Genomic DNA, 144,179 nt, shown 5'->3' on the forward strand with positions numbered 1-144,179 from the left:
GGACGTCTTCAATATACTAACGTCTCATGTCACCCCAGTATTCGATCAACGACTCGCCTTGAATGGGCGGGGTGTTGTCTTAAATGCCAAACCAGCAATATACACAGTCAGGCTCTGGCACCGATAGGGAACATTCCAATCACAACAACCCATTTCAGTCACGTCCACGTCCACGTCCACGTCCACGTCGTTGGTCCATTCCCATCATCCTACGGCCAACATTACGTACTTACGAATATAGATCGTTTCAATCGCTGGCCAGAAGCAACACCAGTGGACAATGTTACAGCAGATACTGTGACTTTCACTTACGCGTCGTATTGGGTGTTGCGTTTTGGCTGTCCATTACACGTCACGGCAGACAGAGGATGACCATTTCAATCCGATTTGTTCGATCATCTCGCGAAATTTTACGGCACAATTCACCACAAAAAGACGAGCTACTACCCGGCCAGTAACGAGGTGATCGAGTGATGGCACTGCTCACTTAACGTAGACTAGTGTGGCATGACACTGAATAGACTAAGGTCCTTCAAATGGTACTACTCGGCCTCAGAAACGTTTTCAAACCATATATGGATGCTTCTTGGCGGAAATGGTGTACTGTGAGATGCTGAGGCTTTCAGGAGAATTCGTGGAAACCAACGGTCTGTCACAACCATGGACTGACCAACCAGAATTCCTATGCCGACTACGAGAGCATGTGGCCCAAGTCCGCCTACATCAGCCTCACAGACGTGGTACAGCTACCATCTTCGTCATTGTTTACAGCCACCATACTCATAACCCTGCCATGTAGTTGCAATGGTAGACAAGACAACTGATGTTTCAATTAACGGAGAGGCGACCACTGTTTCTATAATTAGTTTTAAAATGACTTCTTCCAAGAAGCGACAATGTCAGAGCTTCCAAGACTACAGCCTCGCCCAGTAACTGCTTCATCAACGACACCACAGCCACTGGCGCAGGTTACAACATCAGCGGATCTGTTGAAACACGTATGTAACGCAGCAGCGATGGCGAGGCATTGTAGCATCTGTGACCAGAGAGTATGCGCTTGACCGCGCGAGTGTTGCGAGCGGTTCTCTGTCTGTCGTTGCGAGTCTGTCAGTTCAGTCGTTGTGAGTCTGTAGCTCTGTCTAGTTGAGAGCAGTACTCAGTCTGTAGTCGTCATGCAGAGCGGTCGGTCAGTAGTAGCAGCCCAGTGCGGTTGTGTGATGTAGGCGGTCGGCAACACTGGTCAAGATGAGGAATAAGGTATACTGTTAATTAATATAATCATTAGATAATAAAAAAATTTTATTTATTGTAATTATTCTCCAACAAGTCTCCCAATAATAATTTTTTATTTCAAAAGCATTTTTTCAAAAATTTAATTTTTTATTGAACTCAAGATTTCGTTGCTCTTCCCATTTCATTCCACTTCTTTTGAACAAAAATTCCACTAAAATCACAAAAAAAGAGAATATTATTATTTGCAATGCAGTTCCTCCAAGCGGTGCGCAACAACAAGAGCAGATATGTGACATCCATTTATTCTGAGGTAAGACTTTAATTCTGATTGTTTTACACAGGGCCAAAGACCGATGTTTCGGTTTTATTGAATTTTCTTGTCACTGAATGGACTTTAATTTTTTGAAGGATTTATATTTGAGTCAGATTGCGAATTTCACATTTTTGTTGCCATTGTCAGTACATTTGATTGTGGGCAGGTTACGCTTAGAGCAGTGTCCATTAGCATTCATAATTAAATATTGTCGTGTTTCTTTCTTTCAAATTTTTGTGGGGAGGTTACACTCGGCTCCCATTTGTATTAAGTATTGTCATTACATTTCTTTCAAAAATTTTCTGGGGAGGTTACACTGTGAACACATACCTCGAGATCCAGTTACTATGTCCACTTACCAGCCTGCTATTTGGAATAACGCTCCACTCACACCATGGGGGATGATGTGGCGACATTTCTCAGTTATGTAGGGCCATGTCGTACGTGCCATGTGTACGTGTTTACAAACATCATGCTGTCAAACATGTTGCGCTAAACACCAGAGGTGCTGTTTTTTACAGATACATGTTTTGATTTTATTATTCTTTGATTATGCTTTCTGTATCATTCATTCATGAAATTAGATTGTGCTTAGTTTCATAATAACTCTGGTGTTTTTTGTTCCCTGCATGTTATGCGATATTGAATTGCAATCTCGAATCCATGGAACAAGCCATTGTATTATTCGCAGTCTCCTCTGGCTGTGATCGATGAAGATACTGTTGTTTGTTTGTGTGAGTTTTTGTGTAGTTTGGTTCCATCATATCAAGTAGGTGTAGGTTATAACAGTCTGCACAGCTTGTACTGACAGGACACACAAGTCGGTGCAATGGCTCCAGTAGAGAGACTTACAAAAGGTCACTGAGCCACATGAAGTTATTATTATCATTATTATTATTGTTCCTATTATTATTAGAAACATATTTTAGAGCTTATTTATGAGCAATATTTTCTGTGTGGTTACCACTTGATATATTATTCTGTAATATCAAGTCAATAGTCAAATCAGAAAAATTGTCTTTGCTGAAACTGTTGTATGTTATGAAATTCGATGTATGTTGTCTTATTACCATTTAAAAACAGGTTGCGCTTGTTGTAGTATTTATCAATTTTTTCTATATACTACAGGGCTTTTTATTTAGCAGTAGTTCTACTTGCTACAATGTTTATGTCATCAGTATATAGCGCCGAGTTTGGCTATAAAACAAAATACAGGAAAATTTAAAATTAGAGGACATGTTACCTCTCAAAATGTTGACTAATCAAGAATATATATAATCTGAAAGTCTCATTTCGTTTTGCTAATGTCTGTAAGTTCTTGAGTTAAGATTTGCATAACTTTACTTTCATCTCTGCAAATTAAGCGAGTTATCCATCTTGAAAACAGTTCCAGTGGAAATTTTATCACACATATGGCCTCTGCAGGTGTTGGTGGATGCACGTTTTCATTGCCTGTGGAAACCCAGCATGAGAGATTGATATGTTTGGCATATTCCTGCAAATTATTATATTCAAAGCCTTTTATTTTTGTCACTATCTTTCTGGTTACCACAAGAGTAATAGATTTCATTTTATCAGTTTTTTTGCACTTCTCTCACGCACAATATCCTGTACATCCAGATATAAAGAGAGGCTTAATGGATGTGGAACTAGTTATGTGGTAACTAGAGTCAGAACCATCCTAGCATTTGATTGGAATAATGACAGTTTTTAAAGTGGTTGGTGTGATAGGTTAGTCTGTAAGCCAATACTAAATGCCTTCTCCAAAAACTACCTAGAACATATAGTTCAGCTACCCACTCATAATGAAAATGTAATAAATTTAATGGCAGCAAATAGATGTGACCTCTTTGGGATGTCCATATTGAAATGGGTGTCAGTGACAATGAGGCAGTTGTGGCAACAATGATTACCACAGTACAAAGACGGCTAAATAAATTAGAAAGATTTGAATATTCAACAAATTTGTTGAAAAGGAAGTAGTGTCATATCTTAGTGAGCAACCTGAAATATTTAGCTCTGGGCAAGAGCATGTAGAAGCAATTGGAGACATGGATGGGAGAGCCATGGGGGCCATGACCTCCAAATTTTTACTGAAAGCGTTTGTATTTATGCATGTACAGATTGCCACAAATTTCAGCTTACTTGCATTGAGTACAGTACTAAGAAAACCAAGAGTCTGTAAAATGACAAGAAATTATCAGAAATTTGAATCTTCGTCGAAAACAGGATACTTTTCTGTTGTGTTCCCGTGAGTTAGCCCATGTGGATTGGTTTGTAGCCTGACTGGCTGAAGAAAACATTCCAGCTGGGAATAGGCGCCAATTTACAGGCTGACCATATGTACCATCCACAACAAACCTCACACAGTTCATGAGTCAACATGATGAAACAACAAATTACAGACGGTTGACAGAAGGCGAGGCAGAAGGAGGAAGATACTCCCCTAAGAAAGAATAACAGAAAGACTGACTTTCCCATAGGTAGGTGGAAATGACAGAAAGATACAAAGTTCGCCACAGTTTCATGTAACCTTAGTCTATAGTATTCAGTTCATACTATTAGAGCTCAGCAAAATGATGATAATGGAGTGTGTACCCTTCAACTTCATTCTCTATCAAATCTTAAATTATCGAAGTTGCGAAAGTTTGTTACCATTATCGTTCTTAAAAAAACTGCATAACATAGATACTTATCAAATTCTTGGGTAAATGCTTTCCAAATGATATATTTATCTGAAATGCAGTTCCTTGGAAGAGATGTTGAAGTGATGTGCTAAGCACCAATGTAAAAAAATTACACAAAATGTTTTAGTAAATAATTTATAATGCATTGTAATTACTTTTCAAATGTTAAACATCTGTAGCTCATTAAAAGTGACAGTGGTGCAACATTATATTTCAAGGGGGGAGAGGATGGCAGTAACAAACTATGACCCCTACATCTACACCTGTGTACAAGAACTGTGGCTGACGTTTAGAAGAATAGTTGACCATGCACTGGATACATAACTGATAGAACAGTTGATGTTTGGAAGGATCCTCCTACACTCTTAGTAAAATAAATGGTAAAGAAACAATGACATCTGTAAAAATAGTTGTCAAACAATACACAGGTTTATATGAAGAGAACTACTAAATAAAATGCAATTGTAGTAGATAAAGCAGGTAGCACATGTTGATTCGTTGAAAGGATACTGGAAAAATGCAATCTGTCTACATAGGAGATAGCTTACAAAAGACCGGTGCGACATATTCTGGAATATTACAAAGGTATGTGGATCCATAAGCAATGGGACTTCATGAGGATATTGGACATATACAAAAAAGGGCAGTACATATGTTTACAGGCTAATTTGACCCATGGTGCAACATCACAAAGATGCTGAAAAACCTGCAGTGGTAAAAGCTCAAATACAGATGCCAACTGACTTTAAAAAGCCTCTTACAGAACGTGTAAGAATCAGCATTAAGTGAGGAATATGCTACAAACCATGTGTATCACAGAATATAAACTGTGAAATAAGCTTAGCGCTTGAATAATTACTGGGTGCACAAAGCCATTTAAGCAAACATTCTTGCCATCCTCCAGATGCATGTGAATCAGGAAGAAGCTAAGCACCCTCTGTCACGCAGTTCACAGTGGCTTACAGAGTCGATACAGCCGCTGCTGACTATTTCTGTGAAATTATTACTCAATTTTGAAAGTGATTTATGAAATACCATATGTCATACAAAGTGTCAGAATATTTCCAGTGGTTATAATAAAAGTGCAACTACTCACAGAGGTCCAGAGTGGGCTGTAATTACCGTGTGGCAGCGAAATTTTGTAGATATTCTAATGTGTTAATATCGACCCAATTTACACTGGAAAAAAGTTAGTTCTAATTTTGGTCACTAGTTGTAAATCTGGCGCAATGAATGCAAGAAAGATGTATAGAAGTGTATCCATATGTAATGCATTAGGAATGGAACATGGACAAAAAAGGTCAAACAAGTGAGAAAGGCATAATTTTGATTTTATAAGTAACTGCTAACCACACAATTTGTTCAATATGAGCACGACAGACGTTGACGAGATGCTGCATTCGTAAAACAGTACGATTAACAGTTTCTCGTAGCAGTTCAGATGGAATCTGGCCAATGTGTTCTTGTAAACTGCCATTCATTTCAAGAAGCGACCGTATGTGTCTCTAGTAAACGCCTTATTTTAGATATCCCCAGAGCCAAAAGTCACATGGATTCATATCACATGATCTTGCAATCCACGTATCTGAGAAACATCTGGAGATGTCATGCTTGTGGAACGATGCATTAAGAAGAACTATTACTGTATGTGCAACAAGAGGAGTTGCCCCATCTTACATGAGAACAGTAGTTTACACACAATTGTACTCTTCCAAAGCAGTAATCACATGATGTACAAGAAGGTATTGATAACATGTAGACATCAGAGTACACCTGCCAGGCCCTCTGGGTGTATTCTCTTCAAAGAACAATGGACTGACAATGAAGCTGTTTGTGAATCCACACCACACAGCCACATATGGCGAGTGCAATGGGTCTTCGTGCACAACACGCAGTTTACCAGCATCCCTCTATGTTCACTGCACCCTGTGCCTCGTCACCCCATAGAATATGGCCTGGCCACATGTCATCAACTTCGATCCATACCTGAAACTGAGGATCAAATTCAGAATGTTACTATGTTACTGCAAACAATGACATTTCAGTTGCTTCACCATCTGGATGTTGTACAGGTGCCAGTGTACTGTTGACCATGCTGTGCACAATTCATGTGACACTGCCTGAGCAAGCAACAGCAACCTCGTCAATAACTTCCTGTGGGACAGGATGCCTTCCTCTTCCAGGTGCCACACAAAGCTCAACCGTGTTTTCGAATTTCGTCATCTTCTTCGAAGCATTTAATGACACTGGGCCTATCCTCAGACACTTCAGTCAGCGATACTCTTTCAATGTAGCACTATACTTGCTGCCATTCGCCTAAAACAATTTCACTAATAGTGTAGGGCTTCTTGTAACCATAGCCATAGTGTTCACTCACGTTATGGCTTGTCAAATAACAGCATGGATGTCATACCATCATACAGCATACAACAACAGATTTGCATTTGGTGACCAAAATTGAAACTAATTTTTCTTGTGTAAATTAGTTCTTCTGTGTATCTACCAAGTTTCACCCACATTGGACCCCCATGAGTAGCTGCACTTTCATCATAACTACCCAGTAGTATCAGAATTATAGACCTAACAATAATAGGATAGTTTTTTAAATTGACCAAAGAATAATTCATAATGGACATTTTTGGAAAACTCTGTATGATAAGCTCACCACACTGCTGAGGTGTGATACAACAGAAGATATAATGTACAACTATTCCAAAACATAGACATTTGTTTCCTCCACCCAGTATCTACATACAAACATAGCAGACAATATTTAGTTTGCAAAACATAGAACCTTTTTGCCTTGCACATTGTGTGGTTTCTCGAAGTACCAAATAACGTAAAAAACTGTATTTTTCACTGTACAAGGAGGGTTATTTAATGAAATTTGTTCCAGTAGTTGATCTTATTTATGGAGAGTGTAAACGTTTTCTTTGTCAAGATATTGCAATATCTAAATCATTTACCACTCTCAGATATTTGGCCTAATTTGTGGAAGAGCACAACAGGAAAAATACCCTGCTCCTCTTGGAATCTTCGTACTTAGCAACGAAAATAAAGCACCTAATGAAATAAAGTTCAAGAAGACATAAAATCCATTAATGTAACGTGACAAAGCATGGCGAGTTTGTTACCTTCTGATATTAGGAGACGACGCCAGCCCTGTCCCATGAACATCTCCAACAAAATTTCCTTCCTGAGAATAATTAATGTTCCATTCCATTGACGATATGTGTGGCTGCCGCAATCTATGCAGTATGGAATGTTGTCTAATGTTTTAATGTTCTGTTCTGTTACGTCCAGTGTCATTCGACCTCTACTCAAAAAAAGAAAAGTCGATGTTATTTTTCTTAGTCCGACTTCAGATGTGCAACTAATGCAACAACGCCACAGGTTGTGACTTTCTGTTGTGGCAACGTGAGCTACCGTTCATACAGAATGCCACAAAATCTGTGTAGTTGCAGAGCTTCCTACATGGCGGCAAATGAAAACATATGGGAGGGTGTTATGGTACAGTTCAGGTTATGGCATTAGAGCTGTGACTAGAGTTAAATACAAGGAAGAAATCAAGATATTATATCTGAAAATATATTTCGTACAGCGGGTCACAAACACATTCACAAAAGATGTAACACTCAAAGTTGAAAATGCTATCTGCTATGACAAACTAAATGACAGCTGGAACGTAAATATCATCTGTAGACCCATCATTCTTTCAAGAATCTTATTGTGTTCGTTAATGTATGCATTTATCGTAAGTAACTATTAATTTAACAGCTGCCACATCACACTCCTGGCCCATTTCTTGCATATGACCCACGATTTTACAGTGCTTGGTTTCACAAGTCAGGAAGCTTATACCACTCTTCTTTTTTGGTAAAGTATCAAGTTCATTTATTTATTTATTCATCCAAAAATCTGTTAAGATTATGGGATGGTCTACATCATTGGTTTGCAAATATTGAACACACACAACCACTGTTACATAAAATTACACATAGGTTGTTGTTCTTGTTGTTCCAGAAGCTTCGAAAGTGTACCTGCCAACCACTGTTTTGACTTTTTTCAGCAATAATATGAAAACAGGTTGAAACTGAATAGACCACAGCAGTAATTATTCTACAGCAACTGCGACAGAATGATAGCGTTTTGATGTATGGTCACAAGTGAGCAGTGGCAGTAGAGTAACAAACTGGAACCAAGTGAGCTTTTTGTGGCATTGCAAAAGTTACATCTTGTAAGTTGCACCACTGAAAACTGGGAGTTCAAACATGCAACTTCTGTTGCATGTGTGTACCCATCTTTACACTGCCATACTATGATACTGATTTTATTTATATCTTCATATTAAGCCATAATGCAATTTTACTGATTTTTAGATAACAGCATCAGCTGTCTATATCAAGTAAAACATTAAAATTTAGTGTAATATGTCTGAATTAACTAAAAATTACATCTTCAACTTGTAACATTGTGCTAAATTATAGGTACTGAATTTCTAGCAAAGCCATTATTCCACAATTACAATATTTTCAATTCATTCATCTTTCTGTAATATGGGTGGTTTCTGAAAAAATAAAAAATCTCTACAGTCAGCCCATATACATATGACATGTCCAATGGGTGAATTTTCGAGCAATTTCCGAATAATATGCACATATTTATCTGTGCAAATCTAATGTGTCACAAGGGTAAGGCTCATATAGAGATTTCCAGTTATGCTACCTTGGTTCACTGCCAGACCATTCAACATGCTACAGGTTCACCAATCCTTCCACGTATTAGTTCATTATTGGGTGATTTGACGTCTTCCAAATTTGTTTTCGTTTCATAGTGAAAAGAACCAGGTTTCATTGCACAGTGTTTGTGATTACATCTTCTTACTGTGTACTGCACTCTTTGAATTGCATTGTAAATACGTTTTTGTTGATTTCTGTTTGTATTCATAATATTGGGCAAGGTAAATGATTCAATATTTGTTGTTGTTTCATGTAAAACAAATGTTGGTGTCATCACATGGTATTCTGTGGACTTATGTGTATTTGTTACTACGTACAAATCCTTGTGTGAACTGGTCGATTTCAATGTGCAGCAAGTACATTGCTCATTTTCTACTATTTTTCACATTCATTTTCTGTACTTTCTCACTTTTTAGTTGAGAGCTCAATGTTAGCAGCTTTTGACAAAATTAGTATTCAACTTATCACATTTGGTCACATATTGAGTATGTAACTCTGTTTTGAATGGTGTTGCAACTTTCCACTGAGCATGACGCATTTCACAGTTGTTTGCAGAATATGAATGTAGGAGTAGATGAGTACACTTTGTAGTCTTAGTGACTAGAGTAGTCTTCCATGCAAATGCTAAACATTCAACAGTAGTTACACAAATGTTAACAGGTACTACAAATGACACAATTAGTTACATCCTGCCACTCCAACAAAAATTTCAGAGTTCTCCATTAAATGCGAGAAAGTGCAAAAAACAGATGTGGACAAAAGTAAAGTGGAGTACAAGCAAAATACGTATACTGTACTTAAACCAAGCGGTTTACACACAGATTCATAACCTGTGACAAACATAAATGAGTCCACAGAAGATGTGACATAACCTGCTTCTGTTTTATATGAAACAAAACAAACATGGAATTATATATCACAGTCAATATTATAGATGTGAGCAAAAATGAAACAGAATATGAGCAAAGTATTTGCAATGCAATTGAAAAAGTTCATTGTGCAACACACATAAGAGTATGTGGAAAAATTTCCTTACAGCAGCGACAGAGTAGTGTGCTGATGTTGGCAAAGACCAGCTATGAAGTAAATAATTAATGCTGTTTCTATTCTATGATTGAAAGGTTTTTGTATGTACCTTTATCTATCTTATGATGAAACCAGCTTCTGTGTCATGTCATGTTAGATGATTTTTAGCTTTTCACATGTGCTAAGGCGCAATTAACTCAACTTGATAATGGCCACATGACTGGAATTAGAATACTGCGTTTTACAAATAAATATTTTTATAGTCAAAAGGTGACTACGATGTCATTTACAAATTTTTCGTGACTGTGAACCCTAGCTAAGAAAAGCTGATATTCGTTTTTTTCTGGAATTTCACGAATGTATTAAGTTGCAAGCTCACACAAACTTTTCCAGCCACACACGGCACCACCAAACTACCCATATTTTGCAGACTGTCATGCTGTATTTTCCCATATTCGATGCCAGATCACTAGGAGTGCTCCAGTCGTTCTGTTTCCATAGTGTAACATGGGCCCTGCACTTTTTATGTATATTTCTACATTTACATCTACAATCTGCAAATCACTGTGAAATGGTCTGGTATGTCCTATTGTACCTGTTATTGTTTTTCCCTATTCCATTCACTTATCAGGTGAGGAAGAATTACTGTCTAAATGCCTCTGCATGCGCTGCTGTTAATCTAATCTTATCCTCACAGTCCCTATGAGGGTGATATGTAGGGGTTATAGCATATTCCTAGAATCATCATTTAGAGCCAGTTGTTGAATCTCTGCAAGTAGGACTTTTTGGGATAGTTTACATCTATTGTGAAGAGTCTGCCAGTTCATGTTCTTTAGCATCTCTGTGACACTCTTCCACAGGAAGTGTGACCTGTGACTATTTGTACTACTCTTTTATGCTCATATTCAATAATCCCTGTTAGTCTTGTTTGGTAGGGGTACCACACACTTGAGCAATATTCTAGAATGGCTTGATGCAGTGATTTGTTAGCAATCTCCTTTGTGAGCTGATTACATTTTCACAGTATTCTACCAATAAACGAAAGTCAGCCACCTGTTTCACCCACGAATGAGTTTGTGTGATCATTTCATTTTATATACTACGAAGTGTTTGCTATACCCAGGTATTTGTATGAGCTGGCCGATTCCTGCTGTGATTCGCTGATATTTAGTCATACGATAATACGGTTTCACGTTTTGTGAAGTGCAAAACTTAACATTTCTGCACATTTAAAGCAAGTTGCTAATCTTTGGACCAATTTTAAATCTTACGAAAATATGACTAAATATCAGTGCTGCTTCTTTCGGACAATACTTCTTACAGATAACTGCATCAGCTGTAAAATATCTGTGATTCCTATTATTATTGTCCGAAAGATCATTAACATGTAACATGATCAGCAATTTCAATAAATTCAGAAATGAACTTCGCAGACACGTATCATTCGTTTAAGAATTCATTGTGGTCGCAGACGAGAAGCACTAGACAGAACAAACAGTTGACTGAAATACATTTCTTCTGCCAAATCTGCGGCAATTACCAGTTGCAAGCTACGATTTGTCTGTACATATATGAACTGCACTCTAGCAATTTCGCTCAATCATCCAATTTCCAGTGCTGTACACATCTCATATCTGTGCCGATTTCCACTGCATCTCTCTGTGTGTGCGTATCTGTTATGCACAGATATTTCTGCAGACAGATTGTTGCATGTAGGGCCTTTACTTGTATTTGTGAAGACGTCATGATCTTACTCGAATCGGCAGCGTAAAGCCAGCCTCTGGCGAAACGCGCATGCCAACAAGAGATCACTACAGCTAGCATTCATTGACTACCAAAAAACACAACTTGCTTAATTTTCTCCAGTACAGAAATATTTCTTAAAATTTTGTGTTAAGCCCGGTCCACACGCAACGATCTGTCTGCGCAGACATCGGCGCAGATGTCTGTACATGCAAAAGATCGCTGCAAATGTGGTGTGTTCACACCATGGAGGTAAGAACAGACCATGGTTCACACGACACAAACCCCAATCTACTACTCGCCCGCCATCTGTCGGTATAGAAAAGAAATATCAGTGGCAAGCGACTACGCTCCCCGTAAACGTCAAAAATTTAATTAAGTTATTTTGAAATACAGAAATGGAGGAAGTTCTGTTGTGGTCTGTGTTCGCAACTTGTGTTGCAAGAAACATTCAAACCAACCACAGGAAACAGAGAAAGCGGCCAAAACAGTGTGGGCAGTGGCTGCTAAAGCGAAAGCAGTTTTCTCACGTAAATTTACTGCGAGAGTTGCAGGGCGAACCTAAAACATGGACAAGTATATTCATGTTTATTTTTATAACAGCAATTAATTTTCTATTATGTTTGCACACAAATATATTATTTTGAATAAACCTTTGATAAACGTGTGTGAAATATGTTTTTTACATTACCTCATGTTCCATTTCCTCGCACATTGACACTCCAATTTCATCTTCAATTGTACTCCTGCTTGGTCTTGGCGTTTCTTGATCACTAAGAAAGCCAAGCAGATCAAAATACTATAACGTTGGCTGGTACACTTGACATACTCCTACACCAGATCTTCTAGATTTCTGAACTTTGGATAACTCTTTTCGGTAAACAGTTCGCAACGAATTTTTTTTTCATTACTGTTTCTCTGTTCGCCGAGGCGTCAACTGCCCGCAATTTTTCAGTTAGAACATTGTATGCTGCTGTCTCTTTATCTCGGTCACTATATTCTTTACTTTTAATCTTCCACAAACATGGGTGGTTTCTATTTATTTCAATGAATTCACTTACAAATTCTCGAGAACACTGACAAGTATCAGCCATTTTAATGCCCTGTGCGCTCAAATACAAACACTAGATTGAGCTAACAGCTGTTTCGCGCCAGATTTGTGACGATCTCCTGTCCACACGCTCCAACTTGTCTGCGCAGATGTGGTTTGAACCCACAGATTTGAGAGGTTTCGCTGAAACCTCCAACTTCCAGGTTTGCACACACCTCAGGTTGGTGCAAATCTTCTATCCACACGCAACGATCTGTCTGCGCAGATGTGATGTGTGCAGATATTTGCGCAGACAGATCGTTGCGTGTGGACGGGCGTTTACGAATCGAATCGAATTGCATAGTACGTCTCTTGCAATGGCCGATGAAGAAGTCATATAGAAAAAGGATTACTTATAATTTTGATAAGCATGCGCTATTAATTGCTAAATGGTCGTTATAAAATGTATAGTACTTTATATTCTCCCTTTTGAATGCTCCTTTGGTTTTGTATATAACATTGATAATTTGTAATTGTAGTCGTAGGAGATTCGCTGGACGGACTTCATAACTTATCTTTGGTTGTGATGTAGACGTCAGAGATGTGTGATGTTTTCTGTCTGGTTGGAGAAGAATGGCTGCGCGTCTGATGACCAGCGAAGGTGATGTAAACATGCAATCTGATGACTTTGAGCCTCTTGAGCCTTCGCTTCAGAATATCCTGGAGCAGAAGTCTTTGAGGTGGATATTTGTTGGTGGTAAAGGCGGTGTAGGAAAAACTACCTGCAGGTATTAAGTTACGTTGATACTGTAGACGTTTATGATTAGTTATTTATTGGTTATTCCATTTGTTTGTTGTTGTTTGGTGATCGGAGGTTCTTGTATAAATACTGGATGGTGGCTCCCAGATTTTTAGTGTCATTGTTACAGCTCTGTATATTTCTTGTGTCTTCTTGAGAGAAAACTATTTCAGTGCCTTATAATTTGGGTGTTGATCATGTGTCTGCGCAGATAATAAATATCCATTTGTGTAAACTGATGTAACATGGAGAACATTGTGAATTTCAGAAAGTGCTTCAAGCTGCAGTACAGTCCAATATCATATTTTGCATCAGTTGCTACAAGTGAGTGGTTTAAGATGTGTACGATTTTACAGAGCAAATAGAGTTAATAGTAACTACAACACTCGACAGTCCGCCGGCGACCCTGTACACCAATGTTAATAAGGTCGATAGTACCTGTCGAAAATATACCCGCATTTCGTAACTCGTGACAGTTAGGGGCATATAGGATTACAGTGCATACATGTAATTTGCAACACTAGTGTAAGAATAACAATACGTTAGCATACGTCACAGTATGATTGTCACAGATACTTTTGCTGATGATACTCTGCCAAGTTCGTTTTCATCATATACTGGTTCCAAGCTGATGCTGACTAGACTGAGCCTTGATCCGTTTTGTAGATAACATATAAACCACTTTTTTGTGCTCTCAGTTATATCTCAAAGAATTTCATAACTAACAGTAACAAAAACTTAAGAAAACTGTGTGTAATTTGACTTTCATAAAACTTTTATTATATTTTGTAGGTTTCTGCTTGTGCCATCGGTGTTAACTGTTATTGATGTTTGTGTAGTTTTGCTTGATTGACAACTTTATTGATTGCTATTCAGCAGCTTGTGGTTATTTAACTGGTTTGGCAGCTGTGTCAGTAATCTGTGAAATACAATGGGTTTGTGGAGAGGGTGGATATAGGACAATAGTGTTTAATCTGCTTGTGTTCTTCCTGATGTCGAATTAATTTAAGTTGTTTTTGACAGAAAGTAATGCAGTACAAATGTGAGGGTTTAAAACAGTCAGTATCTTGAGCTTGATAAAGTGGCCCTACAGTATCCATTCGGGATAGAAGTTACTTATTGACACCCCCTTGCATTTTTCAATACGACGTGGATATAAACGTGAGGCTTTGCTACTGACCCATTTTTTACCACAGTCATATCTTCTGCTTTCACATTTGTTGGCTTTCCCAACTCAACCAAATTGTCAGCTTCCAACCTAACCTATACCTCAGGCTGCACTACGAATCACTGTCATTGCAACCAAGATTTCTAAAGGTGGAGGGATTCCAGTATGTAACTTTATCTACTTTTAGGTTCAGTTCTGCTTATTATTCTGATTATTACTTTTTTTCCTTTTAAATTTAAATATGTCATTAACATAACAAGAATGTTCCTTATCAGTATGCCATAAGAAATGTGTGAGTGAAATATGCCATAATGTGGTATTACTTTCAAATAGGCTACTCATTAGTGAATTCATGTCAGTTTCCAGGTGAGGTTGCACACTATTGTTACTTTCTTGCGCACGTGGCTAAAATGTCCTTCCAGCTTAATTTGGAATCAGTGTAAAGCCTAACAGTTTCACTCATCTGCTTCCCACAGGCTTTAATTTGCTTCAGAATTAGTTCATGTGTTTTATCAGGATTACAAAGAATTAATTAGGAGAAAACCAATTTATCATTAGTTCTATTTTTTCTATGTTAGTAGATGCAATTCTGCCGTGTCACTATGTTTACTGAACTGTGATGTGTCATCTGATTAATATATTTAGCTCCTATATGGTATGGTAAATCATGAATTGCAATGAAGAACAGAAATGGACAAAGGACTGAGCTCTGCAGCATTCCACAGTCTTAACTTCCTGAAATGATGAATGCCTGTTTTTAATTGAGACAGGTTGTCTTCTGTCGCTTAACTGTGAGCTAATAAAAGCAAAAGAAATGGCTTATAAAGTGCTTGTTCGCCTGATATTTGAGTATTGTTCATCCATCTGGGATCTTTATCAGGTAGGACCGATAGAGAAGATCTAAGGAAGAGTGGCACGTTTCATCATGGTATCGTCCAACTGGCGAGAGTGCGTTATAGAGATGCTAAACAAACTCCACTTAAAAGAGAGGCATTGTGCATCACGGAGAGATTTACTATTCAAATTTCAGAACAGCACTTTTCAGGAGTCCTTGCCCCCACATACATCTGGCGTATTGACCATGAGGAGACAAAGCTTCGTCTGGACATTTTGTATGGCCCTAAGGACTATGTCAACCTCGCTGCTCTCCACTGTCACTTCCTCTCAATTCTTGTTGTGTCCCGGGACTCTAAAGTTGTTTACACCGACAACTCTATGGCTGATGGTAATGTTGGCTTCACCTATGTCCACAGAGGCCATATTGAACAGAATTCCTTGCCCACTAGCTGCAGTATATTCACTGCAGAGCTTGTGGCCATATCTCGTGCACTTTAGTACATCTGTTCCTGTTCTGGTGAGTCGTTTCTTCTCTGTTCTGACTCCTGAGCAGCTTACAAGCTATAGACTAGTGCTACCCTCGCCATCCTTTGATAGCGAACATCCAGGAGTTCATCTCTGCTCTGTAATGGTCCAGTCATTCAGGGTTTTTGTGTGGACCCCAAGACACATTGGAATCCCAGGCAACGAACTTGCTGACAGGCTGGCCAAACAGCCTACGTGGAAACCGCTCCTGGAGATGGTCATGTCTGAAACTGACCTGCGTGCTGTCTTACGCCGCAAGGCTTTTTGGCTTTGAGAAACGGTGTGGCATAACAGTGTTCACAACAAACTATCATGAAGGAGACTAGGAATGTGTGGAAGTCTTCCCTGTGGTCTTCTCACAGGGAATCATTTGTCTTTTGTCAGCTCCACATTGGGCATACATGGCTCACACATGGTTACCTCCTCCTTTGCGAGGACCCACCTCTTGTGTCGCTGTGGTTCCCAAATGACACTCGTCCACCTCTTGCTGGACTACCCACTTTCCACCGCTCTGCGGTGGACTTTTAACTTTCCCAGCACCCGACCTTCGGTGTTGGGCGACAATGCCTCAACAGCAGATATACATTTACGTTTTATTTGTGAGGGTGGGTTTTATCATTTGATCTGAGTTTTAGCGCATGTCCTTTGTCCCTCTGTGTCCCCCACTCTAGGGCTTTTAGGGTGGAGGTTTCATGTGTTGCAGAGTGGCTGGCTTCTCCTTTTTTATTCTCATGGTCAGCTGGCCATTGTTAATCTGCTTTCTTGTTTTTAATCTTGTCTCCCTGTTTCTTGCGTGTGTCTGTGGGTTTTTTTTTTTGTCCTGTTTTGTCCATTGTGGTCGTTGTTGCCCTTCTGTCATTCTTCTGGTTCTTCCTTTTTTCCTGTTATTGTGCCGTACGTGAGTGAAACAGGGTTGGAGGGATCAGATAGTGGTTCCGAAAGTACCCCCCTCCCCCCGCCACACACCATTAGGTGGCTTGCAGAGTATGATGTAATTGTAGATGTCGATTTCGCATAACATCAAATTCCAGTTGTGCAAGAAGGGTGTTAGAGCATATACAACAGCTTTGCTGAGATGCGAAGTAAAGCAGATACCAGATTCATATTTTCAAGTTCAGTTAACATCTTCAGTGACAGCAGCAGCAGCAGTAGTAGTTTTATAATATTGAAATCCAGACTATCTGTTGGAGAGGAGATAATGTTTGAAAGAGTTATTTAGCTGGTTGTACGTCAGAGATTTGAAAGGCCATAAATTGTTCAGTAGTTTTGAGGCATATCCTTATTTTCCTTCTAACCCATATATTCCCAGAACTTTTTTAATGCAAATTTTTGTTACATACCATTCATTAGTGACCACAGATAACAACTGAAACAATTTTTAGTTGTCAGTTCTGAAAGGCCTCTCTTTTTTTTTTCCTCCCCTCCCCTCCCTCTTTCCACAGTGGGTTGATAATGATCCCATGCTTATATAAATTTGTACACTACAATGGAACAGGAATAATCAATTTATTATTAGGAATTTGATAATCAGTCTTCATTAGTTCAAGTTGTGGGCTATTAAGTAATCATGTTAGGTAGGTAAGGAACATGAAACATAATATTATACATGAAATTCTGCTAAGCATTTGAGATGCAAATTTGTGTTAAATTTGCAGCACATTTTGGCAGTCTTATTGTTACATAGTGCTCATCGTCTTCTGACCTGACTAGTGATAGTAATGATGCATATCCACAAGTTGGTACCATTTTGAAAAATGCCTCATAAAACATTTTTCTCAATCCAAAATTCATGTTTACAAGAAACAGCATTTTTTTAAAATTACTTTTCTACATAGTTGCCACTGTTGTTCAGACATTGTCATAATGGGAAACCAATGTTTCTGACTGCTGAACACCATTTTTTTTTTTTTTTGCATTGGCATCGCTGTCAAGATGTCTTCCTTCAAAATCATTGTAATGTTAAAGAACTGGTGATCAGATTGGGACTGTATGGCAGGTGACCGAACTGCTCCCAATGGAATTGTTGAAAAAGGTTTTGAGTGGGATCAGCAGAATGGGGATGTGCATTGTCATGAAGCAACATAATGCTTTGACTGAGCATTCCATGCCCTACAGCACCAATCTTATTCTTTCTATCACTTGTCCTTAAACTTGAAGCACGATTTTGGAGGAAGGCAGTTTGATAGTGATGACAATGCAAAAAAACTGTGTTCAGAAGTGGCTACCTTCACTGGAGCCATATTCCTATGATGATGACAAAGAAAAGGTAGTTTCCTGCAGTGACACATGTCGGAACAATGGTGACAACTATGTAGAAAAACAGTTTGATGTGTTCTGTCTTGTAAAAATAAATTTTGGTTTGTAAAAAAAATGCTTGCATGAGATTTTTCCAAAATGGTACTTACTTTCCGGACATGCCTCATATGTTGAGCTGAATGTTTTCTTACAGAAACAGATAGCTGTCGTCATTTGCTGCTATGGCCCAGGCTCAGTTTTAGCATTGCCAAATTTCCAGAGTAAATACCTTGCAATAGATTGGCCAAATTCCAGTGTTTCTGTCCTTTCCCGGTGATCTGCCAAGCAGTGAAAAGTTTTTGATTATGGCATCAACTAGACTAATCAAAATGGGAATATGCAATTTTTTGCCTCTTGTAGCAATATGGTAAGTTCCATCATTAGCGTCTAGTCTGTCTACTCCACTCATAAATCAGTTGTATTGATGTACAATGTGTGGCTTATTAATACGTTTTCTTTTTAGCAGCAATTGAGTATTGGTGTACTTTTTGAATCGGATATACTCTAAATCCATTTGACAACAGTGTAACCATGCAGCTGTGATTCCATTGTATGGTGCATATGTTATTGTTTGTGTCCAACCTGAAGTAATAAAATCCTCTGGGTTATGTTTTGCAATATTTGACATCCATTTGTGGAGAGTTGTCTACTCTGTTTTGATGAATAGTTTCAGTAATTTTCACATTGTTTCTTTGCAAAGTAACTATTAATCCTGGGGACGTTATTCTTTATTGTATTAGTCACTTTGGTATAATATTTTCTCCAAGGCCTATATCTCGCACTTAGGTCACCCCTCATACAAGTCAACTTGCAAACAATATACTAAATGAGTTGCTGCAGCCTGTGTATTGAATTCAAAATGAATTGGCCTTCCATGAATATGCTGTTTAGAGCCATGACGTTCGTAAGAGGATATCATTGATTTGTCAGAAGGTTACTAAAGTTTCTTTCAGTGAAAGCATACATAAGAAAGTTTTTGTTCATGATATCGAACAGTGGCTGAATTTTAGCCATTTTGTCACCTGTGCATAAGTTGTTGATATCTATGACATGAAAATATCTAAATAGCTCTTTGAACCAGTTACATTGCACTGATTTGGTCACTAAAATGTTGTTGGGTATATTCATTGGCCTCCTAATACAAGCAGTGTCTTGGTAAGGGTGTGTAGCTGCTGAGAATCTGTATACCGAGCAACAGTACATCTCATCTGTTGTGCCCTACAATGTGTTTTATGACATCATCGTAGAGAAATCTCTCAAAGAACTCGATTAGTTCACTATGTTTGAGTGTAACTGCTACTCATGGGGCTTGGCAGTGGCTGTTCATCCTACTGTGGAAGCAAACTGTTCACCCATTTGCATGGCCTGATTTTGCTCGTGTCTTCCATGTTGTAAAGAAGGACCACCAGAATCATTGTCAGCCCTGTCAGATTGCTGAAATGAGGGAGACTGTTCACCATATGATGATGTCGTAGTCACGACCTGTGTGAGCTGATCCAGATATTGGAATAGGTTCACAGTAATGAGAAGTACTAGTAGGACTGACGTCTTTGATGTTTTTTTAATTGTTTTGGCATTGTAGTTCTACCACCTCAGCTGGGATTGAGTACTAATTGATTTCTTTTCAACCTATTTATGGTGTCACAATCCTTTTCTCTGTAGTCTCCATCTGATGATGGGCACAAGGTGAGTCTATGTAAATACTGATACCATGGATGTGTTTGTCATCCAAACACCCCACTAATTCTGTTATTTCATGAGTAATAGGTGCGTACCAGGAACTCAAAAAGAAAATAATACACATAAGAACATTGAGCATAATGTATGCCCACAGGATCATTGCTGACCCACAAAAATACAATTGAAAAATAAAGTTTATAAAAATAATTTGTATGAATTTCTCTAAATCACATAAAAATTTACTACAGCTAAAAGTTTAGTAAGAAATAACATAATATATGTGGAATACTTGCTTTTGTATGCACTCAGTCACACATTTTTTTCCAAAAATGGACTTGTACAAACTTGCACTAATAACTATTAGTCAAAGTTATTTGTGTACCCAGTTGGTGCAAGGATCCCTAGCTTGGGGCTATTTCCGTCACATTTCTGGCATACAGAATTAGGCCACATATTGCTGCAATCCCTCTTGTTTATATTCTTTTTCTGTTGCTATATGCGCCTGCCTGATGGTAAAGTTAGTCTGTTATCCAAGCAACCTTGTCACGTAACAACAGGGTCATTGTCAACCCTGTGGGCGTATATGGATGAAAGATTGGTGTAACTGTAGCAGTTTATAGTGCACCAGGAAAAGCTCAAGATTCTAAACAAGTACTAAAAATGAAAGAAAGAGAATGACAGATTAAACAATGGAAAATCCAGGATGGAATAATGGCAGTATTATGAAAAGGATAGATTGCTACACGCGCGCACACGCACACACACACACACACACACACACACACACACACACACACACACACACACGGCCACTCACTCTGGTTGCCAAAGCCAGATTGACAGCCAGGGACAATGGCCATGTGTGTGTGAGTTGTGTTTGTGTGAATGTGTGTGTGTGTATGTTGTCTAATTCAGAAGAAGGCCTTTCACCCGAAAGCCTACTTGTTTTACTTGTTCAGCAGTCTTTTTGTTGTGCCTGTCTGACTCAATGTCTCCACTATATGGTGAGTAGCAATATATCCTTCTCTTAATATTGTCAGAATGACAGATTGGTTTTCCTTTACACAATTTCAGAACTGATAAATGTCCATTCTTCTGGAGTTGGAGAATCTTGCCACAGCTTTCATAATATCCTTGAGGGTGACAACATTCCAGTGAAGGGATTCCCTTATAGAAAGAGTAAGATTGGTGCTGTAGGGCATGGAATGCTCAGTCAAAGCATTATGTTGCTTCATGTCCAGTAGAAATCCTTGGGTAACACACAAGATATTAAATTAATTGCTGAAAAGAAAGTGTAAAAATGCAGCAAATGAAACAGATGAAAGCAAATGCACTAGTCTAAAGAATGAGACTGACAGGAGAGCGAAATGTCTATAGGAGAAATGAATGTAGAAGCGTGTGTAACTAGGTGAAAGATATACACCGCCTGTAGAAAAATTAAAGAACCCTTTGAAGAAAAGAGAAGCAGTTGTGTGAATATCAAGATGGCAAACCAATTCTAAACAAAAAAGGCAAAGGTGGAAGGAGTATACAAAAGATCTCTGCAAAGGGAAAAAATTTGAAGAAAATACTGTAGAAAGAAAAGAGGAAGTAGATGAAGATAAATTGGGTGATACATTAGTGTTAAAAGAATTTGACAGTGCACTGAAAGACCTAAGTAGAAACAAGGGCTCTGGAGTAGATGACATTCCTTCAAAATTATTGAGGTCCTCAAGAGAGCCAGGCATGGCAAAACTATTTGATGTGGTGTGCAAGATACAGGAGACAGATGAAATACCTTCTGACATCAAGAAGGTGGTAATTCCAATCCCAAAGAAGGCAGATGCAGACTGGTGTGGAAAACATTGACACTAATTTTTTAGAGAAGAATAAAAAACTGTGGTCAACTTTGAGAAAGATCGGGTTGGATTCTGGAAAAGTTTAGGAACATTTCAGGCAATATTTGACCCTATGACCTATCTTAAAAGATTAGACTAAAGACAGGGGAAGCAGTGGTCATGAAGGCAGTGAGGTAGGCTTGTAGCCTGTACACTATGTTGTTCACTCTGTACATTGAACAAGCAGTAAAAGACCATCAAGTGTTACTCGACTGCCTTTCAGATTGGCATCTGTAACCTGCAATGCAGCAAACAGAAAGCTGTCCCCACATTCTGGTGCAAGATGCTGTAGAGTCGCCACCTTGGAATTAAAGCGAGACTAATTAACACACACCCAGTCCCCATAGCTGGAACACTGTGGATACGGAATAGTATGAGGACAGACTGTTGCCGAGGTGCTCCAGATTATGGTACATCTGAGCCTGGTACTATGCCACTCCCATGGCCTACACGATCTTACATTGTCCTGTCACATCAGGGTTGGGTCGTGCAACTGTAAATACTGTCCATTGTATTAGTGCATTATCTGCCATTGTTATTAGGCAGCTCTGAGAGGTACTGGTGATAAGTAAAAAGCATTAATTGTCCATTCACATATATTGTATTTAATATGTATATTAAAAATATCTCTTTCTTTTTGTCGGTTTCGTGTCGAACGAGCAAATTCTTGGCGAGGTCCTCCAATGGTGTTTTACCGATGCAGTGATCAGCAGTGCAGGTCACTTAAAAAAGAGTACCAAAGGTTCTTGATGGAGAGAAGTGCTTGGAATCATTATCAAGAACTACTGTGCTGTCTATTGATAGCAAAATGCTCAAAAAAGATTGTGAATTATGTATCAATCATATATCTGCTCAGAAAAAAATCTTCTTATGTAATGATCTATGTAGTATTTATTAGTGTGTGCATAATACAAGTATGCCTTCATTAATTTGTGTCAAGCACGTCCTTTGAGTAGAGCAAGAAAATAAATATTTTTTGTATTTACCGGAAGTAATTAATATGGCCCAAGCGTATCAGTGAGTGATTGTAAAAGGTATTTCTTTATTCAGGAATTTATTGTGAACAGACAGTCAACATTCAAAAACTGCTAGTGAGAAAATATTAATTTGCAAACTGTTACGAACTTCAAATAATATTGTTAAGTGTATTGATTCTTTAGAAGTGATTTATGATTCATTGCATTGAATGAAGTGCTTATGTTGCATTAATGACATTGTAAGCAGTGATAATTACTTTTCGTAGGTGTAAGTCGGTGGTCAGTCCCATAAAAGTAATTCAGTTCAAGATTCAAATTAGAATTTGAAACTAATCGTGCACAAACCATTTGATCTTAGAAAATTGTGTGTACATAAAGTTTGCAATGAATCAGGAAATCTGTGGATGGCTTCTGATAACTGTATTAATGTTCAGAAGTATTTTGAAACCTATTAATGAGGAAGAATAAAGCAGTTCTGTTAAGCAGAATCTGTGCTCTTTCCATTGCTGATGTGAACCGTCATTTTACTTAAGGGAATGCTTACAATTTTACCCTTCAACGGCGACGTGCATTAATCTTGTGACACGTTCTGTTCTCTTCTATGTAGATTAATGACCATACTTGATATCTGAAGAATTATTTAACCTATTCACAGTTAACAGGGGCACAAGAATATAACAAAACTCATATAATGTGAAGATTGTCCAATATTTAGCACAGTCACACTACTTCTTCAAGAGAACCTTTCTGTTTGCTATTAATGAGAAGCTGAAATCAAATAAGAGAAGATTTTGCACAGTATTATCTGTATAGCAGTAATACTTAAAAAGAATCAGCAGTGGAGAGATAGACTGGATTGGTGAAGCATCACAGGAGACGCAAGTGCGCGCTTCATTGAAGACTATATAGATGAGTCTACATGTGGCATGGTCTGTAATATAAAACGGAAGCACATTGGGTTACCACATACTCCATGACTCTTGCACAATCTGATGTGGGTCATCCACTGCTACTAGACTCAGCTTTCACTAGCTGCAAGTCTTATGGACTGTGACTAGTCCTGATGCTGCCAGGATCTGAATTGGTGCCTTCCAACAGGAGACTATTTGCTGGCTGACTTCAACCGACTTAAAGGCACCTACTTTGGGGTCCAGGGTTAGCACCTGCACCTGACTTGCTGCTGAGCCACTACCTGTCTGCATGCACACCCTCTGCTATGGCACACTTGCATCTGTGGACTGTTGTCCCTGCATCTTACATAGGGTTCCACAGTTCTTGGGTGCTGTGTGCCTCTCCTCTTTGCTTCAATTTGATGTGACCAGTGCTGGGCTGGCTGTGTTGATGTGGCATCTGATGGGTGCACTGCTGGGACATGGTTACAACACAAGGCCGTGCCACTGCATCCTGATAAGTGGGGCTACTGTGGCTACCACCTGGTTTTGCCACTGTCAGCTCAGCCACCTCGCTTGGCTCCCACTGCTGGGAGCTGACTGCAACAAATAGATACTCTTGACTGAAGTATTGATAGAGATGAATAGCCCATTGCTTTTTCACTGCTCCTCTGACTTTACGATGGCTGACCATGTCGTTCATTGTATCTTCTACCCTCTGACGATCCTGCACCAGCATTGTGGCCTTTAGCCTGGTCATTAACACTAAAGCCATCCTGACCCTACTATACAATTACAAATTTGGAGAATGAATTGAAGTAGTGAGAGAAAAAATAAAAACTTTAAGGCTTGGTGTTGATATGATTCTGTCAGAAATTGCAAATGACTTGGGAGAGCAGTTGAATGGAATTGGTAGTGTCTGGAAAAGGTGGTGAACATTGACAGTAGTAAATCAAGGAGACTAGAAAATAGTTGTATTGCATCAGGGGATACTGATGGGATTAGATTAGGAAACGAGACACTAAAAATAGTCTGTGGGTTTCGCTATTTTGTCAGACGGTCGCTGGAATACCTGTTGATTAAAAAATAAAGAACAGATTTCAATTGTTCATTACATACAGACAAACTATAAAAGATAAACACATTAGGCGCATCACAAGATAGAGGAAGGTTCGAAGTTTTGACACAGCTGCACTGCAGTTTGTTTGTAGTGACATGGTGACCACACCACAAGAGAAATAATTTTGTGCGTTGGAATATGTGTTAAGTCCATCCATTGTTCAAGTGCAGTATTCCTCCAAGGTCACCAGACCTCACATCTTGTGATTTTTTTTTTTTTTTTTTTTTTTTTCTGTCGGGGTGCACAAGATAGCTGTTGTCCTACATATGGCTGCTACTCTTGAAGAGTAGGTTGTTAAAGCTGTTGATTCCATAAACAAAGACCTGTTGATTCATGTGTGGTATGAAACAGACTACTGTTTTGATGTTTCTCGAGCAACGCACTGTGCTCATGTTGAGTGTATGGTATAGTGTGTGTGTGAACGTAAAACTGTTGAACCTTTCTCTGTCTGGGGATATGTCCAATGTCTCATTTTTTCTTTTTGAATCACACTGTAGACAGAATATAAAATGTACACTGTTGGAATAGCAAGAATAGTATTTCTAAAGAAGAGAAATTTGTTAACATCTAATATAAATTTAAGTTTTAGGAAGTTCTTCTGAAGTGCATGTTGAGAGTGTAGCCTTATACAGAAGTGAATTGTGGATGATAAGCAATTCAGACAAGAAGAGAATAGAGGTGTCTTGAAATGTGATGCTACAGAAGAATGCTGAAGATTGGATGGGTAGACTGGGTAACTAATGGGGAGGCACTGAATGGAATTGTGGGAGAATAGAAATTTATGGCAAAACTTGACTAAGAGATGGGATCAGTTGGTAGGACAGATCCTGACGCATAAAGGAATTATCAGTTTGATAATGGTGAGAAGTGTGAGCGATAAAAATTGTTGAGTGATAAAACTTGTAGAGTGAGACCAAGGGTTGAATACAGTAAGCTGATTCACCAGTGTTTCTTTGGAGGTGAAGATGTTGGCATAGGATTGAATAGTGTGGAGAGCTGCATCAAACCAGTCTTCAGACTGAGGACAGAAACAAAAACCATCAATGGTGTCTATGTTGTTAGTATGATTTCCTGTTCTTTGTCACTGCAGTTTCATTTTTACAGTTTCCCTTATAGAGTTCGACCAGTTACCTGACAGTCACATTAAGTGATCATTTCTAAGCAATTTTGTCTTTGCTCATAATTTTTTGAAATTTTTTCTTGTAAATCTTTACATATTTTACTCTGATGTCATTCACACTTGCAACACCATGAAAGTCGCATGCAACAAATGTCAAATCCCCATAAAGTGTGTTACATGGTTGGATATGCACATGATCAGCAGTTCAACACAATTGCATAAAATTTGTAGGAGCACCACCATCTGTATTCTGTGTGTAATGCAAGATTACACAGACTTTTTATTTCAGAAATAACATTGGAATGTTTGTTGCTTGTTGAGAAGATTGTTTTATGCCTTGTGAAAGAGGCATGAACATCATCATGTGTCGGATGTTGACTGCAGCGTGGTCATATACTATACCACATTATTGTTAATGGCAATGGTCAATGCCCCCATATGAGTAGCACTTGAGATGACAGACGTACTGTTTGCTCAGCCATGCAAGATTGTACTGTCACATCACATATCTTGAGCCAGGAAACATCGTTTGCATCGAAATAAGTATCCACATGGACACTGAAGTACCATGAAATGGTAGCACTGTGTCCATTGTTAAGACTTTTCTTGATGCAGCAGCAGAAAAAGGTACATTGACAGTCATTAGCACAGTGACAACAGAAGTACATACAGAAGTAGCACCTTGTTGTCTTTCCGGACAAATCCCAGTTCTACAAACACATCGCGATGACACACATCCGTGTGTAGAGGCTCCGATGAGAATGAACGTTGCGATACTGCATTTGTCATTGTCATACAGGCACAGCATCAGGTCTGATAGTGTGTGGTGCCATTGGGTACACAAAAGCATTGCCTCTGGTTTACTTAGCTGGTAATTTGGATATCACTTACTTTCCTGGTGAGTTCATGTCTATGGTTGTCTTATCTTTGAGGTCCCCGTTACATTCTCTCTCAAGATACTGCAATACGACTTGTTTCTCATGATTTCTGGACCTACTTTGATGCAAAATGTGTTTGACTTGAGCTGGCCAACATATTCTCCAGCTCTCAGCTGTTGAAACCATCTGGCCATGGGTTACCGAGGGACTAGCATGCAGTGCTCACCAGGCACTACAATTTGTCAACTCTGGTGGCCTAGGAAATGATTTGCCTGTATCTGTTACCAAGCTAGGTTTAACTCGATGCTCAGCTGGGTTGGAACCACTGTTTGATGTCTGAGGTGGTTGATCTGTGTACTAAATTTTGCATTCTGTATACCTTCAAATTACATACAAATTTAGTTATATATTCTTCACACTATGCTGTGTGCACAATATAAGTAAAATTTTGTTAAATACTATCCTTCCTAGTGTTGAAATGTTAATGGCCAGTCCTGTATTGATTGAGCTTTTGTCAATCTTTCTAGTTGATGACTGAGTCATTTTAAGGTTTCACAGTAATTTGTAATGCTTGTTGTGATTCAGGTACTGCGTTGAGTGGCTCTCATGATTGGGCTTTGCTCATTTTCTCTGGAAAGCAAATTTGACAACAGAGATTTTTATAATTATTGGAAATGGCTTGTGGTAGCATTTCTGACCAGGGTTCATTGTTTAGACCATTTATAAAACTGCACTAGTTTTCACAAGTATTTGTTTCACAGGTGAGATACACTATCCTTTTCCTGGTGTCACAGAAATTTAGGACATGTACATTATGTTTGGATGTGCTTAAATATGAATGACTTAACACTATTTTGTTAGTGTCTACATTTGAAAGGCTCTTATTAGCTGAAATATGTTGAAACTGTATAAAACATACAGAAATCCCTGAAGTATTGTCACAGAAGATAGTGAGAAAGTATCATAGCAGTTGCAAATATCAGTTTTAGATACTTCTTTTTTCATGTGCTGATGTGGACCATATTTGTGACAACTTGCTATGATGTGGAATATGTCAATAGGTTCACAAATAAGATCAATTCTGTTTGTGTGGACGTGACTAAATTCTGTCATTTACACAATTAGATTTTTTAAAATCATAATCTAAAGTAAAATTTTATAAATATAATCCCCAACCCCCTACAGATACTATCTATTCAGAAGGTCACCAGTAAAATAAGAGGATACATCAGGCACAAATTATTTCTGTATGCCTATCTTCCACCACCTTTAATTAACAATGGAAGTGGTCAGATATTTTTGTGACTTAATTTTTTTTTGTATTTCTTCACAGTAAACTTCATAAAGAATTAGTAAAAATATTGTAAAGCTGTTGTTGTTGTGCCTAATAGCTACAGGAAGTTTGGGGATGGACACAAATTATCATCCTTACTGCAAATTTCTGTACCACGAATGCTTTCTGTCTGTGTGTGGAATTGCCCCAGGAAATGATTCCATATGACAACAGTGAATGGAAGCCCAGATCACGTAATACTCTTCAGAAGTATCCAGAGTAAACTAATTTTCTAATAATTTCATCACCAATATCAGAAATTAAGCACAGAGCAAATATTTCTGAAATCAAGTATTTACGAAGAGATATTTGATTTCCAATTCAGTTCCGAACAGTATCCGTACTGTGGAATTTTGGACAGTCAGTTTTACGTATTTCCTCTCACATATGCTGTACAGTATTGTTATTCTTGCTGATATATCATGCCTTGTACCAAATTGAATGAACAGTGTTTTTTGAGTTGAGTGCATAGCATAAGGCTAAAACTTACTGACATTCATATTTTAGTTAGAAAAATGGAAACTATATAATTTCTTGACATAAATGTCCTCCTTTCAAATGCACTACTTCTACACTAAAAAACAAGATTGAGTCTGTTTGAGAGTCTGTTTATCATGACGTTATGAAATTGTTTTTATCTTGAACTGTATCATTAGACTGTTATTCATAAAAATTGATAGTCATTGGTAGTGAATAAACAGTTGATTTCGGGTATATTTGTACAATCTACCAAAATTCGTTGTGTATGTCTTATGTAAAAGGAAACAAACCTGATGCTGTCAATTTAAGTAACACAGTCACTTAGTGGTGACTGCCTTCAAAAAGTCCTCACAAATCGCCATTTATGCAGTCCTCTGCTCAAAACATTTCTGTAAATCATTTGCCATGACAATGTATGGAAGCTGTCCTTGTTGCATCTTCCAGTGAAAGGGTAAAACATGTTTGTAGTATCAGCAATTGATTTGGATATAAGTATGTAATCAGTCAATTTTTATTTTTATTTTTGATGCAGAGTGTTGTACTATTAACTAGTTTTCAAGCTGCAGCAGGCTCATCAGATAGGGGTGTTAAACTTAGTCCATGATATAATATTCCTGTAGCACTTTCATCACATGAGCCTGCAGTGGCTTGAAAACTGGTTTCTGAAACAATAAATCATATCAAAAATCCAAAAAAGTGACTACTTGTGTATTCGTAGCCAAATAAATCACAGATTTAAATCACCGTTAAATTTGTCATCTATAATCGATATACTAAATGATTAATGGAAAATCTCATACAAAGATGTGAAACAAATACTAACAAAGAGATAGAGGGGCTAGCCAGTGCTTACCTGAGCTCAGTACAGCCGATAGATAACACAAAACAGAACAGAAAATTTACATTCCTAGCTTTCGGAACTTTGTTCCTTCATCAGGGAAGAGAGGGGGGGAAAAAAGGGAAGAAGGGAAAGTGGATTTAGTTACTCACAACCCAGGATATGAAGCAACAGGGAAAGGTAAACAGGGAGGGTAGCAAGGATGGAGGCATGGTTGTCAGAGGGAAGCCAAAGATATTCTACTGTGCCAGCTTCAAACCAAAGAGGATGCATACATAAGTAAAGAGGTATATAGTATAAAGATAAACACAACTATGTAGGATGAAAAGATGCGTGAATGGCTAAAGAGGAGAGGGAAAAAGAAGAAGACTGAAGAGTAAATGGGAGTGACGTTGGTTAACGAAGGTTCAGTCCAGGGGGATGGCAGGATGAAAGGATGTGTTGGAGTGCAAGTTTCCATCTCCGCAGTTCCGAGGGACTGGTGTTGGGTGGGAGAAGCCAAATGGCACGTACGTTGTAGCAGGTTCCTAGGTCCCTAGAATTATGCTGGACGGCATGCTGTGCTACTGGGTATTGGACATCTCCTAGGCGGACACTTCGTCTGTGCCCATTCATGCACTCAGCCAGTTTAGTTGTCGTCATACCGATGTAAAAGGCTGTGCAGTGCAGGCATGTTAGCTGATAAATGACATGTGTTGTTCCACAAGTGGCCCTGCCTTGAATTGTGTATGTTTTACCAGTAGTGGGGCTGGAGTGGGTGGTTGTGAGGGGATGGGTGGGGCAGGTTTTGCAGCGGGGTCTGTTACAGGGGTAGGAACTGCTGGGTAGAGAAGGTGGTCTGGGAACATTGTAGGGTTTGACAAGGATGTTACAGAGCTTAGGGGGCGACGAAAGGCAACTCTGGGTGGTGTGGGGAGAATATTGTCAAGGGATGATGTCGTTTCAGGGCTTGACTTGAGAAAGTCGTATCCCTGGCGGAGTAATTTGTCGGTGTATTCGAGGCCAGGATAATATTGGGTGACAAGGGGGATGCTTCTGTGAGGTCTGGGGGTAGGAACATTGTTGTTGGACGGGGAGGAATGTATTGCTCTGGAGATCTGTTTGTGGACGAGGTCTGCAGGATAGTTGCGAGGAAAGCACTGGTCAGGTTATTGGTGTAACTGTTGAGGGATTCGTCACTGGAGCAGATAAGTTTGCCATGAATACCTAGGCTGTAGGGGAGGGAGTGTTTGATGTGGAATGGATGGCAGCTATCAAAGCGAAGTTACTGTTGTTTGTATGTGGGTTTGATGTGGACAGAGGTGTGGATGTGAGCTTCAACAAGATGAAGGCTATAGAAGGCTATCGTTTTTTGTATTCCTTATGGTTGTAATGCATTTGAAAATAAACACAGCTGAGAAATAATGCATAAAGATCAGAGGATCATCTTATACATGGCATCGCCACAGATTTGAAGCGCATACCGTGGCAGGGTTGGTACTATGTTGTGAACCAGCCTGTAGAAGCGCCTTGTGACATAGCTAGATTGACAGAGTTGGGACTCACTCGCTCTTCAGTTTACCGACAAACTATATTTTCAGCTTAGGCTTTCACATCTCATCAGTGGCCTCAAATCGTTGTCTGTCTGAAGCATCATTGATTTATCTAAACTCAAGATAACCCGAAGGAGTAAGAACTGTGTGTGGAAAGCTGTAGAATCTGAAATTAAAGTTTGAGTTATCTCAAAAGCTGCAGCTGCCATATGGGATCAAGCGTTGCACAAGACAGAAATCAACCTCAAGACAGCCAATGAAACAACATTGTATTACTGGCTTTAGATCCGTCTTGAACAATGTACTTACTGGCCATATCTCTCCTGGTAATGTTCCAGAATTGGCCTACTTATATCACAGAGGATAGTGAAAAGGATCTGAAGTATGTCTTTTGTTTCTTGTCCCATAATGATGTGCTTTGATAACACATTTCAGGAATCCTTCTTTCAGCATTATGTAATGCAATTTTGTGTATGTATCCTCTCACTTTTGTCACAGAGCTAGCATCCAGTACGCAGCACACATGTAGTCTGCAGTATTGGAAAGCTTCCTGACAGCGATAAGAGTTGATCTAACACTGACATTCAGTTCCTTGGGCAAAACCAATTCTCACAAATTATGGCATTAGTTCGTCCATTATTCTCCGAGGGCACTCTGTCACCCTCTCTCTTGTATTTTTAATTGTACAAACAACCATTAATTTTGTAGAATAGTTACATAATTTTAAAGATTGAAGAATAATTTATTTTTTATACAATCCCCATTTTGATTGGTGCAGTTTTTTAGGCAGCTATGGCATTTTTACAATGCCCACGTCATACAAGCTCGCTGCCATTTACTTCAGGTAATGTTGAACCTTGCCTTTCACCTCATATATGGACCACCTCCTCTGTCTAGATAAATGTTCCTTCAAGTTAAGGAACAAGTGGTAGTTGCTCGGTGCCAGGCCCACACTGTGTGATGTGTGGGTGATGATCCAACTAAAGTTTTGCAGGAGATACAGTTTGACCGGCAGCGTGTGGGCAAGTGTTGTTGTGGAGAATACTTATGGCCTTGCTCAATGCGCCTTTTCTCCAGTTCTGAATTGTCCTGGGTTTTTTCAATGTTTCACAGTACCTGTCAGCATTTCTTTTTGTCCCAGCAGGCAAAAAGTTGTCCTCCTCCTGGTCCAAAAGCACAATTCCCATGACTTTACTGACCGACAGTGTTTGTTTGAATTTTTGCTGCCTGGGTGAAGAGTGATGGTGTCATTCATGTGCTTGTTGTTTTGTCTCACATGTAAAGTGGAATGCCCAGCTTCTGTCGCCTGCAATAATATAGCCCAAGTAGTTGTCCTTTTTGTCCGAATAACGGTGAAGAAATTCCTGGGAGGAATGAGCTTGTTGCTGATTCTGGTTTTCTGTCAGTATACAAAGTACTCATCTTGCACACACCTCGCCGTATCACATTTTTTCTGTTAAAAACCTGTGGATGGTGCTTCGGGGAGCCTCAGGGAGTAAAATGCAGAGAGCCTCCAGGATGATCCTCTGATATTTATGCATTATTTCCTCAACCTTTGTGACTGTCTTGTCGGAAATTGATGGCCTGCTACTCCTTTCTTCATCATGAATGTCAGTACAACTGACTATAAAATCTCTACACCACTTGTGAATGTTTTTGACAGCTGTACACATCTGTCCATACATTTCTGTCTGTTGGCAATGAACTTCAACTGGTTTAATACCCCTTGCGTTAAAAAAATTAAATAACTGCACGAACTTTAAACTTGGTGGTAACAATAAATGTGAACTCTTTTGAAGGGCTTCCTAGCCAAGACAGAGCATCTAAGTGAAGTGAACAGGGAGTCATTTGGGATTGGAGGAATCACAACAGTGTGACCAACAGCTGCACAACAGTTTCTCCATGTCACAGATGTTTCAGAGACACCCCCCCCCCCCCCTTTTTTTTTTCCTCATTGTTCTCATAATCATAAATGACCACAATGAGCTAATCTGAGTGTTACGCATCGACAAGTAATATTTGTTTTGTTCCACTCCCTTCAGTGAATTTCTTGAGGTTATATTCCTGCTAACCAACAATATCTTATATCTAATTTCTGTTTTACTGCTAAAGGCATCACCATTTTTTTTCTACTGTGTTTCTCATTGTACAGGCAGTTCTGTCTCAATTAAATCTTTCCTTTGTAGATATTTGAAGCTGATAAAATGTTTCATTAATGTAATGCTGTGAATTTGGTGTTACTCTTTGAAAGACACAAATAATATGGGAGTTAGTTGAGATTTTTTGGGAAAAATACTAAACATCCATTAATTGGTATAGTTTGTAATGAAGTCGTCAGATGTCAAAAGCAAGGAGCTGAATTGCTGGTCCACCATTATGTTGCTGCACTGTGTGCACCCTTGTGTCCTTATAATCAGTCATGGCATCATTGTATATTGTGTTTGGAGCAGTGACTCTGTTCTGTTGGGGTGCAAAGAAGTGATTACTGCCTTGTGTGCTGGTGCCTTTACCCCCAATTTCAGTGCCAAATAATCACTCTTCCTTTACAAAGGGAAAATGTTATTGCTGACCAGTCTCTGCTGTCCTTTTTAGCCTTCTACATTGGCATGGTTACCACCAAATTATCAATTAGGATGAACGGGCATAGGCAGTGTGTATGTACTGGCAACTCGCAATATCCTGTTGCAGGGCATGCTCTACAACATGACATTCGTGACCTTCGGCGCCTGTTTCACCACACGCGCCATCTGGATTCTTCCCCAGACACCAGTTTCTCAGAACTCCCCGGGTGGGAACTAGCACTACAACATGTCCTTGGTTCTCACCACCCACCTGGCTGTAATTTACATTAATTTCTTCTGGCTCAGCTTTTTTTGGAAACCAAGAATCTACTATGTAGGAATCAACATGGATTCCGGAAACAGCGATCGTGTGAGACCCAACTCGCTTCATTTGTTCATGAGACCCAGAAAATATTAGATACAGGCTCCCAGGTAGATGCTATTTTTCTTGACTTCCGGAAGGCGTTCGATACATGGATTGAAGAGTTTTTAGCAAACAGAACACAGCATGTTGTTATCAATGGAGAGACGTCTACAGACGTTAAAGTAACCTCTGGCGTGCCACAGGGGAGTGTTACGGGACCATTGCTTTTCACAATATATATAAATGACCTAGTAGATAGTGTCGGAAGTTCCATGCGGCTTTTCGCAGATGATGCTGTAGTATACAGAGAAGTTGCAGCATTAGAAAATTGTAGCGAAATGCAGGAAGATCTGCAGCGGATAGGCACTTGGTGCAGGGAGTGGCAACTGACCCTTAACATAGACAAATGTAATGTATTGCGAATACATAGAAAGAAGGATCCTTTATTGTATGATTATATGATAGCGGAACAAACACTGGTAGCAGTTACTTCTGTAAAATATCTGGGAGTATGCGTGCGGAACGATTTGAAGTGGAATGATCATATAAAATTAATTGTTGGTAAGGCGGGTACCAGGTTGAGATTCATTGGGAGAGTGCTTAGAAAATGTAGTCCGTCAACAAAGGAGGTGGCTTACAAAACACTCGTTCGACCTATACTTGAGTATTGCTCATCAGTGTGGGATCCGTACCAGATCGGTCTGACGGAGGAGATAGAGAAGATCCAAAGAAGAGCGGCGCGTTTCGTCACAGAGTTATTTGGTAACCGTGATAGCGTTACGGAGATGTTTAATAAACTCAAGTGGCAGACTCTGCAAGAGAGGCGCTCTGCATCGCGGTGTAGCTTGCTCGCCAGGTTTCGAGAGGGTGCGTTTCTGGATGAGGTATCGAATATATTGCTTCCCCCTACTTATACCTCCCGAGGAGATCACGAATGTAAAATTAGAGAGATTAGAGCACGCACGGAGGCTTTCAGACAGTCATTCTTCCCGCGAACCATACGCGACTGGATCAGGAAAGGGAGGTAATGACAGTGGCACGTAAAGTGCCCTCCGCCACACACTGTTGGGTGGCTTGCGGAGTATAAATGTAGATGTAGATGTTCTTCACTGTAAACTACTCTTTGCTTCACTCCATTTTAGTTTTCTGCATCTTTGTTTTTCCTGTCTATTTTTCACTGCCCACTCCCACCTCTGTTATGCACAATGCACTTAGCTTCTCACTCTTAACTCGTGCACGATGTTTTAGAAGTAATCTCTGTCTTGCATATTACCCTGTCTTCCACCTTTAAGCTCTAAAGTTTTCAAATCTCGTCTGATGCAGTCCCCAACAATCAGTCTTCCCTTCTCATCCCATATGGTAAGTCTCCCCTGACCTGCAGTTCTGGGTGACTTTCCCAAGATCCAGTCCTTTTCCTTCACCCTTCTTCCTTCCCCTTCAACCCTTCTGCCTGAAGGAGGAGCCATTGGTTCCGAAAGCTTGCTAATCACAACAGTCTTTTATGTGTGTGTTCTGCTACTGCTTGGTGAGTAGATTTTTTATCTATCCAATTAAATAATTTTACACGTCAGTTTGGATGAAGTGGACTGATCACATCTTAGCATATTTTGGGTTTCATTATCTTTGCCTATGATCTTTAGTGAACTCTTTTTGGTTTGTACGCAATTGACGTCCAAAGAGCCCTTGGCAGCAGAAAATGGTGACACATTTTCTGATGTAGTTGGTGTTCTTGGAAAATGTATTATTTGTCTGTCTACTACTGTGGTCTGTGTACACGCCAGCCTAAATGTGGTCACTGGATATTTCCAACTTTGCAACTGTATTGACACATAATCTGAATTCAGAACACTATTGACAAACATAAACATTGTGTGAGACTAGAGAGGCACGTCTTTTTCTAATTGATTGTATATTTGAGCATCAGACCTTTAGCTTTTCTTCTTGTTTTGCTGGTGTTATACTTTCCACAAATAACATGTTACTTTCAAATTAACTTGGAGGGAAGTATATTCTAGTCTTTTTCAACAACAAAACATTAAAAAATGGTGTAGTTCGTAAAAGGTATTGTCTGTAAAAATGTTAGTCTTCAAATACCTACAAGTTGTTATTCTAGTGCCTTGTAGTGGTCTCAGTTATTAAAATATTTTATTGTACAGTGTAAGATTCCATTCTATTGCTTGTGAAAATTGTATTTGTGTCATGTCATTGCTATTAACAGCAGACTTCACCAGAGCAATGTTTCTATTTTATATAGACCGACATTAGATTCCCACTATTCGTATTCATCGAAGAGATACTGTTAGCTGTCTGATTATTAACTTGACTTACCATAGTAGCACTATCAGTCCTACATACAGTTTTTAGGAATAAAACTGTAATAAAATGTCAAGCATCTCTGAATGTACTTCAATTTTTTGTTGCAGTTGCAGCCTGGCTGTTCAGCTTTCCAAAGTACGAGAAAGTGTTCTCATCATATCTACAGATCCTGCACATAATATATCAGATGCTTTTGATCAGAAGTTCTCTAAAGTTCCCACCAAGGTTAAAGGATTTGACAACTTGTTCGCAATGGTAATAAGAAAATGTAACACCATGGGACAGATAATTCAAGAGTATGTGCATCTCATTGAATGTGGTTTATGTGATTTTGTCTTCTGATATTGCATGACAGTTTTACTATTCCAACAATTTTTCAAGGCAAATGATGCTTTAACTGAGGTATAATTTCCAGATAGAACATCAAAAGACCTTTTCAGTTGAAGCAAAACATATTTGTTTGTGTAAAATTCTTCTAGTGCAACTGTATTAGTTACGATAACACTGGGGGAAGAGAACTTTCATTGTCAAACAATGCACAATAATAACTAAGTAACTGTTCGTAACTTTAAAGAAAAATAGGAAACATTTACAGAGAAAATTGTGAAGGGAGAAAGTATGACTGAATGTTGGAGTGCAACTTGATCTTTAAAAAGCTGTTGGCTTTATAGTTTACAGCTGAAAAATAGAATTTATGAGATGAACTGTGATGTTGAGTGAGTGCTTATTGGCAGTGGTATTATTGCTTAGTGAGAAGTTAAAGGAATATTAAGAGAGTTTGTTAAAGGATCCTTCCATATTTTCTCTGTATGTCCCTGCATTCTATTTTAAATAATAGAAAAACTCAAGCACAGGAAAATATAAATAAAATTTTCTTGTAATAACTGATTCTCTATAAGTGGACTGTCATTGCATTTAGATGAAACACTGTATATACAGTTCTGCACTGCACAAGTGCTGAGCATACCATTAGAAATAATGGACAAGAGTAAATCAGTAAATGAAGCAAAATTTTCTGATTGTTACATGTTCATATTGATAAGAATCTGAACTGGAAGTAACATGCTGCAGAGCTTTTTATACTTCCAAACTCATCCCCTAATGTCTTATGGCATCGTATTTTGGGAGTATCTTCTCATTGAACAAGAAAGTGTTTGTTGCACAGGATTGTGTATGTGGATAATACACTGATGGAAAAAAATTCTTCTTCCCAGTGAACAGGTGATCCAATTTGTGGAGACTGTGGCCAACAATTTCATGAAAATTCGTATTGTGGGCTACCACCACCACTGTCAGTGTGGGAATGACTACACTTCTCTACCCATGAAGTGTGCTCACCTAATTTAAGGAATGTAAAATCCAGGAATTAAAGCTCACAGATCACCTCTCCTAATTTGAAGCTTGGAAAGTGTACTATCTTTTGTATCCAGTCTCAGTGATATTGACTTTTGTTGCTACTCCGGTCAGACCAATGGCAATACTTCGCATATTTACTCACTTGATGTCGATCTCTATTAGTCACACAAACTTGTCCAGGGGGGTGATAGGCCCTCGCCTCTTGCAGTCCTTGCAGCACCATCTTCGAGAACTGCTTCCCACATCCAGCAAGAGAAGCAGCATCATCCTCCATTGTCTACTGGTGACAGGGCTCCCTTTTGGGAACTTTCTCCTCTGAAATACACACATCAGTAACCCAACACCAGCCAATAGCGGAAGATCCCAGGGCTACCCACTCTCCTTTCATTCTGACACCCATAATCGATAAGCCATCATAAGATTGTCAACTGTCAAAAGTTGTAAATAAGAGAAAGAAAAAAAATCTCGGGAGAAGGCTACTCTGACACCAGAGGCACCAGATCTCTCATGTTGGTGGACTCTGAATCAATTTTCATTGAAACTCAGTTGATTCATTGTTGATCTAGGACAGCAGCTGGTCAAATACTTACCAAGGGAAATTGCCAAATAGCCATATGTTTTGAGAAGTTAGTTTATTTAGGCAGCCAGTTTCTGCATCCCATTAACATCTTCAGACCCCTATGCACACCATGTACAGATAATCAGATATATCATACTTGCATAACTGGAGCCATCAACATCTGGATTCCATGAATTCAATTTTTAGTGTTTACTTTGAAGACTTGACAACTAATATGGTTGTTTGGCATTTTACTTTGGTAAATGTTCATTGATGATGTTCCACATGCACCATTGACAGAGACCGGAGAGAGAATGTGGAGAGGGGTCTGTACATTGGGTTGTACAGATGTAATTAGTAAGTGGGTTTTCCTCCATACCATGTTGGAAGCAATAGCATTGTGACTGCAGACAACCCCAGAAATCACCTTTTGTATTATTTATTTACCTCCCGGCAGGGGGCATTTTCTTCAGATGATCATCTTATTGCAACCACTTCCCCTTGCACCCTCTCTGATTTTCATCTACTTGATGTATGAATACATACCACCTCCTGTGGGGATGTAACACTTCATTTGGTAGAGGCCTTCTGATTGACCACCTTCTTTCTAATCTTGATCTTCCTCTTCCCAGTGACAGTACTCTACCCATTCTGGTGATGCCTACAGCAGCTATCGACCTATCATCATCATCATCTCCCTGGTATAATGGCTTCACTGCAAAGGTCACTGCACAACTATTTTTGTAACAGCAACAACTTTCCTTTGAACCTGTTGCTTCATTGCCACTGTCCGAAGAACCCTTACCACTTTGGGCACTTCAAAGGGCCAGCTGAGTGATGTATTACATCTGCTGCCACCTTCACTTTCTGCTAGATTGCATCAACAAGATTGTGGAAGACTTCTGCCGTGATCACTTGTGCCACTGGATCTGTTGTTCCCCTTTCCGCAGGCACATTGTCACTGGCCAATGTGGTACACTAAAGATATTGCAATAGCTACTAAGGATCATTGAAGGACCCTGGAACACTTCAAGTGACACCCTTCACAGACCACCCTCATAACTTTTAAGTGACTTTGTGCTAAGGCAAGATATCTAAGCAGACACAGTAAGAAAGAATGATTGGAGTGAGTGAAGTTGAACTGTTCTGCATTTTCTCTGTGAAAATTGTTTTTATTCTCAGATACAACATATGAGTCTTATCATAGCTGTTCTAGTGTTAGTGTCTGCGTGGTTGTGTGTGTGCATGTGTGTGTTCGCATGAGGTTATCCCTCTTTAATTCTGTTTAATTACTTTTAGGTGTGTTAGTCCCTTTTTACTGCTACTCTATTTTCTTTTTAAGGGGTAGCACTCCAGTGAATGATTGGTGCTGTTACCCTCTTTAACACTTTATCTATAGCAGATCGAGGGTGGGCCAGCCCTCGTCGTATGCAAAGCCCTAAGGGACTCGCCTGGGTTCCAACCACCTATTGACCTGATTATTTCTTTCGCCCTATTTTACACTACTGGCCATTAAAATTGCTACACCAAGAAGAAATGCAGATGATAAACGGGTATTCATTGGACAATATACGAGGGCGGTTCAGAAAGTAACCTCCGATTGGTCACAGTGCGGGTTGTGGGGGGAGTAGCGACGCCATCTGTGCGTTCACGCACTCAACAGGTCAGTCGGCATCAAGCCGTGGTCGAGTGAACGTCGTACCTGCGCTAGTTTAGTTTTTGTGGCAGTTTGAAATGTGTGCTGCAATAGAAAACCCCGCCAAATGTGAAGTGCGTGCTGTCATAAGGTTTTTTACAGCCAAAGGATATTCTGCAGCAGCTATTCATCGTGAGCTTTGTGCCGTGTACGGATCAAGAGTTATGAGTGAAGGAGTTGTCCGTGAATAGGTACGTTTATTTAAAAGTGGACGAGAAAACGTTCATGATGAAGAGAGGTGTGGTAGACCATCATTGGTGACTGACGAACTCGTTCAGACAGTTGATGCAAAAGTTCGTGAAAATCGACGTTTCTCAATGTCGGAGTTGTCTACTGGTTTTCCACAGATTTCTAAGACTCTCTTGTACGAGATAGTGACAGCAAGATTGGGTTACCGTAAGTTCTGTGCACGGTGGGTGCCCAAAATTCTTACCGACCACCACAAAACTCAAAGAATGGCCTCTGCATTAGACTTTGTCACGTTATGAGGACGAAGGAGAACCATTGTTAAACAGAATCGTGACCGGTGACGAAACCTGGATTAAGTACGTGAACCCTGAGATAAAAGAACAATCAAAGATGTGGGCACATTCAAATTCGCCTACCAAACCAAGAAAAGCCTCGCAAGATTTTTCTGCCAGAAAACTGATGGCAACGGTGTTTTGGGATGCCAAAGGGGTGTTGTTGGTTGAATTCATGGAACGTGGTACGACCATTAATCAAGACGTGTACTATGAAACAATAAAAAAGTTACGATGGGCTATACAGAACAAACGCCGTGGTATGCTGACTTCCGGTATTGTTTTTTTGCACGATAACGCCCGTCCTCACTCTGCTCGCAGAACAACGGCCCTTCTTGAGTCCTTCAAGTGGGACGTTATCAACCATCCACCTTACAGCCCGGACCTGGCGCCAAGTGATTATCACCTCTTCATGCATTTGAAGAAATGGCTCGGGTCACAGCGGTTTGATGACGACGAAGAGCTCAAAGATGCGGTCACAGGCTGGCTCCAGGCACAAGCGGGTGATTTTTATGCAGAAGGAATTTCAAAGCTTGTGAAGAGATACGATAAGTGCCTCAATCGCTATGGAGACTATGTAGAAAAATAGTGCAAAGATGTAGTTGTAAGATGTATATATTAAAATATTTTTATTTAACTTGGTGTATTTTTTTAAATCAACCGGAGGTTACTTTCTGAACGGCCCTCGTATTATGCTAGAACTGACATGTGATTACATTTTCATGCAGTTTGGGTGCATAGATCCCGAGAAATCAGTACCCAGAACAACCACCTCTGGCCTTAATGACGGCCTTGATACTCCTGGGCATTGAGTCAAATGGAGCTTGGATGGTGTGTACAGGTACAGCTGCCCATGCAGCTTCAACACGATACCACAGTTCATGAAGAGGAGTGACTGGCGTATTGTGACGATCCAGTTGCTCGGCCACCGTTCCCCCCCCTGCGGGTTCGGGGGTTAGAATAGGCCCGCGGTATTCCTGCCTGTCGTAAGAGGCACCTAAAAGGAGTCTCAAACGTTTCGGCCTTATGTGATGGTCCCCTGTCGGGTTTGACCTCCATATCTCAAAATTTTTCCGAAGAGCGAGCCGATTGGGGAAGGGCGCCTTACTTGGTGCATTGTGTCCGTGTTGTGTTGAGAACTTTCGCCATCTTATTCGTCGTTGCATTGCAGTCTTGCCCGCTCTCCATCGCTTGGGCATGGATGCGCTCCTGCGTGCACTTTCTACCAAGCATTGTGCAGGGCCATTTTCTGCGCTGACGACGCCCATGGACCACATGTCACCTGACATCCAGCACGGTAGCCAGTCCGTTGTGGTGGGGCCGCCATGTACCCTCTTGGTTGTAGCCCCCTGACAACACAGGGATCGCTCTACTGATGCCTGCGCCGTTCACTCCCCACGTATGCCAAGGAGTAGATGCCCATCTCCCTGGGGCATCAGGGCTCCCGGCAATGGCCATCCTGCCAGGTGGCTATTGCTGTGGCTGGGTGGCGCCCGTGGGGGGGGCCCTTGGTCGGAGTAGGTGGCATCAGGGCGGATGACCCGCAATGAAGCGTGGTACATCATCTATCGCTGGTGGGCCTCCACCAGCAGTCTCTAAGCGATCGAGGTCTAACCTCAACGGGAAGAAATTTGATCAGAGATCGTTTCCCTCCCTAGCTACTCCATGGGAGGAACGTCTTGCTAAAGAAGGCAGTGGAGAATATTCCACGCGGTACCTTGTGTGTACGCAGGTTGATGGAGAATCGTTCATGTCGACCAAGCCCCAGTTTTTTGTGGAGCATTTAGAGGACAAGTTCGGGGAGGTGGAGGGCTTGTCCAAGATGCGCTCTGGTTCTTTGCTCATCAAAACGGCATCCTCTGCCCAGTCATGGAGGTTGCTCCATTGTGACAAGTTGGGGGATGTTTCCGTTAGCATCACGCCGCATAAGAGTCTCAACATGGTCCAGGGTATTATATTCCACAGGGATCTTCTTCTGCAGTCCGACGATGAATTACGCGCCAACCTCGAACGACGAGGTGTTCACTTCGTCCGGCGCGTCCATCGGGGGCCGAGGGATAATCAGGTAGCCACCGGTGCCTTCATCTTGGCCTTTGAGTGTGATGTCTTACTCGAAAAGGTTAAGGTGATGGTTTACCGTTGTGATATGAAACCATATATCCCTCCTCCGATGCGGTGTTTCAAATGCTGGAAGTTCGGGCACATGTCGTCTCGCTGTATTTCCAGCATCACGTGTCGGGATTGCGGACGTCCGTCACATCCTGATACTCCATGTGCTCCGCCTCCCATCTGTGTTAACTGTGGAGAACACCATTCCCCCTGCTCACCGGACTGTCGGATCTTCCAGAAGGACAGGAAGATAATGGAGTATAAGACCCTGGACCGCCTGACCTACACCGAGGCAAGGCGGAAATATGAGCGGCTACATCCAGTGCCCATGACGTCTACCTATGCCGCTGCTGCAACACCAGTTCGCTCTCAGCTCTGCCAGAATTCACCGGCCCCCTTGGTTGCGGGGGGCACTTCACTCCCTGTTGCTCCTGCTCCATCTACTTCAGGAGCAACACCACCCCAACCACCGGGGACATCTGTTCCCCCTTCACAGCCGGAGAAGCGTGTGCCTTCTTCGGCTCCTCTCGCCCGGAAGGGGTCCCTTGGGGCCCTCCCATCCCAGGCTTTGCCCAGTGCCAAAGCGGACACCCGCAAGTTTGTCAAACAACCACCGGTCGCTGGTCGTAGGGCGTCACGGTCGTCTTCAGTCCCTGAGGCTGACCCAGTGAGGCCCTCCCAGCCAGACCCACCTAAGGCACAGCGCGCAAAGCAGTCAAAGAAAAAGGCTCCCAAGCATCCTGAAATTGCGGTGGCACCTGTCCCACCGCAACCTTCTCCCTCTGCGTCCGAAGATGAGGTGGAGATTCTGGCGTCCGCTGAGGACCTGGATCTCGCCAGTCCCTCGGACGCAATAGATGGCTGTTGTCCAGGTGGCGACTCAGTAGCAGCAGGGGCCCCGGAGGCGTAATCTGGCTCCCCAGTCCCTTCACGCCTTTCCCATCCATGGCCCATACCATCCTCCAGTGGAACTGCAGCGGTTTCTTCCACCATCTAGCTGAGCTCCGCCAACTTATCAGCCGTCATCCTTTCCTTTGCATTGCTCTGCAGGAAACTTGGTTTCCAGCAATGCGAACCCCCACCCTCCGTGGCTATCGGGGTTATTTTAAGAACCGGGCAGCTTATGAAAGGGTGTCTGGTGGCGTCTGCATATATGTCCTTAACTCTCTTCACAGCGAGTTTGTACCTCTACAAACAGCTTTAGAGGCTGTCGCTGTTCGGGTGTGGATGCCACAGGCTATTACCGTCTGCAGTATTTACCTTCCACCAGATGGTGCTGTCGCGCAGCATGTCCTGGCTGCTGTGATCGCCCAACTGCCGCCACCTTTCTTGTTGCTGGGCGATTTCAATGCCCACAACCCTCTATGGGGTGGGACTGTCTCCGATGACCGCGGTCGTGCCGTGGAGCATTTGTTGGCTCAGCTCGACCTTAGCCTCTTGAACACCGGTGCTCCCATGCATTTCAGTGTAGCCCATGGCTCGTTCTCGGCTATCGATCTCTTTCTTTGCAGCCCCGCACTTGTCCCATCCCTCCACTGGAGAGTGCATCCTGACCTGTGTGGTAGTGACCATTTTCCCATCTATTTGTCACTGCCCCAGTGTCATTCTTCTGGGCACCTGCCCCGCTGGGCTCTCCAAAGGGCTGACTGGCCGGGTTTTACTTCCGCGGCAACCATTGAGTCTCCCCCACAGGGTGACATTGACGAGGTGGTCCGTGTGTTAACCACGTCAATCATTTCGGCGGCCGAGGCTGCCATCCCCCGCTCTTCTGGACTTCCTCGGAGGAAGGCATTACCCTGGTGGTCGCCGGAGATTGCTGAGGCTATTCGCGACCGTAGGCGGGCCCTCCAGCGTCATAGGCGGCACCCGTCTCTCGAGACCCTCATCGCCTTTAAGAGGCTCCGTGCCTTCGCCCGTCGTCTTATTACACGGCGTAAGCAGGAGTGCTGGGAGCGGTATGTCTCCTCCTTGGGCTCCCATGTCTCCCCCTCGCTCGTGTGGTCCCGGATACGGTGGATTTATGGACACCAGACCTCTACGGGTGTCCCTGGGATCTCCTTGGACAGCGCTGTCTGCACGGACGCTGCCGCCATTGCTGAACACCTTGCTGCGCACTTCGCTAAGAGCTCTGCGACTGCAACTTATCCCCCCGCCTTTCGCTCTCTCAAGGAGTGTGCCGAGCAGACGCCATTATCGTTCCGCACGCGTCGTTCTGAAAAATACAATGCTCCTTTCAGCGAGAGGGAATTCCTCGCTGCCCTCGCCGATTGCCCTGATACAGCACCAGGCCCGGACTGCATCCACGCACAGATGCTGAAGCATCTCTCCAGGGACTGCCAGAGACACATCCTCACCATCTTTAACCGCATCTGGTGCGAGGGCGTGTTCCCGTCGCAATTGCGAGAGGGTCTTATTGTCCCCATCTTGAAGCCCGGTGCGGACCCACTGGCGGTGGACAGCTATCGTCCCATTACCCTCACCGACGTTTTGAGCAAATTGCTCGAACGTATGGTGGGGCGGCGTTTGTGTTGGGTCCTTGAGTTGCGCGGTCTCCTCGCTCCATCCCAGGGTGGCTTCCGCCGGGGCCGGTCTGCAGCGGACAATTTGGTGCGGCTGGAATCTGCTGTCCGTACGGCCTTTGCCCGACGTCAGCATCTCGTTGCTGTATTTTTCGATCTGCGGAAGGCGTATGACACCACATGGAGGCATCACATCCTTGCCACGTTGCATGAGTGGGGTCTTCGTGGTCGGCTCCCGGCTTTTCTTCAAAGCTTTTTATTGCGCCGCTCTTTCCGGGTGCAAGTCGGTGCCACCTCTAGTTCATCTTATATACAGGAAAATGGGGTCCCGCAGGGCTCGGTGTTGAGCGTCTCCTTATTTCTAGTGGCCATTAATGGTCTGGCTACAGCAGTGGGGTCGTCGGTGTCTCCTTCTTTGTATGCCGACGACTTCTGCATCTCATTTAGCTCTACGACTACGGGAGTCGCCGAACGCAGGCTGCAAGTCGCTGTTCGCAAGGCAGCATCATGGGCTCTGACTCATGGTTTTCAGTTCTCTGCTGCCAAGACTCGAGTTATGCACTTCTGCAGGCGTCGGACAGTCCACCCTCATCCTGAACTTTACCTCGACGGCCACCTGCTTGAAGTGGTGGACACTTGCCGCTTCTTGGGACTCGTGTTTGATGCCTGGCTCACATGGGTTCCTCATGTTACTCAGCTGAAGCAAATATGCTGGCGGCACCTCAACACCCTCCGCTGCCTTAGCCACACGTCTTGGGGTGCAGATCGCTGCACGCTGCTGCGATTGTACAGAGCCCTTGTGCAGTCCCGGCTTGATTATGGGAGCCTGGCCTATGGGTCTGCGTCACCCTCAGTGTTGAAGTTGTTAGACCCCATACACCACTGTGGGGTTCGGCTTGTAACTGGCGCTTTTCGTACCAGCCCCGTGGATAGTCTACTGGTGGAGGCCGGGGTTCCCCCGCTGCGGATTCGCCGCCATCGACTGCTCGCCGGCTATGCTGTCCGCGTGCATTGCTCGCCAGGCCATCCCAATCATCGCCTGCTTTTCCCTGCCATGGTCCTCCATCTGCCCGAACGGCGACCTAGGTCTGGGCTTTCCGTAGCTGTCCGCATCCGGTCCCTGCTGTCGCAACTGGGGTCATTCCCTCTTCTGCCTCCCTTCCGGGTCCGTGCACCTACGCCTCCCTGGTGTTTGTCCCGGCCGTCCGTCCGTCTGGACTTGGCACAGGGACCCAAGGACTCGGTTCCGCCTGTGGCCCTCCGTCGCCGTTTTCTTGCGCTCCTCGCCTCATTTTCGGACTGTGAGACTGTCTACACTGATGGTTCCCTGGTTGATGGTCGCACTGCCTACGCTTTTGCTCACGCTGCCCATGTTGAGCAGCACTCCTTGCCGGCTGGCTGCAGTATTTTTACTGCAGAGCTGGTGGCCATATTGCGCGCTCTTGAGCATATGCGTTTCTGCTCAGGTAGGTTCATCGTCATCTGCAGTGACTCCCTGAGCAGCCTTCAAGCCATCGACCGCTACTATCCCTCTTCTCCTCTGGTGTCCTCTATACAGGAGTCTGTTTCCGCCATTGCCCGTTCTGGTCGTTCGGTGGTCTTGGTTTGGACGCCAGGTCATGTTGGCATCCCGGGGAACGAACGTGTTGACAGGCTGGCCCAAGGGGCGCTCGACGCCCCAGCTTTGGAGATCGGCCTCACGGCTCCCGATCAGCAGCTGGTGTTGCACCGTAAGGTGCTTGGGATGTCGTCTGCTGAGTGGCGAGGCATGACAGTGCCTAATAAACTGCGGGCTGTCAAGGAGACGACCGATGTGTGGCGCTCCTCCCTGCGGTCTTGTCGCAGGGACTCTGTTATCCTGTGTCGGCTCCGCATCGGCCATACATACCTGACGCACGGCCACCTTTTGCATCAGGAGGATCCCCCCCTGTGTCGGTGTGGGTCCCGGCTGACGGTCGCCCACATCTTGTTAGTGTGTCCCCGACTGCGCCCCCTCCGGCAGTCTTTTAATCTTCCGGGCACTTTGCCTTTGGTTTTATGTGACAATGCCTTCATGGCTGACAACGTTTTAAATTTTATGCGTGGTAGTCCTTTTTATGGTTCCATTTAGAGTGGTCCTGCACCTTTCCCTTTGTGTGTCTCTTGTCCTCGAGTCTCTCATATTTGGTTGCAGATTTTAGCGTGTAGTCGGTTGGTTGACTCTCTCCCTTTTTTTGTTGTCGTGGTCAGTCAACCAGTCTCCGGCCATCTTATTTTGTTCTGTTTCTTTTTGTCTGGTGTCTTCGTGTCTGTAGTGTTCGTTACCGCATTTGTGTTCTTTTAGGGCCTTGGGGGGAGTCTCCTTCCCCTTGGGGTTTTACCTGCTTCGTGCATTTATGTCTCGCCTGTTTTTGGAATGGGGGACTGATGACCTTAGCTGTTTAGTCCCCCTTAAACACCCCAACAACCACCACCACCACCACCGGCCACCGTTGACCAGTTTCAATTGGTGAGAGAGCTGGTGAATGTGCTGGCCAGGGCAGCAGTCGAACATTTTCTGTATCCAGAAAGGCCCGTACAGGACCTGCAACGTGTCGTCTTGCATTATCCTGCTGCAATGTAGGGTTTCTCAGGGATCGAATGAAGGGTAGAGCCATGGGCTGTAACACATCTGAAATGTAACATCTACTGTTCAAAGTGCTGTCAATGCGAACAAGAGGTGACAGAGACGTGTAACCAATGCCACCCCATACCATCACGCCAGGTGATACGCCACTATGGTGATGACGAACACACGCTTCCGATGTGCGTTCACTGTGCTGTCGCCAAACATGGATGCAACCATCATGATGCTGTAAACAATACCTGGATTCATCCGAAAAAATGATGTTTTGCCATTCATGCATCCAGGTTCGTCGTTGAGTACACCATCGCAGGTGCTCCTGTCTGTGATGCAGCGTCAAGGGTAACCGCAGCCATGGTCTCCGAGCTGATAGTCCATGCTGCTGCAAACATGGTCGAACTGTTTGTGCAGATGGTTTTTGTCTTGCAAACATCCCCATCTGTTGACTCAGTGATTGAGACGTGGCTGCACGATCCGTTACAGCCATGCAGATAAGATGCCTGTCATCTCGACTGCTAGTGATACGAGGCCATTGGGATCCAGCACGCCATTCCGTATTACCCTCCTGAACCCACCGATTCCATATTCTGCTAACAATCATTGGATCTCGACCAATGCGAGCAGCAATGCCGCGATACGATAAACCGCAATCGCGATAGGCTACAATCCGACCTTTATCAAAGTCGGAAACGTGATGGTAAGCATTTCTCCTCCTTACACGAGGCATCACAACAACGTTTCACCAGGCAATGCCGGTCAACTGCTGTTTGTGTATGAGAAATCGGTTGGAAACTTTCCTCACTCAGCACGTTTTAGGTGTCTCCACTGGTGCCAACCATGTGGGAATGCTCTGAAAAGCTAATCATTTGCATATCACACATCTTCTTCCTGTTGGTTAAATTTCGCATCCGTAGCACATCATCTTCGTGGTGTTGCAATTTTAATGGTCAGTAGTGTATTATTGGTGGCCCAACTGATATCCAGTATGTTAGAAAGTTTTTCTTTATTGTAGTATTGTCTTTACCCTTAATTGAATTGGTACCGAGGTCAGATGAAGGTGGGTTTCTCTTGCCACAGATGAGCCCTGGGAGACCCCTTGTCTGCTCTGACCTGTGTAAAGGCCTCAGTCATATTCTTTTACTTGTTTCTAAATTATCCCTCGGGTTTGACATCAATATTGCTTTCAGGTCCTCAAGTTTTCCACTTGCGCATATTCTAATAATTTGATCAAATTTCTGGCTAATGTCACTAATTCCAGATGAACTATCTCTTGACCGAGGGGCTGTTGAATCTGCTGTTTAGTCCCTTAACCCCCAATAAACCAAGGCAGGTAATGAAGATATCTTCTCCACCTTTTCTGCATGTTCCCCATCTTGTGCTCTCATCCTAACTTTTAGTTGGTAGAAATCTGAAGCCTTTGGCCCTGCACATGCTGAAAGGAATGTGCTGATGCCACACACTTGGAACATCATACCGATGCTGTGGCACCATCCCCAAAGAAAACTAGGAAAGCTGTGGGAAAGGGAAAACCAAACTTTCCTATCTTCACAAGGCACCTTCGCAATTTGTTATTTACCAAATAATATTTTCCTTCCCTTTCTCCCCCTTCCCCCCTCCACGTTCACTGTACTATAGTGAAACAGTGGCCATAGTTGTAATGCAGAAATTTAAGATGAGAAGGACCTATGTGATGTGAAGACAGACATAATCTCTGTCTCCCTACTGGGTCATGAGCCATGTTTGGCTAGTTCAGTTGGTAGATAACCTGTCCATGAAAGGCAAATGTCCAAGGTTCAAATCCCAGTTTGCACACAGTTTCAATCTCCCAGGAAGTGTCAGAAATACCTTCTTGTCATTCTTAGTGTGTTCTTTACCAAATATTACTTTCCTTCCCTTTCTCCCCCTTGACCCCTCCACCTTCACTGTACTTAATACATGTCCATGTCTGGGAAAAAAGAAAAAAAAAAACAGTTCAGAAAGCTAGAGAATAAGACAATAATTATACAAAGTTAGACTTTTACACTAAAATGCAATTGTACATCATCATCATCGTTATCAGCAGCAGCACTTGCCATTTGACACCTGGTGCAATATAAATGCATGTTCCGGGCTAATCCATCTTGCTCTTTTGTGTTTTGTAATATCATCTAACAGCTATCCGTTAGGTTGTCACCCTGGTCTTGACCACCATCTTGGAATGCAAGAAGGAACTTCCTCCATCCATCACCCATCGTTCTACATGGCTATATGTCCCACCATTTTCTCTGCAGTCCTTATTACATTGTGGGAGCACGCAGACAAATAGTTGCGTGTGCACAGTACAGGGGCAGCGGCAACTAAATACTGTTCATTTTAACATTCAGCTGTCTATATTATTATAAATGTTAAATAGCCTACTTATAGCCCATTGCTACCTGTGGCTTTATGGATATGAGCAGCCCATAGTGGCTGGCCTTCATGCAGTCTTTTTTTTTAAATTGTGACTAAAGCCCTTCTGGCCTGTTACTTATTTTATATGTTACTTGTAAGTACTGCCTCTGTCTTGTACTTACACTTTTATATAAAAAATTTCTTTTCCCATAAATTTGTATTGATGTTATAGGCCACTTGAAACATTTAAATTCTGATTAAGGCACTCTTAGAAATGTTGAAACCTGGTTCATAAGTCTAAAAATTGTGACAGAGGGGTCATTTGTTTCAACTTTAATTACAAAGTACCTCAATGTTGTTGGGCGATGCACAGAGCATGCACTAGCTCTATTTGGCAATTATCTTCAAGTACATGCCAAAACATTAGTAACATTGGCTCAGAATTGTTTCTTACCATTATTGAAGGCACTCAGCAGAAGCCTTTTAAAGCAGTGGTTAATTTTGTATTTTTTTTTAAAGAAGCTACTTATGTAACTAATTTAGTTCTGACACCATTTTATATTGTACGTTTGGAAAATAATGTGTATGGTGCTCAGTAAGATCTTGTACTCTTCCTAATTTATGTGTTTCTTGTTTGCTTTCCAGGAGATTGACCCAAATGTAGGTTTCAATGAACTCCCAGAAGAATATTTTGAGGGGGACAATGAAGCCATGAAATTAAGTAAGAGTGTTATGCAGGAAATAGTTGGAGCATTTCCTGGGATTGATGAAGCCATGAGCTATGCAGAAGTTATGAAGTAAGTTTCTGTAATGTTGGAGATGCACTAGTATTATTTAAATTCATAGTATGTTACTGCAATATTATTTATAATGCAGACTGCGCACTTTGTTTTTCACATCAATGTGAAGCAAATCGTTAGGCTAAAAGAAGGTAAGACTACACTCAAAGCCCATCGACGATGATTTATATGTACAGTGCTACAGTTATTTCGCATACAGGCATGTTCAGTTTTAATTTATGCTACACAGACTTTAATTTATAAAGGGACCTATTTCCCCTGTGATTGATTCCAGAATTTATTTTGGCCATCTTTCCAAGCTTGTGAATTGGTTCATGTATTTACATGTTAACGCTTACATGAAATGAAACAGGTATACGGCACTATTGGCCATGAGACCCCATCTGAGATGTTCAACCACCTCGTGCAAGTCTTTACTTGGCGCCACTTCAGTGACTTACGTATCTAGAAGATGAGGAACACACACACACACACACACACACACACACACACACACACACACACACACAGAGTCCTGGGCAAAGCAAATTCCTTACCAGGTGGCAGTCAAACTTGGGACCTCGTGATTGAGAGTCAGCAATGGTGTCCACAAGACCATGAGCTGCTGACAACCCTTAGGAACAAACTGGTTACGATTTTTGTTGAAGTATTTAATGCACATACATCGAAGCAAAAGAATTTTGAGCTGTTTAGCTGTAATTTTGTGTGTTTATTTGATAAATACGTGTTGAGCTTCCAGAGCCTGTGATGGCGTTTAGTATCCCATTTAACAGCATTTTTGGTACATTACCACTTGCCCACAACTGTGTGTGTTTCAGTATGTTAACATAATACAATTAGAGACATTGCTGGCATCTGTAGTGTGCCACTTCTCGATGGCGGCAGTTTCTGCCTAAGATGCCTGACCATTTATTATGCATGACCAAGTACAGTTATTTTTTAAACACCTTAAGATGGGATTTTGACATCCCAAAACTGTTTGTAAATTGAATATATCATTATTACAACAAAAGCGGTTGTTATTCTGTTAATCATGCTCCTCAGTTGTGGATTTTCTACAAATCTTGTGTAATTTGAGGTGTGTTCGCCTTTATTGTTTCTGCTAAATGTCTCTCTGTAATTTAATGGGTTTGAAAGCATTGCATAATTTCATTAATATAGATACGAATCGGAGTACAAAACAGCACTAAAGTTCACATATGAAGGGCATTCAGTAAGTAATCAACACATATTTTGCTGAAAGCAAGTTGGTTTTACTCAGGATTCTAATAACCATATTGTTCCCCACTCATTTGGCTACAAAACCCATTTTTTTTCCAACATAATCTCCAATCAATGTGGTGGCCTTACTCTTCATTGCTGGGGAGGCCAGTATGCCCAAACGGCACCATTGTACTGGTTGACATCAGAGCCAACGTCTTGATGCATCAATGACCTCCCAATCATCCACGTACTGCTTCCTGTGGAGTGCATCCTTCATTGAGCCAAACAGATGGAAGTGAGGTGTGAGATCCAGGTTGCCAAATCTATAGAGCATGAACCAACTTGTTTCGCAAACTTTTTTTTATCGAGGGAACTACAAAAAACCACCAACAGTAACACACTCTTCAAAACCAAAAACAGTAAGGATCCCTTCTGCAGATCAAGCAAATAACAACTAATTCCTATAATCAGAGTTCCCTTTGACTCTATACCCGTACAGCTGTTCCATGTCAAAGTCGGCTGTTATCTGCTGGTAGATAGCCTAACATGAAGCGACATATCCCAATCATTGCGGAAGAGAGGGTGGTTGAGGTGGCACACTACTTGACCAGGCTATCTTCTCTGCACTCGGTGTGAGTTGTGGACTGCTCGCTGAACAGCCGGGCACCAGCTTATCTGGCCCCAAGGGGAAGGATATTTCCGAGACTATTTGCACACACGTGATCACCAGGAAATAGTTCATTGATTGTCGCGCCACATTCCTCTGCTGCTGGTTGATGCCCTCTGATGGACATTGGCTGTACCTACATGTTTGTTGTCAACTGTGATACTTGCTTGTAAACACTCTTGTGTCGCCTAGACTTCGCAGCTGTAGGCAACCCACATTGCTGGTTTGTCTGCAGTGTTGCTGCTGCAATAGGCATCTGTGGTGACTGCAGCAGTCCTCCCCCCAACTCTCCCAGGGTTGAGGCGAAGTCACATCTCGATGTTGGTCCCAGGTTCCACTGGTGGAACAAGACCACGGGTGGCGGCGGAAGTGGTGGTGGCGGGGGAACCTCATCGACATCCATAGTCGATGGATCCGTCGACAGAGACTCTGCGATGGCGTGGCAGCGGTGGCGATTGCAGTTGCTATGACGGCAGTGGTAGCAAAGAGACATCCGATGAGCTGCTGGCCTCCCGGAAGACCTCAGATCGAAGGCGCAGCACTGGAGATAATGTTAGTGCTGGGCCTGGCCCACGATGGTGCTGTAGCTGGTCAAGGTGCTTCTGACACAGGGAACCATCGTCGAGGATGACAGTTATCATGGTGCGGCCGAGAAGCATGGAGACCTTGGCGGAATGCCAGCAGGGATGGCCCCTTGGGAAACACCAACTCCCAGGCTGGATCCTGCGGAGACAACAGCAGTTGCGCTGAGGCTGGAGCAACTGTAGAAGGAGAAGCAGAAAACAGGAATAACAAGGGCATCCAATGAGGGTGACCGTGCAGCTTCTCCGCTGGAGAGGACCCATTGTGACCAGAAGAATGTTAAGTAGACAAGAAGAGATCGAGGGCAGCTGCCTGAGAGTTATGCTGGCACAATTTGGCCATCTGTGATTGAAACGTGCAGACAAACCTTTCAGCCAACCCATTGGATGTGGGATGGAACGGCGCCGTATGGAGCAGCTGGATGCCCGATGTAGCACAGAAGGAAGTAAACTGGGCCGACGTGAACTGTGGGCTGTTGTCCGTCAGTCGTCTTCGGGAGACCCACGATGGGGAAAATGTGACGGGAGGCTTGAATGGTGTGAACGGTGGTCATCAAGGACATGTGTGCGACATACGGAAAACAAGTGCCGACGTCCACCAAAATGAGCCAGTAGGATCCTAGGAATGGACCTGCAAAATCCAGTTGGAGCTGGGACCATGGGGCAGCGATCGAAGGCCTCAGTGATGGTGCAGACTGCTGACGCTGACCAGAGGAGCAGGAACATACCATGTGGGTCGTTTCGCTGTCCATTCCACACCAATAGACATGTTGGCGGACAAGGCGCTTCATCAGGACAATACCACAGTGTCAGAGTAATAATAGTGCGAGGACCTGCTGATGGAGGGAGGACAGTATCACGACATTCAAATGATTAGTGTCCCGTAAGAGAAGAAGAACCCTGTCGCAAACGGCAAAGTCATTGCAGCGAGGCCAGTAACCTCTGGGTCCAACACCTAACGATGATTGGAGGACCACCCGATTTGAACTTGGTGCAGAATCCTCTGGAGAACCGGGTCGGAGGTCGTGAGCTGTGCGACGAGCTGGGCATTCAGTGGCAACACGGTGACGGAGGCTGCGTCATCTGGATGAAAACAAGCAACCAGATCAGCATCAAAGCCGGAATCTGCCCCCACGGGAAGTCGAGAAAGGAGATTGGCGTTGGCATGGAGGGCCATGGTGTACTAACGGATGTCGTAGGTGTACCCTGCAAGGAACAATGCCCAGCACTGCAGGTGGCGAGCGGTCTGGGCTGGGATGGCGGATGTAGCACCGAACACTGGGACCAAGTGCTTGTGGTCCGTGTAGAGCGTGAACCGGCGGAGTAGATGAAATTGTGGAACTTCTTGAATCCAAATATGATGGCTAAGGTCTTCTTCTCAATGTGGCTACAGTTGCACTGTGCATGTGCTAGGGTTTTCGAGGCGAAAGCCACTGGGTACTCAACACCATTATCGATATGAGACAATGTAGCCCCCAGCCCGTGATCCAACGCATCGGCGGCCAAAAGAAGAGGCCTGGCAGCGTCGTGTGGGACGAGGCATGGTGGAGTGAGAGGAGCAGATTTGAGATGCTGAAAAGCCCAATCACATTCCGGTGATCAGGTCCAGGGAACATTCTTGTGAAGTAGAGGCTCCGCCAGAGCCCAGCATGTGGGATGAAATCCTGATAATAGGTGAGTTGACCCTAGCTGGGAGAGTTTTAGCTGGGAGATGTTTTTCGGTGTCAGGAACTGCTGAATGGCCTCGAAGTATCCAGTGATGGGTGAATGTCTGCGGTACTCAAGACATGGTCGAGATATGTCACTTGTGACATAAAAAATTGACATTTGGCTCTATTGCACTGCAACCCTGCATCCTGCAGAACCTCGAAAAGTCTCCGAAGATTCCACACTAAGTCGGGGGCCAAGATCCGTGTGACTAAGACAATGTCTAAGTAATTGGCAGTGCCGGTGACCTCTTAGTCACAGACTCCAGAAAGCATTGAAAGATGGCTGGAGTCCTGGCGATCCTGAAGGGCAGGTGGTTGTACCGGAAGAGCCCAAAGGGAGTATTGATGATGACAACCTCTAAAAAGGAAGTTTTGACTGGCAGTTGGAGGTATGCTTCCCTATGATCAATCTTGACGAAGATCTTTCCACCTGCCAACTTGGAAAGAATATCATCGACCTTCAGGACAGGGTAAGAGTCAGTAACAGACCAGGTATTTACAGTGGGTGTAAAATTGTCACACACACAGAGGGAGCCATTAGGTTTTTCGAGGATGACAATGGGCGAAGTCCAGCAGCTGTGGTGAACCGATTTCAGAACTCCCACCTCCTCAAGGCAGCTCCTTTCCTTGTGTTGGGTGTCCCACAGGGCAAAAGGCAATGGACGAGCCTTATGAAACTTCGGAACTGCTGAGGAAGGTAGTTAGATGTGCGCTTCAAAACTGGACATCCCCGGGCAAGAATCAGAGAAGACGTTAGGGAAAGGATCAGAAAGCTCCTGTAAAGGAGCATAAGGAGACACAGTTTGGACCGCCAGGGCTGAATTATGGATCTCAAGGCCAAGAGAATGAATTATCCATCCCTAACAGATTAGTGGCTGTGGGGGTAGCTACGACCAAAACTTGGGTGGTGAGGACTTGAGAGAGATACCGTACCTGCACCAGGAACCAGCCCTGGACGCGGTTAAGGTCATTACTATAGCTCTTCAAGGGGGTCACGAACAGATGGGGCATGGGAGCACTCATGCGGCGGTGAGTCGCTGTCAATAATATTAACAGAGGAGGCCTGTTGAGCTGGACCCTCAGAGAGATGGATCCCACTGTGTGTGTGGGAAGACCATCTGGACAAAGGAGACGCATGAGAGCTAGTCAGAATCCTCTAAAACCAAGTCTGGAGGATCCAACACCATGAGATCCAGTTCCATTGACAAAGGAGCAGCAAATGTTGGCCCAGTGACCCTTCGTCCCGCAGGCAGAACAGACCACCTGCCGGATACGACAATCACGGCGCTGATGCGTAATGAAGCATTGACGACAGGAGGGCAACTTCTGACATTGCTGAGCTCAAGAACCTGTAATCTTTTCTGGAGGAGGAGGAGGAGGAGGAGGAGGCAGTGGCAGTGGTGGGGCGCTTGCTGTCGGCGTGGCCACTGCTCTGGTGACCGTAGCTCCAAGAAACGACAGGACAGCAGTGTGGCAAAGACCTGTGGTGAGGCCTGGAGTGCTACAGACGAATGGGAAGACTGTTCATGGGCATGAGTGACTGTCAAGACGTGTGCCCAAGGAGGGATCTTTCAGCTTTAACAGATCCATTCGCAGGGCATTGGCACAAGCAGGGACCAGAATCATTTCGCGAATGAGGGCTGAACCATACGACTGCTTACATCCCAGATTGGAACAAGAGAACTGACAATCCTGGGCAAGCTATCCATTCCCTGTAAGACTGCGATGGAAGCTTCTGACAGCTGAAGAATGTGTGGTGAGCTGCTGCGACGTGGACCTGAGCATCAAAATACTGGCGGTAAACTGTACGTAAGGGAGAGCGTGGGGTTCTAACTCCAGATGCAACTACTGCACTAAGCGATAAATGTCAGAACCCACATCAGGAAGAAAAAATGCATGACGCTGGCCAGTGTCAACGATTCCATGGGCAAGGAAATGTTGTTCCAAGCGAGCTGCATAATCACTCCATCGTTCAATAGACTTGGCAAACAGCAGAAATGCGGCAGAAGCGGCTAATGCCAGAATCCCCAGGGGAACATTAGTCAGAGCCTGCAGACGCTGAATCAGAAGTTCATTTGTGTATTGCATATGATCCAACAGCTCAAGGACACAAGCCAATGGCACATCTAAACCCAGAATACCTTCAGCCATGTCAACAAACAATGGAACAATGCAGGAATTCGAACGAACTCGTCTTCACTGCTAGATCTACAGAACAAGAACCAACTCGTTTATTTAGGGAACTATAATGAGCCACCAACAGTAACACACTCTTCAAATCCGAAAACAATAAGGATCCCTTCTACATATCCAGCAAATAACAACTAATTCCTATAATGAGAGTTCCATTTGACTCTATACCCGTACAACTGTTCGTCAAAGTCGGCTGTTAGCAGCTGTTAGATAGCCTAACATGACAGAAGCGACGTATCACAATTGTTGCGGAAGAGAGAATGGTCGAGGTGGCACATTGCTGGACCAGCCAGTCTTCTCCGTACTCGGCAAGTGGAGACTGCCCACTGAACGGCTGAGCGCTGGCTTATCTGGCCCTGTGGGGAAGGATATTTCTGGGACTATTTGCACACACGTGATCACCAGGAAATAGTTTGTTGATCCTCGTGCCCCCTTCCTCTGCTGCTGGTTGATGCCCTCTGATGGATGTTGGCCGCACCTATGTTTTTGTTGTCAACTGTGGTACTTGCTTGTAAACACTCTTGTGTCAGCCAGACTTCCCAATGGAGTCGGCAACCCGCTCGTTTTCTTTTCTTCCCCTCTAATTGTCTGAGGGTAGCACAATACACTTCAGTGTTGATTGTTGCACTATGTTGGAGGACATCAAACAGAATAACCCCTTCAGAGTCCCAGAAGACTGTCACCATGACTTTATGGTTGAGATTGCAGCTTTGAACATTTTCTTTGGAGGAGAGATGGTGTGGAGCCACTTCTTGTCCTTGGATTGCCATTTTGTTTCTGGTTCAAAAAGATGAACTCATGTTTCATAGCTTATTACAATCTTTGACAGATGTCACTATCAGCCTTGTAATGTGCAAGCAATTCCACACAGTCCTTTGTTGTTCTCATGGCCTTCTGTTAGGCGGTAAGGAACCCAGTGACCACACACCTTTGAGCACCCGAACTGGTGGACAAGTGTGTTAGCACTACTAACAGAGATGTCCATTGTGCAGTGAGGTGTTTGTGACCAATCGATCACATCAACTGAGTGTGTCCACACATTCAAACATTGCAGGATTCACAGCTGTGTGTGGCCGGCCAGCCGGCGGGCATGCGGGATATAGGTCAGGTTGCACGATCTTATTGCCATGAGATGCCTCACGCAATGACTCACCATATATCTGTTCACTGCCAGATCTCCGTAGACATTCTGCACGCACCTGTGTGTACACCTGTGAATAACTGTAATGCTCTTGTTTTCCATCCAAAGAAACTCGGTGATAGCTCTCTGCTTGGAACTCACCTCTGTTACAGACACCATACATATAGTGCCACCACCTATTGTAACTTCATGAAGGTACAGAGACTATAGCAGGAATATTCCAGTGTGTCCCACATCACATTCTGTGTTTTGTCACCTAAAATTGGCTGAGAAAAGAAGTGTCGCATTACTTATTAAATACACCTCATAGTTATGGCGCCAATAAATTAATAACAACGAAACTTCAATAACGTGTTTAAGAAAGAAAATTTGATGTTAAGAGATGTTTCACATTAAACATAGTAGGTTCGATATGGATCACAGGTAGCCATTAACAAATTATAATTCAGATTTTTTTATAATTACTTTTCAGTTGAAAAACTTTCAGAACATACAAGGAGACCACACACTATTTCATGAGGTTCATAACTCGCATATGAATCTGCCAGAGCAGTTCAATGCAGGTCTAAAAATTCTCGAGAAAATTGACTTTGAAGTGTTCCAAGCAACGTTAATTCACCAAATTTAGGATGATTCTATGATGAACTGTGTGGCTTAATCAGTAGTGTTCAAGATTGGTAATCGTTAGATCACTGGTTTGAGTCTCATTTTTGGTGATTATTTTTTCTTTTTTTCTTTTTGTTCAATTTGGATACTTACGTGGTCGAAATTTAACTCATCAAATATATGATAATTAACATTTTTAATTATCATTTAATATGAAAAATGCATGTCATCTTATTTCTAATTGCGTATTGCACAGCTACTCTCATAAGTTACTGTGCTGGGACTTATCCTAAAGTGAAGTAGTCAGGGCAACCATTGTCAGCTAATAGTAAAATATGTACTGCAGAGACTCTTTACACACAGAGGTAAAAATTAGTATTGTTAATTTTCTTTCTATAGGTGTGCTCCAGTATTGCATTTTCTTTGCACTCACATGCATTTGTCATATAAAGCAATAATTATATATGTGTTAATTAGCAATGTATGGTGAATTTTATATTTAAATGACCTTGGTGATAGAGTTGTACAGAGGTAAAGGAAAAATGAGCAAATCCAGCGATTATCGGTTTTGAGCCCCATTGATTGAGCCACGCAACCCCTTGAAGACTTGTCCTAACTTCAGTTCATTAATGTTGTTCAGAAAACTTCCAGTCTCGTTTTCTTGAATATCTGAGAGGTGTATCAAACACCTTTAGGTCATTGATACTCGAGTTCTGAACTTCACATACTATAAATATATAAGATCCAGATAAGTGAAGTAGGACTCAAGCACCGAAGGTTCTGTACAACTTAATGATGTATATGGGTGGTTCATCCATCCTGGGAGTTTAGAATTTCGACAGTTTTTTTCTGTTGTCAATATCAGTACGGGCAAGATATCAAAAAGTGACATAAATGGCTGTATTCGTTTTATTGTGTTGATGTGGAAGCTTAAAATTCTTAAGTCTACCTAATCCTGAGGAAAGGGGATCTTGGCAGATGGATAACATGACAAAAAAATATATTTTTCGTGCGATATTAGGGCAAATGTGCAGTCAGCCTGCAGTGGACCTGACTTCATAGCAGTTCTGTGTTGCGTAATTGAGCAACATGGAGCTATTGAGTCACTGAGGGACACACTGTGATTGTTCCAGGGCAGCCCAGAGGACTGCAACACCAAGAAGAATTGCTTCTCGGCTTTTGGGTTTCAGTGTTTTTTAAGTCATGGAGTTCAACTTCACCTTTATTGATGATGATAAACAGTACAATCACCAGTTACTGTTAAATTTTCACAACATTCATGACCCTTAAACCAAATAAAAACCTTTCTCTTCCCTGCGTTTGCCATGGGCACACAGTGAAAGCCTTATGAGAATAATAATGAGACTTCCCAATATCTTTATTAGCTACCTCACCAATATCATATGAGGGTGGTTTGAAAAGTTCTCGGAATCACCACGAGAGGTCAGCGCCAGCGCAACAAGTTGTTCATGTGATATTCATTGGACTGTTGCTTGTAAACACGAGCTATGTCAATGTTCTTGGAAGAGAGCTGTCGTGTAGTGATGTGTGAAGATGGAAAAAATAGAGATTCGAGCACTTCATAAAGAAAGGTATGAAAGCAAAGGACATTCATGCTGATTTCCAGAATACACTAGGGACTCTGCTCCTCCATTTTCAACTGTTGCCAAGTGGACAAATGAATTTAAATTTGGTCAGGAGAGCTTAGATGATGATCGGTGCAGTGGTCGGCCAAGATGTCACTACTCCATAAATCATTGCAAAAGTGCACAAAATGGTCAAGGAGGATAGCCGATTGAAAGTGTGTGAAATTGCTCACACTTGCCAGATGTCATCCGAAAGGGTATATCACATTTTAACTGAAGAATTAGAAATGAAAAAATTATCTGTAAGACGGGTGCCACAACTCTTGACGCTGGATCAAAAACATGAGAATGAATGTATCGGAACAATGTTTGGCCCATTTTAGGAGAAACAAACAAGATTTTTTGCGCCAGTTTGTGACCACAGATGAAACTTGGGTGCACTACTATACCCCAGAGACAAAACAGTCAAAGCAGTGGAAACATGCTCATTCTCCATCACCAAAGAAACCAAAGACAATTCCTTCGGCGAGAAAGGTCATGGCATCAGTATTCTGGGATGCGAAGAGGATTATGTTTGTAGGTTATCTCCCCACTGCCAGACAATTACTGAAGAATACTATGCTAACCTCCTGGACAAATTGCAACAAAAGATATGCAAAAAAATGCCAGGTTTAGAAAGGAAGAAAGTCATCTTCCATCAAGACAATGCGCGCCCGCCCACATGTGCCGTTGCCATGGCAAAATTACACAAACTAAAGTATGAATTGTTGCCACTTCCATCTCTTCCCAAAACTGAAAATTTTTCCTGGTGGACAAAGAATCACTTCAAATGAAGAATTCCCCCCCCCCCCCCCCCCCCCCCCCCCCAGATGGCCCACAGTCCGTTTTGTGGGTATGTGTGTGGCACACACGGGGCCCCGAGCTATTGCAGTCTCCTTCCTTTTTCCAGACTGCATTACCATCCATGTTCCTCTCCCTCCCTATCCTTGCTCCTTTCTCCCTGCCTCCTCCTTTCCTCCTTGGTGGACTTCTTTATATTGACCTGGCTATCCTCTCGGCTTTGTTTTGGTATGTGCTATTGTTTAGTTTGCTGTTTCTATCTCCTTTTTGGCGTTTTTGCTCCCCTTGGAGTTTGACCTCCATTTCCAACGTTTACACCATTTACAACATTTTCCGTTCAGTGTGAGCCATTTGGGGATGAAATCCCAACCTAGTTTCCATGGTGCAGGATCCTCTCCCACTCTCCTCCCTTTTCCCCTTGCACCCTGGTCCCCTTCCTGCTAGGTCACCAGCACTGCAGCCAGTCCGTGTGGTGTGGTAGTTAAGTACCCACTTGGCTGAGCCCTCTTGCAACACAGGGATCACACTGCTAGTACCTGAGCTGTTAATGCCTCGTGTATGCCAAGGAGTCAGTGCTCATCGCTTTGGGGCATCAGAACTCCCAGCTATGGCTGCCGTGTCAGACGGCCCTTGCCGTGACTGGATAGTGCCCACGGGGCGAGCCCCTGGTCGGAGTGCATCGTACTAGGGCGGACACCTTGTACATGAAGTGACAAAAGCTTCACCATCCTGGCCATTCTGTGGTCATCTCTAAGAGTGATAGAAGATATGACACTCTTTCTTCTGATCCTTCGGCCTTCCCTCCACAGGCCACCCCCTGGGAAGAGGGTCAAACTCGCCGGCTTGGGTTGAAACCTTTCCCTCAGTACCTGGTTTGTTCCAGGACATATGGCGAAAATTTTGCCACGACCAAGCCTTTGTTTTTTGTAGATATGATTGAAGATAAGTATGGTGAAGTGGAATCCATGAGTAAAATGCGGCTCATAAAGACATCTTCTGCTGCCCAATCTTAAGTTCTGCGTGCTTGTGAGCATCTCAGTGACAACCCAGTCTCCGTCGCACCCCACCAATTTTTGAACTCGGCATAGGACATCATTTTCCACCGGGATCTTCTTCTCCAAACTGATGCGCTCTGTGCAAACCTCGAGCAGCGAGGAGTTTGATTTATCCGCCATATACAGCGAGGCCCTAAAAACAATTGCGCCGATACAGTTGCCTTTATCCTGGCCTTCGAGGGGGATACCCTCCCAGAGAAGGTCAAGGTGCTGGTGTATCAATGTGATGTAAAACCTTACTTTCCAACATTCCACCACCGATGAGATGCTTTAAATGTTTATGGTTTGGACACGTCTTCCCACTGCACCAATGATCCCCTCTGTGGTGACTATGGGCACCCCCTCCATGAGGGGAGTGCCGGTGCTCCCCTGCCAATTTGCGTAAATTGTAATGCACAGCATCCTCCACGCTCGCCAGCATGCCCGATCTATTAAATAGACTTACCTACCGCAAGGCTTGTTGAAAGTGTGACCAGCTCCATCCCGTGCGTACAACTTCTACTTTTGCTTGAGTTACGTCCATTCCCCCTCCTCTTCCCAGCCCCGCCCTATTCGCCCCACACCTTCTGCCTCATCCTCACTCTCTCACTACCCCTCCCCTTCCCCATCAGTGCCCTTTGAGTGCTGCTCCCCCTCCCCCACTGGAGAAGCGCTCCCCTTCTTTGGCAACTGCCGGTACTGGAGCTGCCTCCCAGGACTCCTCTTCCTGGCATCCCACTGAAAGGCAATCTGCAGCTTCACATCGGCTGTGTGATCCACGGCCGGTGGGCACTAAGATTGCTAGGTATGATTCTGTGCCCGACCTCACGGCAGTCTGCCCTTTTCTTCCTTTACAAGAGAAGAAGCACGAACACAAGAACAAGGGCAAGGCCTCTCCAGTACCCCCTGGGGTGTCACCTTCCCCTCCTCCAGCCAATGAACCAACAGAGTCTGACCTCACCTATATGGACATTACCCCATCCTTATTGGTGATGGATGGCGACTCAGCAGCGTGACTGGCTCTGGTTCATTGGCTTCCCATTTGGACTACAGCTTGAGAATCCTCCAGTGGAATTGTAATGGATATTTGCGTCACCTCCTGGAGTTGCAGCCCCTTCTTTCCTCCTCCTGTGCTGCTTGCTTTGCTCTTTATTAGACCCATTTTGTCACTTCCTACTCACCCAGCCTTCATGGGTTCCACGCTTTCTGTCGGAACCGAATTGGCCCCTTGCGGTCTTGTAATGGTGTTTGCACCTTGGTCTGCAAGGACATTGTTATAAATGGGTTCCCCTCCATACCACTCCGGAAGCAATTGCTGTTAGGGTCGATCTGGCCACTCCAATCACAATCTGTAATCTCTACCTCCTGCCTGACAGGCCACCCACATCCCTTGCCCAACCACCCTTCAACAACTCCCTTCTCCCTTCCTGCTTCTAGGGGACTTTAATGCCCACAACCCTCTTTCCCTCCATTCAGTGGGGTGTCCAGGATGACTTATGTGACAGCGATCATTACCTGATTGTTCTGATCTTCCTTCAGTGTATCTCTCTCCATCACCCTCCCAGGTGGGCCTTCTCTAAAGCTGATTGTTGTGCCTTTTTCTCTTCTACCATCCCCCCTTTATTACCACACAGCAGTATTGATGAGTCTACACAGACTTTGACTGCCAGCATTCTTTCTGCCACTGTTTCAGCCATCCCTTCTTCCTTGGGTTCCCCCAGTAGGAAGGTGGTCCCTTGGTGGACTCCATTAATTGCTGCGGCCATAAAAGACTGCCGCCATGCTCTTCAACACTTCAAGCAACACCCTTCTACTGCTCTCCTTCTGGTCTTTAAACAATTCCGTGCCCGGGCCCGTTACCTAACCAAATTTCAGAAATGGATATGCTGGGAACGATGTGCGGCTGCCATAGGACCACACCCTCTTCATAAGTCTGGGTGAAACTCAGGCGAATTTTTGGTCATTGCAGGAATTTCTTTGCATGGTGTTGTCCTTACCCATCCGGACTTTGTCGTAAAACATTTCGCTAAACACTTTGCTCAAGCGCTGGCATCGACTTAGTATCTGCCCACATTCTTCCTCCTGAAAGAGCGCTAGGCCTTTGTCTTTCATTTCTCGCTGCTTGGAGCCTTATAATGTCCCACGTAGCGAGTGTGAATTCGCCAACGCCCTTGCCCTTTGTCCCGACACGGCTCCTGGACTGGATCGGATACGTAACCAAATGCTCCAAAACTTACCAGTGGCTGGCCACTGACCCTTTCCAACCGTCTGTGGAGTGAGGGGGTATTTCCTACCCAGTGGTAGGAAAGCATTGTTATTCTGGTGTTGAAGCCTGGGAAGCCACCTCTTCAGTTGGATAGCTACCATCCAATTCGCCTTACCAGCACCCTCAGCAAGCTCCTTGAGCGCATGGTGATTTGGTGGCTGTTTTGGATCCTTGAATCCTGCACCCTTTTGTCATCGACTCAAGGTGGTTTTTGCTGTGGCCGCTCTACGCCAGATAACGTGGTCCACCTGGGGTCCGCTATCCGGTCAGCTTTTGCCCATCGGCAATACCTCATTGCAGTCTTCTTTGACCTGCACAAAGCCTACGACACCACCTGCCCCCCCCCCCCCCCCCCATCCTCACCACTCTTCACTAATGGGGCCTTCGGGGCCTTCGTGGCACTCTGCTCGTTTTTATCCATAACTTCCTTTCTTGTCGCTCTTTCCGGGTCCAAGTTGGTTCCTCCTACAGCACTTCCCATCGGCAAGAAAATGGGGTTCCACAAGGTTCCATGCTGAGCATTCCTCTCTTTATCGTAGCCATTAATGGACTGGTGGTGGCTGCTGGGCTGACAGCGTCCCCCTTTGTATACTGACGATTTTTGTATCTACGTTGCTTCCTCCATCATGGGCGCTGCAGAACGCCGTCTACAGGGGGCAGTCTACTGAGTGCAATCTTGGGCTCTCTCCCATGGCTTTCAGTTTTCGGTGGCCAAGTCATGTTGTGCATTTCTGCCATTGCCGTACAGTCCATCCCAATCTGGACCTGTTCCTCGATGGCCAATCCCTCGAGGTGGTGGACACCCATCACTTCTTGGGTCTGGTCTTCAGTGCCCGGTTGACCTGACTCCCTCATCTTCGCCAGCTGAAGAGGATGTGCTGGTTACATCTCAATGTTCTTAGATGTCTGTGCAATACCACCTGGGGTGCAGATCGCTCTATTCTACTGCAATTGTACAAAGTGCTGGCCCAGTCTCGTTTAGACTTCAGGAGTCCTGTCTATGGTACTGCTTTTGACATTGCAGATACTAGACCCCATCCACCGTTGTGGGGTACGACTTGCAACTGGTGCCTTCTGGACTAGCCCCGTGATTAGCCTCTCCACCGCTGCGACTTTTGCGCCAACAACAGCTGATATCTTATGCGCTCCACATTCGCTGCACCCCAGAGCACCCTAATTATGGTCTCCTTTATCCAGACACGGAGATCCCCCTCCTGTGGCGGCGGCCACGATGCAGGGTTACCGTGGCTGCCCGCATTCAGTCACTCTTTTCTGAGCTCCAGCACATCCCTTTACCACCTCTTTTTTCCACTCGCGCGCGTATCACTCCATGGTGCGTCTCTCAGCCACAACTCTGTCTTGATTTCTCTGTCATTTCAAACGATTCTGTCCCTCCGGAGGCCCTTCACCACAAATTCTACTGTCTCCTCTGTTTATTCCAGGGTTCAGAAGTGATTTATACTGATGGCTTCATGGTTGCTGGTTACACTGGTTATGCTTACAGCTCTGTGAGACACATGGAATTTCGTTCCTTGTTTTTACTGCAGGGTTGGTAGCCATCCTGCGCACATTGGACCATGTCCACTTCTGCTCAGGACTGTCCTTCACTATCTGTAGTGACTCCTTCAGCAGTTTGTAAGCTATCGGCCAGTGCTTCCCTCGCCACCCGTTGGTCATAGCTATCCTGGACTCCCTTTCTCTCCTTGATCGATGTGGATGCTCCGTGGTTTTCATTTGAACTCCAAGCCATATTGGCATCCCTAGCAATGAATTTGCTGATCGACTGGCTAAATTGGCTACTAACAGGCCATCTCTTGCTATTGGCATTCTAGAAATAGACCTTCCCTTGGCATTACATCGTCAGGTTTTGGAACTTTGGAATGCAGAATGGCACACTCTTTCTTCGCCAAACAATCTCAGGGCGATAAAGGATTCTACAATTATGTGGCGGTCCTCCTTACGCGCTTCTTGTAAGGCCTCTGTCGACCATTGCTGACTCCGCATCGGCCCTACTCAGCTGACTCACGGTTATCTCCTCCGTCGTGAGGACCCCTCTCTCTGTCATTGCAGATCAATGTTGACTGTGGTTCACCTACTACTGGACTGTCCCAACTTAGCTGCCTTGCAATGGAATTTTAGCTTTCCTAACTTGCTAACCCTGGCGTTAGCTGACAGTGCCTCAGTGGCTGATCTAGTTTTACGATTTCTTTGTGATGGAGGTTTTTATCGCTTTATTTAAGGGTGGGACCTTCAACCTTATCAGTGGGTGGAGGGGATGGCAGGCTGTCTTACTCCCCCCTTTGCCCCCATTGGACTAGCTTCGACTAGGCTTGGTGGTTCATGGTTCACCCCCGCCCTCTGCCTTCCCACTCCTTTCCTTATGGGGTCTGTTTTATCTTGAGTGTCTGTCTTGTCTACCTGTGCTTCTTCCTTCATGCCCCTGTCATTAGTCACTTTCTTTCCCTCCTCTCTTATTCTGCCTTCTTCCTTCCTTCTCTGTCAATAGCTTGTAATTTTAGGGCCGTTCTAGTTCCCTCTTACAGTGTCAGGTTTTATTGGTTTTAGTTATTCCAAGGTCAGAGGGACTGATGACCGCGTAGTTTGGTCCCTTCTCCAATCCAACTAACCAAACGAAGAATTGATAGCCGGAGTTGACAACTATTTTGTGGGCCTGAAGGAAACTCATTTTTGAAATGGGATCAAGGCACTAGAATATTGTTGGACCAAGTGTATTAATCTACAAGGACATTACATCGAAAAATGAAAACGTTTCAGTGATGCAAGTACTTTTTTCTGTTCCGTTCCAAAAAAGTTTCAAACCACCCTCGTAAGTGCGATAAGCAATCACATTACGAGAATCAAAACTCTCCAACTCAACAGCACCAGTAGCACTACCACCAGTTTTTACAACAGCAACAGTAAATCAACCATTACAATGACTAAATGTATCGTTATTAACAATACTAAAATTAAAATGATAGAGGTAGAAGTAACTCCTTTCATTTTATTCTTTGTGATGCCACTCTTCATTTCTGTGTTAAGAATCCTCTTGAGTATAGTAGCATGATGACAAGTTAGCAATTTTCAGATTTTTCGTTATTTGTACTGTGAAACCTTTCTTGCTTAATTTCATTAATCTAGGCCAATGCGAAGTATCCTGTAGGTTTCGGTGAGTGACTTAGTGAGCATCAAAATATGTTACAGATATGGCTATATCTTTCCAATACATTGATTCAGGGGCTTAAATTTATTACACTGCCAAGGAAATGTAGACCTTAGTGTATGACAAATCTGAACTTGATACGTTTACCCATTTGTATGAAAAAGGGTTCTTAACAGTCGTACGGACAAGCCGGACAGCAAAAAGATCCTGTAAGGGTTCCATTTTTACTGACAAAAGACACAAAACCCTAAAATTACAAAAATCTTATTGCTCAGTGATATTGTAAACAGCATTCCCATTGAAAGCGAGCAGCATTGTCTTCCTTTTTACAGGTGATGGTACTTGAAAGTGGCCTCCGTTATTGTGTTGTCTCTTTTGCTGCATGTTTGAAATACCTGTATTTCACTAGTATAATGCTAGCTATTTACTGGCTCACATGAAGGTGAACAGTTCATGAATTACACGAGTAATTCTCACTTGCAGCGTTGATAGAAAAGTGGAAGGTAAACTAAATTGATAATGTTACTACTATTGTGACTGATTAAGGATGAAATGTACATCATTTCAATGAAACAATCATTCCGATGATTTATGTAACATGTAACTAACTAATTAACTAACTAGTTGAAACATAAGCCATAGCTAAATTCAAACAAAGTTACATCCTTAGTTCATATTGTAATTTATCAGAATTCCTGGCAGTAAATTACCTTATTGATCAGTAAATTGCTCAGTAATTACCCTGAAGCAAAATTCCAAGACAAAAACTATACCTAGATTTCAGAACTGTTATAGTGATACGCACATGCATTGTGTGCTCTTTGCAGAGGAGTATGGCTTAGCATCACCACTGTGCGCTCTGTCTCTGTTCCATGCCTCACACTCCAGCAGTTGTTTACCCTGGTAACTAGCAAGTCTGGGGGAGCACCACATTGTGCCACTGTTTCTGCTCCTGACTTTCCCCAGAAAAAATTAAAATGTCTAGAAATCTCTCGCTGCCATTTCTTAATGTAATACTATGCTTTATATCACTTGCGATGAGCACTACAGTAACTAAGTACCCTCGCCACACCTGTTCTTAACATGAAAATCGATAATAAATGCTCTACTTGCGCCCTGAAGCCCACACTACATACACACAACAGAAAGATTCGATTGGTTGGAGCATCACATAGTAAACTGCTCCTTGTTACTGTGCATTATGCCACCATATGATTTCTCACATGCATAACGCTGTAGTTCTGTTCTCATGGAGGATGGCTGGAAAGGAGGGACAGAACACGCTGACGTCCAAATCGAGATGGATCCATTTGTTGTGTGGAAGTGATAGAAAAACATGTAAGGGGAGGTAATGAGACTGACTGACTTGACTGACCTTAGTTGCCTAGATGAGTGTTTCCACATGTGCCTTGTGAATGATTTAATAGGTGCTTTAAATGCTTTTAAGTAATTGAGGTGATGCTGTTGAAGTTAAATTTCTGTTAATGGTGTTTATTGTCAGAGGACAGTTCCACAATGGTCATCTTGCAGATAATAAGTTGCAGTCATCATCATCATCTTGGACAGTTTCCAGCCACTGGCTGGGTCTGTCGGGAACACAAGCCTCTCCACCGTGTTCTGTCTTTCCACCATTCCCCCTCTTCCACCTTCGTCCAGTTCTCTCCTCTTCTCATCACACATTCCTTCACTCCCTTCACCCATCTATCTCTTGGTCTTCCTCTGGGCCTCTTCCCCTCCAGTTGCAGATCAAACATCCTCTTTGGAATTCTTCCCTCATCCATTCTCTTCATGTGTCCATACCACTGCAGTCTTGATTTTTCTATCCTGTCCTGTACTGGTTCCTCCTTTAGTCTTTCCCTCACATACAAATTTCGCAATCTGTCTCGTCTTGTTACACCCAACCTGCTCCTCTGGAACTTCATTTCACTAGCCTGTATTCTACTTTTGTCGCTTTTGTGCATTACCCATGTCTCACTTCCGTATGTCAATATGGGGACAAAGTAGGTTCGGTATATAATTCCCTTGGATTTCTGTGGCACCTCCTTGCTCCAAATAAGGCCCCTAATGCATTTGTAGAACTGCCCTGCTTTTCTGCATCTTTCATTTATTTCCATTGCGTTTCCCCCCTTACTTTCAATCACGCTTCCCAGGTACTTGAAGTTCTCTACCACTTGTAGTTTTTCCCCTCCACAAGTTATATCCACATTTGGCCTATTCTTCTTCCTTGTTGTGACGATTATTTCACTTTTCTTTGCAGAGAAATGCATTCCATATTGTGCTGCCGTTGCCTCCCATGCATCTAACTGCTCTTGCACCTCCTTCACGCAATTTCCCCATAACATCAGGTCATCGGCAAAAAGCACTGCTTTCATTTTATGATCTCCAATTGCATCTGATACTTGCTGTAGGATTTCATCCATAACAATAATAAACAATAAAGGCGAAAGTGCACTTCCCTGTCGCAGCCCATTTTCCAGCTTGAACCATGCAGTACGTTCCCTCCCCACTTTCACACAACTCTCACTTCCCTCATACATTTTTCTGACTTTTCGTGTAATCTCTTCATCCATCCCTTTTGCGTTCAGCACATCCCAGAGCTTGTCCCTACAGATACTGTCATACGCCTTCTCAATATCCAAAAAGGCCATGATTAAGTCCTTCCCGTACTCATAGTGCCTTTCCTGCAGTTGCCTTACCGCAAATATGAGGTCCGTTGTTGATCTTCCCGGTCTGAAACCGTACTGCTCCTCTTGCAGTCTACTTTCAATACTGCTTCTTATTCTCTTCTCCAGCATCTTTTCATAGATTTTTCCACAGTGGCATAGCAGGGTGATTCCTCTGTAGTTCTCACATCTCCTTTTATCCCCTTTCTTGAAGATCGGGACTATAATTCCTTTCTTCCAATCCTCAGGAATTCTGTTCTCCTTCCACACCACCCTCAGCACTCTGTATAGCCACTGGGTTCCTACTTCTCCTGCTGCTCGTATCATATCCACTGTTACTTCGTCCCAACCTGGTGCCTTGCCCCCTTTCATCCTCTTTATGGCTTCTTCCACTTCATTCCAAGTTAGATCATCAATTTCCCCACTATTATAATCATCTGCTGCCTTAGGCTCTCCATCGCTGTTAGTTACCTGCTTGGCAGCATTCAACAGATCTTCAAAGTACTCCTTCCAAATCTTTTTGAGCTCATGCATTTCCTCCACAACTCTTCCATTATTATCCATGATCCTCAGGCACTCGCTTCTGTCATTCCTCTTATTTCTTACCATGGTGTAAAGTACTTTTTTGTTCCCTTCACTGTCCTCTTCTAACATTCTTGTCCATTTTTCCATCCACTTCTTCTTCTCCGCCCTTACTATGGTCTGTGCCGCTTTCTTGCTTTCCTTATATTTTACCCTAGCTTCCTCTGTTTGGGTCTGGAACCATTCTCTGAAGGCTTTTTTCTTTCAAAGTACTGCCTCTTTACATATGTTGTTCCACCATGGGGTTTCCCTACTTCTCCTCTTTGTGCTAGTTCTTCCGCACACAGTCTCAGCTGCCTCAACTAGAGCCCTCTTAAAATCGCCCCATTCTTCTTCCACTGTTCTCTGATCTTCCTTTGGCAGCTTCTTCCTGATCAGTGTCTGGTACTGGGTCCTCCGTTCATCCTCTTTCAGCATCCATGTCTTCAACCTTTTCTCCTGTATATCTGTTGCCCTCCTATCTTTTTTTCTCTCTTAGGGTGGCTACCAACAGCCGATGGTCGCTGTCTAAGGTCTCAGATGGTATGACCTTAACATCTGTGAGGCTGCTCATCATCTGCCTATCCACTAGTACATAGTCTACTACTGAAGTTTGGGACCAGTCCCCACTGTACCAAGTTATTTTGTGACCACTCCTCTTCTTGTATCACGAATTTGCGATCGCCAGCCCATTCCTCTTGCAGAATTCCAGCAACAATTTTCCTTCTCTATTTCGGTTCCCCCAGCCCTCTGGTCCCATTATCTCCTCGAATCCTTTCCTGTCTGTGCCAACATGTGCATTGAGGTCCCCTATTATAATCTGATTTCCTCCATTTAGCTGCTTTTGCATGTCATCTTCAAATTCCTCCTTCTCCTTTTTTGTACACCCCACCTGTGGGGCATATGCTTGGATGATTTCAATGCTTTTTCCTTTCACCCGTACTCTGGCTTTTATCATTCGATCATTGATACCTTCCACCTCCTCCTGCAGACCCTCTCTGACCACTATTGCCACTCCATTTCTTCCCCTCTCATTCCCTATCCAGTACAGTTTACATCCTTTACTTAGTGGTTTTTCACCAACTCCTCTCCACCTAGTCTCAGCAAGTCCCAAGATGTCCAATTTCCTCCTTTCCATCATTTCTACAATTTCTTCTAACTTCCCAGTTAGAGTCCTTACGTTTAAGGTGCCCAGCCGTAAACCATCTCGTAATCCTTTTCCATTGCTTGGTCCGTTTCCTTTAAATCCGTTCCGTGATCCGAGGCATGTTCCCTTTTTGAAAGCAGTTGATTTATCCACTACTGGCTTGCTAGGCCTATCGCAGCTTCACCAGAGCCCCGTTAGTCGTCACGTTTCAGGGTTCCCATAGGGCCTTCTCAGCTACCGTAGCGGTCCTGGGGCACACGAAGTCCCCGCTGTACATCGCCCCTAAAGGCAATCCCCTACTTTGTGCCGTTGCTCATCTCCCACGACTTGGACGAGGGGTTGGACTTATGGGAGACACTCTCAAAATTGGTCAGCAATGCTCGAAGATGTAAAGAAGTCTAACTTAAATACATGACAGTTTCTCTTAATACAGGCCATTGACTTAATGGAACTGAATGCATGGAATACACAACAGACTGAATGAACTTGACTATCATATTACTGAGTTGACTGTCGCATTGTGCACAGCTCCTTCTTAAAGACTTTTGTAGGAAGGGTTTTAAATAGTGTTGAAATACAAAGCTGTTACATTCTTAATAGCAAAATAAAATGCAGTAATTTTAAGCAATATAGGGTTATTTACATGTACCATGCAAACTACAAGAGAAGTGTTGAATCGCTGACAGGTAAATACAAAACACAAAGAGAACTTGTTAGTTTTCAGAATAAATCCTTTGATGAGCTAAAGCGCAAAATGCATACTGCCCCCCCCCCTCCCTCCCCACCACACACACACACACACACACACACACACACACTGAACTACATTATCGTTGAGATAATCACATAAGATGAAATCTCTTGAAGTCAAGTGACTGTGGGGGCTCATTATGGGAAGCACATCCAATCCAACACTGAGGCAGTACATTCAGTATTCAGGCAATCAGAAAAATCTGATAGAAAGTGTGATAGAGTGTGAGCTTGTTGCAGAATTAAATCTCCACTGTCTTACTGTTAACTGTGGCGTAAGCTATTGCTGAAGCATGCCCATGTACACGAAATCAACCACTTTTCTCTCCACAAAGAAAAATTATCCATAAACTTGTGAAGAGGAATCGGCACAAAATTTTTTTAGATAAATCACTAATGTGATCACAATCATGTGTGGGTGTTCTGTGCTCCAGACTAACATGTTATGAGGAGTCACCTTTTCAGACACTTGTTCATTGAAAATCAACTTCTGCCAGAAACTGTCTTTCTTCAGTAGCAGCTGCAAATCATCACAAAAGTCAGAACAAAGCTCAGTCCGCTGAGTTGCCAGTGCATTAACAACTGCAGCTGGTATGGTTTTACATGCAGATGTGTGCGTAGAATGCTACTGACAGTTGACTATGGTATCTGCCGTTCTCTGCTCGCATGTATCAACAACTTCTTCGGGCTCCTGACTTGATTCCTGCACACACACACACACACACACACACACACACACACACACACACACACACACTGCACCTTATATACAGACAATCTTGGCCAGCCTGCTTTCCCCACATCACACAGACAGCCAGTATCACAAAAAGTGGTGCACCAACCAGTGTATTGTTTTGTCTGTTGGAGCTTTTTATCTGATATGGAATGAAATCACTTCTGTGTGTGTTTCCACTACGGTTCCAACATATTTGAAGACATCAACTTTTTTCAGCTGTTCCCCTGCCAGACTCAGTTCTGTTGTAGATCCCTGCCTCTTCCTGGTCAGGGTCATGAACTCTCCACACAATCCAACCAGCCCTGCCCATCCATCTATTGCTGTTGAACTTCATCTTCCTTGTTTCCTCAGTTCAGCAAAGCCCAGTGACTTCTCATCATTCTCTGTAATTCTGTCTGCTATCTTGTGCATTCTGTCACCCAGGACAACAACAAAAATGTAATTATGCAAGTGCACTTCCTATTTTTTTTAAAGCACAATTCTTTTTTCCAGTCAGTTTCCTCATATTTTATGTTAATGTATCTTCTACGTCTGTGGTATATTTCTTTCACCTTGTCAGTTGCACAGTTTCGTGCACCTTTGTTGTCAAAGACTTTCCTTAACTTACTATTGCACACACTGTCAAGCTCCTTAAGATTCGGGAAGATCAACAACAGAGCTTGTCGATGCTCATTGTTTGTCCTGCAGCTGCCCTACTGCAAAAATAAGATATGTTGCCGTTCCTTCCATTTTCTTCTTGACTTTTTGTCCCTTATTCTATTCCTTGGTATTTTCTCAAATATTTTTGCACAGTTGCCAGCACATCAGTGTCACCCTTCTAGTTGTTATACTGTATTTTGAAGGCAGGGACAATCATTTGTTTGTTCCAGTGTTTTGAGGTTGTTTTCTCCCTCCAAACTACCTTCATAACAAGTATAGTCACTGTTTTCCCTGTGATTCCAACTTCTTGTACCATTTCTGCTGACTTTATATACACATCTGGTGCCTTTCCTCCTTTCATACTGCCCAGTGCTGGATTCTAGTTCTGCCCAGATCAAATCCTTTTCAATTGGCTGGCCTCTCCCCATGTGGCCTCTCCCCGTCAGTTATCCAATGTGAAGTGGTATTCCCACATTACTTTCAACTTTTTGTATTGTTTACTTATTTTCCATTTCATCCAGCATAGTGGTGTTTTTACTCTCACCTTTCCTCTTTCCCTTCATCATCCTTTACAACAATTTTCTGTTGTCTTTGCTGTCTTCCTGTCTTCCTCTATCATCTCTGTTCACTGTCCCATCTGTTTCCTCCACTCCTCTGCTGCAATCTTCTGGACTTGCTTCTTCTTGGTATTTTATCCTTGGGTTGATTCTTCTTGGTACTGCATACTGTGTCCTTTGCTGAAACCATAGCTGCAAGTGCCCACAGATGCCTACTGCAGCGGGAACACCGCAGACAGACCAGCGATGCGAGTTGCCGACTCTGCTGCGAAGTCTGGCTAATGCAAGAGTATTTGAGTGTTCACAAGCAAGTATCACTGTTGAACACAAACACATACGTGCGGCCAAAGTCCATCAGAGGGCATCAACCAGCAGCAGAGGAAGGGGACGCTACGATCAACGAACTATTTTCTGGCAATCACAAATGGTTCAAATGGCTCTGAGTACTATGGGACTCAACTGCTGTGGTCATAAGTCCCCTAGAACTTAGAACTACTTAAACCTAACTAACCTAAGAAAATCACACACATCCATGCCCGAGGCAGGATTCGAACCTGCGACCGTAGCGGTCGTGCGGTTCCAGACTGTAGCGCCTTTAACCGCTCGGCCACTCCGGCCGGCTGGCAATCACATGTGTGCAAATAGTGCCAGAAATAATTTTCCGCCGGAGCTAGATAACCAGTGCCTGGCTGTTCAGTGGGCAGTTCTAGACTCGCTGAGCGAGTGCGGAGAAGATCGGCTTTCCATCAGAGTTTTCTGTTCCATCATTTAATGTTGTTGTTCTTCCAATATGTGCAGTGCTGTTTCTGATTTTCTTATTTACTGTAAGGCATTTCCTCCTTGTAATAAAACACATTAATTGATTAGAATTGTTTCTCACTTTCTGATAATGCTACTTCATACCATTTGAGATTATTTGACTCCTCTTCCAATGTCATTAACCTATCTTTCTCTCCTAGAGTCCTGCAATTTATTTACAATATTAATCTTTATTTTGCTCTAGTGCCAGTCTGTACAGTCTGTAGTTACAACAGATAATATTTAGTGTAATTATTCTGAATATTATTTCTTGTTAAAAGTACTGAATCATGATTGATGACAAGTATTAATTTAAGTGGTTATTTATTGTAAAAGTTCAATAATGGAGATTTTTCTGCACAGGCTTGTGAAGGGTATGAACTTCTCTGCAGTTGTGTTTGACACTGCACCAACTGGCCACACACTTAGATTGTTGTCATTCCCTCAAGTTGTTGAAAAAGGACTCGGCAAGATTATACGATTGAAAATGAAAATTAGCCCTTTCGTTTCCCAGGTATGTGTAATTAAAAGAATGTGTTGTTAGCAGTAGCAAAGTAAGAAAATTTAAGAACTACAACAGAAAGAAAAGTTTAATACATGTATGTAAATTATATATCCACTACAACAGCTCTTTTTTTTTCAGCTTTTATACATAGTATGTCAGTTCCTTTTTTCGACATTGGTGTGAAATTACAGGTGTATATGAATGCTTTCAATAATATTGGTAGCATTTAGTGTCATACTAGGCATATTTTTTAGCAGAATGACCATCAAAGATCCCATCTTTTTCTGTAATTTTGCAACATTGTCTAATGATAAAATTTATTGCAACATTTTAAAAACTTGCTTTATTTACACCATTTACAAAGTCAGAGATCTGAAGCAAATACAAGTAAATGTAGGTTCAGTGCAGTGTGTCTCCATGTTACGCAACTGCAAATAGATCATGGTTCATACATTCACTTCTTTTCACATTTTTTGATGCTTTTTTTTTAAATCATCATATTTATTATTGTCGTCATTGTTGTTGTCGTCTTCTTCAGATGTGTGTAAAGGTACTGAGGTACAAAGCATATTGAAAAAGAAAGGGCCTTTCAGTCATTAAAAAGGGTATTAGATAGAAGCAATTTTTTTTGTTGTTTTTGTGCCCAAAGATTTACTTAACTTTTCCACATAGTCACTGTTCATTTCCAAGCTCTTTCCATAGTTTTAATCTACTAGATATTTCAAACCATTCACATAAAACTTCTCCACCTGGAAAATGGAAACAACTTACATCTGTAGTCTTGAGTTCCTCGATCATCAAACCATTGTTTCAGGTACAGGAAGACATATAGGTGCTGTGTGTGGAGTTTTGACTGTACGGAGAGTGGTCAAAAAGTTCTCAATGAAAGTGATGCATCTTATTCTTGGTATGGACAATGGAGTGGAAACATGTCTTCTTATGAAGGAAGTTTATGTTTCTACACAATTTATTATGTCCGAGCTTTTTTGTGACAGTTGTGTAAATTGTGGAGTGTCCAACATCAGGAAATTCATCAGCCACATCTCCAACCATCAGTTTTTGGTCCACTTGGTCCACGGTTTCATTGGTTTGGGTACTGGGCCTACCACACCACTCCCCATGGGACACATATGTACGGCAACTTTTGAAGTCTTGATACCATTGTCTAATGTATTCTTCAATCATTAGTGTAGGCTCAGACTCTAAAGTGTGCATCATTTATGACGGCGGCCGAGTTTAGGTTCGTTCTGCGCATCTGACGTCACAAAACACAATCAGCCAATGAACAGAGAACGACGTTGCCAGAGCTCGACTGCAGTGCAGAGCATGGACGAGTGTCTTCAGTTTTAGAAACGTTCAGTCATAAATAAAGTAATTGAACAAAAGCAATGTCTTGATAGCGGACTTTCTTTTATAGAAAGTTTGGAAAAAGCATTCTTTGTGCCAATTGCTTCATATTCTATTAATTAAACCAAACAAGCAATAAGCTTCCTAATTCAGGCGATAGCAAGGAAAGATGTTTGTATCATTCTCACTAACCGCTTTTTCGCAATAAAGAACAGCGGTAATTGTTATTTCCTATTGTACTTCGACGAAACGTAATTCATAGTCATACCAACAGTGTTTGTCGGTATTTTGTGTGATATTTTAAAGTCCTCCGGGGGATGCATTGAATGACGAGCTGCGTTAGCCTAATGGTGAAAGTGTATGACCGCTAAGCCAAAGGTTCTGAGTTCAAACCTTGTTCGGTGCTTAATATTTTCTTTATTTAAAAACAATATCGAAGTGTCTTACTTCATGAATTTTATTCGTTTGAATGTAATTTTTTGAAATTTCTAGTGGCAACTAAAATCGACCATATGGGAAGTATACGCTATGGACTTTTACCTCTGCAAACTCTTCAAAATTTCGTGCAGTGGTTTACTACATCTAATGCTGCACAATAACTGCGTTGAACATCGAAACAAACTTAAGTCATTAATGGGGGGGAAGGGATCAGTCAAGAAGATGTGTAAAAATCAAATTTTTGGGCCAAATAGTTTTTATGAACTCGAATGATAAAGTGTGTCAAAGCAGTCGAAACACCATGTGTCTGCACAGGCGAGCAATCCAATGATGACAAAATTGCACGCACATCGCGGAATGTGGGGAGCACGTCTCTGTAGCAGCAAAAGGGTTAATCCGGCCGTGGTGGCTTTACGTCATAAACTGCGCACTGTCCCCTAAACGTAAGTTTGCGAACTATACTATGGTGCTGCTTCTCTTGGCGCGTACAAATGGCAACACAGCAATCTCCCGCGTCTGGGCGGGCATGCACAAACCGCCAAGATAAAAGAATTGAACTATAGCTCAACTGTTGATGGTTTCAAGCAGCTGAAAATCCATATGCACATGAAAATACAGTTATAGCAAGAATTTCACAAGTATCAGGAGGAATTTTTGTAAAAGGCACCGTTTCAGTTACCCATAGTCAAATGACTACTGAATTAAAACAAATGACTTCATGGTTTTAGAGATGAGCAATAGATAGAAGAGCATTTGGGCAACTTTGACCTATGCTGCCAACATTTAAATAAAAGAAAATGCCCCTTACTTTTTGAGTACACCATGTGTTTGTGATAATTTCTTTATGCACGTCAGTAAATAATTTTAGGAGTGAAGGTAACAAATAATTTTAGGAGTGAAGGTAACAACTCAACAGATAGTTATTCTGAGTCATCGATAGGCAGATACACAACTTGTCAAATAGGCCAATTTCATGGTATTTTTTGTGCTTCCCTCTACAGTGAAGAACCTTTCATTCCAAAGCTGTGGAAGAAAATCTGCTTCACATTACTGTCAGCTTTGTCAGTTTCTCCATTATGGGCAAGATTTTAAATGAACAGCAGCAAATGTTGAACATGGTTTAATTTACAAAATCGTTGCGGCTTTTGTGGCCACTTATTGACATATTGCCTATTGGCTTCACTCTCGGGTTCTTCGGCCAGTGTTTGTTTGACATTTTCTGACTTCATATTGCTCAAAGAAAGTGTATGGACTATATACAAACCAAATGTGAAAATGTGTCTCAGATCAACAAAAGACAAAAGGGCCCAGGGCCCAATTGCAATGTCAGGAATATACTGCATACTCTGTACATTTGGAAGAGTGTATGTGGGAAAGACGAATCCACAAATCCATCTAAACCAGGATCACAGAACATAAGTGGTACTGTGGGTTGCGACATGTCGAGAAATTGGCCATGGTGAAGCATGTGCTGTGTGAGGCTGACAGTATAATAAAACTCACCAGGATGGAACTGCTCATGGTGGAGAAGAGCTGTCATGCCTGCTCGTTCAGGGAAGCCATAGAAATCCACAAAAATGATGAAAGCTTAAACAAAAAAGAGGAATGCCTCAAGCTAAATGGAGCATGGGTTCCTGTACTGCAGTGAACGAACATTGCAGGTAGCAAGGAGAGAACACAGCAGTAATGACCAGGGAAAAGCCCTCAGATGTTGACACAATAGGTACTTATTATCTGTGGTCGTAAGCTTATTGCCAGTCCATCATGAGCAATGGAGTGTGAAATTTTAACAATGCCAGCCATTTATGCTGGTGGAACATCAGAAAAGTCACTAAACAAATGTCAAGAGAAGAATCAAAGACAGAAGCCAGCAGGCATTATGTCTTAATGTAATTTATATAATGATGTGAATTACATTTTAAGTACTCTTTATAGCTTTCACTCACTGCTACTTAATTTTGTCTGAAGGTAATAAAGTAATGTGAGAAAAAAAATAGAACTGTCAAAGAATGATTGCAGGCTATTGCAGTTCCATTTTCTCATTCTTACTGGAAACCAGATCTTTTGAGTTTTAGAGCCCAAGCATATTTTAGTGCTGTTGTACTTTCTTCATGCACTGGTTTCTTTCTACTGCAAGGTAAGAGTGCTGTAGGATCCTACAGATGCTGTCATGAATGATTGTGGGTTAGTTTAAGCTTGTTCTGCGCACCTGCGTAATGCATTCTCTGACAGCCAGTGAACATTCAGTAGGATTCTGAGTACTCTGTCATAGCCAAAGCAAGCATCAAACATCATTGCAGTTAGTTATTTAGTGAGGTTTTATTCAGTTCATTGTGAGTTGTCTTTGGTGGTGGTGGTGGTGGTGGTGGTGGTGGTAAGCAACAAATTCTACATAAGCAAGCGAGAGATATTATTTGCAAGGTACATGCTTCTTCAGGTGCAAAGCACATGCATGTGCATACCACACTTGTTGCTTAGAACCAGCAACGATGCGAACTCTGTTGTGCCTTGACTGGGATAAACTTCCTTCATTCATGAATCAGACTAGGCATAAAAAATGTCGATTGATACCTTGAGAACTTTTTTTTTTGTCTATTCACCTCACATGATCACTTTGTTGGACAGAAAAGTGCACCAGGTTAGCAGTTTCTGAAATATGCCCTGAAGTGGAATATACAGTTTAAAATGGAATACAAATATCACCGCTTTCAGAAAAACGTCACATGTACAGGATGAAAAAATATAAAAGGAGAAAGCTATGTGAAAGTAATATCTTCTGGATGATTAGGTCCATCATTTTCCTCTTTTGGTACTTTAACAATGCACTCTTTCAAAACCTTCTACTGGGGTCTTCTAAGGTGTGTTCTGATGTTTACCAGTGACTCAAGAATGTTGAAAGCTGGTTATGCATTCATATGTAAACGGATGTTCTCCCACTTTTTTCTAAAGAAGGGTGGGGTGTTATGGATGGCCCGTTATTTTTAGAAAGGTATTGATAGGAGTCAGTACAAGATGCGGTTGGAGGGATGTTTCCAAAATGTCAGAAAAAAACAAGAAAAATTATTATTGTGCTGCCAAATTGGTCTCCTTGGAATTGTTTATATTCCTAACAGCATATTATTCACTGTCTTGATTGCTGAAATAATTGACATTAACAAGATGTAACCATAATCTCTTTTCCTCTCATACTCATACTTGGAGGTCACTACAGTGTTCCCATACTTTCCTTCTGTAAATGTTAAATCCGTAGATGTATGATTTACAGATCTAACAGTACTCTGAGAACAGGGCATGCTGGGTGTGTCGTAGCACAAATAGGTATTTAGACACCAATTTGATCTACCATCCAGCCCGGAAGCAAGCAGTACTAAACACGCTCTTTCTTTCTGTTTTCTTTCTGGAATGCCTGCTATTAGTATCTAGCCAGTAGCTATGGTCTACCGATAAGAGCCTGAGAAATGTTTACCCCTTAATTCCTCTTCTTCAGAAAAAGCATGGAAGAATGCCTTTATGTAATGGAACATGACACTGACCTGTGGACATCTGAAGACCAACCCAGGAGGGGGGTCAAAACTTGGCATTGTTGAAGAAATAGAATGGAAAAATGGTGTGACATAGTCACTCCAAAGATTGACATATATTTAGAGTGACCTCAGAAGCTTGCGAACTTATAGAAGGTTATATAATATCAACTGCAATATTTATCTGACTGTAAGTAGTAGTTTTTCCCAAATTCGTCACTCGAAAAATATGGGCAGTTACATTGACAAATTAAGCCTTGGTTGCTGAGTCAATGTTTTTTTACATTATGTTATAGCAACACATAAAAGTTGTCTTACATTTGCAGATGAAGGTTTGGTAATTGTGATGAAGCACAAGTTCAAACAATTTCAGAAATGTGAGCAGGGGACTGGAGGCAGCAGCTCGAACAAAAACTAGGAGAAGCATGGGGAGAGGAGTAGTGAGGAGGCTTCGTACTGACTCGTGCTGTCAACAGTGACCATGCATACCGTATTAAGTATATTTGTGAACTTTTACCACACAACTGACATTTTCCTGAATCGTAATGTAGTTGGAATTGAGTAGTACAAATGGGCAGACATTCAACAGTAGTACACGTTGCTACAGACAATTGACTAGGCATAAAAAATGTCAATTGCTACCTTGAACTTTTTACTGTTTTTGTCTAAAGATGACACAAGAAACAAAACACAGGGTACAACAATGTCACTTTGGCTTGTACTGCTTCAGGGTATATTTCCAAGGTTAGCAACAAATGCTGAAATCAGGCACAATGTGTTCATATTTTGTGCTGCTCCAACACCAGGGAGCCAAGAGACCAACATATTGTTGTTTTATTCTGAATTTAGTTGCATTTTCCATCACGTTCATGTTAGCATGCAAATTTTGTGAGAGTAAAAGTAACAATAGTATTCACTGTGCTTTCATTGTCAATGCTGTAATAGCAGTAAATTGAAGCAATCAATAATGACTGAAATGAGAACTGTGTCTTTGTTGGGGTACATGGATGTAAGTGTTCAAGTTTTATAATTAGTTCATGCAGGCAATATAATGCTATTTTCATTGTGGTAACCATCATGACTATTCTTGGCAAGTCTGACATGGTGAAATGAAGGGAAAAATTAATAATAAAGTCTGCATATTGTGTTTTCAATACATATTAAATTTGCCAATGTACGCTTCGAAGTAAAACTTAATCAGTGTTGTTATTGAAAATGGTGTACGTTTATATACTCGTTCTAACAACTTGTGGAAGCTTTTTCACTGCAGTGCTATTGCACAGATATCAGCAAAATTTACAGATATGCATTTCTGGTGTGTTGACATCGCAGTGCAGGCCCTTTCATAACTAACTGAAACCATGATGGTAAAGCTGTGGTTTGAAATGTACATTAACAAATTAAGTATGCTATTAAAGAGACAGTTTATGATTTTTATTGTTAAGTTTTCCAATATAATGCCAATTTTAAGTTAATCACAGTACAAACAAGAAGAAAATGTACTGTGAAAGAAGTGAAAGTTCTTAGGTGAAGGATAACTTAAAGAACACCAGTTGTAAATTCCTAACTTTCAGGAGACTGAACCAGGAAAGGATTCATAATTGAAGCAGTAGTTAGTGCCACGCACGTGAGAAACACAGTGAAGGCTTCGTGATTACTTCAAATTTCCAAACTGAAAGTGGTGGAGACAGGAAGATTGCAACAGCAGGCAGCATGGAATTCAAAATTAGTATAGGCTGCTGTATGAGAATGGTAGAGTGAGTGGGGCTTCATTTCAGTAAAGACCAAATAGAGCTCAGTGAGTTCCCACTTCACAGAATGAAGAACTACTGGCACTTCAACATTATGGAATCAGCCTAAGGGAACAATAAGCAGACACTTGTTTATTTTGGCATGATGTAGAATGATATATTGTTGTTATAAGATGTTCTGGCAATGAAAAGGCCAGAAGATCAGTAATGATGGGTGCTCTGGTAGATGATGATGATGATGATGATGATGATGATGATGATGATGATGATGATGATCAGCTGCCCCACCATGTGGTTATTCACATGGGACCATACCAAAAAAGAAACCTCAAATTGGTTGATGATGGTTGTTTGGAGCAGAACACTAGTCTACTTGATTAACAGGAGGGGAATGGTGGTGCTGGATTCTTTCAGGTAACACCTTCCCAGGGAAGCTAAGGTTCTGATATCAAAAGACAACAGTGTATTAGTAATAATAGACTGTTTTCCTATGTTAAAAATATAGTTATTATTATTATTATTATTATTCTGAGTGATTGTTATAATCAGACAGCATTTATGGCCAATATTCCTACAAAATATATTGTTCATGTGATTATAGCTTAAAAATCATTAAGTATAAAGACATGCTCACATGATAAAAAAGGCTCCGTTACTGGCTGAAGCTCTGGTGATGTCACAGATTAGAAGCAAGACAAAGCTATACATGTGTTATAGGAATGTTAACCAAAGTTACTAGATTCTTGCATACTTTTCTGCAAATAGTTTAGCTATTTAGTGATGGAAAATGCGTTTACAATTTTTAAATAACAATAGAAAGGAATTTTGTGAATGCTGGTAGTGGAAACCTTCCAAAAGTTGCTGCGTTTACGTTCCACCCATTTACAGCGGTGATATGTGGAAGGACGGACATTCTTTTCCCTGCTTCCTGCAACATAATTTAACTCTCAAAACTAAGAACTTGCAGAACTTCTGCAAATGGGTCCATATCTAGTATCTAGATTGTAGACTAGCAGTCATGAAATGAAATGACTCAAAGTACAGTAAAATTATCCTTAGCAAATATTAGTGCTGATTTCCTTATACAGCAAACTCTGGAGAAGTCCAGCTCTGTGGCGCAATGGATAGTGTATCTGACTATGCTTAAAGAGAAAACAGGTTCAAATACTGGTAGGGTCATATATTTTTTAGAAGTGTTACGCGAAATATGAAAATACTGTTAGCAAGAATTCACTGCAGCCACTGTTTCGATGGTGGGATGTATTATATATAGCTACACATTAATCTTTGTCTCTGAGAAATGGACAACTGAGGATAAATGCATTTACTTTGCATGCAAACAATACACTGTTTTGGAAAGCATTGCTTGTAGTGAAGATATCAACACATGTCCACAGTACAACGAGGTGTAGGACAATGAGGTTTTGTTTGGGGAGATATGTAAAGCGTTCACAACATGCAGGTAACACAAATGTAAGGGCTGTGATGTTTGTGATGTAAACTAATGTTTGTGTCGGAAGCAGACTTACTTCATCTTTATTTAAGATCATGAAACTTCAAAAGTTTAAACAATAAGGACTCTAACTGGTCATACAAAGATAAAAAACATTGTTTCTAATAAGGTAAAAAGTGTGTGGTAAAATCAACGGAAAAATATATTTTTGGACATGATGTGTGTGAACAGAAAATGAAAATGTAAACACATGCAAACAGCAAGGAAAACAAAATAAGTGTCTGATTGGTGTGGTGAAGTTTTGTAATAGTGGTTTGGTTTTGACATAAAAGGACTGTTGAGTCGTTTTACAAATAAGTTAAAACATTCTTTTGGGTTGTATTTGAGTGAACGATTTATCACCTTATAAATTTTGATGGACTACCACTTTACCAACTGAGCTACCGAGCGATGTGCAAGATAGTGGGTATAATGACAATTTTTATTAACAGTTTAATTTTGTTGAATGACTCTATCATTCCATGTAATAGTGGGAAAGCAGTTCTCGGAGGTAAATTGATGTTATCTTCAGAGTGCAAGAATTTTTGCATCAACGTGGTAGCATTTTGCTGGTATAGTGCAACCACATTGTATGCATCTTCTCATTCTTTGGCACATTTAAAAACAAATTTTCAGGAGTTTTTGTACCTGTATTTGTACAGAGTGGTACCACACGCTATTTGTAAACTGTTTGCTGTAATGTAAATTCCAAAACAACACAAATAGCTTCATGACAGTAGGAGCACCGAGTTAGCCAGTGACGTCATGTGCATCACATGACTTGAAAGGAGCATTTTAGTGGCGTTTCAAATCATTTGAATTTAATTTCCATTCCTTTAAAAGAGGGAAAAAGCATATTATGACCATAAAATTACATAATTAACCATTTAAGACAATTTCCAGAAAATGATCAAATACCCATTACTGGTGCAATGACCACACAACTTCAAGTAATGGATGTTGTTGTGAACAGGCCTTTCAAGGTTCATATGCAGCAGCCTGTCATACGAGGCAACTAAAAGGAGTTTCCACATTTTGGCCTTTGTGATGGTCCCCTGTAGGGTTTGACCTCCATTCTTCAAAATTTTCCCGAAGAGCGAGCTAATGGGAAAGGGCACCTTACAATGTGCATCGTGTCCATCGTACATTGAGATCTTTAGCCCACTTTCTTGTCGTCGCATTGCAGTTGTGCCCATTCTCCATCTCTTGGGCGAGGACACCTTCCTGGGTGCATTTTCCACCACGCACTATGCAGTGTCGATTTCTGCATCGACAGTGACCGCGGACTTCTTTGCACCTGATATCCAGCACGGTAGCCAGTCTGTTGTGGTGGGGCTGCCATGTACCCTGTTGGTTGTAGCCCCCTGACCACTCTGCTGATGCCTGCGCAGTTAACACCCCACATATACCAAGGGGTGGATGCCCATCCCCCTGGAGCATTGGGACTCCCGGAAATGGCCATCCTGCCAGGTGACCTTTGCTGCAGCTGGGTGGAGTCCGTGGGAGGGCCCCTGTTTGGAGTGCGTGGCATCAGGGTGGAAGACATGCGAGGTGTACATTTCATCCGGCGTGTCCACTGGGGCCCGAAGAATAATCAGGTTGCCACCGGTGCCTTCATCTTGGCCTTTGAGTGTGATTCATTGCCCGAGGTCAAGGTGATGGTCTACTGGTGTGATGTAAAGCCCTATATCCCTCCCTCGGTGCAGTGCTTTAAGTGCTGGAAGTTCGGCCATATGTCTTCCCGCTGTACTTCCAGTGTCACATGCTGAGATTGCGGATGTCCATCACATCCCAATACCCCATGTGCCCTGCCTCCCATCTGTGTCAACTGCGGAGAGCACCATTCGCCTTGCTCGCCTGACTGCAGGATTCTCCAGAAAGAAAGGAAAATCATGGAGTACAAGACCCTGGACAGACTGACCTACACTGAGGCTAAGAGAAAATTTGAACGCCTGCATCCAGTGCGTATGACATTGTCTTATGCCGCCGCTACAACAGTTTTGGCACCATCAGCTCCGCCAACCCAGGTCACCTCTCAGAGCCGGACGACTACACCTCCCTCTTGATGGTGGGGAGCATTTCCCTCCCTGTTGATCCTGCACCACCTACTTTGGAAGCAAACCCCCCCCCCACCATCAGGGACGTCTGTCCCCACGTATAAACTGGAGAAGCGTAAGTCTTCTTTGGCTTCTCTTGGTAGGTATGGGTCCCTTGGGTCACTCCCTTCCCAGGTTTCTTCTAGTGGGAAAAACGACCACCGCCAGTGGCTGAACAGCCCAAAAGCAACTGGTCGTAGGGCTCCACGCTCATCCTCAGTCCCGGAGACTGAGTCAGTGAAGTCCTCCCAGCCAGGAAAACCCAAGGAACTGCAAAAAAAAACCTAAGACCAAGGAAATTGTTGTGGCACCCATACCACCACTGCCTACAAGCTCTGTGTCTGAGGATGGGGTGGAGATTTTGGCATCTGCTGAGGACCTAGATCTTGCCAGACTCTCAGACATAGTGGATATAGACTGCTCAGGCAAGAAATTGGTGGCAGCAGGTGACTCTGAGGTGTAAACTGCCTCATTGAATGTTCCACGCCTTCCCAGTCTCACGATGTCATCCTCCAGTGGAACTGCGGCGGTTTTTTCCACCGCCTGGCTGAGCTACGGCAACTGTTAAGCTTTACACCTGCTATCTGCAATGCCTTTCAGGGAACCTGGTTCCCAGCAATGCGGACCCCTGCCCTCCGCGGCTATAAGGGATATTACAGGAACCGTAGAGACTATAATCGAGTGTCAGGTGGAGTTTGCATTTATGTCCTAAACTCGGTCTGTAATGAACATGTGCCCCTTCAAACCCCTCTTGAAGCTGTGGCTGTCAGAATAAGGATGACACAGGAAATAACTGTCTGCAATGTATATCTTCCTCCAGATGGTGCAGTACCCCTGAATGTATTAGTTGCACTGGTTGATCAACTCCCTAAACCTTTCCTACTTCTGGGAGATTTTAATGCCCATAGCCCCTTGTGGGGTGGTACCGTGCTTACTGGCCGAGGCAGAGGTGTCGAAACTTTACTGTCGCAATTCATCCTCTGCCTCTTAAATACTGGGGCAGCCACACATTTCAGTGTGGCTCGTGGAAGTTACTTGGCCATTGATTTATCAATTTGCAGCCTAGGACTTTTCCCATCTATCCACTGGAGAGCACATGATGACCTGTGTGGTAGTGACCACTTCCCCATCTTTCTGTCACTGGCCCAGCGTCAGGTGGCACACGGACACCTGCCCAGATGGGCTTTGAACAAGGCGGACTGGGGAACTTTCACCTCTGCTGTCACCGCTGAATCTCCCCCACACAGTAACATTGATGTGATGATTGAGCAGGTGACTAGCACAATTCTTTCAGCGGCAGAAAACGTGATCCCTCGCTCTTTAGGGTGCCTGAGACATAAGGCAGTCCCTTGGTGGTTGCCAGAAGTCACTGAAGCAATTAAGGAGTGCCCGCGAGCTCTGCAGCGGCATAAGCGGCACGCTTCCCTGGAGCACCTCATAGCCTTTAAACGGCTTTGTGCCTGTGTTCGCTACCATATCAAACAATGGAAGGAGGAGTGTTGGGAGAGATACATCTCCACCATTGGGTGTCACACGTCACCTTCCCAAGTGTGGGCAAAGATCAAACATCTTTTCGGGTACCAGGCCGCAGCAGCTGTCCCCGGTGTTACCGTAAATGATGAGTTATGTACCGATGCAATCGCGATTGCCGAGCACTTTGCTTGAGCCTCTGCATCAGAGAATTGCCCCCCAGCCTTTCGCACACTCAAACAGCAGCTGGAAGGGAACGTCCTCTCATTCACTACATGCTGCAGTAAATCCTATAACGCCTCATTTACAGAGTGGGAGCTCCTCTGCCCTTGCACATTGCTCCGACACAGCTCCTGGGCCTGATTACATCCACAGCCAGATAATTAAACATCTCTGTAGCCTGATAATTAAACATCTCTCTTCTGATAATCAAAATATCCACGGGTGTACTGCCGGTCTACAGTGTCCAACGGGCACAATATTTCGGCGATCATAACATCGTACACGGAAAGTATGGAGCGACAGGAAGTTTTGGATAAAAATCAGGAGTGGTCCCTGGAGACCCACTCATACAATGTGGCAAGGATATGATGTCACCAAGTTGTGTTTTATGCTTTACATTAAGTCAAAAAACATGGCAATCAGGTGTTGTCATCTGGAAAAGGCAACACGCGCTCACTCCGCCGTCCGCGCCCCGCGCCACGGTCGTGCGGTGGAACAGATTGCGACGGCGTCTGAGATGACGTCGATGTGATGGCTCTGTCCGCCGTGGTCGTCACAACTATACATTTGCTCGACAGAGCCATCACACCGACGTCATCTCAGACGCCGTTGCAATCTGTTCCACCGCGCGACCGTGGCGCGGGGCGCGGACGGCGGAGTGAGCGCGCCGCGGGCGGAGGGTATTTAAATTGGCCGCCGCCGCGACTGAACCCAGTTCCCCCTGAGCAGCCATAGTGTACGGATCTCCGTGCCGGCACGTTCACAGGAGCTCAGTCCGTCAGTTCACCTGATGATGGCGACATGTATGATCGCCGAAATATTGTGCCCGTTGGACACTGTAGACCGGCAGTACACCCGTGGATATTTTGATTATCAAATACACTGGGAGAAACTCAAGAATCACATCTCTCTTCTGACTTCAAACATCATCATCTCGTCATCTTCAACCGGATCTGGTGCGATGGCATCTTTCCATCGCCGTGGTGGGAGAGCACCATCATTCCGGTGCTTAAACCTGGTAAAAACCCGCTTGTTGTGGATAGCTATCGGCCCATCAGCCTCACCAACGTTCTTTGTAAGCTGCTGGAACATCTTGTGTCCATTGAGTCTGCCATCCGAACAGCCTTTTCCAGATGGCAACACCTGATTGCCATGTTTTTTGACTTAACGTAAAGCATAAAACACGACTTGGCGACATCATATCCTTGCCACATTGTATGAGTGGGTCTCCAGGGACCACTCCTGATTTTTATCCAAAACTTCCTGTCGCTCCGTACTTTCCGTGTCCAAGTTGGTGACTCCCATAGTTCCATCCATAGCCAGGAGAATGGAGTCCTGCAGGGCTCTGTATTGAGTGTATTTTTAGTGGCCATTAACAGTCTAGCAGCAGCTTCGGGCCCTCCCTCTCACATTCTCTGTATGCAGATGACTTCCGCATTTCGTACTGCTACTCCAGTACTGTTGTTGCTGAGCGGCACCTCCAGCGAGCCAGCCACAAGGCGCAGTTACAGGCTCTAGCCCATGGCTTCCAGTCTTGAGCTGCAAAGTCATGTTTCATGTACTTCTGTCGGCATCGTACCGTTCATCCGGAACTCGCACTTTACCTTAATGACGATCCACTCACTGTAATCGAGACATATCAATTCCTAGGACTGGTTTTTGATGCTTGATTGACTTGGCTCCCTCATCTTAGTCAGCTTAAGCAGAAGTGCTGGCAGTACCTCAATGCCCTCCGTTGCCTGAGCAACACCAATTGGGGTGCAGATTGCTCTACGCTGCTGCAGGTCTACAGAGCCCTTGTCCAACCCCGAATTGACTATGGGAGTGTGGTTTATGGTTCAGCAGCGCCTTCAGCATTGCATTTACTCGACCCTGTGCACCACTGTGGGGTTCGATTAGTGACAGAAGCTTTTAGGACGGAGTCCGGTGACCAGCGTACTGGTGAAGGCTGGTGTCCCTCCACTGTAGATCAGACATGCGCAACTGCTCGCCAGTAATGCAGCACACATTCATATCTCGTGCTCTTGAGTACATCCGCTCATGCCCTGGCGAGTCATTTCTCCTGTGTACTGACTCATTGAGCAGCCTACAAGCTATCGATCAGTGCTACCCTCGCCACCCTCTGGTAGCATCCATTTAGGAGTCCATCTATGCCCTGGAACAGTCCCGCTGTTCCATGGTGTTTGTGTGGACCCCAGGACACATCGGAATCCCTGGCAACGAACTTGCCGACAGGCTGGCCAAACAGGAGACGCAGAAACCGGTTCTGGAGATAGGGATCTCTGAAGTTGATCTGCGTTCTGTCTTACACTACAGGTTTTTCCGGTTTTGGGAGACAGAATGGCATAACAGCACACACAACAAACTGCGTGTCATTAAGGAGACTATGAATGTGTGGAAGTCTTCCATGCAGGCCTCTCGCAGGGAATCAGTTGTCCTCTGCCGGCTCTGCATTGGCCATATGTGGCTAATGTATGGTTACATACTCCGTCGCGAGGCGCCACCACCTCAGTGTCGCTGTGGCTCCCAAATGACAGTCATCCACCTCTTGATAGACTGCCCACTTTTAGCTGCTCTGCAGCAGACTTTTAACTTTCCCAGCACCCTGCCTTCAGTGTTGGGTGACAATGCCTCCACAGCAACTTTAGTTTTACATTTTATCCGTGAGAGTGGGTTTTATACTTCTATGTAGGTTTTAGCGCATGTCCTTTGTCCCTCTGTGCCCTCCACCGTAGTGTTTTTAGGGTAGAGGTTTTAATGTATTGCAGAGTGGCTGGCTTTCCCTTTTTATTCTCGTGGTTGACCAGCCACTGTAATCTGCTTTCATGTTTTATTCTCTTCTGTTTCTAGCGTCTCTCTGTTGTTTTCCTGTCCTCTTTTGTTCCTTTGAGTGTTCGTTGCCTTCCCTTCGTTCTTGTGGCTTTTCCTTTCTTTACATTTTGTTTTATATGTTTCGTCCGTTTTAGTCTCACACTTATTGCATTGTTTTATTAGGAACAAGGGGCCGATGACCTCATAGTTTGGTCCCTTCTTCCGCCTCTAGACCAACCAACCAATCTGTACATACTTAAAATCATTAGAAACTCTACTAACACTTGCTGCAGCTGTTTTTGCTATATGTTCAACTGTAATATTTTGGTCTTCATGAATACTGTCGTCAATGCAGATGTCAAGCAAAGGAGCTGACACATCAATTGGCCAGCCAGGATATTGCTCTTCAGTCACTGGCGTTTGACCATCTTTAAACTGTAATATCCACTTATGAAAAGGTTTGCAGTTCATACTACTTTTAGCATACTGTAAAATTATTCTAGAAAAGATTTTAGGTGCAGAAAGCAAAAAACAGATCACTAAAGATTGTTCAACAAATGTGGAAACTTCAAGTGAACATGGCATTATTACATGCAATATTGAGGTTAGAAACAAAACAATTTTTATCTGTCAGCGTGTCTCTTCTCGTCTCATTGTTGCCAATCTAATGTCTTGAAAGTACGAAACTACTCCCAAATGTTTCATTAATACATCAGTTTGTCTCTCTAATTCTTGAAATGTCCCTTGTGTAATAACACTAGTTACTGGCTTAGAAAGTAAGCAAAACAGAGGTTGTGAAGGTGAAATACAAGTAAACTATTTCTTTTTGTTTATTTCTTCTTATAGTACAAAAATGTGGACAATCAATAAATGGTGCAAGTTTACAGTAAGTAATGTTAGTTTTTTGGAAGATCTTTATATCAGTAAAACAGTTTATAATCTTCATTAGCTAATATTTGTCCAAATAAGAAAATTTACAAGAACCATTTTCAAAATAGTGGATCATCAAGGTTGTCTTATAGTGAGGTAATTAAGATAAACCACTTGGCTGAAGGTTAAACTAGAAATTTTGCAATTCTCAAGGTGAAGTCTGTAGTTCGTAAGCTGAGATAAATTGACTTGCAACTGTAATTGTTCTGATTCCAGTTACATAATCAGTTGTAGATTTATGAGTAGAATAGTATCTGTATAAATCTGTTGGCCAGTCATTGCATTTGAAAAGAGGAAATAAGAATGTATACTTTATCCAAACTGTTTTCAAAATTAGGACTGAACAGATGTTTTTCATATTTTGCAGATAAAACTGTATTATTAAACATAGTTGTTTCCACAGTATAAATTACTGGGGGATGGTAACTTAGACAGGACTAAATAAACATTCAATATAAAGTATTAGAGATTTAATTTTAAAGATTCATTAAGCTTCCTAGACACATCACATTTTTTTTGTGTTCTTTCTTTTGTGCTTCTCCCACATGCTTGTCGTCATGCTATATTGAGTTTCTTTATCAGTTACATAACACATTCTGTTACTGTGAATATGTATACATATATAGCCACTTAATGATACATATAGGTTGGTGCACTCCTTGGTTTGTCTGACTTCAATGCAGATTCGTTTTCTGGGAAACTGGAGGAAATGCTGGCAATCATCCGTCAAGTGAATGAGCAGTTCAGAGATCCTGTAAGTACCTCTCACATTTTAGCTTGTATCATTAACCATAATTTACATTAATGGAATTAGAAAACTTTGATAATTTATAATAAAGTTGCGAAATAGTAAATAGTCTTTCTTCATAGTCGAATGAAGTAACTTACATTATTTTTGAGTACAAGCGCTAAAGGAAGTTCTTCCTGTGTGTTAAGATTATCTTACACGTTACTGTGTTGTGTTGTGTGTATGCCAGTATCAGTCTGTTTGTTATTGTACTTGTCAGTATAGCTGACACTGGCTGTACACGTGCATATCACATCCAGGCACACAAACCTCTTTACATTTCGTAGCCTGTTGAAAAGTAGCAAATCTAGTATTTAATGTGTATGAAGAAGTGCTGTTCACAAAATTATATTGTTTTGATGTTGTTAAATATATATTGTTGACTTCTGTCCATTGTCATTCTCTTCACTGTTGTTGTTGTTGTTGTTGTTGTTGTTCAGATATTTGTTTTTATTTAGTATTAATAAGTAACTTTCAGTTCAGCTTTTGTGCCTGTGTGTTTACTTACACCTGGATCAAAATGCCGAAATCGTCAGTCTGCTGGAGAATGCAAAAAAGTCACATATCTGATGTGGCAACCTGAAAAACAGACTGAACAAAAAAACAGTTGTCTGGCTAATCAGTTGTTAAAACCAGTCGGTTGTCCCATCAGTAGAGAACATCAATTCTGCATAGGGATAACGTCAGGATTTCATGACTTTAGGCTCTTTTTTTTGGTGATGTTTAAAAATCTACTTATGTGCTTTGTGTTTTTCAATAACTATGTTGAAAAGTAGCATAGGAATGCAATTGGACATATACAATGAAAGTTATTTACTAACTTCTGTGTATCTAGAATGTCTGGGTAGAGGCTTCATTCAAAAGAATCACCATATATATGATGCCATTCACACTTATCACAATCCCATACTTCTGTAAACATATAGTATTTATGCTTCAGACATACATAAGAACATGAACATACAAATAGCATAAAACAGTTGTCTGAAGATATTTTTATATTGTTTTAACTGTTAAAATTGGCTGGTGGTGTTTCAGTTCTCAAAATGTGAAACAGAGAGAGACAAGTGAGATGTAAGGTGGGAATGACAGTGAAAGCTGCAGAAAATTTATAAATGAGTGGATGAGATGCTATTTAGTTTCTTGTTTATGTACAATTTTTAATTTTCTTGTCACCTTCTTAACAAGGCCATCCAACTATATTTCAATATGTTACAATTAGTAGCTGAAATGTTCTTTCTTGCCATGTTTCATCTGTGTTAGTATGGCATGCTTGCAGTAACCACATGTGTGCCCGCACATGTTGACTTATGTGAAATGATTTAAAATGTTTTTTCTTATTTTAATTTTTTCTTCCAGGAGCAGACAACATTTGTTTGTGTGTGCATAGCAGAATTCCTGTCACTATATGAAACAGAGCGACTTGTACAGGAACTCACAAAGTGTGGAATTGACACTCACAATATTATTGTGAACCAGCTGTTGTTTCCCTCTGCAGGAGAAGTGCCATGTCGCATGTGTGCAGCAAGACACAAAGTCCAGGAGAAATATCTGGATCAGGTGAGCGTGTATTCTTCGCTATTCTGATATAGTAAAACCTGTTTTCAATTAACATCGGATAACCCATAACTTTTCCCTTAAACTGCAAATTTCCGCAAAGTGGGCTTTAGCCCAAGAACACTGAAGTGGTGACCCACAACCTGAATTGTAACATTAAGCAAGATAAGAAATTTTTAATAATAAAACTCAGGTACTACACACGAAACTCTATCTTAACATTAATATAACTTGTCCTTCACAAAACTGAACGTATGCAAAAGCATTATCTTTCAACGAATACATTCTTTTTTTTATCTAGAAGAGTTGTTTGTTTCTTTCTTCCAACATAGTGCAGTGACAGATATCACTCCAACAGGTTGATGCTGGTAAGGACTGAATCATCTGCACAGAAAGAGGAAAATAGTTCCTAACAGTATCAAGTCCTTCCACAGCTGCATTGAAACTTAGTGCAAGTGCCTCCTCACCCTCTTCCTCATTATTGTTATTATTGTTGCTATCATCTAGTGCAGAGTGCTCGTTCAACATAGCTTACTAACATACAACTCGGATGTGGAAGTGAGGGTGACATCATTGAAAGAAATGGAAGTTGTGAAGTGGCACACTTGCTGCTCCTACTTCAGGGACATACGTGGCTTCTTTAACAACAATGAGTGATACAGGATAACAGCAAGTCTTCACAAAACAGTTCAGAGCAGTTAGTTTATCACAGCGTTCCAGTGAGCAACGCATTAGGGTCATTATTTAATTTCTCTTCAGAAATGAAATTGACCTGTGTAAAAACGGCTACTCCATATTTAGCTCAAAAAGACCTTTCTTGAAGATGTCAGTAAACTAAATGTCAGTTATCTTCGATGTCGTAATTAATATTCAGCTCCTGCCGAACTGGAAGTTCCCTCCTTTTTCAGGACATAATTTTCTTTAGGTGTAACTGGCAGTACTCAATTCAACACTTGACTGACTAACACAATGTTAGTTATCATATTGATGTTGTCGTAGGGCAGCTAATCGTATTTGGAAATCATCAGCCACAATTTCTGCTTTCTGATTAGTTCAAGCTTTAGCTCAACATGTTATCAAAGTCCTGTTAAGAAAGGTATGTATTGTAACCCCAAGTGCGAATGGATCTAGCATAAGGACCTCACCCTGATGACAAAGTTGATTTGTTTGATGATATGACTTGGACCACAGTAATATTGATTTTCAACAAACACTATCTAACTTTTTTGGGTAGACTATTGACCAAAATAACCAGCTGTATTTATCATTTGCAGACCTGTTTTTATTAGCACAATGTGTTCTAAAACATTAGCAAAAGCCACAAACTCTGTGTTAGGACTTTCACAAAAGCTGAGTGTTGATAGACTCTTTCATATTTATTTCTTAAAAGGAGCTGCCTTAAAGCAGAATTAGTTAAAAACAAATTTAATTAATATCATCCTTTTGGGCGTTACATTGGGACCTTAATAATTATAAAGTTTTTATTGTAACAGCAAGAAATGCAGGTGGAGTTTTCAGAGGTAAAAATGATAATCTTGATTTAACAAAACAGTGTAAGTTGTATTGTTTATGGAGGTGTGTGTGTGTGTGTGTGTGTGTGTGTGTGTGTGTGTGTGTGTCAAATTAATTACCAGAAAACTTAATATGACCAATGAATTTAACACACAACTTTCCAGTCTGCCAATGTGCTGCCAAACTGCACCATACCAATAATGTGGCTATGCTGTCTTTCTTCTTTCTGTATTAATCCTTCCATCCCAACCTAATTTTTCTTTCTACATGCCCATCCTCCATTTGTGCAGAATGATAAATACATTACTAATAGATGACATATAGGTAGTTTCAAAATAAGGCCATATCTCTACATAAACTGATGATAGCACAGCAGACTTTTCTTTACAAAGGAAGATAGAGAATTACTGCCACACTTAATTCTAACTACCTTTCTTGACATTGATCTCCATCTCACTGAAGCCCCATATCTAAACGTCAGTCCACACACAACCAAGCAACAGCACCTACACTCTGACAGTTGTCACCCCTTCCACATCAAACTGTCACTTCCCTACACCCTAGACAACTGCAGCAAACCACCTATACTGATGCCAACAGCCTGTCCTTGATGTTCCTCCCCTGCAATTACCCCACAAATCTTATTCACAAACAACTACGAGTTACAAAAACCTCAGGAGCCTCCTCTTTGTCACTCAGTACTGGCTTCGAATGCTTCATTGTTAATCCGTCAAGGCTGTCATCTTCTCAGATCTGGCCCTCCTCCCTGATACCCTCCCCACACCATCCATTGTCACTTTCTTCACCCTCCTAATCTCCATAGTATCCTAGTTTAACAGTATTACTTTCCCTTTACCATTGCCCCGTTGCAAGGTTCCTATCTCTGCAATGGTCCCCAATGTAAAACCTGCCCAGTGCGTCCACTCATAACAATGTGCTCCGTCCTTGCCATTAAGTTGTACATCATATTTGAAGGCAGACCAACTTGTGAAACCATGCATATTTATCAATTAACTTGTGTCCACTGCATAGCATTTTATATGGGAATGACCACTGCAAAACTGGGTAACTTTGGAAACCTTCAGTACCCAGTTACTACACATGCTCTGAGGGACCCGAGTGCCTGCTACACCAAATGGGCTCTCTGGATCCTCTGATCCCATATTAATTTTCCTGAACTCTGCAGATGGAAACATGCCTTCCAACACCCCCTCTACTTTTTCTTTATGATGGCCATTTTTAATCATATGTTAATACATGTATCTCATCTAACCCTCTAATTGCAGGTAATTTTCCCATTTTTCCCGAAAGAATTGCAAGGCATTTTTATTCAATAATTAGAATAGTTGTAAGAATAAAATTAAAGGAAAGTAACTAGGAAACAAGAAACTTCATTTAGAGTTGCAAAATAAACTTAATGATACTTTTTGTGAGTGTCGTATATTTTGAATTAAGGATTCCTACACGAGCGTGGGAACTTGGTTACAAACTTGATGGCACAAAAAGGTCTATGCAAGTGAAACTGGAGATCATGTAAAATGTGACTCCTCATGTTTCAGACCAAAAGATACAATATTCAGCAGGAGAATAGTGACCTCTGATGTTCCAGAGCTGCAGAAAGAGACATAGGAAATGGCAACCTATGATGTTCCAGGGCAACAGAAAAGTGTTTGATAGAAAATTTCAACTTCTGAGATGCAAACAGTGCTAAAATTATGTCCAGTGTGATAAGTGGGGCCTGCAAAATTGTCTGGAAAGACTAGAGCTAAACGCATACTTCTGCACTTCCCATGGCTGGAGGGTTAATTTTCCTCTTTTTTACTGTTACATTTTCATCTTTGTTGTCCTCCCTGCCACTTTCTCATATTTTTATTTTCACACTTTGGTTCTTGATATTACTGTTTCTCTTCCTCAAAATTCATCTTTCTCTCTCTCTGGATTGAAGCTGGCACAATGCTTCCTCAAAATTCATCTTTCTCTCTCTCTGGATTGAAGCTGGCACAATGCTTCCTCAAAATTCATCTTTCTCTCTCTCTCTCTCTGGATTGAAGCTGGCACAATGCTTACCATATCTGACCACTATTCTCTCTCTCTCTCTCTCTCTCTCTCTCTCTCTCTCTCTCTCTCTCTCTCTCTCTCTTTCTAACACCTCCCCCTTCATCTTTGTAAACTCTTCTCCTCTCAAGAGGTGGGTCTATATCATCCATGGGTAAGATAGCCTTCCTTTTTAATTTTCTCAAGCTATCCCCTGCCTTTTTCCCAAGGAATGTGATGGGTAAAACCTTAACATGTTATACAATGCTAAGTACTATTTGCTACACACTTTGCAGTGGTTTGCCAAGTAAGTATTTAGATGGAGGTATATTGGACCCTTATGACAATCTGACATAAAAATAGAAAAAACAGAAAATAAAACAAATATGAAGAAATGACGCAGAATTCAGCCATTGGAAACAACTCTTTGTCTAAAACTTACACAGGAAAGAAAAATAACCTTGGGTTTTGCGAGACACACACATTAACTGCTAACAGATTAAAACTATGTGCTGGACTGTGGCCCAAACTTGGGAATCATGGCGTTTCACAGACAAGTGCTCGATGAACTATTGTATGCAACCTACACTCACTTCTTTACTTCTGTCAGTACCGCGTCCTCTACCTTCCAAACTTCACGAAAGTGCAGAATGAAAATTCATTCTGGAACCAATCCACCAGGCTGTGACTAAGCCATGCCTCTGCATTAGCATTTCCTCCAGTACTAGTCCTGCAAGGTATGTAGGAGAACTTTTGTAATGTTTGGAAGATAAGAGATGCAATACTGACAGACATCCAGCTGTGAGGGCAGGTCATAAGACATGCTTGGACAGCTCAGTTGGTATAGCACTTGCTCATGAAAGGTCATGGTCTCAGATTTCAAGTCTTCTGTCTAGCACACAGTTTTAATCTGTTCGCGTGTTTCAAATTGGTGCACACTCTGATGCAAAGTGAAAATTCATTCTGGAAACTCTACATGTGGTTTTACAGTTCCAGAGGTAGAGGTACCTGACTTGAAAAGGCACACACACACACACACACACACACACACACACACACACACACACACACAAAACCTGTACATCTACATTGTGCCAGCTGAACACACTGTCCTGGGACAGCTGTTTTGTAGCTTGACTAAGATTTAGGGTTCTGTCAGGTGGACTGGTAGAGGGGAGGAAGGAGACAAGAAATGGGACATGTGTTGGGGTAGTGTGGCTGAGGGCTGACTACCTGGATCCCTACTTGTCACTGTTGGTGCCAACAACCACCCTCGTATCCATAGCATTGCCACTGGCAAACACTACCTCACCCAACATCTTTTCTGACTACAGCCACACCACTTTACTCCTTATACATCTAACAGAGTACATCTTCACACATAACAACTAATCCTGGGGGCAAGTATACAAATAAATCCACAACACAACCACGGGCATCCATGTGGCTCCCTCGTATGCCAACCTGTCAGTGGGTTACATAGATGGTTGAATCTTTACTTTTTTTTCTGAAATGTTTACATATCTTGTAGCAATCTTAGGTGCAGAGAAGAATATCCTAACTCACTTTATTCATTGTCAAAGAGTGAAATAAAAATGCCACTTTTACACACCATCCACATTCACCACTACAGAGAATTGGTGAATAAAAATAATGTGCATTCCTTGAAAAGCCTGGGTGCTTAAGTGTAGTGATCTACACTTACTCTGTTACTGTAAATTAAAGACAACTCCAGTAAATCAAAACACAAAATGCAAGCAGAAATGAGACACATCAATAACTTTCTACATATAATTATGTCATTATATATAGACATAAAAATTCTCCAAAAAATTGTTTCACAAGTAAATTCAAATATAAAGAAGGAAATTGTGTTTTTAAAACTCTTCCACCTTTCATACAACTTCGTTTTTCTTGACATCTTGATCCAAAAATGAAATGAGTTCACTTGAAGGTGAGGGATACAATTTTTTCATAGCACTTATTGTCAAGTTTATACAATTGTGCACTGTGACTTTGTAATGATGGGACACCCACCTAAGGGAATCCAAACATCATCTTTCCTATTGTGCCATGAAAAGAATTGTGATTCAGCAGGAGACATGCAGTTAATCTGAACACCTTTGAATATGTATGATACATGGGAAATGTGTGCTTTATACCAGTTTTTATTGTGTTTGAAAGCAGGTGTTCCCACAAAGCATTTTCATGAACTTCCATAGCAACAGTGCTCCCACCATAGCAACAGTGCTCCCATCATGGTCTAACCTGTGTTTTAAGCATTATATCAACTGAGTAGCTTACGTACTAGATCCATAAAAAAATGAGGTCTGTAGGACAACTCATTACCAAGTAGTACGTCTCTGAAAATAGGGAAATTGGTGCCTTAATAATGAAAGAATCCACATCCTTGAGCTTTCAAACCTGAATTTGTCGTCAATGGTTGGAGTTAAGACAGTGCTATTTGGCCGTTGCATGCGTATTCAAATACAGAAATATGTAAACAGGCAGAATACGGCGCTGCGGTCGGAATCGCCTGTATAAAACAACTACTTCCAGGCGCAGTTGTTACATTGGTCACTGCTTCTACAGTGGCAGGTTATCAAGATTCAAGTGAGTTTGAACATGCTGTCATAATCGTTGGTGCAAGAGCGATGGGACACAGCATCTCTGAGGTAGTGATGATGTGATGATTTTCCCATACGAACATTTCACGAGTGTACCGTGAATATCAGTAATACGGTAAAACATCAAATCTCCGACATTGCTGTGGCCAGAAAAAGATCCTGCTAGAATGGGACCGATGATGATTGGAGAGAATCGTTCAACATAGCAGAAGTGCAACCATTCCACAAAGTGCTGCAGATTTCGATGCTGGCCCATCAACAAGTGTCAGCATGCGAACCACTCAACAAAACATTATCAGTATGGGCTTTTGGAGCCGAAGGCCCACTCGTGTACCCTTGATGACTGCACAGCACAAAGCTTTACAACTCTCTTGGGCCTTGAACCTTGACATTGGACTGTTGATCATGGAAACAGGTTGCCTGGTTGGACGAGTCTCATTTCAAAAAGTCAAGTGGATGGACATGTAGAAGTATGGAGACAACCTCATGAATCCATGGACCCTGCATGTCAGCAAGGGGCTGTTCAAGTTGGTAGAGGCTCTGTAATGGTGTGGGGCGTGTGCAGTTAGAGTGATATAGGACACCTGATAAATCTAGATGCAACTCTGAGAGGTGACATGTACATAAGCCTCGTGTCTGATAATCTGCATCCATTCATGTCAGTTGTGCATTCTGACAGACTGGGGCAAGTCCAGCAGTACAATGTGACACCCTACACATCCAGAATTGCTACAGAGTGGCTCTAGGAACACTCTTTTGAGTTTAAGCAATTCTGCTGGCCACCAAACTCACCAGACATGAACATTTTTTAAGCACATCTGGGATGCTTTGCAACGTGCTGTTCAAAAGAGATCTCCACCCGCTTGTACTCTTATGGATTTATGTACAGCCCTGCAGGATTCATGGTGTCAATTCTCTCTGGCACTACTTCAGATATTAGTTGAGTCATGCCATGTTTGTTGCAGCACTTCTGCGTGCTCCAGTGGACCCTACACAATATTAAGCAGGTGTACCAGTTTATTTGGGTCTTCAATGTATGAGTAAATTCTGAAATGGTCACCTTAGGATCTACCAAAATATGAGAGTTTACATGGAATGACTGTAAAAGCTTTGTCACAGGGGCTGTGGAATTTGAAATGCGATGACCTCCACTGTGCTGCTAAATATTCAGAAGAAACCCGGATTGGGCATATGGCACATGTGCCTTAACATTGTATATGTGTCCGCAGTGCACTCAAGTGGCAATTCACGGCTGCAGGTGATGCTCTGAAAACAAGACTAGTGCCCACAAGTTCTTGAAACTAGCTGTGATAGCTTTGACATCCTCACACGGAACAAGGCAGCTGACATCCACGTAGCTGCAGATGCTAAAACCAACTGCACAGGAACATCCAGAAGATAAAAAGTATTTTGTCATTCTCACTTTTTAGTAAAACTTCAAGGTCATTCTTAGTTGATAACTTTTATATTCAGTAGCAGACTCTATAGAACAAGTGAATTATAAGACTTAAAACAGAAAAGACTAAAAATATATATCTGCTAGTAGTGCAAGCTCTCTTGTAGATAGCCAATTGAAGAAACTCACTCCTGAGCGAGGTGGATCCAGCGACACACCACTTCGTAACTCCGCATCTCTGTTCATTACACTACACTGCACTTCTGTAACATACGACCATGTCTTGAATGTTACCATCTCGTGAAGGCTTTAATTTCTGATATTGTATTAACTGAATTATTTTATTAATTGAATTACAACAAATCGCACCAATACAACATGATTTTTACGGGTCTTCAATGTGATTCCATATTATGGTCACCATGGGCTACACAAACGTACCACTGCTGGTACCATGTTGCTTTCCTGTCCCATACAACTCTGCTTTTCCTTGTAGCATTCCTATCCCATGCACCTGTTATCTCTCCCAGCCACCATAACTGTCAACTACCCTTCCTTAACTGTCCCTCCTGCTCACAAGTTATAATGTGAAAAAAGGACTTCAAAAAATTTGTGAAGATTCTCCTGAGGTATAAGATAATTACAAACAGTTTAGTTTGTTGTAAGAAGCTTGAGAGTTGAGCAGAATGAGGAAACCAGTATAAAACACATCCCCACCAAAGGATTAGTGAGAATCATTGATCATTCAGAAAAATCCAATACACACAATAAAATTTTTGTTCAGAACACTAGAACACAGTATATGTGACAGACTTGATGCAGATTTTACAAAACTGGGAAGCCCCAGAATTTGGTTGTGCAAATGTAGAACTTTGTACAGATGAGTCAGAATTTTGTAAGAAAAAGTATTTATGAATTCCATCTATAAAGTTTTACAATAATAATAATAATAATAATAATAATATAAATTACCCATACAATCAGGAATCATGTTTTGACAGTACTATAATTCTGTGCCCTTTCTTTAGTTTACTCAAAACCCACATGCATATGTAGTTATGTATGTCGTTTAATGGTATCACTACAGTGGATACCCGATTTCATAGAATATTTAAAATCGTCTTGAGTGTCGAAGGTGGCCCTTGAAGCCCCAACCTCTATAAGGCAGTGATGTTACCCTAAGACTATAGTGTGTGTCCAGCCCATAGTTACAGTGTACACAAGATACAGAGCATCTTCATGAGTGTACTATAATGTGTGCAAAAGCACATCTTCCTATAAATTATCTATTATAATATTGCAGCCATCATTGGTACAGTGATTATTTTCTGTTCCAGATAGCTGATCTTTATGAAGACTTCCATGTAACAAAGCTTCCACTTCTTGACCATGAAGTGCGTGGGGTGCAGCAAGTAAAGGAATTTTCTGAGAACCTTGTACAACCTTATCGTCCAAAATAATTTTGATATAGTTATAAAGAATTATTAAGTTTGTATTGTGATGAAACTTATTTTTAACCAAAATAAATTTGACAGTGTCTGTTTAAACTGGTGAACATTTTATTACAATTTGCTATTTTGGCCTTGTCTCATGATGTAACAAAGTCTTAGTAGACCTCTACAAAAAATATTACTGTATTTCTGTTTGTCTTTCTTTTTGGTGAAGAAATATGTTCAGTGTAAACCCTCTGGTCCCCTACTCCCTTACCTCTGTCAAGGTCTGACATTCTTTTTTGAGGTAAATAAGCACTAAATTTACATACATTCCGTTTCTGCAAATTTCTGTAAGCTATATTTTCATTGCTACTTTTTGACATGTTTTGATTTGTATTTTTCTTTACCATCACATAATGTTATTTGATATTGTTTCTTGCTGAAGCTAGCTTGTTTCACTCTGCAAATGTTCTCAACTCCTTTTGATATTCTGTTTGAATAGTGCTCTTGCCCTGTGTCCATTCAGAGTTATATCTACATGATTGTAGTGTAGGATACCTTTTCCAAGTACTATTTATGCCATACTTCATTGCATTAAGGTATGTTGCACTTACCTTCAGCTCCATATGAAATCTAATTATCTTATGTATTTCATCACTGTTCCTGTATAATGTCTGGTAGAGGGGTGTACTATGTTTTCGAACGTGTAAATGACATTAGATTCTTCAGATCTTAAGAGCAGATCTTAACAGCTGTTTGATCCCCTTGCTTGTAAGATATCCACTTGGAATTAACTGTGTATTTCAGCTAAAACTCTAAAAAATAATCCTGTCAAAAATAATACGGCTTTTCTCTGAGCCGTTTCAGTTTCATCAATAAATGTGATCATGTATGGTCCCAGACAACACTCAAGGATGAAAGTAGAAGTGGGGGTGTTGGAATAATACCTGAAATACTTTGGCTTTCCATAAATTACTATAGGTTGTACCAAATAGCAAACGTTTCAGGGACATCAGCCAACAATATTTGTGATCAGGGTTGCTGAACTTTGAGTTTCTGAGTGTGGCAGTGGTCACTCCCACCAGTCTTCTATTAGAATAAGCTCTGTGTATTCCTCATTAATAACTGTAAGGTCTGAGGGTGAAACATTGTGCATTAGAGAAAAACAGGGACCTTTAATTCCAAAGATGAATGCAGCCTGCATTGAAAACTAAAATCTGGAAGTAAGGTATAGTGTGAGGGAAGAAAAAAGTGTTAAGGTGAAATACACAGTAGGGAATAAGTATCAAATCACCTTCTGCAGCCCATTTGAATCATATGATACTAGGTTCACCTTCATTTCCCTAACTTCTGCTGACACTGTTCATTGGAAAGTTAAAGCTGGAATGTTATGTAGTGACAGTGTCCAGTTATTGATGATGTGATTGTGTGACAGCATAGTGTGTGAAAACTTGGGTAGTGAAGACTGCATTATCTAAACACGCACATCAAAAAAAGTTTTGCATCACCTCAGTTCCGAGACTTCCGGTACCTGTACAGAAAATTGGAATGGGGATAACATGAACATCATTTCCGCCCTTTTTATTTTTCATGAAAACCACACATTGCATCTTGTTCCACCATACAGCGAGACCTTCAGAGGTGGTGGTCCAGATTGCTGTACACACCAGTACTTCTAGTACCCAGTAGCATATCCTCTTGCATTGATGCGTGCTGTATGCGTTGTGGCATACTATCCACAAGTTCATCAAGGCACTGTTGGTCTGGATTGTCCCATTCCTCAACAGTGATTCGGCGTAGATCCCTCAGAGTGGTTGGTGGGTCATATCGTCAATAAACAGCCCTTTTCAATCTATCCCAAGCATGTTTGATAGGGTTCATGTCTGAAGAACATGCTGGCCACTCTAGTTGAGCAATTGTGTTATCCTGAAGGAAGTCATCCACAAGATGTGCATGATGGGGGTGCGCATTGTCGTCCATGAAGACAAATGCCTCCCCAATAGGTGGTTGCACTATTAGTCGGAGGATGGCATTCACATATCGTACAGCCGTTACAGTGCCTTCCATGACCACCAGTGGCGTACGTCGGCCCCACATAATGCCACCCCAAAACAGCAGGGAACCTCCAACTTGCTGCACTCGCTGGACAGTGTGTCTAAGGCATTCAGCATTCAGATTGTCTCCAAACACGATTCCGATGATTGTCTGGTTGAAGGCATATGCGACACTCGTTGGTGAAGAGAACATGATGCTAATTCTGAATGATCTATTTGGCATGTTGTTGGGCCCATCTGTACCGTGCTGCATGGTGTTCTGTACCGTTGCTGCATGGTGTCGTGGTTGCAAAGATGGACCTCGCCGTGGGCATCGGGAGTAAAGTTACGCATCATGCAGTGTATTGCACACAGTTCGAGTCATAACATGACGTCCTATGGCTGCACGAAAAGCATTATTCAACATGGTGGCATTGCTGTCAGGGTTCCTCCAAGCCATAATCCATAGGTAGTGGTCATTCATTGCCTTTCCTGGCACAAAGTAACAATGCGGATGTGATCAACTGCTGTATTGACCATCTAGACGTGGTTGAACTACAGACAACACGAGCCGTATACCTCCTTTGTCGTGGAATGACTGGAACTGAGCAGCTGTCGGACCCCTCTGTCTAATAGGCGCTGCTCGTGCATGGTTGTTTACATCTTGGGGCGGGGTTAGTGACACCTCTGACCAGTCAGAGAGATCGTGTCTGTAATACAGTATCCACAGTCAACGTCTATCTTCAGGCATTCTGAAAACTTTTTTTGATGTGTGTGTATGATTTCTATAAAGCAGCCGACAGTTGTGGTAGCTGACACAGGTTACTGTCCCAGAGAAGCAGTGCGACAACAGCCAGAGATTAGAGTAGTCTTCATACCACATCAGTTAATGCAAATTTTTGCTACAGAAGAGTTTTTCATGCTTGTAGAAGGTCAAAAACTTGTTCAAAATGGTCTCCAAATTTCCTTGTATTTTTGTATTGCCAGTTCAAACTATAAAGACCAATATAAGCATGTGCTTGTTAGGCAGTTGCAGTATTCATCAAAGACTTCACACCTAATTGTTCTTACAATTCCATAAAATGAATAGATATGAAATTTGCTATGTGATTGGATGTCTGGAGCAGAGAGGAGTGTGCCAACATAATTACAGCACACTTTCACCATTGTGTTGTGACAGACAGGTAACATGAGGTTCAAGTTTGTTGCATAGTAGCTTGACACTTTTACTGTTCAACCTCTCGCCTTTGATGGTTATAGTTACTGTACTAAATGAGTCACATTGCTAAGTAAAATTCTGATAATTACGCATAGATGTTCGCAGTTAACTATCTAACCCAGGATGATGCAGCGTATACATGTTGCAAACTAGCGACTGACACACAATACTAAATGCCTACTTATACAGATATGGATGAGAGTAAATATCAAAATTTGTTAGTTCTAAATATTGACAAATATTAGAGAACATAAAGACACAAACATATTAGAAGCAAATCAGTGTAACTGTGTGTGGAGAAATAAAAAATGACAAAGTATAGGTGTTATTTTATGAAAATGATTTACTTTAGGATTCCTGAAACCTGGCAAAATTTTTTGACAAGGTGAAATACCCTAATTTGCATAATTAGTGAATTAACAAGTTTATTTTATGAAGGGAGGTATTTTTATAATCTGAAAAATTAGGACTACTGTTATATCCACAGATTAACACCCATGTGCGAACAAAAATTTTTATTAGGTGGAACAAGGCCACTGCTTAATTTTACAAACAGATAAACTTTCTTCGAAAACAAAAGGCTTGTTCTCCTACCAAAATTTTATAACAAGCCAAAGATTATGCGACCTTATCGAATTGAAATATTAGCAACTGAACTGAATTTACATTCCTTTGTTGGGTTTTTTACGCTTTCCGGCAGGTGCCGAGGAAGTAGAAGGGCGCAGAGTTCGGGGTCAATGGCCGGCGTAGCGAAGACGTGGCACCTGGACGTTCCTTCTGCGTCGAAGTATCTTCCGGGCGACAGTCCGCTGCGGGTCGAAAGACGCCTGTTTCCTTTTCTTCCAGCTATTTAACACGGTGGCTCCATGGCTCCAGTCTTCCTCCGCTGATTCCAGAGTGATTATTGGCAGCCATTGGCGATCCCTGACTGGTGGATAGTAATATCATAGTGTGACCATCCGTGCCGGAAAAAGGCAGGTGTGCGTGCGTAGTTCGCGGCTGATTGAATGTTTGGCGGGAACACTTCTAGCGCCGGCTGGCAGAACGCGCCGGCACTAAGTTCCAGGCGCCACTTAACTCTGCTGTGGTAGCCGACCGTTGCATTTGTGTGGCTGTGTGCACCACGGCAACTACAAAACTGTGGTTTGCATTTTGGAAGCAATCACAAGTTAAGATTGGTATTGTAGTGTAACATGAGATTCTCCGGAATAACGTGTTTCACTGTTACCCTCTTTAATTGATGAAAGATGTTCATTAAAGTTGAAAATGTATGTTAGCCAGTAGATAAACATTCAAGAATGCGTGCTTTGTGTTGATATATGTGCAGAGATAATTAAATAAGTGTGCACACAGGACACCGGCAAAGTGCGGCAGCCATTGAGCATCTCCACCTGCTCTAAAAGGATTGCTTATGCTTTGGCACATGGCTGAAAGGTTGTTTGGATGGCAGAAAGAAAGGGGCACTGTCTACAGTGTCAGTGCCCAAACCGAGCGAGGTGGCGCAGTGGTTAGACACTGGACTCGCATTCGGGAGGACGACGGTTCAATCCCGCGTCCGGCCATCCTGATTTAGGTTTTCCGTGATTTCCCTAAATCACTCCAGGCAAATGCCGAGATGGTTCCTCTGAAAGGGCACGGCCGACTTCCCTCCCCATCCTTCCCTAATCCGATGAGACCAATGACCACGCTGTCTGGTCTCCTTCCCCAAAAACAACCAACCAACCATCAGTGCCCAAGAAAACAATTGATAACTTGAGTCGATGTCATAAGATCTGCTCCAGATACGGTGCTCTACTTAATGTGAGAGCTGTTCACCCAACTGTGTAATTGTAATGGAAACACAAGTCAGACAATGAGGTGTTAATCATTTGCTCTCAAACCACACAGTGACTATTTTGGGTCATGTCAGATTACTTATAGATTCTGATGTAGGAACAAACTGCTATTTTGAAAAATATACAGTGTTTTTGAAAAAATGGCTAGATTGAAATTTACTGTTTTTGATGACCTACAAGAATTAACAGAATTCTGGATTACAGCAAATAATGGTGCTTGGGAATTACAAAAATCCATTGACACTATTTTTCTTGTGCATTGTGATTCCCCTCATTTACATGAATAGGTACAATATTGGAAATCAAATATAATTACATGAAATTTTTAATTAGTGGGTTAATCGGTTAATACTGTATGTCCCTTTCTACAGAAAAATTACAATAACGAAAGTATGTAGTGAAACTCTGGAAGTTAACAATGACTTTGAAGAAACTCGTGTAGTTGGAATAATAATAAATTTATCATCATTATCTACAACAAATACCCATGCCCTGATCCCACACAAACCTGATCCCCTCATTAAGGTGATAAACCTTGAATGATGCATCCTACACAGTTAATGTAGTTACGAAGTATGAGAAGGGGGGAGCCTGAATCTTACCAGTCCAGAAAGGGGGAAGGGAAGGAAGAGGGAGGGAGTCGCAGAGGGGTGGGGGTGGCCTTTAAAATAACTTTCCCAATTGCCTCGGGTGTAACCTGACACAGGATGTGTAACCAAATACAGTCAGGTTATCCAGAACCCATAGTGGGGAGGGGAGGGGTTAGAGTTGATAGGAGTGGTAGATGTCTTCCGGGAGGGGTAGGAGCTGGAAGTTGCATTGGGAAAGGAGGTGGAGGGTGTCGAGATGGAGAGAGGGCGGGACACAATGGTTTAGGCGCGTCAATGGGCTGGGGGTGGATTGGAGGGGGGACACAAGGGGGTGGGGGGGATCAAGTCAGTTGACAATTTACAGGGTGCGGATATGTTTGAGGAAAAGAAGGTGGTGGGGAAGGGGATGAGGTCATAGAAAGGGTTGCCAAAATTTGTTGCCAGCACACCAGAACGTTTCTCTAAAATTAACTAAAAACAGCCATAATTTGTGAATCATAAACCAGGACATTTCAGGACACTTTCCTTAAAGTTAAAAAAGTGAAATACTTGTGCAAATTACTTCTTTATTCAATTGATCTCATAAAATAAATAAATTAATGAACACTTTATACTGTAATTAATTTAATAAAATCCAAGGCATTTTACAATATTAGTACTGGTAACCCAAGAATTTTTTATTTTGAAACGTTAATACTAGATACAAAATTGTCTACTGAAACACTGTAGGTTGAAGTGCAAAGCTCACATAATTTGTTATCCTATGCCTCATATTTATCTGAATTCTGAGATTTCTACAGGTCTTTCCAATGTATGATGTATTCATAAAACGTAGAGCAACTCATCTGATAATTAAAACACATTTAATTATTGCTTCGACGTTTGGTACTTGTAATCTCTTTTGTTCCTCAGTCCATTGCACTTCAGTGAGAGAAAATACTTGTTCCATGTTTGCATTATGCCCTGGAATACTGAAGACGAATTCACACAGATTCATTAACTGAGAATACTGTTCTTCGCATCCAATCTGTTGAAAGAAATAGGTCCATTTCTGCTGACATGATTTACCATCCCAGTTATCACTATTTTTGTTGATTTCTGATTCAGAAAACAGATCAAACAATAAACTGCCATCTACTGATAATCTACTACCTTGTACAAATGTTATTGTCCTTGTCACATTGGTCCACTTGGGTTCTGCGTCCAGCAACATCCATTTAAAAATGGAAAACTCATTGAGATTTGTTGACCATTTTCCTAAATAAGCTGTACACATTTCATAAAACTGTTCTACAGCAACATGAAATTTTTGAATTTCACTAGTTAATGCAACCTTGCTGTTCTGTAAGAGAGATGTCACTTTCAGTGGAATAAAATTTTCTTCTTTATGACGTTCTACGATTCTGCTAGTATTTTCCAAAATCACAGCTACTTCTATAACACTGCTTCTGACCAATCGTCTTCTTTGTGTCTGCTTATATCAGGTTTATTCTTATGATGAAGTGTAGTATTTCGAAAAGCAATAATACATATTTCTCATATTCAAAGTTCACTGCCATGCCAGTTAGAGCGCTGCTCGTTGTCTGTTACCGTGTCAGAACATGGCCTCGGAGTTCTGATAGGTTGGTGTTCTGTGTTGCTATCTTCCAGCGGTGCCTAGCAATGGGCTGTTAATTGTGTGGCATGCCAGTTGATAGCAGCACCATGTAGTTCTTAACATTACATATTTAATGAAGGTTGCTTAAATTAAGAAAGCATAACAATTTAACTCCCCTATGAACCATGGACCTTGTCGTTGGTGGGGAGGGTGCCTCAGGGATACAGATAGCCGTACTGTAAGAATGGAGGAGTATCTGTTGAGGGACCAAACAAACATGTTGTTCCTGAAGAGGTGCAGCAGCCTTTTCAGCAGTTGCAGGGACAACAGTCTGAATGGTTGGTTGACCTGGCCTTGTAACATTAACCAAAATGGCCTTGCTGTGGTGGTACTGCGAACAGCTGAAAACAAGGGGAAACTACAGTTGTAATTTTTCCCTAAGGGTATGCAACTTTACTGTTTGGTTAAATTATGACGGCATCCTGTTGGGTAAAATATTCTGGAGGTAAAATAGTCCCCCATTCGGATCTCCGGGCGGGGACTACTCAGAATGACATCGTTATCAGGAGAAAGAAAACTGGCATTCTACAGATTGGAATGTGGAATGTCAGGTTGCTTAATCGAGCAGGTAGATTAGAAAATTTAAAAAGTGAAATGGATAGGTTAAAGTTAGATATAGTGGCAATTAGTGAAATTTGGTGACAGAGGAACAAGACTTATGGTGAGGCGAATACAGAGTTATAAATACGAAATCAAATAGAGGTAATGCAGGAGTAGGTTTAATAATGAATAAAAAATAGGAGCCCAGATAAGTTACTACAAACAGCATAGTGAATGCATTATTGCAGCCAAGATAGACACAAAGCCTATGCCTACCACAGTTGTACAAATTTATATGCCAAGTAGCACCACAGACGATGAAGAGATTGACAATATGTGTGATGTGATAAAAGAAATTATTCTATAGTTAAGGGAGATGAAACTTAATAGTCACAGGGAACTGGAATTCGATAGTACAAAAAGGAAGGGAAGGAAGATTAGTAGGTGAATATGGACTACGGCCAAAGAATGAAAGAGGAAGCTGCCTGGTAGAATTTTGCACAGGGCATAACTTAACCGTAGCTAACATTTGGTTTAAGAATCATGAAAGAAGGTTGTATAAGTGGAAGAGGCCTGGAGATTCTGGAAGGTTTCAGATAGATTATATAATGGTAAGACAGAGATTTAGGAACCAGGTTTTAAATTGTAAGACATTTCCAGGGGCAGATGTGGATTCTGACCACAATTACTGGTTATGAACTGTAGATTAAAACTGAAGAAACTGCACTAAGGTAGAAATTTCAGGAGATGGGACCTGGATAAACTGAAAGAACCATAGATTGTAGAGGGTTTGAGGGGGGAGCATTAGGGAACAGTTGACAAGAACAGGAGGAAGAAATACAGTAGAAGAAGAATGGATAGCTTTGAGAGATGAAATAGTGAAGGCAGCAGAGGATCAAGTAGGTAAAAAGACAAGGACTAGTATAAATCTGTGGATAACACAAGAGATACTGAATTTAACTGATGAAAGGAGAAAATATAAAAATGCAGTAAATGAAGCAGGCAAAAAGGAATACAAACGTCTAAAAAATGAGATAGACAGGAGGTGCAAAATGGATAAGCAGGGATGGCTAGAGGACAGATTTAAGGATGTAGAAGCATATATCACTTAGGGGTGAGATAGATACTGCCTGCAGGAAAATTGAAGAGAGCTTTGGAGAAAAGAGAACCACCTGTATGAGTATCAAGAGCTCAGATGGAAAACCAGTTCTAAGCAAAGAAGGGAAAGCAGAAAGGTGGAAGGAGTATGTAGAGGGTCTATACGAGGATGATGTACTTAAAGGCAATATTATGGAAATGGAAGAGGATGTAGATGAAAATGAAGTGGGAGATATGACACTGTGTGAAGAATTTGATGGAGCACTGAAAGACCTAAACCAAAACAAAGCCCCAGGAGTACACAATATGCCATTGATGGTCTTGGGAGAGCCAGCCCTGATGAAACCTTGGGCAAGAAGTATGAAAGAGGCGAAATTCTCTCAGACTTCAAGAGAATATAATAATTCTAATCCCAAAGAAAGCAGATGTTGACATGTGTGAAAATTACTGAACTATCAGTTTAGTAAGTCATGGCCGCAAAATACCAACAGAAATTCTTTACAGATGAATGGAAAATCTGGTAGAAGCTGCCCTAGCGGATGATTGGTATGGATTCCCTAGAAATGTTGGAACACGTGAGGCAATGCTGATCGTGCAACTTATCTTCGATTAAGGAAAGGAAACCTAAATTTCTAGCATTGTAGACTTAGAGAAAGCTTTTGACATTGTCGACTGGAATACTTTATTCAAATTCTGAAGGTGCGAGGGGACAAATACAGGGTGTGAAAAGCTGTTTACAATTTGTACAGGAAGCAGATGGCAGTTATAAGAGTTGAGGGGCATGAAAGGGAAGCAGTGGTTGAGAAATGGGTGAGACAGGGTTGTAGCCTATCCCTGATGTTATTCAATCTGTATATTGAGGATGTCAATGAAGTAAAAGAAAAATTTGGAGTAGGAATTAAAATCCATGGAGAAGAAATAAAAACTTTGAGATTTGCCGACAACATCTACATCTACATCCATACTCTGCAAGCCACCTGACGGTGTGTGGCAGAGGGTACCTTGAGTACCTCTATCGGTTCTCCCTTCTATTCCAGTCTCGTATTGTTCGTGGAAAGAAAGATTGTTGGTATGCCTCTGTGTGGGCTCTAATCTCTCTGATTTTATCCTCATGGTCTCTTCGCGAGATATACGTAGGAGGGAGAAATACACTGCTTGACTCCTCGGTGAAGGTATGTTCTCGAAACTTCAACAAAAGCCCGTACCGAGCTACTGAGCGTCTCTCTTGCAGAGTCTTCCACTGGAGTTTATCTATCATCTCCGTAACGCTTTCGCGATTACTAAATGATCCTGTAACGAAGCGCGCTGCTCTCCGTTGGATCTTCTCTATCTCTTCTATCAACCCTATCTGGTACGGATCCCACGCTGCTGAGCAGTGTTCAAGCACTGGGAGAACAAGTATTCTGTAACCTACTTCCTTTGTTTTCGGATTGCATTTCCTTATGATTCTTCCCAACATTGTAATTCTGTCAAAGACAGAAGAGGCAGTCGAATGGAATGGACAGTGTCTTGAAAGGTGGATATAAGATGAACATCAACAAAAGCAAAACGAGGATAATGGAATGTAGTCGAATTAAATCAGGTGATGCTGAGGGAATGGGAAACTTAAAGTGAGAAACTTAAAGTAGGGAAGCAAAAAACTGATGATGCTCAAAATAGGGAGAATATAAATTGTAGACTGGATATGCGAGGGAAAGGATTTCTGAAGAGGAGAAATTTGTTGACATTGAGAACAGAGTCTTTTCTGAAAGTATTTGTATGGAGTGTAGCAATGTATGGAAGAGAAGCATGGACAACAAATAGTTTAGACAAGAAGAATGTTGGAGATTGGATGGGTAGCTCACATAGCTAACGAGGAGATACTGAATAGAATTGGGAAAAAGAGGAATTTGTGGCACAAATTGACTAGAAGAAGGGATCTGTTGGTTGGACACATTCTGAGGCATCAAGGAATCGTCAGTTTAGTATTGTACGGATACGTGGGGGGTAAGAATCATAGAGGGAGACCAAGAGATGAATACACTAAGCAGATTCAGAAGGATGTAGGTTGCAGTAGTTGCTCAGAGATGAAAAAGCTTGCACAGGATAGAGTAGCATGAAGAGCTGCATCAAAACAGTCTGTGGATGGAAGACCACAACAACAAAACAACAATTTAATTTTTTAGGAAAAATGAAAAAGCAAATACTCTTTATTTGGACTGTGTCCCTTGTGTTGTACCACAGTTTTAGTCTCACATGAATCTGAGTGAAAAGTGTTGTAGAAACATAAAAAACCATCATTTACACTGCATTGAGTACGCCATACAAATGCTGAATTTTTACATTTGCCACTGTGCCATTACACTATGAACCTAATAGAACCGATCTGGAGCCAAGTTAAGGGATTTGTCATGAGAAATAACAATGTTAAGCTGCCAGACATCCTGGAGCTAACGCATGCAGCTTTTTCACGTCATTGCCGGGATATAGTATGGCATGTAATAAAAGAGGAGGAGAAAGTGCTGCAACTTGATGGTTTTGTAGAATCTGTTGTTGATCGACTCATTATCAACGTAGCACATGATGATTCTAGAACTGAAATTTATTTCTCGGATTCGGACCAGTGGCTTCAGCTGTAACATTCTCTGAATTGTCTCCAACAGATTGGGTATAGGCTAGGGACACGTGGATTCCTTGTGGAGAGGGGATTGGTTGGGTTGGGCCACGAAGTACTAGCAGTGCCACTTAGTGGCCTCAATACTTCTGTAGCACGTTCCTGACCCTAACCTCCTCCACAAGTCAACATGAAAAATAAATCAGTAGTACAGCAGATACAAGAATATTATGGCAAACATTTGGTGATTGTTACAAAGGAAGATCTTCAACTCCCTAAGGATGCGGTTAGAAGATTGAGACTGACAAAAAAATAACTAGGTAGTGAAGGACTTTGCGATGTTGATGTAAGGGACTGCTCTTCTGTCCACATAATTTGCACTGGAGGAGACTTAGGAACACATGTCAGCGATTTACTGAATGATTAAGTTGCGTCTGGGAAGGAACGTCAGGCTGCAGAAGAAAATGTGCATGCTGAACTACTACCAGTTGAAGGTGACAGTGAAGATATTAAATGTGTGCTACTGTTAAAGACTGAATATCATTCGTCATTCAATGAATGCTGTAATGTGTGACTGCAATTAGCTCTCACCTTCTTTATGTCATTTCCTTACTGTTTTTGTGGAGTTAAAAAGAATTCATGTGGCACACTATAAACACTCAAACACACAAGTGTTTTCTGTTTGTCTTCCACAAATTAAAAATAAAAACATTTACTTCTATTAAAGACATAATTTCTGCATGTCCTACAGATATCAAAATAAATGATTTTGTCATCCTTGCTGAAAAGCAGTAAGTTTCATACCTAGTATGAATGATGTGTTGTGTTAACTGTACAGTTCAGGCCACTTGCTGTCTCACAGGATTCAGCCTGACAGAATGGTATAATATGTAAAAGGTCATGCATAGCGTTAATAGTATTTGTTTAGTGGTATAATTGTAATTGGGCTAACCATTGAAATGTTGTAGGTAAAATTGCTAAAAGTGTAACTTTACTATTTTGGATGGTGTGATTGGTACCACCCATACTGAAGAAGTCCAGAGAATGCACTTTATTACCAGCCTTGCCCAAAAAGACCTATAGTGAAGGATGGACAGATCAGTATCACACTCTAGCAAGTCTGTATCACTAAATACATGGCAGAAAGGTCTGGGGTATGAGATGGTTTAAACAAGGTGAGAATGGAATTTTCATCATTCACTCACTGTGTAGTTCACATTTATTTATCATCCCTTTCAAATAAAATAATGGCTTCGATGGCACACTGTATCAGTACTCATTTTGCACACTTACGTTATCAATTACGGTTCTTTTAATCAGGAAGTTCTTCAAGTCGTCTTGAATACTCACGATTATCTCCTCTACATGTGGATGGGTACACAATGCAGCTAGCAATCGAAATAGGAACTGCGTCTGGAAAGTCACAAGGGTTATTGAACTTTTATATTGCTGCTAATTACGAGCAATGCAATTCGCATTATACAACTGCTAATATTCCTGGTAATGAAAGCAAGTGAGTGTGGGGGAGGTTTCACACTTTGCTTTCATTCACAAAATTAGAAACTAAACTTACTTCTGACGAGAACGGTATAAAAACGCTGTGGCAGCTTCTCCAGTTCTGCTGATTTTTGAATTATCGCTACATGGGCTGACCGAAAATGTGACTCGGATACTTCTGAAAGTAGCAACGTGGTTATAATCAGTATTCTAAACACGAACTCTTACGGTACTGTGTGGTAATTTTTGTTATGATACTCAACATCATATTATCAATATTTTCACACTTGGTCCATTAATAAAAAATTCAGCCAAGGGAAGAAAATAAGTAAAACGTACTTACTACGGACTGTTTTGTTGAGATGAAATGTTGTCTGTGTGCATGCTTATCTTTTGTATATCATGTAACAACTGAGGAAGAATCGTTAGAAATATTAAATTAACAATACCATTTCACCTCATTTTTCGTCAATTGGGTTATCGAGGCGTTAACCATGGTTTACAAAACACTCGTTCGGCCTATACTTGAGTATTGCTCATCAGTGTACGAGGTCGGGTTGACAGAGGAGATAGAGAAGATCCAAAGAAGAGCGACGCGCTTCGTCACAGGGTTATTTGGCAAGCGTGATAGCGTTATGGAGATGTTTAGCAAACTCAAGTGGCAGACTCTGCAAGAGAGGCGCTCTGCATCGCGGTGTAGCTTGCTGTCCAGGTTTCAAGAGGGTGCGTTTCTGGATGAGGTATCAAATATATTGCTTCCCCCTACTTATACCTCCCGAGGAGATCACGAATGTAAAATTGGAGAGATTCGAGCACGCACGTAGGCTTTGCGGCAGTCGTTCTTCCCGCGAACCATACGCGAGTGGAAGAGGAAAGAGAGATAATGACAGTGGCACGTAAAGTGCCCTCCACCACAAACCGCTGGATGGCTTGCGGAATATAAATGTAGATGCTGTCGAGGGCACATTTCTTGATTGTGTTGACACAGATCACTTCCTACTTGCGAACTAACGATAGTGTAGCACTAACATCCGTTGAAATTAAACGTAAAATTGGAGAGATTCGAGCACGCACGTAGGCTTTGCGGCAGTCGTTCTTCCCGCGAACCATACGCGAGTGGAAGAGGAAAGAGAGATAATGACAGTGGCACGTAAAGTGCCCTCCACCACAAACCGCTGGATGGCTTGCGGAATATAAATGTAGATGCTGTCGAGGGCATATTTCTTGATTGTGTTGACACAGATCACTTCCTACTTGCGAACTAACGATAGTGTAGCACTAACATCCGTTGAAATTAAACGTAAAATTGGAGAGATTCGAGCACGCACGTAGGCTTTGCGGCAGTCGTTCTTCCCGCGAACCACACGCGAGTGGAAGAGGAAAGGGAGATAATGACAGTGGCACGTAAAGTGCCCTCCACCACAAGCCGCTGGATGGCTTGCGGAATATAAATGTAGATGCTGTCGAGGGCATATTTCTTGATTGTGTTGACACAGATCACTTCCTACTTGCGAACTAACGATAGTGTAGCACTAACATCCGTTGAAATGATCGATGTTCACAACTTGCATGACTTTGTATTAATTCACACCCATGGGCGCAGCAGCGCATTTGCGCGCCGCACGCCTTCAAAAATTGTTCAAAAAGTTTTGCACATTCGTCTCTATGTACAGCAAGCAATACCGGATACATATATAACATTACATTCATAATATTTTGCTGGGTGTGAAGCCCCTTGATCATAAACAGTTAAAACGCAAGCCACTTTATGAAACTTCTTTGTTTTTAGAAAGTAATATATGATTAACGGACTTAAGATAACATGTTCTTGATAAAATATTTTCCATAAAGCTCGAAAATATGAAATGGTACCACAAATCTAAAGGTGCTGTCATCAGTTGGCAAACTACCGAACTAACAGCCCATTGCTAGGCGCCGCCGAAAGATGGCAGCACAGTACTCCGAGACCCGTATTACGACATGGTAACGGAGAATGAGCAGCGCACCGTTTGGCGTGGCAGTGAACTTTGAATTCGAGGAATATTACGCGGAAATCCGTATTATTGCTTTTCGAAATACTACACTCTCTTCATCATAAGAATAAACCTGATGTTAACAAACACAAACGCGACGATTGGTCAGAAACCGTAGCACAGGCACACCAGTGTATGCTCTTGGAAGTAGGTCCAACGTATGTATTAGACATCTCATTACGAAGTTATGTTACATGAAAATTTACGATATTCTAATGCATTAACAGCTATCAAGGTTTTTCTTAATCACGGTGTACCTATGTAGTTTTTATTTCAAAAATCGAGTACAGTCACAGTCTCTGTACTGTTGTGCTCTGATTGTCGCGCTGTTAATACGCAGTTTGAAAATGGCTGAGGCTGCTTTCTGCTGCGTAGTGAAACACGGTTAAAAAGTGCCAGGAAATAAGTTGTTCTTAATGTTTTTCATAAATTTACAGAAAAAATCGCCTTTGAAAATTTCCGAGGGACTGTACTTGATGTGATATAATTACATACTGGAAGTTTAGCGGAATCTATAGCGTAGTACTTAATTTCTCTTGTTGCTATGGTAAGATCTGCTTTTTTTGTCAGAACACGGCAGAGTTTACAAATATTCATCTCACTAACATTGTAATGCAGTTGAAATTGCGACATAATACTGAAATAGTGTATTGTTAAACCAACAACTGCGCGCAAGTCAGGCCAATAGTTTACAAATCAGATCATTCACCGAATAATACTGAACGTCTAACTTCATCTCTTATATTGCTACAAAACCTACAGCAGTTCTCGTTTCACCAGCTACCGAAGCCCCTGATTAATTACATTATTTGATTGAAAAATCTGTTGTCTCCTGAAACTCGCGGTAGATATGTAAGTTTCGCATATTAATCATATGGCAAAACACTCTCGTCTTTGAGCGCTATCATTTGCCAAGATCTTGTTTCGATACTACAAAACATTCATAAGATACGAAGAATATATGAATATCTCATTCTAGCTTTTTCACTGATGCACGATTTCGTGACGGAGAGCTTTACATAAATTACATTTTCTCGAGATTGGAAACAGACAGTTGGATCCTTCCAAATTTAAAGAATAATTCAATATATTTAATCCACAGGAACACCTCAAGCTCACACGCACCACATACAAATTCATAGCAACACCTGTTTTTCACTGCAAACTAAGAATTTCTTGCATTAGTTTATGTATTATTGAAACATCGCAATGACTATGACAGTTAACGGAATGACAGACGGTTCATCACGGAGCTGACGAATTAAACTAAAAATGAGCGAGAATGAGAGTTTACTACCCAGTAGTTATTAATGACCATGTAACATCCGCGATGATACATCGCGATAAGCGCAGAAGTTACGGAAATCACAAAAATGGCGTTAGTTGAGTGGGGACTGATACAAGATTTGAATTCGTTAGTTGCAGTAAAATGTCATTCACATGAAAAACTGACATCAAAGAATCTTAGTTTAGCCCATCCACTATACATAGACTACTCACTACCAACATTACCATACCTATGCGTTCATCATTTTTAGCGGGCGCAGCTCACGTATTTAAAAACTACACCCCTCCAAAAATTGTTTGAAGCTAAATCAGCGAAACAATCGGTTGCATCGTCCTATGTATCGAATATGTAACATCACATTATATACTATATTACCGGGTGTGAAGCGCCTTGATCATAAACAGTTATAATTCAAAGAAACTTTATAAACTTTTTTTAAAAAAATCATTATGTGGTAGATAGAGGTAATATATGTTCTTTTTGATAGTTTTTTTTCTACGAAATTCGAAAATGTGAAATGGTGCTAACTACCCCAAGGTGCTGCCATCGACTGGCATGCTACACAACTAACATCCCATTGCTATGCGCCGCCGAAAGATGGCACCACAGAACACCAACTTACCGCAACTCCGAGACATGGGTGTCTCGCGGGCCCTGAGATATCGCTTCATGTTCATGACGTTCGTTATCAGAAGGGCCAAAAAAGCGTGACAGCGCTGCCTGTGACTAGAACTGTAAGCAGATCTATTGACATAAATGAAGTCAGTCAGCTGTTGGCGCAGACGTGATATACACCTGCCCAAAGCTGTCATTCAGAGGGGGGCGGGCTGGCAGCAGCTTAGTATGCCGCTCTTCAGACTTTGTTTTAAAAAGATGAAGATAATAGATAATAAATAATAAAAGAAGGCGATAAAATCGGGGAACTAACATAGAACAAAGGAATGATGGTGCTAATAAAATACGTATGAAGCAGACAGGTAAAATAATAGACAGACAATTAAAAAACACGGCGACAGTCTGGTTTCTGTTCGCAAAAGACATAAAATTCACACCCAGCGATAGCATGGTTTCTGTTCGCAACACTTTGGAAAGACGGACAACAGTGAACATTCACTTGAACACTGCACTAAAAAGTTGGCAAATATGACATACCACAGCCGAGAGTAGGTGGTGGCCAACTGGACAGATGATGGGAAAATAAAGGGGGGGGGGGGGAAGGAGCCGATGGAGGATGAGGACCCTCATCAGAGGGGATGGGGGTGCTGGGCAGACGCGACAGGGAGAGGGGAAGGCAGAGGAGAGGAATACATAAGGACTCGGGGAGGGGAAGAAGGGAGGTAGGGAGAGGTTAGGCGGGGAGAAAACAGGATGGAAGGGGGGGGGAGAGGGAGCCCAGGGGAAAGGACGGAGGAAAGGAGGGTGTTGAGGATCAGAGTTGATAGGAGGGATAAATGGAGGGAGAGAGGGCAACATCTGGGAAGAGGAGGTCATGGAAGCCACCTTGGCAAATGAGATGGAGGGTAGGGGGGACACAACAGTGAAGGCGTGGTAGGGGGCGGGGACGGGAGAGGAGAGGAGCAACCAGGGGGTGAAGGGGATCAAGGCGGCGGGAGGTGTAGAGTATGCGGATATGTTTGAGGAATAGGAGCAGATGGGGGAAAGGAATGAGGTCATAGAGGATTCGCGTGGGGGACAGGAGGCGTATATGGAAGGCGAGGCGGAGTGCATGACGCTCAAGGATCTGGAGGGACTTATAGAATTTGGGGGGGGGGGGGGCAGATATCCAGGCGGGACTGGCATAACAGAGGATGGGACGGATTAAGGATTTGTAGGTGTGGCGGATGGTAGAGGGGTGAAACCCCCATGTCCAGCCAGAGAGGAGTTTGAGTAGTCGGAGGCAGTTGTGGGCTTTGGATTAGATGGAGCGGAGATGAGGCATCCAGGTGAGATGATGGTCAATGGTGAGGCCAAGGTAGGTGAGGATGGGGGAGAGGCAGACAGGACAGGCGCAGATGGTAAGGGAGAAATCCAGGAGCCGGAAGGAGCGAGTGGTACGACCTACGATGATTGCCTGGGTCTTGGAAGGATTGATTTTCAGGAGCCACTGGTTAAAAAGGTCAAGGTGCTGTCACTTGGGAACGTCAAGTCATTACATACTGCTTGAATGAAACTTCTATTATGAGAATTAAATATAGAAACAAGGTTCGAATGCAAATAATCTCGATTATGGTGAGATAATAATCGGCAGCGTAGTCAGACAGATTAGAGTCTTACGCTATTGATTGAAGCCAATTGATTACAAATTATTAGCGGAATGGCAGAGTGATTTATAGCATAACACATATTACACCAACAGGACAATGTGTCTAAATGTTTTCTAACATATGACTTGCAGCTTACTAATGTAACAACCAGTCAGACGTGTGCAATACTTAACTACGAATTTGTCTTTACATCCGTACCAGCAGTAGCAAATGCTGAAAAATGGATCAAATTTGATAAAAGATATGTAGTGGGACGCCCCTAGCATTTTTACAGTTTGTATGCAATATTTGTACGTAATATGCACCAAAACACGCGTCGGATGCTTGTTCATTGTCTAATATATGTTTTCTGGAATGACTTAGTAGTTTTATTTTTTATTATGAAGAATACGTTAAATATGGGAAACTGCATTTAAATAAAGCGCAAACAAAATATTAGGGAATGCGACACGTCCGTCTGTTACCACAACCTTTATTTCTCGTTCGCTGAGTTCTACAACTGTCAAGGAAATTATCACTTTTCAACCTAATGTAGACCTCAGACCAAGCCACAGATCAGATAAACTTGTTACTCCAGCCAAGGTTTTTCTACGGAAACGGTGGGGGGGGGGGAAGAAATTCGATACAGTACTATAGCCCAGATATGTGCTCTTGCCCTGTCTGTGTTACCAATATGCTTAAATTCTGATCGTTGTTGTTGTTGTTGTTGTGTAAACAAACAGCTATACGCCAGTTACATCTTCCCATATGTAGTTTCTCAAAATTCAGTTTATTTTTATGTTATATTTTGATAAAGAGAGATGAAGGGGGAATTACTAACAGATATAAGCAATACCGAGATCTCCGAATTGTAAGACTGTTACAGATGCAAGTCACTGATTATCAGAGTGTAACAGGTACAGTTAAATGTGGAACAGAACATTTGAAATAAGTCAAGAAGCATTAGGTTAGTTTTGTTAACATAGGAGGTTGTCACAATTTTCTTCCGTGTTTTAATATACATACATACTACACAAGCAACCAAATAGTGCATGGAAGAAGGTACCTTATACCGCTACAACTCATGTGCTTCACTGTTCCATTCACAAAGAGTGTGAGGGAAGGAAGGCTATCTATATGCCTCCATATGAGCCCTAATTTCTCATATCTTCTACATTTTCTCAATAGTGTTCCATGAAAAGAACACTGTCTTCCCTCCAGGGCTTCTCATATGAGATTGCCATGTATCTTCATAATACTCACATGTTGTTTGAACCTACTATAAAATTATCACTGTGTTGCTTCAGTGTGTTGGTTTAATCTGACCTGGTGGGTACCTCAAACACTTGAGCAGTACTCATGGATGAGTCACATTAGTGTTCTTCACAGGTGCTCCATGTGATCTTCCCCTCAGTCCCAATCTTCCAAAGCATATCCATCTTCCCTGAGGAAGGAACTAATGGTCCCGAAAGCTAGAAATAATTTTTTATCCAAGTGCTGTTTTTCTCTCATACTTCATAGAAAGCATTTCATTATTTTACAAAGAGTACGGTCAGCCTTACATATAACATTAATGTTAAAATTCTATTTAATACAAACTTTAGTGTTAACCAAGCAGAAACACCCTTGAGTCAAAACATTATGCTAAATTATAGGAGAGGCAAATAAAATAATTTTTTACTTTGTATTATTTTAATATCTTAGGATTTCCAGTTTTATGCCCAATGTCTAGCAGCAACCTGTTACAGACTTTTGTATTAGAATGTCAAATTCTGTTCTGAACTGTAGGCAGGGATGCATAATCTACATGGCATTATTTGTACTTCCTGTATTTTGAAAGTTCATTTCACTGAACATAATAAAATTACATCTGTTGTTAACAACAAATACTATTAGGGAATAAATATATTGACATGTAAGTGTAAGACTCCCAAGGGCCCTGAAGAGATTGCTGTAAGGTGCTGAGCTATAAGTTTTTCACAATAATTTTACTAACGTGGATAAAAAGTTCTGTTAACTTGCCATGTCAAATCTGTATAAAATCCCAAGCTTTTAATAACAGCCTTCATCACCATTCACAGGGACTAAATCTGACTGTCATAAAACTGGTGAGGCTCACACTTCTATGCCCAGTGGATGGCACCTGATTGGCTAAATTACACATGATGTCACCATGGAGGTGGTGTGTGCTAAAGTGACATTCTCTGCATTCGTAGGCTACATTTGTGGTGCTGTCCTGCATAACTTGCAGCACCATCATTCATATCGGATGATGAATATCATATTGAATAGGTACCCAGATATATGAGTCGTTTGATGGCTTCCTAAGAAATAGAACTCAGTACATTGTCCATGAGGCGAGTATTCATCAGAGACAAGTATCATGAGGAAGGCCCCATGGAAGTGTGATAGGCCTGCTATTTTTCTCTGTATATGTAGATGATCTGGCAGACAGGGTGAGCAGCAATTTGCATCTGTTTGTTGATGATGCTGTGGTGTATGGGAAGGTGTCTGTATACAAGATGACTTATAGGAAGTTTCTAGTTGGTGTGATAAATCGCAGCTAGCTCTAATTAAGAAAAATCTATGTAACACAGATGAGTAGGAAAAACAGTTGTGTAATGTTCGAAATACAGATATGTTCTTTAAATATCTAGGCATAATGTAGCAAAGCAATATGAAATGGAACAGGCATATAAGGGTTGTAGTACATAAGGTATTAATGGTCAACTGTTGTTTATTGGGAGAGTTTTGGGAAAGTGTGCATCATCTGTAAAGGAACCTGCACACAGGATACCAGCGTGACATGCTTGAGCACTGCTAGAGTATTTGGAATCCCCACCAGGATTAAAGGAAAACATTGGAACAATTCAGAGGTGGGGTGCTAGACTTGTTACTTGTAGTTTTGAACAACGTGCAAGTATTATAGAGATGCTTTGGGAACTCAAACAAGAATTCCTGGATGGAAAGCAATGCTCTTTTTAAGGAACACTATTGAGAAAATGTTGAGGTTCGCCGATGACATTGTAATTCTGTCAGAGACATCAAAGGACTTGGAAGAGCAATTGAACGGAATGGATGGTGTCTTGAAGGGAGGATATAAGATGAACATCAACAAAAGCAAAATGAGGATAATGGAAAGTAGTCAAATTAAGTCGGGTGATGTTGAGGGTATTAGATTAGGAAATGAGACACTTAAAGTAGTAAAGGAGTTTTGCTATTTGGGGAGCAAAATAACTGATGATGGTCGAAGTAGAGAGGATATCAAATGTAGACTGGCAATGGCAAGGAAAGCGTTTCTGAAGAAGAGAAATTTGTTAACATCGAGTATAGATTTAAGTGTCAGGAAGTCATTTCTGAAAGTATTTGTATGGAGTGTAGCCATGTATGGAAGTGAAACATGGACGGTAAATAGTTTGGACAAGAAGAGAATAGAAGCTTTCGAAATGTGGTGCTACAGAAGAATGCTGAAGATTAGATGGGTAGATCACATAACTAATGAGGAAGTATTGAATAGGATTGGGGAGAAGAGAAGTTTGTGGCACAACTTGACCAGAAGAAGGGATCGGTTGGTAGGACATGTTCTGAGACATCAAGGGATCACCAATTTAGTATTGGAGGGCAGTGTGGAGGGTAAAAATCGTAGGGGGAGACCAAGAGATGTATACACTAAACAGATTCAGAAGGATGTAGGTTGCAGTAGGTACTGGGAGATGAAGAACCTTGCACAGGATAGAGTAGCATGGAGAGCTGCATCAAACCAGTCTCAGGACTGAAGACCACAACAACAACAACATTGGGAAAATTTGAACTGGCATTTGAAGATGACTGCAGAACGATTTTACTGCCACTAATGTACATTTCACGTAAGGACCACAAAGATATGATGAGAGAAAATAGGGCTCATATGGAGGCATGTAGATACCCATTTTCCCCTCACTCTATTTGTAAGCGGAACAGGAAAGGAAATGAATAAATCAATTTGAAAACTCCGAGGAAATAAAATGACTAGTACTGATACAAGATACCCTCTGCCATACATCATATGGTGGTTTGCGGAGTATGTGTGTAGCTGTAAAACTATGTTAAGTTCCCCTCTGCAATTTTTCTTTCTCAAGTGCATGTTTTCATGTATTGCTTTAGTAATAATACCTTATTTGAAATTGTTTTAAAATATTATGTTTTAAATTCATATATATTAACTTATGTGCGACATTTGATCTGTTCTTGTATGTGCGAGGGCTGGAACAGATTTGCATGACAATGTGCGGGTGCATACAGCACAAGCTGTGGCTGCTCTGTTCAGTCGATGGGACTGGGAAGTACTGTACCATCCACCATACTCCCCGGACTTAAGTCCTTGTGACTTTGATTTGATTCCAAAGGTGAAGGAACCACTTTGTGGCATTCGCTTCAGAACTGGTCCAGAGATTCGACAGGCAGTAGACCGCTAGTCTAGTCTATTTTCTGTTTATGTCTTTCTTTGATCATGCATGGTCACTTTCCATTTAATCATGCACAATCAACTCCACCTTTTTCTTGCTCCCCTCCCCACACTTATGCATTTCACACACAATCATTGTGAAAATAAACTGATGTGGTTTTTTAACCAGGGTGAGTAACTTCTGTTTATTTGAGAGAATAGATGATTCCTTATTAGGTATCAAAAACAGTACTGTAATTTTAATGCTATTCATGGTGTATTCAAATGCCTGTCATTTTCCTGTGTTTAATGTTGGAGTACATGAACTCTTCTGAGGCCTGGTGAACACTATTCTGGCCCTTCATTGCATCTTTGGTGTTTATATGTTTTAAGATATTTTATTGTACTGGATTTCGTTTGTGCAGTGTCATTATAAGTCAATAAAGATAAATTTTCCGAGTGCCCTATGCTCCTTCACAATTCTCCTCCCCATTCCGGTGCATATTCACCCATGCTTCTTCCTATCCCGACTTACTCATCAACTGTAAATAATGTTATATGGAATACATTACCTGCCCAAGTATATACAGTTATGATAACATATTTATGCACTATGAAGAAATTTCACTTTCACCTTATTACGCGTTTTTGCAATACCTAATAGTAGGTCTCCCTTCTGTATTTTAAGTTTGCCAATGCTAGGTATTGCTGGCTATCATTTACATAAGCTGCAATTATTTTGTATTCCTCCCATTGTATCCCTCTTGTCCTCCTTTCCTTCTCTTCCCATCCAATCACCCCTTGCTCATACCACATGTATTAATGATGAACTTTTGTTTGTGATCTTTTGCACTTTTATGATTCTTAGTTTTCTTAAAGGAAAAAACGATTCACCATGGCTTACAGTAATTTTATGGTTGATTTTGTTAACAGCTGTCCATCAAAATCTGACACAAGATCCCAGCAGCCATACAACCATTCTACCTAGTGGTATGTTATGATAACTAATTTTGTAATGGAATGGCACTGTTCATTGAGCACCAGTATTACAATAGATAATACTTGACATGATGTTCTGAAATAAGGTTTTTCTATAGTACGTAAAATTGTTTGTTGATGAACCCACATGTTCATACATAATTTGTGCTTGTATGGCAGCTGTGATGTTTTTTGACAGATATTCTGAAGATGGGCACTGCCTAAAATGCATTAATCAGAAAGTTTCAATAACAATTGGACTCTTATTATTAGCGACTTAAAAAGGTAGTAGGAACATGCTCAGTTGCTCATATAATTGCTGTGGGAATCTTGCGTGACTTAAGTTTGAAAATGTAACCAAACAGGGCGTAGGAACTGCAATAACTTATCAGCATAATTAAATATCCTGCATCTCAAAAGAGCTGCTGTTTTCCAGTTACAAAATTTAGCTGATATTTACCTGTTACTGCTTGTTTAACATTTATGCAAGTATCTACATCACTGCTGGTGATTCATCCATTAAAATTTTACATCCACCCATTTCCTTGTGCATTTATTAAAAAAATTTAAAAATACTCCCAACTCAGAAAAAAACAGTACATTGTTGTTGGAAAATCCATCTTTATTTGTTCTGTTTCATGGGCCTGCCATTGTTTCAGTTTTTACTTTTTTTAATAGAATCATTTTACTATTTTTGCTTTCTTTAATGCATTTCAAAACATATAACAGATGATTGATATAAGCCACTCAAATACTAAGAAGAGTTTAGTCACAGCACACCCAGAAATTCTATGGAATGTGTTAATACTGTGGTTAAGATCATTTTACAGAGAACTCTCAAAATAACCATTTAAACTCTCACTTTGCAATTTATCACTGTATCTGGTGAGATGCAAGGACCTTTATAAGATTCTGGCATCCAGACAATTTTAATTGGAAATGTATGGAGAATATTATGCAAATGTTTATTTAGGCAAACATATTATTGACTTAACCTGGAAGTACAGTGGTTTCTAGAATACAGGAGATTTGAAAATATATTCCAATTATTAGACAAAATTTATCTCCTGTATTTGGTTTTCAAGTGCATCTTTACTTCATTTATACTTACCCTTTATTTTCACTTGGTTCTTTTATTTCACTGCTCCAATACCCTTCTTTGTATTTTATTGTTTTGACAAACGCGTGCCGAGTCATTAGGCCTAACCTATTTAACCTGTAACTAGTACGGTCAGGTCTTGCGGACTGTAGGGAATTTTATTTTCTCTTTAGCTTGAAAGTTTGTAAAACTGTGGCACTGCAATCTCAGTACCTTTCAATCCATCTGCTTTGAATTGTCAGATTAGTTGTGTTTACAGCTGGGAAGTTTGTGACTGCACCAATTTTTGTTTTAGTTAGGGTGAGACTGACACCATCCTACTGCTTAAGAGATTTCTCTCTTAGACTGAAGTGGTGTTACATTCTCATAAAGAAATGAAAGTAAGTGAACAGATATGTTAATGTATGAGGATACAAAAGTACACCTTGAGGTTTTACATGGATTTGTGAGGACCAGGAAGCTTGCTGTTGGTAACGTTTCTACATAAAAGAGCTGTTGTATGTTTGTGTCCACATAGCATGAAACTGGTTACAGATTGTGATGCGCACATCACCACCATTATACACTTGAAACTTGCAAAAGACCGAAACTGGCCAGTAATGCAATAAAGGCATCTTGTGTAACAAAACAGGCAACATACAGTGGTTTTTCAAAATGGTTTTGTCATTTAGAAAACTGGCTCTCTTCAACAACAACAACAACAACAACAATAATAATAATAATAATGACAAGAACTTTATTCAACATCATCACTGTTTTGCTTGAAAGTTGAACTAACAATGGCCTAGAAAATAAATATAATGCTGTACTTGTTGACATCCTACACTGGTTTAAGTGCAACGGACTAACTCTAAATACTGAAAAAACTCAGTTTATGCAATTTCACATATCTCAGCAAGAAAAAGAAGTATGCCACTTAAACTGTGGCAAACTAAATATACTATGCTGCAAATCATCTAAGTTCCTGGGTATTCTATTTGATGACAAGTTGAACAGGTCTGTGCATATCCTAGACCCATATAGAAGGCTCAGTGTGGCAACTTATGCTCTGCATGTAATCACCTCCACTGGTGATGTGGACACTGTCAAAGCTGCCTACTTTGGTTATTTCCATTCTATTACGTCATATGGCATAATTTTTGGGGTAACCAGCCTTTAGCCAAAAAAAATATTTACTGCACAGAAGAGAGCTGTTAGAATCATGAGCAGTGTTCGTACGCGATATTCTTGCAGAAATCTGTTCCGTAAGTTACAAATATTAACAGTCACCTCTCAATGCATATTTTCTTTGATGATTTTTGTTTCTAATAACCAGTCTCTTTTTAAAACTAACAGTGAATGTCATGACCATGTTACTAGGACAAAAAATGATTTACATAGGGACCTGAAATATTTATGTCTTGTGCAAAAAGGTGTTCATTATTCTGCCAAAAATTTTTCAACTTTCTTCCTTCAGATATTAAAGTTCACATTAATGTCTTACCTACTTTTAAACATAAATTATGAGAATACCTAATGGGAAATTCCTTATACTCTCTTGATGAGTATCTGCAGATAAAGCAATGATTGTTTTGTGGCATGTTAAGTAATCATGACTCATTCCACATCCATGTGACTCACCACAATACAGATTAACTGAATAGTAATAAAAATAAATAATCATTGTATTGCCATAACTCATCTTAACTGTTTAAGTTGGGCAATGTACTATATTTTCTTGTTCGGTAATTATTTTATGTTACTTGAGCTATACCTCTGATTTGATTTTAACTGTCAAGCTTACTCATCATTTTATGGTGCATTTTTGTCATTTTATACATGTGTATTATATCTATGTTATGTAATCATTACTCGTTCCACATCCGTGTGACTTACCACAATACAGATTAATTGAATAGTAATAAAAATAAACAAACAAGGATCATTTTGCTGAATTTGTCAGTTCATAACAAATGGCTAAACATATGCACATTTTTTGCAACAAACTGTCTTGCAATAAGGCACCAGGTCTACAAGTAATTTATTTATAGGTGAGGCTTGATTTGAAGGCAGAGAGCATTTCACCTTAGCATCTAAGATCTGTATCAACAATATAACAATAAGCAACAGTACCTCCATTATGACAGCTGCCACCCATTCCATATCAAACGGTCCCTTCCCTACAGCTTAGGTCTTCATGGCAAATGAATCTGCTCCAGTCCTGAATCCCTGAACCATTACACCCATAACCTGAAAACAGATTTTGCATCCTGCAACTACCCTCCCGACGTGGTACAGAAGCAAATAACCAGAGCCACTTCCTCATCCCCTCAAACCCAGAACCTCCCACAGAAGAACCCCAAAAGTGCCCCACTTGTGACAGGATACTTTCCGGGACTGGATCAGACTCTGAATGTGGCTCTCCAGCAGGGATATGACTTCCTCAAATCCTGCCCTGAAATGAGATCCATCATTCATGAAATCCTCCCCACTCCACCAAGAGTGTCTTTCCGCCATCCACCTAACCTTCATAACTTCTTGGTTCATCCCTATGAAATCCCCAAACCACTTTCCCTACCCTCTGGCTCCTAGCCTTGTAGCTGTCCCTAGTGTAAAACCTGTACCATGCACCCTCCCACCACCACACCACCTACTTCAGTCCTGTAACCCAGAAGGTGTACACGATCAAAGACAGAGCCATGTGTGAAAGCACCCATGTGATTTACCAACTCACATGCCTACACTGTGAAGCCTTCTATGTGGGAATGACCAGCATCAAACTGTCCATTCACATGAACAGACACAGGCAGACAGTGTTTGTTGGTAATGAGGATCACCCTGTGGCTAAACATGCCTTGGTGCACGGCCAGCACATCTTGGCACAGTGTTACACCGCCCGGGTTATCTGGATACTTCCCACTGACACCAACCTATCAGAATTCCAGTGATGGGAACTTGCCCTTCAATATATTCTCTCTTCCCGTTACCCACTAGGCCTCAACCTCCGCTAATTTCAAGTTGCCGCCCCTCACACATCACCTGCCATTCAACAACATCTTTGCCTCTGCACTTCCGCCTCGACTGACATCTCTGCCCAACCTCTTTGCATTTACATATGTCTGCCTGTGTCTGTATATGTGCGGATGGATATGTGCATGTGTGCGCGAGTGTATACCTGTCCTTTTTTCCCCCTAAGGTAAGTCTTTCTGCTCCCAGGATTGGAATGACTCTTTACCCTCTCCTTTAAAAACCCACATCCTTTTGTCTTTCCCTCTCCTTCCCACTTTCCTGATGAAGCAACCTTGGGTTGTGAAAGCTTGAAATTTGTGTGTGTGTTTTTTATTGTTTTTTATTGTCTCTATCTGCCAGTGCTTTCTCATTTGGTAAGTTACAGCATATTTGTTTGTTACATATATTTTTCCCACGTGGAATGTTTCCCTCATATAAACTACAGCCAAGAAAGCCAATAACATAAAATCTTGGGAAATACTATAATCTAAAAAAGTAAAATTACAATTAAAAGGCAATTTACAATTATCTCTACCAAGCAAATTAAGCTTTGTGTCATTAGTTTCTTCTGCCACAACTGACTAGTAAACATGCATAACAGAGGGCTGGTGAATATTCATACTTTACCCATTAAAAAAATGCAAAGACATTAGAAACAGCTATACACATAGTTCAATTTATGTTGAAATTATCAACTGGGTATTTCAATTAAATTTTGTCAACTATTGGCAACATGATAAAGGAATCAAAAGAAACAAACACTGAATTACTGTCTTTATTAACAATAATTGGATTTCCACATCACCGTAGATGTGAGTTTCCCCAGAAGACCCATAAACCATGAAACACTCAAAAAGCTACTTCTCGTTGTTTTCTCTTCTTTGAACTTCCACTTCAGAAACTCTGAAACATCCATTACAAAAACAGATCACACATCTGGATTCTGTCACTGCAATTCATGTCTATTTTATTGTAAAAAATACTGACTATGGTCACTGATGATGTCATTTTGACAATTCAAAAGTTTTCATGCGTACAGGAACATATTACTGAAAGCAAATATTCAAGAGGTACTGAAGTTAGAATACTGCTACTACACAATTCCTGACCAACAAAAAGTTACAATGATTGCAACTTAAATACCGAAGCCAGTTGTTGTGAGACTATGTCGTTACCACAAATAATCCACAGAGCTCACTGAAAGAAACTTTACAGTGTAACATTGCATCAGAATACTGTAGGCACAAACAATTAAATTCCTTAGGTCTACCAGACACTTTACTTTTCTTGTGCATCATAAAATTTTTATATGGAGTCACTGATTGTCCATTGTCTGGAATATCAAGATTGCTTTCTCCATTGCAACTCTGCTATTTTAGGCACAACCACAACACACATGGCATCAGCAAAGAACGACTTGGTTCAGAGAATAGCAGTGGTTCGAAAACTACCAGCGATAACGACTGGTGTGAAAGACGATGTCATGATATGATAAGACATCTTGATTCCTCTGGACCTGCGTGCCATTTACGACACGATAATAGAGAACAAGCAGCACTCCATGTGGATTGGCAGTGAACTTTGAATACAAGAAATATTGAGTGGAAATCCGTATTATTGCCTTTCGAAATACTACACTCTTTTCATCATTAGAATAAACCCAATATAAACAAACACAAAAGCGACGATTGGTCAGAAACCGTAGCACACGTACATTAGTGTTATCACACTCTTGGAAGTAGGTCCTACTTATGTATTAGATATCTGGTTACTAAGTTACATTAAATGAAACTTTAAGATATTCTAATGTATTAACAGCCATCAACGTTTTTCTTAATCATGGTTTAACAATGTAGTTTTTATTTTAAAAATGGTGTAAAGTTGTAGTCTTTGTACTGTTGTGCTCTAAATGTCGCGCTGCTAATACGCAGTATGAAAATGGCTGAGCTGCTTCCTGCTTTGTAGCATGGCTAAAAAGTGCCAGGAAATAGGTTGTTGTTAATGTTTCTCATAAATTTCCAGAAAAAAAATTGGCTTTGAGTTTTCCGAGGGACTGTATTTGATTCAGTTGAGATATTATTTCATTCTGGAAGTTCAGCGGAATCAATGGTGTAGTAGAAATTAATGGATCACTGCTCTAAGTCTCACCATGGTCATGCTTTCTCATTCAATTTGAAACACTTACATCTCGTAATTGTACTTCTCTATATGGCAGACATGCCGTCGCCCCAACCCCACCATCCACCTCCTCCAATACGCCGATGACACCACCTTCCTTGCCCTCGCCCCCACCCTTCAAGCTCCCAACACCTTCTCCAATCCCATCTTGACCAGTTCACTGCTTGGTGCAACCAGTGGCTACTCAAGGTCAATCCTTCCAAAACCCAGGCAATCGTCACAGGCAAAACCACCCCTTCCTTCCGTCTCCTGGACTTCTACCTTACCATCTACGGCTGCCCCATTAACCTCACCCCCACCCTCAAGTACCTTGGCATCACCCTCGACCACCGCCTTCACTGGACCTCCCATTTCTCGACAGTCTAAGCCAAGGCACGAACCCGTCTCCGTCTCCTCAAACTCCTCTCCAGCTGAACATGGGGTTTGGACCCCTCCACAATCCTCCACACTTGTAAGTTCCTCATCCACCCCATCCTTTGTTATGCCCACCCCGCCTGGACATCTGCCCCTCCCACCTAATATAAGTCCCTTCAAATCCTTGAATGCCATGCACCCCACCTAGCCTATTGCATCTGTCTCCCCTCACCCAGGCTGATCCTTTATGACTTGATCCCTTTACCGCACCTCCTCCTTTTCTTCGAACGGATACAGATCCTCCACACCTCCTGCAAGCTCGATTCTCCCCACCCACTTGTCTCTCCCATCCTCTCCCACCCCATCCCACTGCCACGCCTGTAATCTTGCCGCCACCTGCTCTCCATCTTCACACTCTCCACACCCTTGCCCAAGGTGGCTTCCGGCAACTACCCCTTCCTGAAGATGTCCTCTTTCCATCCATATACCCCTCCCATCAGCTCTAATCCTCCCCTTCCTTTCCTACCTTCCCCCCTCTTCCTCCAGGGTTCCCTCTCTCCTTCCTCACCTTCCTTTCTCCCTCCCCCTCCTCTCTCCCTGTTCTCCCACTTCATCCCCCCCCTCCCCAGGCTTCCACACCCGACCCTGCCTTCTCCCTTCCCCTCACCCTTCCTTTCTCCCATTGGCTTCTTCCCCACCTCCTTCCCCCCTGCCCGTCTCCTGCACACAGTGGCAGCCCCCCCCCCCCCCCCCATCTCCTCAGTGTGTTCAGTGTGCCGAAGATCATCGCCAATGTGCTACAGTGTTCTCTTCGTTTAAGTGCGTCGGTGTTCTTCTTCTGGGTGCTCCTTCGTTCGCTTGTGAAACTGTTTGTCTACGTTTGTGTGCACTGCTGAACTTACGTGCCTTCCACGAATGCCTCGATTTCATTTCTTATGTATGTCTCCTGTTTTCTCCATTCATGTACGTTTGTTTTTCTGTCTCCATGTTTACTGTCTGTTTTTCTGTGGCTGAAGAGCGGCATAGAAAGGCCTCTGCCAGCCTGTCTTTTTGTAAGGTATTAAAAAACAAGCAATTGTAAAACTCATCATCATTTTTTATGAATATCACACGTCTTGTTGTTTCTAATCACATATTGTATACAAAATTCCAGTTTTCATTTCAAAAATAAATTCTTAGCTATCGATATTTTATGAAAGATTGTTAACAAAGTTTGCTTAAATTAAGAAAGCATAACAATGTAATCTTTTAGGGAAAAAATGAAGAACCAAACACTCTTTATTTGGACTGTGTCCATTGTGTTGTACCACAGTTTACTCTCACATGAACCAGAGTGAAAAGTGTTGTAGAAACATGAAAAACCATCATTTTCACTGTATTGAGCACACCATTCAACTCTTGCATTTTCACATTTGCCGCTGTACCATTACACTATGAACCTAATAGAACTGATCTGGAGCCAAGCTAAGGGATTCGTCATGAAAAATAAGACTGTTAAGCTGCCAGAGGTTCTGGAACTAATGCATGCAATTTTTTCACATGTCTTTGCCGAATGCTGGTGGGATAAAAGAGGAGTAGAAAATGTGGTGACTGGGTAGCTTCGTGGATTCTGTTGTTCTTCGACTCATTATCAATGTAACAGATCAGGATTCCAGAATTGAAATGTATTTCAGTTGCTTCAGTATGCAACAATACAGTGAAATCCCTACAGTATGCTTTTGCATCATACATAGCTTCCTCAGAAAATTACCCTGTGTATAAGTTAGGAATTTTCATCACTCTTGTTTGTAATTAGAATTCTATGTTAGGTGAAAATGAGATTATTTTGTGTGTTCCGTCTGGTTACTTAAAAAGCATGTGGTAGTGCTGGAGTTTTGCTGAATATTATTTCACTTTCCTTAATAAATAAATGGTATTTGACCTATATTGTTTCTTTACTCGTCTCTTTTTACATTTGAAATGCAACTGCACACAACATTGCAAGTTAGTTGGACCAACCGACTGGCCATTGCTTTCCAAGTTACATGTATCGGTAATGCTTTGTCCTGCGTTATAGCTCAGTCTATGGGCATGTAAAACAGCATAAAATATATCCTTATGATTGTACTTGACTGTACTGGACAAAGCTTAGCTTTGCTCCACATGAAACACAATCCAAAGAGATTCAAGCAAATGTGGGAGAATACATGGTGTAATGTTTACATCATGTTTATTCTTATGATGAACATAGTGTTTTACTAAGGTGATAATATTTTTTGATTATTCTCCCTTTGTCAGAGAAGTTCCAGGACAGGTGTTTTCATTTCTGAGTTGGAAATACTAAAATGAAACAAATGTTTTTATGTTACCTGGTACAATTGCGTCCTTGAAATGACCTTGACCATGTTTCCACCCAAACTCACAAGGTGGTAGGGGTGCACTTAGCAACAGAGAGAACCCATAGAGAACTTAGCTTGAATTGTGAAGTGTGTCACAAAATTTTACGCAAACATTTAGGGAAATGGAAACTTAATGGAAAACTTGTCCTTCACACACTAAGAGACGAGCAGAAATAGGAAAGGTGAAGAAGTTTTGTTGAGCTACTGGATAGATCCAGATGTGGTCCCACATTTCGGTCAAAGATTATTGCTGGGGATAAAAGTTGGTGCTACAAGTATGACCCTTACACAAAGCATCAAGTGCTGAATAGCGGACTCCTGGATAACCAACTCGGAAAAAGTCAAATGATAACATTTGAGAATAAAGAATGTTCATTGCATTCCATGATAATAATGGATTAGTTCACCCTTACAATGTTCCTCCAGGTCAAACAATGAACCAAACTAGTTACTTCAAAGTGTGGAAACATTTGTGACAAGCAATTTGATGTCGCCACACTGATTTGTGGCATTCTCTGAACTGGGTCTTACTGCATTACAATGCAAGGCCAATTACTGCTTTATCTGTTTCCGAGTATGCATCCAGACATTATGATTGTGATCCCAGAACTGCCAAATTCACCCGACGTCTAGCCTTGCGATTTTTTCCTGTTTCCTGCATGAAAAGACGACTGAAAGGAAATCAGACATCTAATCAACTGTAACAAATAAGCTTACAAGCATCGCAACTGAAAATTTTTCTGCTTGCGTGCAAGATCTCCAGAAGCATTGGCAACTGTGCATAAATATCCAAGGGGACTACTTCGACGGGATCATTACTTGGTAACTTTTATGGGCAACGGAGTACTATATAGGTGAGCCTGGTAGTAAAGACTACTTATTTGCAAACCAAATACTGCAGTTTCAATCGTGTGGCTGTTATCAAGTGGCAGTTTTGTTCCTGATTTATTTATTTATTTATCCACAGACGAATATACCTTGTATGGATGTCGCCAAATGTTTTTACAATATTTCTTATTAAAATAAACATGTCTCTTACAGTATTAATAGCTCTTATACTTAACCCTACATTAATAATTATGTCACACACACACACACACACACACACACACACACACAGAGAGATATATACCAAGCTAAAGCGTTGGTACGTTGTCCCTCTATTACATATATATAAAAAGATGCTGTGACATACCAAACGAGAAAGCGCTGGTAGATAGACACAATAAAAAACACACAAACATGCACACAAATTTCAAGCTTTCGCAACCCAAGGTTGCTTCATCAGGAAAGAGGGAAGGTGAGGGAAAGACGAAAGGATGTGGGTTTTAAGGGAGAGGGTAAGGAGTCATTCCAGTCCCGGGAGCAGAAAGACTTACCTTAGGGGGAAAAAAGGACAAACTGACAGGAAAGGAATGTCTCTCGGCTAGATCTTTAATGCAATGCAGCACTGAAACTGAATATTTGCAGATTATGGAAATGTACCAAATATGGCACAACAGCTTCGGAAACAGTGAAATCAAGATTGTGTAGCACAAATTACTTTTGTTATCCAATCTGAGCAAAGGGACAAGTGATCTAGTTAGCCAATTGCAGCGAGTGTAGCAGATCTGATCTATTCAGCTAACAACACTGTGACTATTAAGTTGGGTGCACACACAAATTATGAAATATATAAAGTATAGAAATAAGCAGAGCTGTGGCTTCATACATAATTTTGGTTCTGCCCTTTATTTTTTTGTCAGAGATGTGGTTAGGCTGGGATCTAATTTAAGAATTGATGTGAATGAAGCAATGACATTGCTACAATTGTTTGTGGTAAATTTATGTCTCTCTTATTCTGAACCAGATGTGGTTTCCACACTGTGATTTCTGAGGATGTGGTACGTCTTGGATGTAACAACAAAACTTAATCCTAAAACATTGAAGGGAGGGACATGCTGACATTGCTGCTAAACCACCGTAAATTTTACTACTCCATATTTCATTCAAAGGAAGTCATAATTTATAGTTTTTTTTAATAATTGAGAAATGTTTCATAATTAAATGCAGAAGAAACAACTTTACCAGAAGGAAAGAAGGAAAGCGAAGGGAAAGAAAGAAAAAAAAAAGTTTCCCAATAAAATGCAGAGGAAACAACTATATATACATACATACATACATGGATTCATTGATTGACTGACTGACTGACTGATTGCTTGATTGCCACTTGCCTATTGTGTAGCAAATATTTTTACGATGAACTTTCAGCAAGAATTTATGATAAAATTCCCTCAATATGCTAGAAGAATAATTTTATGGAATAGATGTGATGACAATGTTTTTATATTATATGATGGTAATACTGTTGAAAGTGACCAGTTTCTCTGGAATCTGGATAGTTCTAACCAAAAGATTCAGTTTACTGGGCATTGCACTAAGGATGACACTTTACCATTTTTGAACCTTTAAGTGACTGTAGGAAGTGGAAATATTGGCTTCATTATTTACTGACAGTTCTTTTTGTGCACAGGCAATCAAGTCACCCAATGAAATATAAATTATAAATCTGCAGCATTCCGAGCCATATTTAAGTGAATGCAAGAAGTGCCCTTCACTAGTGAAGCTCAAATGGCTAAATATGAGGTTACACAGTATACAGTGTGTCAAAATGGTTATAATCCGGAATTTGTTAGCAAAATTAATAGAAGTATATCAAAAAAGAAAAATCTTCTTTACCAAAAGGGATCAGAAACAGATTTCATAATGCTTAGACCAGCCAAACAAACAAAGAAATGCTCAATTTTTTGTAGAATATTGTATCTGGATGCAGTATCTGAAAAAATACGCAAGATGCATGAGACCTAAAAACCTTATTCAAGCAAACTTTACTTTTTCAGATATGAGTAGAAAACTCAGGCACAAGGAAAAACTGTGGTAAATCAATATAATGAAGTGGGTCTATACTACATTACATGCAGAATTTAACCTGAGAAATATAAAGGATCATTCTGGAAAATCTTAATTTGAATGATCCTCGATCTGCATTAACAATGCACTTATCCAGAGAGGGGTGCAGCATCACAAAACTCTTCATAAAACTTAAAACTACATCAAAAAAAAGAAAAATAGCCATATTTCGAATATATTAGAGAAAGCTGAAATTTTAAGACATAAAAAAGAAAATGCACATTTCACGCTGAATGATCAATTAGAATTAAAGTTCTGTAGCATTCTGGCTGATTTTGATTGTTTCTATGAGTAATGTAATAATATTCTGTGTTATTCTAGCTTGTGCTAGTGGTATTCTAGCCAGTGCTCCTAGTCATAAGTATATGACGTCACACTGCCAACATGGATAACTTCTGTTCTGAAAACCAGCTCGTTTCTCTTAGTCATTCATGTGGGTAACTTTCACTTTGCCCAACACTGGGTTGCCCTGCTGTCACACCATTAAGACACTTCCACCTGACACAAGCAACTTAGTAATTTGTGTAGTGCCATGTTTAATCACATTAGCAATGTAAATTTTTTATCATCCGTCAGGCCCATCATCCTCTCACTGAAAAATATTTTTCCTTTTTTCTTTTTAGATGCAGACAAATGTTAAAATATGGTTCTGTAACTGCAAATTTCACCTATCAGCAATTTATCTTAAATGAATGGAGCATGTGTTTGTTATCTTTTGCTCACCGTAGTACTGACAATACTCATCGAATAGAAAATTTTCAGTAGTAGCAATGGCTATGTATATGACCCTTAATTGTTGGAGTATATTTTAGACATTGTTTTATTAATTGTAGTATCGAGAAAGTGGTGATGCTCTACCCATTGCTCTTTACCATGTAGGTAGTACCTGAGAGTGTGGCTTTCAGCTGTAAAACCAGTTTTCTTCAATAAATAACAGTTTTACCAGATGTTAGCAGAATTCTTCAAACACCACACCTTTTAACAGCTTTGGATGCCCAGAATATAAAATAGTATTTGAGCTAGCAAAATGTTTGTCAAGTGCTACCGTCCCCATAATATATGAGGTGATACGGGCTGTCCTTAATAAAAGTGCACTGGAAGATGCCTGAGGCTTGAAAAAAATATATTGACTAAGTTAATGAACAGAACATGCCATAAATTGCTGCTTTGTTGTGAAATGTTGTCAAATTGTTACAACATAATGCTTGTATCAGGACTTTTACTTTGTCTTGCCCCCATCTAGTGTCAATCTTTTCTTTCAAATAGTGTCCCCCTGTAGCTGACTAAGTATATTACTCTATTCTATGTTGTTAGTAATTGTATCTCTGTATACAGTATTTTGCCAATGTATGTGCTCCAAATTCAAAACCGTATCTCTGCTTAGCAATGTAAACAGAGATCGTAGTTTGGTTTGCTCTCAGAAATAATTTAAAAATATAGTTGTATTACAGACAGTTCAACTTTAAGCAGTGACTATTGTTGTGACAGCCTTTCGACAAGCGATTGACATGAAAGTTTCATTTGTGTGGGACCAGAATAGCAATCTTTGTGGCCGTCCTGAGCAAATGCACTGTGGCAATCAAGATGCTGTGCTGTTCTGTTTGGATGTCACAAATATTTTTGCAAGCTGTTAACTACTGACATTATTACCATGTTTCCCAGGATGCTTACTCTAAGATTTGGATTTCACAAAGCAACCTGTAATGTTCCGACGAGTTCACTGGAAATTCATGACTGGATCATTGATGTTATTGGAATTATTTTGGATCAGATGCACACTGCTTATTACAACTTGGAGCAATACTGCTTTTTTGTGAATCTGCTTACCCCATTGGTGTTGGAACAGGTTTTATAGAAATTTGAAGGGAAAGCTGAATTCCGCCATCACAACAGCGCGGTGGATACAGTCACCATTTCAAATGCTGACGTTGATTATAAATAATTCAAGAGTATTTAATTTGTCCCTTGAGGTAGAAAACTGCTATTTTAAACATGTGCAACATAGATTGCAATGCTTTAGGGGTGTTCGTTCTGTCGAGATGCATGTCAAACAAAATATCCAATCTCATGTTTTGGTTTGTGGTTTCACGCCACACGTTGTTTGTGATGGACAGACTTTTGACTTATTACATATGTAACATAAGTGGGGATCTCTGGTAAAACTGCCCAAACAAGGTTTTTGTATTGCTGAACAATTTACTACAGCATGAAAGGGTTATAGTGGCTAATCATATGACCGAAAATCAAATGACAAGTGAAAAAGGTTCCAGCATTATGGGAATGTGGAGGACAGGCCACAAAATATAAACATTCCCACCTTTACTTAAGAAAGGCACTGTAGACAATACGGTTGCAAAAAGTGGTACAGTAACTAACAAGAGACATCGAACTTATGACAGCAGTAGCACATGTGAAGAGGAAATCAACCTGTTGTTGAATGCTGTAGTGACATCCAGAAAAGAATATTGAAAACTACAATTTTAGACAATACTGTTAGCATAGATTCAAACTCTGAGTCAAGCATACCAGTAGACAAATCACGTACTCCACCATCAACTGAACAGGTTGAGGTGACGTCACAGCCCCATTCTGTAGTCCAGGATGCACCAGTAGCTGGCAATGCGCAGGCCCAGTTGATGCCACAACCCTGTGCTGCAGTACCCGTATGTCAATCAGCGCCAACAGAGTCTCCTGATGATACAACTGAAAGCAAACACGGTGAGGTAGCGAATTATTGTCAAGAACAAGTGACGTCACTGCCAAAGTCTCACACTGAACAAGTGGAGTTTTACAGCAGGTTCATTCCACATCAAATCTTCCAGAAATTTTAGGAAATGACACCCATCGTCATGCAAATCCTTGAAATTTTGGTTAGTGGAAGTTTGCCTAGATATATTCACATTTCCAAAATGTAAATGTTGCAGGTCAATTACTTTGTCACTTATGATAAAAAGAAGTTCTATAGATTCAGGCTTTCATAGACAAGCTCCTTTATAATTTAAAAAATGCAATAGTTCCTATAGTTTTTGCAGTGGAAGCTTGAATTTTTTATAGATATGTTTCATCTACATCTAAAAAAAAAAGTGTAAATAATTTCTTTTAGACAAAATCCGTGCATGGACATTGTAATTTTTTAAAGGTATTGCCTCGCCATAGATACCTTTGAAAAATTTACAATATTATTAGAAGTATTCCATAATGTCATACAAAAATAATGAGTTTATATAAATAATGGGAAGTGTAAAAAACAATGTTATTGTAAAAGAAATACTGAAGTTGCTAATTCATGACTACCACGTCACCACTAAATTGCTGATGTAAGCTACACTGGTTTTCCCTAGGAACAAATCCTATCTGAGAACAGTTTTATTCCCACTACATGTATTGTATCATCCAGTTCCTTTGTTTTGAGTCATGTTCACTAAGCATGCAGTTCTGAGCTCTTGTACTGAGTTGTACCCACAGTTGGTTAAAAATTCAGTTGCTGCAGTCCCCTAATGTTACAATAATAATGTGAAATACTTTTGTAATGAAACAATGGGACAGAATGATTTTTCATTATTTAATTACTTTTTAGGTTACACCAATCACCTTTTGAATTATTTATGACTAATAGTGATTTTATGACTGAAGCGGTATGGAAAGTACAAGTAATCAGTGTTTTCTTGGACAGTATCTGCAAGATATATGTCATAATGCCCTGACTTGTGTGAATGAACTAACCAGTGAAGAACAAGAACTTTTACTATGGCAAAGCAACAGTCATTCATACTGTGATTTAAGTGTTCCATGTGTGTGTGTGTTAAACACAAAGACAGGCACCTACGCAGATTTTCTCTAAACAAGAAAATTTGCTGTGATACCTTCAAGTGCCATAAATGCTCTGTTTCATATGGATTGTGTGAAATTAGTTTAGACAAGGCAAATACCTTCAAAATTAGAGGCTTTAGTGTTATTCCTGGGGAGAAAATGTGCTGAACCTGTATCAAACTTATTAATGAAAAACAAGCAAGTGGCGACTCATCACCAGGCTATATAAATGACAGTAATGTGAAGGTGCAGACTCCTCAAAAATCTGTGCTCAATGCTCGCTTGCGGGAGAAGACTGAGAGGAAGAAGGAGATACAAGATGATAAACGTCATAAAGGGAAGAGGAAATTATGTGGACCTGAAGAGGATGGCAGGAGACCGGACAGCCTGGAGAACTACAATGCCTGGGAAAAAAGACAAAGTGAGCACCAGCAAAAATACCTATGAACAAAAGCATCTTGTTTTAAATAATTTAACTGAACTGTATTCCCTCTATAAAAAAAGTATCCAGAAGACAAAGTACAATTCTCAAAACTTGCTTATCTTTGATCAATACAGTGTATACTTAGAGGATCACCCAGAACACATACTGTATGTGTGTGCATTTGCCACCAAAATGTTAAATTGCTTCTAAATTCCATTTCCATTAAAGAAACATACCAAGATCTAATTTAAATAATAATATGTGATAGAAATAACCGAGCCTGTATGCTTCGTCTGTGTGTAAAATGCCC

At 41.5% G+C, this 144,179-nt stretch overlaps 1 protein-coding gene across 1 annotated transcript; it reads left to right on the plus strand.

Moving 5' to 3' along the window:
* Positions 1-13,362: 13,362 nt before the first annotated feature.
* On the plus strand, positions 13,363-103,776 carry LOC124798188 (ATPase ASNA1 homolog). Its single transcript, XM_047261485.1, has 7 exons — positions 13,363-13,559; positions 36,469-36,616; positions 50,739-50,890; positions 76,097-76,247; positions 92,963-93,070; positions 94,463-94,663; positions 103,567-103,776. Exons 1-7 carry the CDS (start codon positions 13,405-13,407, stop codon positions 103,687-103,689), a joined length of 1,038 nt encoding a protein of 345 aa, XP_047117441.1. The 5' UTR covers positions 13,363-13,404; the 3' UTR covers positions 103,690-103,776.
* Positions 103,777-144,179: the final 40,403 nt, after the last annotated feature.

The sequence above is a fragment of the Schistocerca piceifrons genome, chromosome 5, assembly GCF_021461385.2.
Source record: "Schistocerca piceifrons isolate TAMUIC-IGC-003096 chromosome 5, iqSchPice1.1, whole genome shotgun sequence".
Lineage (NCBI taxonomy): Eukaryota > Metazoa > Arthropoda > Insecta > Orthoptera > Acrididae > Schistocerca > Schistocerca piceifrons.

What these genes read in the sequence shown, in the direction of transcription:
- LOC124798188 (XM_047261485.1), top strand. Translation starts at nt 13,405, where the DNA reads ATGGCTGCGCGTCTGATGACCAGCGAAGGTGATGTAAACATGCAATCT. An exon ending in TTGACAACTTGTTCGCAATG is followed by an intron (nt 36,617 to 50,738) that starts GTAATAAGAAAA and finishes TTTGCTTTCCAG; the next exon opens with GAGATTGACCCAAATGTAGG. An exon ending in AGGAGAAATATCTGGATCAG is followed by an intron (nt 94,664 to 103,566) that starts GTGAGCGTGTAT and finishes TTTCTGTTCCAG; the next exon opens with ATAGCTGATCTTTATGAAGA.